This window comes from Pygocentrus nattereri, chromosome 23, assembly GCF_015220715.1.
Source record: "Pygocentrus nattereri isolate fPygNat1 chromosome 23, fPygNat1.pri, whole genome shotgun sequence".
Classification (NCBI taxonomy): domain Eukaryota; kingdom Metazoa; phylum Chordata; class Actinopteri; order Characiformes; family Serrasalmidae; genus Pygocentrus; species Pygocentrus nattereri.
This window is the reverse complement of record NC_051233.1, coordinates 19,615,887-19,760,065: the sequence shown is the minus strand read 5'-3', so window position 1 is coordinate 19,760,065 and position 144,179 is coordinate 19,615,887. Positions and strand designations below refer to the sequence as shown.

Genomic DNA, 144,179 nt, shown 5'->3' with positions numbered 1-144,179 from the left:
ATGCACCAACATTTTGCCAACACTCAGCTAACTCAGAGACCCTGGCTGCATCCAGAAATGTGACAGTTGCTGCCTTTTCGTACCAATCCTCCTCTTCTCTGTGACCCAAAAAAACTGTCTGAATAACAAAGGAGACAAGAGAAGCCATAGGCGGCACGGTGGCGTGGTGGGTAGCGCTGTCACCTCACTGCAAGGAGGGCCTGGGTTCGATTCCCCGGCGGGGCGACCAGGGTCCTCTCTGTGTGGAGTTTGCATGTTCTCCCCGTGTCTGCATGGGTTTCCTCCCACAGTCCAAAAAGACATGCAGTCAGGCCAATTGTGTAAAATGATCAAATTGTAAGTTGCTCTGGATAAGAGCGTCAGCCAAATGCCAATAATAATAATAAAATAATAAATAAGCCATTTCAAACACCAGTGGAAGCAACTTCCAGCAGAGGATACACCAATGTATGCTATCCAGGAAGTCTTAGATATTAGAGTGGCATCAACAAAAAAGGGACTAGAACACCACACAGCTAAAAGAGTGCCTTCAAGCAAATGTTGTGATACGCTCATTTCATTAATAGTCAACATCAAATTTAATGACAAAAGGATTTAGCTGTCCCATTTTCCCAATATTAAGTCAAATCAAATCAAATGTCTGATCGTTCTCTCTATTATTCCTGTTCCTTTCCTCTCCTCAATTCCTCTGGTTTTCCAGGATAGAAGAGGAGCAGTAGGAACAGAGATGGAGTACAGGAGCGGCAGCAATATGTTATGATTTTCTATTCTGAAACTCTCTTTGCATTATTGTATTATACACAAAAAAATTCATGTTGATAAACCCTGCTCATACTGTATCTTATCACTGCTGTTGATAATTTACTGAAAAAGAAATTCAAGGAAATTAATTCAAAAACATATGATCACCTTTATTTCAGACATTTCTGTTTATTTTAATGGCTGTTGCTTATTATTACAGTAAAATACTATATTTTAGCAAAACTAGTTTAACTGAATTCTAGTAAAAGGCAGCATTTCTAAGAAATGAAATGTAATTTTACAGATGTTTGAGAAAACAAACACTTACTGCTAATTAACAGGTTTTGTCTGGCACCCCTCTTGCCAGAACTGTTTCCTGTTTTTTAAACAGATTTTTTGTTGCAGTGAAAATTTCTATCATTGTAGGGTCAGTTATTTACAATGCAGACTGCATTTCGTCTTCACTGACACTGTCATAGATTCCATATTTTTGGGCGGTCTAACACACTGTGAGAGCTTGGAGAGAAATAGAAAGCATTTAACCAATTTCAGTTCCTAGGATTAAGTAATACTGGGCTGTGGAGTGGCTCAGGCTGCAGCAGATGTTCATGCACAAGGCAAAGAGATGGCCTTACCACCAAACAATACCTCTGAAGGAAAACCACTTATTCTTTAGCGTGAAATCTCAGATTTAGAATAAAAGTGTCAGCATGTGAGCAAGCTGGCAACGACTTTCCCACCAACACCTGCAAAGCGCAGACAAGAAAAAAATAAAACACATTGTACAGACTTAGCTCCCCATGGCAACAATGTATGATGGATAAATTTAGTCTCATGCAGTGGCGTAACTAGGATCTTATGAGCCCCAGTGCCATTTGCTTGTTTACTTGCTATTGCTATGTCTCAACCAAGTTGCTATGCTAATTCCACCAATTTTTTAAAAATCTGCATAATTCAGTTGCTAAGATGTAAAAATGATGATAATCTAGTTTGCTTCTAATTTTGTAAATCATACAAATTTACATCAAAACATATTCCATCACTGCTATTGAAAAATAAAAGCACATAGTTTAGTTGAGGGCCCTCCAAAGCAAATGACTAATGTGACAAATGACTAATTCTGTTGGCTACTGTGAAAAAGAGATATTCCAATGTCTGAGACTTCTGTTTTGTCAGCTTATTTCAAATACGTATTTTTTCCGTAATGAACCCCTCTTACCTTACAGTTGCTAGTCAGACTGGTTTTCACATCACATTTTTCTTTTTAAGTTAAATCAGCATTCTCAATGCCCAATATTATAAATGAAGATCCTTTTTCTTCTGCACTATATGGCCACAAGGGGGTGGCCTTGATGTAGTCGTCCAGGGGCATCAGCTTTGATGACTTCTAGATTTGCTGTTTTATTTGTTTTCCTGCTGGAAGACTAAATCTGCTGACAGATGGACAGAACTTACATGTCACCCGTTCATTTGTAGCTCACATACTTAAAACCAAGGTGCCAAAAAAGCGTTCTTTGGGATGCCATAGATGAACTACTTTAGGTTTAGGGAACTGTTAAGGAACTCTTCAATATTCTTTATCGAACCATATTTGTAAATAAGATGTGTGTGCCTGAAGAACCTTAACAGCGTTTCCATATAAAATAAAATATAAAAGTTCTATAGCAATTAAAGGATTTTCTTAGAACCACACGTACCAGCCAAGAACTATTGAAGAGCATTCATTTTGAAGAGTGGAGGCAAAAAAAGCACTAAGGTTCCTTGGCTCGGCCACACGTTTTGAAAGGTTGAAAGGTCCAATAAAGGCTCTAATTAAAGCTGGTTCTCCTAATTGAACCTTTATGTTAAAGAGTCGAGAGTGCAGACATGCTTCTATATCAACGTTCTCGGGAAGCACGACTACATGGCAGGCTAGACAGTGACTCAAATATTAAATTAAACTAATATTAAATTTCATAGGCTTGTCACCCTTTTCAGAGATGTCACACATCATACTTCACCCTGAGACACAACAGGGGTCGAGACATTTTGAAATGCATGGGCCCATTACAGGATATCTAATGCATATGAATTTCAACTTGAGGGCGAATGGGGTCTGAGAGAAGAGAAATTGGCGGTGGTGAAAGGTCAACCACTCCCAACGATTTGTATGCATGCTGTCAGACAAGCCCACCCAATTCGCTCACCAGAACGGCTACATGCCTGTGATACAGTGAGCAAAAAGCTTAAGCAGGATTCTGGAGTCTGATGTATGTTTCATACATTTTGCACTTCATATGTATGATACATTTGAGACGGTGTGCACATTTGCACCTGTTACTTTTTTTCGTGACACATTTGAAATTAGAGTTGGATGTTTTATGTGAGCATAAACTCAGGAAATGAACTCTCAAGAAAGAGGGCTCTTCAAGGGTTCTTTAGTATAGACAATGGATCTATACAGAACCAAGAACAACAATTGTATGAGTAAATAATTCTTTGCATGGTAAAATGGTTCTTCAGATTGTGGAGAATGTGTTGTATATTGTATATATGTATACGGAACCTTTTTGAAAAGGGTAATAAAACACCAACAAGGGTTTTTTCTATTGTCACCAGCTTGACATCATAATAATAGCAGAACCATATTGGTGCTGCTTAGAACCATTTTCAAAAAGGTTCTATATCATATTCATGATATGGGGCTGCTTCTCTACAAACAGTACTGGGGCATTACAGATCACTCAAGGAAACGAACAGAGAGGAGAATTTAATCTACTCAGCCAAGAAAATGAATGGGAGGAAAAGACGAACATTTCAACAAGACAATGACCCTAAGCCTACAAAGTAGTTTCTGACCTGAATCCCATTGACAATTTGTGGAAGATGGTTTGCCAAGGGATAGGCTAAAATTGAACCACAATGCTTAAAGCTAATAACAATGGCTTTGCCGCAAAGTACTAATATTATTACTTTGTGGTGTTTGAATATTCTGTTCTTTGTTTATGCACTTATGAATACATACTTTTTTGTTCATACTGAGAAGTACAAATTCATGTGCGCACATTTGAAGTAGACATACAGTATGGCCTGGAAGTAGGACTGGGCAATATGACCATTTTTTATCATTAACAAACAGTATTTTTACATTTCATGTATCATGTATATTGTCAGTAATTAAAGAACACTGACCGATTGCATACTTCCTGACAAAGAGAGCTTACTATGGATAGTGTATTGCTTTGTAATACCAACTGTGACTGTGCCTTTGTATTATTCGTTTACTGTGTTGTTCATTTATGCATCAATTCCACCAAAAAATCCTCCTCATTCATGCAAATCTACATGGCCAATAAAATGATTCATATTTTTTTCACTGTGGATGTTATATATTAAATATCTTGCAGACATATCTTCAGAATGTACCCATATCTCACTGTACAATCAAACAGAAGCCAGTGCCAGTACAAGCATTCCAGCAAATGAATAGGACTGTGATATGCAAATATATTACAGCATGAGCAGAGTTATTTAGGCCTCAAAAAAGACTGTTGACATCAGTTTCCACTAGCTAGCCAAAGACAGAGGGCAAGCGAGGGGAGATCCCAGGGAGAGCTCAAATTAGAGAAACAGGATTTAGTGTCAGAGTCATGATGACCCAGTGTAACTCTTTGCCCCCATTAGCGCTTCACTGGCCTTCATTTCCAGCCAAAAGATCAAGGATGGTGTTGCTGTGTGGCAGTATTGCCATCTTGCTTCCACAACTAAGTTCTCCAGTCTAATCCAAGGACGCCTCAGGAATGTCAAAAATTCCTGGACACATTGAATTCATAAAAAATAAGACATGTAAATTAATGTGCAGATTCTGGGACATTTAATGTCCAGTAATGGAATTTATTTTGCTGCTAGGAAAACCATAATCCAGGACATTCCAGGACACATTTGGACAGGTGGTAACACAACTCCAATGAATTGGTCTTCCAATGTGATTTTAAGTGAGAAAGAAAGAGAAAGAGCAAGGGAAATGATTGACAGAGAGAGGAAAACAAGTAATCACACCAAAGATGATAGACCTGGCAGTTGGGGATCTAGTAGATGGAAGTAGCCAGACTTTGTTTGGCCGTGTCTAAATTTCACAGAGTAAAATAAAACCTCATTTGATTGTTTTAAAGAATATAACCCTTGTGTTTCCAACCAAAACATAATGATGAAATAATGCAGAGTCTACACAAAAAGCATAACAATTATATTAAATCAAAATGGGACTGTAATTTAAGACTAGAAACAATAGCTAGATGGTAGCTTTTGAGCAATATTTATATAAGTAAATAGATATGCTAGTGTTTAGCTGTATGAAAAAATGTATATTAGCTCTGTTAAAGCAATATTTTCTTTATTGAATCATTACAAATTGTCATAGTAGGCCTGCCTATGATGACTTACTTTAGCCGTAAAATATTCCAGTGCTTTTAAATACTGATGAAGTATTTTGGTCCGATCTGGAGCCAAGAGTCTTTTGTCCAGTAGAGTCAACACGGTTTCATTTGCAGTGATAATCAGGGCCCATTTCATTTCAAATAACATTTTCCTCGATTTTTTAAAACTTATATTGGTTTTTAAAAATGTATGATGTAGTATGAAAACACTGTTAATTTTTTTTAAAAAGTAGCATTCATCCACAGTCCATACAGTCTATGTCCATAAACTCATCAATTCAGCCTGAAGTTGTTTTGCCCTGCCCATTCATATGAATGTAAGGTGGATGAAAAACAGAAAGAAAAATATTGAATGTAAACTGGAAATGAGCCCTTTAAGTGATATAGTCTCTTCTCCATTGCAGAGCCAAATGGTCCCCAGTGCTGTCCTGTGTTCTGCTCATCTGCTGTGCTGCTATATCAAAACCAGAAATACTTATGACAACTACACACAAGAGTAGCTCAGCAATGGTTAACTAGCTAAATGCTGCACAACATGTTTGATTCCAGCTGTCCCTCCAACCACAGTCATAATTTTGTGCTGTCTCAGTCTTTATGTTCTAAATAGTGTTTTTTGAGCATCAGTTAGCTGGACCTCCCTGTTAACTATTTTAGCATTAGCCTAGCCCAGCAGACTACAGCTCAAAACACTACAGAACATTGTTCATTTCAGTTTTCTGTCACTCCAACACTGGTCATTAGGCCTGGCTTACTCAGACATGAGGACATGAGTTTTTATTGTAACCGAATTGAATTGAAACTGAACAAGTACTGGTGTTTGGATATGTAGGCCACTAGATAAACTAACTAGGCTAGAGGAACCAGTTAGCATCAAGCTGCAAATTCAAAAAGTACCAAATTGGTTTAATTTCAGCTTTCTGTACCTCCAACACCAGCTACTGAATATCACTACTGATGGTGTGACTTTTATTAAATGATAGACTAAGATTCGTGCGCTGCTTTCATTTATTTGAAAGCCATATAAGCAAGCCGAACTTATTTGATTGTTTTTTGGTTTAGGCTGAATGAGGTGGCACAGCACTGACATGAATGTAGAACCAGTAAATAGCTCAGTAAATAGCTACACCTTTGCTTTTTTTCCCACCAAATAGTTCTATAGATCTGTGCACAGGTAAGTAACTGTATGAAGTTGAGCAGAATTTACTGTTGAACTGTGTGTTTGTGGACATGCCACTAGAACAATTACACTTTGTGCTCAGAATAATTTGGTGGTGGAAAACAGTGGAAAGAGACCTATGATTGTGCACTCTTCAAGGAGACTTGTTTGCTTTATCATGAATCATTTTATATACTATGTCCTAAAATGCTGCAACGATTTATGTGCAACTTACTTGATCTAAAGTTAAGGCTCTGCCATTTCCACACAAAAGCAGTCATGTATATTTTTGAATGAAAAGGTTTCAGTACACAATTTTTCACATTTCACATGCAATTCTCATAACAAAATCTATGTTTTGCACTGATATCATGAAAATCTATGTCAAAAAATAAACATTTATAAAGGCTGTTACTTTCTGCCTCCAAAAAAAGTGTCAGCAGGTCTAATTGACCTCAAATGCAGAGCATGGAAGGTCAGAATTTGGGAGAGATTCTGCAGAAAAATGGGGTAACAAGATGAGCCTAGGTTGTCACTGACACACTGAAAAACAGGTTTCTGCTGACACCAGCCAAGAAGCTACGGTGACCTTTGCCCTCACTAAGTCAGTTGATGCCCTTCCTTGTGTGTGATGGATAAAGCCATTATAGAGTGAGAAGCCTGCTAACAGTGCATGGTTCGCTTAGCCATGAATCAGGCAACATTGACAGAAATGGAGTCTAGAAATGCTGCAGTGGATGGGACTCATGTTCACTGCTCATTTCGCAGGAAATGTGGCTTAGGAAATTTTGCCTAATGCTTATAGTGCTGTTAATCATTTAGAGTGCTTTATGTTTCTGTTTTGCATGCACAAGTGTGAGTAGGTATGTAGTCTGCTTTCTTACCACTGCTGCCACCAATCTGCGGATCTTCATACTCTATTTGAATTTTCTTCATTCAAAAAAATGAGGTTTTCAGTTATCCAATCAGGATTTATCTCTCTGTCATATCTAACTACCAATAAAATTAAGAACTGATAGTAAAATAAACCAATCACCTTTTGATTTCTACAACCCCAATTCCAATGAAGTTGGGACGTTGTGTAAAACATAAATAAAAACAGAATACGATGATTTGCAAATCCTTTTCAACCTATATTCAATTGAATACACTACAAAGACAAGATATTTAACGTTCAAACGGATAAACTTTATTGTTTTTTGCAAATATTCACTCATTTTGAATTTGATGCCTGCAACATGTTCCAAAGAAGTTGGGACAGGGGCAACAAAAGACTGGAAAAGTTGAGGAATGCTCAAAAAACACCTGTTTGGAACATTCCACAGGTGAACAGGTTAATTGGAAACAGGTGTCATGATTGGGTATAAAGGCAGCATCCCTGAAACGCTCAGTCATTCACAAGCAAGGATGTGAACAACTGCGTAAGCAAATAGTCCAACAGTTTAAGAAAAACGTTTCTCAATGTGCAAATTGCAAGGAATTTAGGGATTTCATCATCTACAGTCCATAATATCATCAAAAGATTCAGAGAATTTGGAGAAATCTCTGCAAGTAAGCGGCAAGGCAGAAAACCATCATTGAATGCCCGTGACCTTCAATCCCTCAGGTGGCACTGCATTAAAAACCGACATCATTCTGTAACGGATATTACCACATGGGCTCAGGAACACTTCAGAAAACCATTGTCAGTAAACACAGTTCATGGCTCCATCTACAAGTGCAAGTTAAAACTCTGCCTTCTCTGGGCCCGAGCTCATCTGAGATGGACTGACGCAAAGTGGAAAAGTGTTCTGTGGTCTGACGAGTCCACATTTAAAACTGTTTTAGGAAATCCTGGATGTTGTGTCCTCCAGGCCAAAGAGGAAAAGGACTGTCCGGATTATTATCAGCGCAAAAGCCAGCATCTCTGATGGTATGGGGGTGTGTTAGTACCCATGGACTGGGTAACTTGCACTTCTGTGAAGGCACCATTAATGCTGAACGGTACGTAAAGGTTTTGGAGTAACATATGCTGCCATCCAAGCAACGTCTTTTTCAGGGACGTCTTGCTTATTTCAGCAAGACAATGCCAAGCCACATTCTGCACGTGTTACAACAGCGTGGCTTCGTAGTAAAAGAGTGCAGGTGGAATCTATTTAGCCAACAGCATCTTAACACTACCTATGCATTTTAAAGCTATAAGGAATGTTAAGCCTGGACTGATTTTTTAATTGAAGCATAACACAGTGTAGACAAGCAGAAGAGAGCTCTTTCTTCACATGGCGTAAACGTAAAAATAATTCCCATTATCTCATAGATAAAGTGAGGTTGGAAATGGTCATGTGAAAATGAATTACAGATGTTTGACACATACATCCACACATTGTAACATCATAAGTGAACCTAAGGGTAAAAATAAAACTGAGGTCAAAATTAGAATTTGATGAAGGTGCAGGCATAGCAATAATTACAATTGTTTAGTAGCTACAGAAAAACATAAGTCAACAGAAAATGCCTATAACGATAGTAGAGATAATGTCTGTGGATGTGTGCTTGTGTAATTAAAGACAACAACAACAACATACTGGAACACAAACTATCACACCACTGCAGGCTTGCAGATAATAATAAGAAACCAAATAAGACACCTACACACCAGCTGGACAGTGAAAACAGCACCTAATCATGCTCTAGTATAAATGTTACTAAAATGTAAAACAAAAAAATGCATTGATGTAAACACAGCATCACCCTATCTAGCACAATCACTTCTTGAACATGATCAATATTTTAACTAACTAATACAATTATGTATTTAAGGTCTTTTTTCAGACAAAATGTTCAACATTTTCTGCTCTTTCAGCTATTTTTGATCATTTTTGGCTGATTTAAAAAAAAAAAATTTCAGTGCACCCTATAAAAGGGTCTGATGTTGAATGTAAACATTGTAGAAATTTTCTAAAGGTGTCATTTACTTCCCAGTCCATACATGGAAACTAGGGCCCTGTTCATACTTACTATTAACATCTGAGTGATTTGTTCACAAGTGGATACAGACATGTAAACACCTGGCATGTCTATGTGCCTTGAATTCATCCCCAGTGACCACTTATGATCATATTTTGTGACTGGAGGACAGGTGCACATCTACTAATGTCAGTCTCTTTCTGTATTTGTTGTCAAATTGAAGTGTCCCAAACAATCCTTGTGTGTGGACATGCAAGGGCTGTTACAAATGTTTAGAGTGTATGGACTCATAATGTTTTACAACTGCAATTATTTGCATTATAAACAATCACCAAGCATTTTATGAGGAACACCTAGACACCTACACATTCATGAAATTGTCTAATCATGTGGCAGCAGTGCAGTGTATAAAAGCATGCAGATACAGGCCAGCAGCTTCAGGTAGTGTTCATATTAGACAGGCTGTTTTTAGTATCCCTATAACTGCTGATCTCATGGGATTTTCACACAACAGTCTCTAAAGTTTACCCAGAATTATGCAAAAAAGAAAAAGCATCCAGTAAGCAGAAGTTCAGCAGACAGAAATGCTCTGTTGATGAGAAAGGTCAACAAAGAACTTGTTTGGGTTGACAGAAAGAATACACTCACTCACATAACCACTCTGTACAATTGTCGTGAGCAGAAAAGCATCTTAGAATGCACAACATGTCGACTTTGAGGTGGATGGGCTACAACAGCAGAAGACCATGTTGGGTTCCACTTCTGTCCACCAAGAACAGAAAGCTGAGGCTGCAGTGGGCACAGACTTGTCAAAAGTGGATAGCTAAAGACTGGAAAATGTAACCTGGTCTGATGAATCTCGATTTCTGCTGAGGCACACAGATGGTAGGGGCAGAATTAGGTGCCAACAACATGAATCCTTGGACCCAACCGGCCTTGTCTTAACAATCCAGGCTGGTAGAGGTGGTGAAATAGTAAGAGGGGTGTTTTCTTGACACACTTTGGGTCTGTAAATATTAACCAATCATCAGTTGAATGCCACAGCCTATTTGAGTATTGTTGCTGACATGTGCAGCCCTTCAGATCCACAATTGACCTTATCTTCTAATGGCTGTGTCCAGCATGGTAAAGCACCTAGTTACAAAGCAGAGGTCATCTCAAATGGTTTTTATGAACAGGACAGCGGATTCTCAGAGTTTGCAGTCACTGGATCTCAATCCAATCAAACAACTTTGGGATGTGGTAGAAGAGTAAATTTTCAGCAAGAAAGTGCTCCTAAAATCTGTAACAATTGCATGATAATTGCAAAATAATTAACAGGTGCAGTTCTATAAACATCAGGACTTACGTTTGTGAGGTATTGGTACACAGTAACAGTATCAGATGGGCAAAAAAGGTACAATGACATTCACATATTCAGCCTACAACAGTTTCACCTGCCTAGTAATGCTAAATTGAATAAGGCATGTTTTAGCCAAGATTATGCCCAAATTTCAATGTGCCACAATACAAGACAGCCAATCAGAGAGCCTATTTACATAAGGCAGTATTAAAGGCACAGTAAGAAAAATAGCTTGTTTAAATTTAAAAGATATAAAGAGGTGGCATTATGGTCATGTAAAAATGAATCATGTCTGTTTTTGCTACATAAAACCTCACAGATGCTGTAAATGGAGCTCAGCTAAAAAAATGAATAAATGTATGACATGGCTATAAATGTAGAACATGAGCCCTTTTATGAAGAATTTAATAGCTAAGTGACTATTTGCTGATAACTGGAAATACTGGGTATTCTCCTGCACAGGTCAAGCTAACACACTGACAGACATGAATTCTCCAAGGGTTGCTAATTTGTATTTTATAAATAAATAAATAAATAAATGTGATTTTCTCAGATGGCCTAAGACTTTTGCACAGTGCTGCAGAAAAAAATAAATCTGCCTCCACAGGGATGAGCAGGAGGCACCCTAAACACAGCAATATTTTCAACCACTTCAAAGTGATGAGCTGAAGTATGTATCTCGCACATCATGTGACATGTCAAGAAATAAGGAAGCCATCCTCATATCGTCATATATAAGTCTCTTGACCTAAATTACGAGGTAATGCTTCTTGGATATTGATGTACTGTGGAGGATGCATGCAATACAAAATAAAGACATTAATCTGCACAACAGTCCTCTGTTTATGTAGGCTCTTTTCACCAGCCATCTGCTTTTATGGCCTTTCCCTACAATTATAAAAACTATCCCTATAGCAGAAAGAATTGCAGGAAAAATTATTTTAGATGAGATTATTTTAATTTGTAGACCCTCAAAACTGTTTTCATATTAAGGCTTGAGTTCATCCAAAACCAAAAATAGTTTTGCTTAAGGCCTACTGTTTTGGTTGTGAACAAACATTTTCCTAATTTCATGCTCACCTAAACAGGAATTTTAATCAGGGCCCATATCATGGAAAACTGAATTTTCCTCACCATTTGGAAATAAAAGTTTGAAATATGTAAACATTGTTCAAAGTTTTAAAACGTACCACTCACTCTTAGTCTCAGTCCATACAGTTGATATACAGAAACCAAACAGCAAAAACAGAGTACTGAGTTCATTGTTTTTGTTATGTCACAAAAACCAACATGCTAAAATATCAACCTATTCAGCTTATAGTAGTTTAGCCCTGCTCATTCACACCAAAGTTAAAGGAGTGTTTCAGCCTGGACTGTTTTTTTTTAATGAGGCACAATACAGGTCAACCAATCAGAAGAGGCCTCAATTGCAAATGTCAGTCTTAAAGGCACAGTAACAAACACAGCCTGTTTAGTTTTAAGGGATAAACAGAGGTTGGAAAATTGTCACCTAAAATTAATTTGGACTGTTTTTGCTACATAAAACCTCACATATTTTCTGACTATTTTAAAAGCATTAAATTTCACATTTTCAGTGAAGCTCAGGCCCTTTTAAATGTTGTGCAAGCCTGAACCAATATTCGGACCATCACATTTATGTGGAAATGGGGTAAATTGTGTCAAAATGCACTGGAAGTTGTTTGTAGGACATGCTTTGTATCATTGATGAACTGTGACAGAGTTAGACCTTCAATTCAGGCCATAAATCTCAGTTGGAGCTTAAATCACAACAAATTAGTAGATCAGTAACATACTGAAGATGTGAGCTTTCGTGATCTTCAGTTTATGGTGGTCCACATGACAACCTGGTGTTTGCTAATGAATGTATTCTTATGGCAGGCTGCAAATATAAAGCGGCAAAATCTCATATGGTAATTTCTTTATCTGAGCAAGTTGCAAAGCCTTCTTCTCATTCCACTCCTCTACTTTCAAGAAACATCGTCATTGTAATATACAAGCACCTAATAGTGCCTCGTATTGCGTCCCAACAACGTGGACGATGCATTATCAGAGGCACCATTTATCTTTTTAATGTTTCTTTTGTTGTTACCATGAGTATTACCAGCTTGGCCGTTTGTTTAACAAAATAAATGAAGTTTGTTCTTGTGCACCCTTTTATTTATAGCTGGAGGTGCAAGAATGAAAAGTAGCCTGGCTCATCCCCATGCACACATAACTCAATTCACCCCTCCCTCTCTCTACAAGAGATGAATATCAAAATCATTTGCTTTCTCAGAGTTTGCTGAGTGGAGGGAAATTTATTTTCCACACTGCTACAATGCATTATTCATCAGAGTTTGTAAATAATGCGCAACTGCTTCTCTGAAAAAGATTAACCCTTCCCCTCTTAAAGCCCATAGCAGTCATTCTCCTGAAAGGCAATTATGGCACCTAATTAACACACATATTAATGCTGCAATTAGCTCGAATAACAAGCTGCTAAGGATCATTATGGTGGTGAAAAAGACATTTCAAATCCACAGAAAAACTGATCAAAGGCTTAGTTAAATCTTTTTACATTTCTTAGACTAAGCTCAAAATGCAGAAACAGCAGACAATGGCATAAAGAATGTTTTAATGCTGATAATAACTGACCTATTTTGGCCTAAAGTACATTTAAAAAGTTGGCTCTAATAGGCATCTTCATTCTATTTAGAACCATGAGTTCTATGTAGAACCATTTTGTGCTTAAACAGTTTAAGGTAAGATAATTCTTCAGACTGATGGAGAACATGTAATATATGGCCGCATATAGCACCATTTTAAAGTTGGTTCTATATAGCACCAAAACTTGTTCCTCTGGTGTTACGAGCTTGACATTATCACATTAGTACAACCCTTTTCAAAAAGGTTCTATGTAGAGCCGTCTACAGCACGTTCTCCATCAATCTGAGGAATGCTTTCATGAAGCAACAAAAAAAAACTTTAATTGTGCAAATGATCTTTATGTTTCTGTGTATAACCATTTTCTTTACTAAAGAACCCTTGAAGAAAAATGTTTTTTTATTGCGCAACAATAGAAAAACATTTTTGGTGCCTTATAGAACCATTTTCAAACCATATATAGAACCATATACAACACATTCTCCATCAATCTGAAGAACCATTTCACCATACAAAGAACCATTCAAGCACAAAGTTGTTCCTTATAGAACTCGTGGTTCTAGATATTACCATTGCCTTTACTAAAGAGCCGTTGAAGAACCATCTTTTTTAAGTGTTTAGGGAACACATAGGGTGACACAGAATTCACTCTCTGCTATACAATGCATTCAGAAAGTTTTCAGACACTTTCACTTTTTCACATTATGTTGCTGCCTTGTGCCAAGTTTTCCCCACATCAGTCTACACTAAATACCCCATAATGACAAAGCGAAAAACAGAATTTTAGAAATTCTGCAAATTTATTAAAATGGAAAAGCTAAAATTTCTCACGTAAGTATTCAAACCCTGATATGACACTTGAAATTTAGCTCTGGGGGCCTCCCATTCTGTTGATCATCTTTGAGACGTTTCTACACCGTGACTGGAGTCCACCTGTGGTAAATTCATTTGATTGGACATGATTTGGAAACACACACACTTGTCTATATGAGGTCTCACTACTGACAATGCACATCAGAGCAAAAACCAAGCCATGAGGATGAAAGAACTGCCTGTAGAGTTCAGAGACAGGATTGTGTGGAGGCACAGATCTGGAGAAGATTACAAAAAATTCTGCTGCACTGAAAGTTCCCAAGAGCACAATGGCCTCCATAATTCTTAAATAGAAGTTGTTTGGAACACCCAGGACTCTGCTTAGAGCTGGCGGTCCCAAACAAAGTAATCGGGGGAGAAGGGCCTTGGTAAGAGACGTGACCAAGAACCCAATTGTCACTCTGGCTGAGCTCCAAAGATTCTGTGTGCAGATGAGAGAAACTTCCAGATGGTCAACCATCACTGCAGCACTTCACCAATCTGTGCTTTATGGCAAAGTAGCCTCAGTAAAAGACACATGAAAACCTGCCTGGAGTTTGCAAAAAAAAAAAACACCTAAAGGATTCTCAAGAAACAAGAAACAAGATTCTCTGATCTGATGAAACTGAGATTGAACTTTGTAGGCTCAATTCTAAGCATCATGTCTGGAGGAAAATGGGCACTGATCACCTGTCCAATACCATCCCTACAATGAACCTTGGTGGTGGCAGGATCATGATGTGGGGTTGTTTTTCAGCAGCTGGGACGGGGATACTGATCAGAGTTGAGGGAAAGCTGAATAAAAGTACATTCAATACAGATATTCTTAATGAAAACCTGATCCAGAGTGCTCGGGACCTCAGACTGGGCCAAAGGTTCACCTTCAACACCTCAATGTCACTGCTGGACTGTGAATAGTCCACCAACCAAAAATATCCAGCCAATAGCATCTTGTGGGCAGCATCCTGTGACCACTGATTAAGGACCAGAGGATGACCAACACAAACTGTGCAGCAGCAGATGAGCTATCACTTCTGACTTTACATCTACAAGGTGGACTGACAAAGTAGGAATGTCTAATAGATCGGACAGTGAAAACTCCAGGAGCACTGCTGTGTCTGACCCACTCGTACCAGCACAACACACACTAACACACCATCACCATGTCTGTGTTACTGCAGTGCTGAGAATGACCCACCACCCAAACAGTACCTGCTCTGTGAGGGTCCATGGGGTCCTGACCACTGAAGAACAGGGTAAAAGGGGCATAGTAAAGTATGCAGAGAAACAGATGGACTACAGTCTGTAACTGTAGAACCACAAAGTGCATCTACAGTGGGTTGCAAAAGTATTCATACCCCTTGAACTTTTCCATATTTTGTCACATTACAACCACAAACATAAATATATTTCACTGGAATTTAATGTGAAAGACCAACACAAAGTGGTATACAATTGTGAAGTGGAAAGAAAATTATACATGAATCAAAACATTTTTTACAAATAAAAAACTAATAAGTGCGACGTGCAAAAGTATTCAGCCCCCTTTTCCCTGAGTGCAACCAATTGCATTCAGAAGTTGCCTGATGACTGCTAATGACTCAAAAGGGTCCACCTGTGTGTAATCTAATCTCAGTACAAATACAGCTGCTCCGTGACGGCCTCAGATGTTGGTTAAGAGAATATTGGGGAGCAAACAGCATCATGAAGTCCAAAGAACACACCAGACAGGTTAGGAATATGGTTTTGGAGAAGTTTAAAGCAGGCTTAGGTTATAAAAAGATTTCCCAAGCTTTGAACATCTCACGGAGCACTGTTCAATCCATCATCCGGAAATGGAAAGAGTATGGCACCACAGTAAACCTGCCAAGACAAGGCCGTCCACCTAAACTTACAGGCCGAACAAGGAGATCACTGATCAGAGAGGCAGCCAAGAGGCCCATGGTGACTCTGGATGAAATGCAGAGAGCCACAGCTCAGGTGGGGGAAACTGTCCACAGGACAACAATTAGTCGTGCACTACACAAATGTGGTCTTTATGGAAGAGTGGCAAGGAGAAAGCCATTGTTAAAAGAAAACCATAAGAAGTCCCGTTTGCAGTTTGCCAGAAGCCATGTTGAGGACACAGCAAACATGTGGAAGAAGGTGCTTTGGTCAGACGAGACCAAAATAGAACTTTTTGGCCACAATGCAAAACGCTATGCGTGGCGGAGAAATAACACTGCACATCACTCTGAAAACACCATCCCCACTGTCAAATATGGTGGTGGCAGCATCATGCTCTGGGGGTGCTTCTCTTCAGCAGGGACCGGGAAGTTGGTCAAAGTTGATGGGAAGATGGATGGAGCCAAATACAGGGCAATCTTGGAAGAAAACCTGTTGGAGTCAGCAAAAGATTTGAGACTGGGGCGGAGGTTCACCTTCCAGCAGGACAACGACCCTAAACATAAAGCCAGAGCTACAATGGAGTGGTTTAAAAAAAAGAATATTCATGTGTTAGAATGGCCCAGTCAGAGTCCAGACCTAAACCCAATTGAGAATTTGTGGCAAGATCTCAAAACTCCTGTTCACAAACGCTCTCCATCCAATCTGACTGAGCTTGAGCTGTTTTGCAAGGAGGAATGGGCAAGAATTTCAGTCACTAGATGTGCAAAGCTGGTGGAGACATACCCTAAAAGACTTGCAGCTGTAATTGCAGCAAAAGGTGGCTCCACAAAGTATTGACTCAGGGGGGCTGAATACTTTTGCACGTCGCACTTATTAGTTTTTTATTTGTAAAAAATGTTTTGATTCATGTATAATTTTCTTTCCACTTCACAATTGTATACCACTTTGTGTTGGTCTTTCACATTAAATTCCAGTGAAATATATTTATGTTTGTGGTTGTAATGTGACAAAATATGGAAAAGTTCAAGGGGTATGAATACTTTTGCAACCCACTGTATATAGTAAGTGGAGCTGAGAAAATGGACAATGAGCGTAGAAACAAGGGAAAAACAAGTTAATATATCCTCTGTTAATCTACAAAGCACAAACTTAAATATGTCATTTTATGCATAAGCTTGTGCACATTTTCTATTTATTTGCTGGGTTTAACATAGAAAAAATACAACATAAAACATCAAATGTGCCTAAATTCTGCATAGGCCACTTTTTATTTGTTTAATGTTAATTTCAGCAAGTGAACCATAACTGTGCATTTGTTAAAGGTGTGTTCTCTGTAGATGTAAATGAACAAAACATCCCATTTGACCAAGGGTGCCCAAATCTTTGCATACTACTGGTTGGAAATCTTAGATTGCAGTGATATAGTCATATGTTTCTGATTTAGTTGTATAGCCTATTTCATGTTAGATCCACTGAGATTCATATTCTCACTATTTTCTACATCTGAGCTCCATGGAGAGAAAAAGAGAGCAAACCTTGTTTGCCTAAAACAAATGGCTATTCCGCCTGGCTCTCTGAGTGTAGCCATGCTAATAGATGTTGCGTCTGCTGATGTGCTGGTGTAATACAGTCTGGCCTGAACAGATGGTGAACCGTAATATTTTATGAAGCAATTGAAGAAGCAGCTGAATGGAACCCTTGCAGGTGTTTCTCCACCATTAATGACATTGATAAGACAACTGGACAAATCAATGTAGGTCAAAGTAAGTGGTGGATCTAGAGAGTTTTACCAGGTGAGACAGGGAGCTTTGTCATGGTGGCTTTGGTATATTTAGTACAGAGGGTGAAATAAAGAAATCACTTTTTGGGTAGACCTGTGAAAACATGGGTAGGCCACAGCCTGACAGCAGTGCCATCTTCATTATACCTATACCGACACTTCTGCCAACGATAGCCATATTATTCATACGAGAACAACAGATTCAAATAAACTCAAACAACACTGCAGCACACCTCACTATAAAGCATGTTTCCACTCACCACAGACACAACTTTTGCCCAATGAAGATGATACATCCAAGTTCGATTCAGATGAGATGTTGAAAAACAGTGCAGCAAACTTAACCCTTTACATGACCAGGACCTGCCAGCATGATCAGTGTTATTACACACTTTTATAACCTAAGGAAGTGGCCATGCCAAACTCAACCAGTTTACATTGAACTCTCTGTATTTACTAAAGACTAAGGCTTTGTATATAATAAGCTTGAGATTTTAAGGGGTTTAAAACCTAAGCACTCAAGCATAAAACATACTACTACATTGGGAATTAAATATTTATCCTACTTCTGATGACTTCATATATAAAAGCAAACATTTGCTTTGGTTTCCCAATATTGCCGCTGGTTCTGACTTTATGTTTCAGACACTGTCTGATCGGCTTGGTGAATGGATAGTATGACACTTTTTTGTTCTTATGTTCTTCAGTTTAAAATGTTTTAGGAGACAAAATGTGCTGCACAGTAAATAAAAGAAATTCATAAATTCACCATGGTGTGATTAGCACATCAATGTCTCTTTAATGTTATAGATATTGTCACCTTTGTCCTACACAAGAGCCAATCAAAATTAACATGGAAATGAGGTAATAAATATTAAAGCTTTAAATAAAACTTTTAAAAATAAAATATAAAAAAAACTAAGAAAATCTAAATTCTCAGAAACAGAGTTGTGAATTTTAAGAAGTGCTGGTAAATAGTAATGAATTGTTTGGTAAATATGTAAAAAAAAATACATAGATAAAAAATTATTTATAAAGTCAAGTATTCAACTTTTAACTGAAGAACTGATATTTTAGCATGTAAAATTTCTCATTGGTAAGAATAAGAATTTTTACTAACAAAGTTTAACATTTTTCAGCATACATTTAAAAATTAAATTGACATGCTAGATTTCTAATTACTATGGCAAGCATGTTTTAGCTTCTATTGGAAGTCAGTTTGTACATGTGAAAATTAAAATTCCAAAGTTAATTTTTAACTTTAGACTACTAAAAATGAGTACAAATATTGTGTAATATGTGTACATTGGATTCCTCTGTAAAATCCACAGTAAATTGAAAGACAGGTTTAAAAGGTAACACTGTGTGCAATAAAATCAGTTTGAACATGAAATTGGAACCACAATATGTCAATTTACTGGATTGCAGGGTAAGTTTTTCTTTCCACACACAGGAGGGGGATTTGCGAAACACTGAATTTGGTGCAGGAAGTAGAGGCTGCTTTAAATTCAGTGGCAGTTAAATCTGCCAGGCTGAAATCTGGAAGTCTTTTTTCTTCTCCAGCAGTTACAAAGTTTACTGGGGAAAATGACCGTCAGAGCACTTCAGGCATTCTTTTTGTGGGATTGTGTGGTGTTATGAATCGCTACCGGCACATGCAAGTGAAGGAAAAGCGCAGCCATGCCTCACAAGCAGTCAAACTCACTGAATGAGCAAACATGTTACCCAAGTGTTATTTGCTCTTAACATCACAGCAAATTTGGCACTGTCTTTTATTAATCTGGCCCTATGAGCTTAATGCAATTTTGCATTACATTTTAGGGACTGCAGAATTGGGGTGGCAAGCACTATGGTGGTGATGGCATCCGCATCCAAAGCCACACACCACATACAGTGGGTTGCAAAAGTATTCATACCCCTTGAACTTTTCCATATTTTGTCACATTACAACCACAAACATAAATATATTTCACTGGAATTTAATGTGAAAGACCAACACAAAGTGGTATACAATTGTGAAGTGGAAAGAAAATTATACATGAATCAAAACATTTTTTACAAATAAAAAACTAATAAGTGCGACGTGCAAAAGTATTCAGCCCCCCTGAGTCAATACTTTGTGGAGCCACCTTTTGCTGCAATTACAGCTGCAAGTCTTTTAGGGTATGTCTCCACCAGCTTTGCACATCTAGTGACTGAAATTCTTGCCCATTCCTCCTTGCAAAACAGCTCAAGCTCAGTCAGATTGGATGGAGAGCGTTTGTGAACAGCAGTTTTGAGATCTTGCCACAAATTCTCAATTGGGTTTAGGTCTGGACTCTGACTGGGCCATTCTAACACATGAATATTCTTTTTTTTAAACCACTCCATTGTAGCTCTGGCTTTATGTTTAGGGTCGTTGTCCTGCTGGAAGGTGAACCTCCGCCCCAGTCTCAAATCTTTTGCTGACTCCAACAGGTTTTCTTCCAAGATTGCCCTGTATTTGGCTCCATCCATCTTCCCATCAACTTTGACCAACTTCCCGGTCCCTGCTGAAGAGAAGCACCCCCAGAGCATGATGCTGCCACCACCATATTTGACAGTGGGGATGGTGTTTTCAGAGTGATGTGCAGTGTTATTTCTCCGCCACGCATAGCGTTTTGCATTGTGGCCAAAAAGTTCTATTTTGGTCTCGTCTGACCAAAGCACCTTCTTCCACATGTTTGCTGTGTCCTCAACATGGCTTCTGGCAAACTGCAAACGGGACTTCTTATGGTTTTCTTTTAACAATGGCTTTCTCCTTGCCACTCTTCCATAAAGACCACATTTGTGTAGTGCACGACTAATTGTTGTCCTGTGGACAGTTTCCCCCACCTGAGCTGTGGCTCTCTGCATTTCATCCAGAGTCACCATGGGCCTCTTGGCTGCCTCTCTGATCAGTGATCTCCTTGTTCGGCCTGTAAGTTTAGGTGGACGGCCTTGTCTTGGCAGGTTTACTGTGGTGCCATACTCTTTCCATTTCCGGATGATGGATTGAACAGTGCTCCGTGAGATGTTCAAAGCTTGGGAAATCTTTTTATAACCTAAGCCTGCTTTAAACTTCTCCAAAACCATATTCCTAACCTGTCTGGTGTGTTCTTTGGACTTCATGATGCTGTTTGCTCCCCAATATTCTCTTAACCAACATCTGAGGCCGTCACGGAGCAGCTGTATTTGTACTGAGATTAGATTACACACAGGTGGACCCTTTTGAGTCATTAGCAGTCATCAGGCAACTTCTGAATGCAATTGGTTGCACTCAGGGAAAAGGGGGCTGAATACTTTTGCACGTCGCACTTATTAGTTTTTTATTTGTAAAAAATGTTTTGATTCATGTATAATTTTCTTTCCACTTCACAATTGTATACCACTTTGTGTTGGTCTTTCACATTAAATTCCAGTGAAATATATTTATGTTTGTGGTTGTAATGTGACAAAATATGGAAAAGTTCAAGGGGTATGAATACTTTTGCAACCCACTGTATACTGTACTACATTGTTGAATACATTACTGTTGGTGGTGTGCTATGTGATACACTATTTAGTATGATAGTATACAGTTATGGGTACAGCTTAGGGCATGAGTTGGCCAGGTAAGACTTCTGTCAGTGCATATTACTAAAAAATTAGTATTAGTATATTAATAAAAGTCTAATCATTAGAAAGTGAGCCAGACAGCACTGTGTGAGGTACCCTACAACATATGCTCAACTGTAAAACATATTTGGTTAGCATGATAAAGAATTATCATTTTTGATAGTTAACTCTTCTTACCATTTCACAACCTACATTATCCTGTAGCTCATGGAGCAGCACTGCTGAAAAGACTTGGTGCAAATTCCACTTACCTCTTTAAATAAATAAATAATAAATCACTGCCATAGTGCTATATAAATAAATCTTGAATTTAATTGCTTTCCTCTTCTGTATTGTTCTGTTAGCTTCATCTGATAAACTACTTAAGCAGCAACTGTATATTAAGAAAATAAAATGTCAGCAATTCCTGTTTTGTACTTCCTTCATTATAATTAGTGTAAATGTATACCGTGACTGTGAATGTATATTTTAAAGTCTTAACTATTTCACTGTTTTTTTGTTTGTTTTGGCTGGTGTTTTCTGCCAGAAGCACAAACATTGGCCATATTTTAAGCATTCCTGAGTATCTGAAGTGAACTGGGCAGTGTGCCTGCAATTGATTTTTGTCCCTAACATTTTATCACCTATTACTAACTGCTGACTTCCATCAAAAATGAGCAGTGAGCACTAACTTTTACAGAAGAGAGAATCACCCTTTTCTGTCCTATTTTTGTCCTGTTAAAGTTAAGAGACCCTTATTAGTCCCACTACAGGGAAATTTCACCATTTTGACCCATCCGTGCAGTGAAATACCACATAGTCATTAGTGAGTGCACACACACACTATGTGAGCATAGTGTCACAGGCAGTGAGCAGCCCTATCCACGGCGCCTGGGGAGCAGTTGGGGGATTAGGTGCCTTGCTTAAGGGCACTTCTGTCACATACTATCAGCTCTGGGGATCAACTGGCAACTTTCTGGTCGCAAGGCTGGTTCCCTATCCTCCAGCCCACACAGTAAACATAAATAGATATAAATAAATAGATATAAATAAATATATATATATACATATACACACACATATATATATATATATATATATATATATATATATATATATATATATATATATATATATATATATATATATATATATATATATATATATATATATACAAAGTCATCATTTATATTGACTTTCTATTGGGAGGTTTCTGTCCCCTATATTAGTTAACTTAAAGTTCTTCTACCACATTTTTCCCGAGCAGTTTTAAACATTACAAAATCACCATCATAATATTAAAAACAAAGACAAGATCAAAGCAGAGAACTATTTAACAGATGAAAAATCACTGCCACCCAGTCACCCAGCACCCACAGCACTTCCAATCTTCTGATCCAATTGTCCTGAAATGTCCTGATTAACATAACCAGACAGCATCAAATATTCAGTAGGTATGTTGAGCTGTTTCAGAGGTCAGGCCTTTTCTCTAATAGCCCATGTTTAATATTAAAAAGTTGAGCTGATTTGCATGTCTCTTGTGGTGCCTGCAAGCTTTAGCTTTGAATTAGCTGAAAGCATGCATCCATCTGCAGTGTGCGGATTAAGAACATAAAACACAGACAGCACACAAAAAGCTCTGCTCTAAACGCCTGTATTATCATCATATTCTATTTGTATCATCTGTCACTAAAGGTCCTTCAGTTCCTGTTACAGAGGCCCAGTGTCCAGCACACTTTGATCTTTTCTCTGCTCCAACACACCTGATTAAACTCATATGCTAATTGTTATTTGGAATGTTTTTTATCCAGGGGTGAGTAATTCTATAGACAGTGAGCATGTTTACATGCACTTAATCTGATAACTGCAGAAAATCAGATTTTGTCAGTAATCTGATCAATGCGTTTACCTGCACTTGGGTAATCAGATCATGGGAAAACTTCAGGTTGCTGCCATCTGCCAATGCTGCTTGCTTATTTCTGTATTGCCTTCTGTTTTCATGCATGCGCAGACTGCGAAATCTGAAAGAAGAGTAAGTTTACATGCTCTGAGAAATCTAATTACTGGGCTAAAATCCACCTCTCTTTATCTGATTTCTTTATTGGATTTCTAGACTCTACTCTGATCGAAGATATCAGAATATAGTGTTTATATGAGCATTTGAATGATCAGATACCTGCAGAAATCCAATTATGATCAAATTATTGAGTGCTGGTACACACACTCAATAATTTAGTACATTCCAAAAATGGTGGAAAAATGTGTGAAATACAAATAAAAACTGAAAGCAGCAATTTGTAAATCCACTTTCAAAGATATTTAACATTTTACCATGTCAATTTCATTGTTCATCATTCACCGAGGAATGGCTTGGGAACACTTTGTCACTTTGACCATTGTAAATAAATACCATTTGTTACCGCATCGACAAATGCAAGTTAGGAGTGTACATTACATACAGTAAAGGTAAATGTTAACATCACCCAGAACTGCTGCCAACTTCTCTGGGTTCAAGTTCATTGTAAATGGACTGATGCACAGCAGAAAATTGTAGTCTGACAAGTTTATGGAAACAATGGACGACGTGTTCTCAGAGCCAAAGACAAAATGACCAAACAGATTGTTACCAGCGTAAAGTTCAAAAGCCAGGGTGTTTCATAGTATGGCTTGTATAAATGCCCATGGCATGAGTAATCTGCATGTGAAGGAACCAATAACACTAAAAATGTACACACATTTTAGAGCAACATATTCTGCTTTCTAAACATCGCCTTTTTAGGGGTGTCCATGCTTATTTCAAAATGACATCGGGAGGCCACATTCAGTATGTTACAATGTATAGCTGCATAATCAGAGAGTGCAGATGCCAGACTTGTCTGCTATTGAAAAGCTATCGTGGCACATTATGTAGAACAATATATGGCAATGAAGAACTCATACAGTCTCACAGCTGAAGACTTGTTTAATAGAAAAAAGGCAAAATTTGGAATGTGTGCATATTTAAAAAAAAAAAAAAAGTTTAAGGTAAAATGTCCTTACAAAACTGAAGTTTATATATCCTTCCATTCAAAAGTTTCGCTTTCTTCAACCATACAATTTAACTGTAGACAAGTATAGAATGAATCTAATTTTCTTACACACTTCAACAGCTTTAAAATAAGTAGTAGGACATGATGAAAATAAAAAAATAAATAAGAAATGTGTTCAGAATGAACAGTGCTGGAGATCTAGATTCTAAAATGACCAAAATGCTATACTGCATGGAAAATTAAGTTAAAATAAATTAAAATTTCAAAGGTGGAGATCTCACAGCAGATAATGAATGGAAACAAATAATTACAGTATGTTACTTATCATTTAATGACTTTTTGTTCACAGAATTCTTGAAATATTGAATAAAACATGTAAAAACTCATTTTGGTGAACAGCTTGTAGCAGTTAAAGCCACATTGTTTCATTTGTAATTGTATACAAAATAACAAAAACTGTTGACATGTGATTCCAAACCTTTGAATGGTAATGTATTTGTTAATATATTTACAAAGCCTACAAACACTTTGCCTCAAGTGTAATTATAGTCCATTCTTAAACTTGGTCTTTGACAGTTACTGCTTTAGGAAAAATGTGTAGCTTGTGCAAAGCTTGTGCCTAACCTCCCAGTGTGTTCCTCGTGTGGCTCAGCTGCTCTGACACTCTTCTTCTTCTTCTTTCGGCTGCTCCCTTTAGGGGTCGCCACAGCGGATCATCTACCTCCATCTTCCCCTATCCATTGCCTCCTCTACTTTCACACCAACCATCTCCATGTCCACCTTCACTACATCCATAAACCTTCTCTGAGGTCTACCTCTTCTCCTTCTACCCGGCAGCTCCATCTCCAACATTCTTTGACCAATAAATCCACTATTCCTCCTCAACACATGACCAAACCATCTCAACCTGGCCTCTCTGGCTTTATCTCCAAACTGCTCCACCTTCACTGTCCCTCTGATCTGCTCATTTCTAATCTTGTCCAGCCTTGTCACTCCCAACGAAAATCTCAGCATCTTCATCTCCGCCACCTCCAGCTCAGCCTCCTGTCTTTTAGACAGAGCCACAGTCTCCAAACCATACAGCTCAGCTGCTCTGACACTACTGACTAAAAATAGGCCAGGTTAGGTGATCACCCTCGGGGCTGTCAAAATTATCAGATGGACACATTTACACTATGTGTCCTTGACTAACCTGGAAAATGCTTAGACAAAGCACATCACTAACTGTTTTAAAATCCATTCAGGGCTGTATTTTTATTAAATAATTTTGGAGCCAATACCAGTTTTAATGGAATAAAAATGGTAAAAAATGATAGTATCAGCTGAAAAATTTTAAATGTAAATTTTATTTTTATACTCCAGTAGTTGTAGTTAAACAGTGCTTTTCTGTCTGGATATAATTGTCAGTTGGCAACTTTGAATTATCAAGTAGTACAGCCAGTTTCTTAAAATCAAATAGACCACAGATTCATAAATATAGAAATATAAATACTGGCAACCCAGATTGTTTTTTGATTTTATGTTTGTTAGCTACCAATTTTTCTGTTCTATAACATGAAATTATTATGTCATTGTACACATTTTATATGCTTTTGTTATTTTAACCACAATGGTGTTCAAAATGATTAGTTCAGCACTTATTTCTGTCATATTGCTAAACAGGCATTTCCTGATGTAGGGTAAGGCTCCCAGTGGCACCCCTGCCTAAGGTTTCGCCCTGTAGTTGTCAGAGATTGCAAGTTGAATGCTGAAAAAACATCATTATCAGCAATGTTTTCACTAATACTGATAAAACTAAGCATTGACAGTATCATCCTTGAGAGATAGTTAGACCCTGGTGCCTCAAACAAAAAGAAATAGCTGTTTATTTCTGGTATTTCTGAAGATATCAGTAAATATAGTACATTTCATCAATATTGGTTGAAATCCAGCAAAAAAGTCAGCAAATGCTGCATTTACATGCTGGTCCACAACCCACACTGCCATTGTCACATCATCAACAGTGAAAATAGATGAGTATCAGAGGAACATCTGTGTCGATTATGGGAAAAAAAATCAGGAAAAGGCAGAAAGATGCTTTGTACGCTTTGCACTTTTTCTTGATTCTGGGTGCACCTGGACTGCAACACACACACTGGGGAAAAAATGAACATCTGGTAAATTCCACCACCTCTGTCAACAGCAAAAGTTGGGAAAAATGTCATTCTTGATGGAACATTCCACTCATCACTGCAGAACTCTGCCATCACTGTTCAACAGTGTTGTTCATTTCCCTGTTTTTTGCATTAACCAAGTGTTATGACAAACCTGAAAAGTCCATACAATATTTTCTATACATAAGGTCCCTGAAGTCTGATAACTGAGTGTTGTTGAAAAGCATTTATATCGTACAGGTGGCTGTAATGTGTGAAGAAGTTTAGTATCAACCTAAGCCCCTCAAAATTACGCAGAGCCTACAACACTTCTTGAAATGACTGAAATGGTCTTCTTAGATTACTGAGAATTGTTATTGTGCACCACTGTGGATATTTTCTTTCTAATATTATGTTCTCACACCTCAACATGGTCCTTTACTTTGTTGATAATTATTGCTCATGAAGAATCCTCTGTTGTCTCTTGACAAAAGAAATAGTAGTGGACAAAATAACAATATTCTATTGTTACCATTGTAAATTTTGTTATTGTGATAGACAATATGCATTCGTCAGCATATTGTGGGTATCACTAGTATTAAAGCTACAGTTTGCAATGTGCTCCTCAGTATATGGAACTTCGAACAAGCCAGGATGCACCTGTGTTGGAGTGATGAGGTAGGCGCCGGACAGCCGTTGCGACATTTAACCTCCGTTTACAACTTCCAGGTGCATACCCCTGTACACCTTCATGTGTCTGGCAGAATACAGAAATCACTTCCAGCATTGCATGTAACACAATTGATTACACATACATCAAGGCATTTAGCATATTTAGTATTTTTTTGGTTCAGATTGCTTCATCCTAACTGGAGTTACAAAAGAATATTCTGGGCCTCTTTCGAGTGAATCTCCTTGTATATTCTTTCATTTCACATGCAATCATCAGATTCATCCTCTTGGGGAAGGGGCCTAAAGCTTGAAATGTTCCTCATGTTGTGTGCGATTACATATTTCCACCAGAGAGATCTCCAACTCCTCAAATCTTACATGGTGCAGCTTTAAAAACACTGACCAACTGGACATTTCATCACAAAGAACATAATTAGACTAGGAGTACGGAATGTGAAATGTTGAATAGTTTTTGAAAAGTTTTTTTTAATTGTGTGAACAACATGCCAATGGGTCAAAATATTTTGATATGTATCATGTATGGTGAAAAGTATCATGATCATGATCATGAACATCCTACTGATAATTTTAATAGTATCAATATTAAAATCAATAATGTAAAAAAACAAAGGCTTTTACAAGCAAGTATAATACCAGCTGATAAGGTGAGCATTGTTTGGGTCACTGCCTTTCATAAAGGCATACGTGCATGAGTAAAACTTAGCATAAAGTCTAATCAAAAGCTCCTACATATAAAATGAAAAATGAATGTGTCAGAGATTTTGTTGTTTGCATTTATGTAGTAGTTTGAGAGAAGCTAAGTAACAGCAGTGGAAATACTACAGCAGTAGCTTCTCATTAATGCAGCAGAGGCCCAGTCACATTTAAACTGACCTCTCCTCTCCAGTCTTTAGCCTTTTCGCTGACAGGAGCAAAGAAAAAAAAATAAATAAAGGGCATTTCAGTGCTATTAGAGTGATTGCATTTTGTGGCGTTGACATTTTGAAAACAAATCTCCGATTCATGAGCCATCACCTTGAGAGATCGCCAGAGGCTATTAATTTGACTGACTGAGGTTGATGCAAGCCTGAGAAATATAGTTCTGCAGTCTGCCCAATATATGGAGGCATATCAACGTTTCATCGTGAGTGATCGAAGATTTACTGCCACATGAATGGAATTATTAATGAGCCTCAATTTACCCGAGCCGACAAGACATGCATGTACTTGCGCCTGTATAGTAAAAACCTGTTAAATAGTGTGCTTATATAAAATGGAGAGGGGGGACAACCTAACATATTTTGGATTTCCTTAAATAATTACTTAACAATTAAATAGTTCCTTAACAATTAATTATTTGACCAATACATTTTTAATATACGCAACCTGCATATCTCTGCTACAAATAAGAACAAACTTTGTTTTGAGCACCTACTGTTTGTGAGCAATCAGCTCAGTGGCGGCAGTGTAGAGGATATAACACCCTACAGGTGGCTATGGGACTATTTTGCTAGAAACATTTGGTAAAAAATATGTGAACACAGTTAATTTGATACAGTTTCACATTGATTGAACAAGGCAAGCTTTCTAACCTAACCATACACAAAACACAGCACCACACATTGTTTAAAACCATTTATGGCAAAGCAAAATTGCAATGAACATATTTTGAAAAAAATTAACATCTTTTCAAATCTAAAAGGGTTCTTTAGTAAAGGCAATGGTTCTATTTAGAACCATGAATTCAACATAGAACCACTGGCATGCTTAAACGGTTCTTTGCATGGTGAATTGGTTCTTCAGACTGACGGAGAATGTGTTGTATATGATTCTATATAGAACCTTTTAGAAAATGAAAACAAGCACAAGGAGCAGGAAACCTGACACTTAAAGATCTCAATGAGACAAAGTATTTGCACACAGATGGTGAAGATCAACAGCAGCTGCTGACACAGCCTAAAACATGAAATATGAAATATGAGCCCTGCAGAGATGCCATTTGTAGCCCATTTTACATGAGACAGTTTGGTTGGAAAGTATTTGAGCATCTATTTTTGCACATTTATCACATTAAATGGTTTCATATCCACATACAATATGTAATATAAGACATGAGAAACGAGAACACGAGGAAACAAGTTTTTAAAATGATCATTTTATGTATTGAAGGAAAAATATTTGGCAACATCTATGTCACCAGTGTGAAAAGTAAATGGCCCCATGAACTTTCACATTGCTATAGAGAAATTTTGGCCCACTCTTCTTTCCAGAATTGCTTTAATTCAGTCACATTGAAGAGAATTTGAGCATGAACTACCTGGTTAAGATCCTGCTGCAGCATCATAATGAGGTTCAAGTCAGGTACTTCACTAGGCCACACCAAAACCATAATTCTGTTTCTTTTGTATCATTCAGAGGTGAACATGCCCAACTGCGGTTAAGCTTCAGATCACAGACAGATGTCCAGACATTTTCCTGCAAGACTTTCTGGTAGAGAGCAGGATTCATGGTCTTGTCAATTAGTCACCCAGGCCCTGAATCAGCAAAGCATCCCTACACCATCAGAATGTTCTCATCATGGAATGCTGGGTTAGCTTTATATCAGATGTAATGGGATCTGATGGCCTGCAGCTCCTTAGATGTTTGTCTGGTCTGTGACATCAGGGATTAGGTGTTACTGTGTTCTTGTAAGAATTTTGGTAGGGCGGCCACTTGCGAGAAGATTCACCACTGTTCCAAGTTTTCTTCATTTGGAGATAATGGCTTTTACTGTGGTTCAGTGGAGTTCTACAGCCATAGAAATGGCTTTTTAACCCTTTCCAGATGGTCAAATTTCAATAACTTTCTTCTGGAAATTTTATTTTGATGGCCACAGAGTGTTTGAGACCTTTGTTGAGGCATTGAGACCTTTTAGCCTGCTCCCTTTAGTTGGTGTTTGATTTTTTTTTTCCTTCAATAAATGAAATTATTTCATCAATTTTTTAATTAGTCAGTTTTATTTTGGGTTTGCTCACGTTGTCTTTGTCTCACATTACATTTGGTTTGAAGTTCTGAGACAATTAAGTGTGACCATGCACACATAGAAGAAATCATGAAGGGGCAAATACTTTTTCACAGAATCCTGTAATACTGGCAAATAGGGTAAACCTCAATCGAGATTTATATGTTCTTGCAGTATCTCACAATGTTCTTATCAACTTCTATCAAACCAAGTGTTCAAAACCGATTGCTTCAAAGGTAGAAAGAATTTTGGGGCAATTAAGTACCTTCTTGCCAGAAAGACGACAAACTGCAATTTATTTATTTTATGAGAAAAAAAAGTACAGTACTGTGCAAAAGACAGAGACCACATTATCATAATTTCTAACCAAAATAACCATTATATACAAGTTATTCATTTTTCAGCAAGAGCAAAAAAGCAACAACAAAAAAAGCAAATAAATAAATAAAATGAAGAGAAAATTACACAAGAGTTGGCAACGAAATATCATAGCAAACTTTTCAGTATTCAATGTGTCCACCCTTCATCTATACTACAGCTTCAATTCTTTTTAAGAAACTTGCTTTCAGTTTCTCAAAGAACTCTGAAGGGATGTTTTTCCATGCTTCTTTTAAAAAGTTCAGTCTGCCTTTCATGGTCCAAATAATCCTAAGCATAGTCAATGATGTTGAGGTCTGGTCTCTGAGGTGGACAGTCCATTGTTCTGAGAATACCAGCAGTCTTCCAATTAAAATGTTTTACACCAGGTATTAAACAAATTAAAATAGGTACATGATGTATTAAAATTGTACTCAATTTTTTGCACTAATCAGCATTCACAATGTCCTCAATCCAAAACAATTAACCAAAACATTGTATCAAAACATCCTCCAAGAGCAACTTCTCCCAATGATCCAGGAGCAATTTGGAGATGAACAATGCTTTTTCCAGCATGATAGAGCACCATGTCACAAGGCAAAAGTGATAACCAATTGACTCGGTGAACAAAACATTGAAATTCTGGATCCATGGCCAGGAAACTCCCCAGATCTCAATCCCATTGAGAACCTGTGGTCAATCCTCAAAAAGAGCGTGGACAAACAAAAACCCAGAAACTGTGATCAACTCCTGATCCAAGCTGACATCCAGCATGCTGAGGCGAATTGCAGAAGTCTTAAAGAAGAAGGGTCAACACTGTAAATATTAAGTCTTTGCTTAAACTGGATGTATTTGTCAATAAAATGTTAACACACGTATGGAATGCTTACAATTATACTTCATTATACCATATAAACATCTGACAAAAGGTTCTAAAAAAACTGAGGCAGCAAACTTTGTGAAAACTAAAATTTGTGCAATTCTCAAAACTTGGCCACGACTGTACATCTTCATAATCATTTTTATCAACTCCAGTTTTGGAAACTTTCATTTTGACTTTTCCCTTCCTTATAGACATGGATTATATTATATGCTAATCTCCCCAGAAATCTGTCCATTTTGAATTTTTAATTTGTATTCATTTCTGTTGTATTAATATGCATTTGTTTTGCTTTTTACTGATACTGAAAAATGAATAACTTTTGCTGCATGGCAAAAATTAAATGAATGAAAAGTTGGTCTCTGATTTTTGCACAGTATTGTATATAAACACTAAACTAAGCAAACAAGAAGAGAAATAAAAATTAAACACAGAAACTATATATATACATACACACACACACACACACACACACACACACACACACACACACACACACACACACATCCTGTCATACAGAGCAGGGCTTCATATATACAGTTTATAGCTACAGTTATTTAAAAGTATGAAAATGAACAACAGTCAAAAATTATTTTAATTGTACATAAGTCCCAGTGTGTGTGTGTGTGTGTGTGTGTTTTCACTAAAAGAAAACCTCATCTCTATTTTGACGTTTTTCTTTTTTTTCCTTTTTTTTTTGCATAATTTAAAAATACATGTTACCCTTTATATTGTACATACATTTCAACTCTGGTTCCACTGACTTACATTGATAGTAAAGTAAGTTTTTCCTTCTCCTGTAAAGGTGTCATTTTGGAGATATCCTTTGAAAAATAGAGGTGCCAAAAAGTGTCCTTTAGAGTGATACCATAGAAGAACCATATTTGGTTCCCTACAGAACTTTTCTTAGCCATCAGTGGATGGGTCCATAAAGCTACACTATGTAAAACTTGGGGAGTTGGAGACCTCCCTGGTGGAAATGTGTAACTGCACACAACATGTGGAAGTTCTACTTTGGGCCCCTTCACCCAAGAGCATGAATCTGAAGATTGCGAGCAAGAGTGTTCAAGGAGAATGATTAGAGGAGAAAGATTAATCTTCCAAGGATGTAAGTGAATTATCTACTTATGTCATCATACCTTCATCAGTGTAATGTTGATTTTGTGTGTGAGACCTAAACATCAAGCTGGATCTTCTTTTTGAGCCTGTGTGTGCGATGTTAATATGGAAAGAGGTATGACGTAGTCAAAAACTCCCTTGGAATCTGACTCAACACCTTAAAATTATTATTTCGGCATTTACAGGTTGCAGCAGTACATGCACATGACATTTTAGGGTGTTTTTTTTAATCTTGGAGAGAATAAAGTCTTACAGTGCACCTCTAAATAATATTTGTAATGGAAATAAAATGTAAATAACCTTTATATTTTAAAGAACGTCTACATTTTCTGCAAACTAGGTGTCATTCGGGAACGTTTATTTTGTGGCACATAGGTTCTACTGTTAAACCTACACAATGAAGAAAGATGAAACTGGCATTAGACATGATTTAATCATATGTAGTATATTTCCAAAAGTATCCAGACAACACTTCCAATTATTGAATACATCTACCTTAAGGTGCATTCATCACCAACATAGGTTGTATAATATCCATTACTAATAGAATTGGATAATCTGCAGCAGCCACATATGAGCTAAAGGTCACCATGGTCACAATGCCCAATGCCAAGCATTGGATTAAGGGATATAAAGCCCCCCAGCCTTGGGCCATGGAGCAGTGGAACTGTGTTCTCTCTCTGGGAAGAGTTGTAGAGGTGTGGTGTTTGTGATCCAGAACAAATCATCCAACATCAGCATCTGACCTCACTATTGCTCTTGGGGTTGAATGTAATCAAATCCTCACAGCAACGTTCCAACATCTAGTGTAAAGCCTTCCCAGAAGGGAAGAGGCTTTTACTGCAGCAAAGGGGGAGCAAACTCCTTATCATCACCTTTGATTTCAGAAGAAACATGGAATGGTCTACAAACTTTTGGACACATAGCACATGTAAACTCTCCTTAAGTGCTGCATGTTGCAAAACGCTGGAAAGAACAATGAGCTATAATGCTAAGAGGTAGTTGGTGAGCACTAAGTGAGCTCCATGTTAATGATATCACTGTTATATGTTTGGGAATGTAGAAATAATCTGAATTTGTTATGTATGATTTTAGTCAAATCACATCAATGATACTTCATACATACAAGAAATATTTTAAAGATGGGAATAAAAGCAAGTGCCTTTTCAATGATCATTAATGGAAGGTCTTGACATTATTTTCTTAGTCTAGCAAACACTGCAGATATACCAAACAGAAGAGATGCCTCGGAAATGTCCTGGCTTCATAAAAATGAACTAGAAACCAATCTAATTACTTGTCACCTATTACAATCAATGTATAATTATAGATCCGGGTGAAGAAGCTGTAGCTGATGTTCCACCAACAGCTATCAGTTTATACTTCCAGGGTTTGGACTTCTGGCTAATTGGCAGGAGAACTGAGTGAAATCTTCACAATTGTATGACTGTAAACGTTGATTTAAAACCACTGGAGCTTTTCTAACAGTATATGTTTGGATGTCTACCAAAAAACCTTCCATAGGCAGCTGTCACTGGGTAAGGTTCTTGCAGAAGACGTGGTCTGAATGCGACATCTTAAACGCTGTTGGTGCTCCATCAGCAGGCATTTTGATGAGGGTGGCTGCATTAAGAATGGAGAAGGCCAGATCAGTTGGAAGTATCAGAATGAATGCTGCCTGCTGCTTCTGCAGGAGAGGTCACTGAGGAAGGAGTAGCTGCTTCATGCCATCCACCATTACCCTACACACACACATACACACACACACGCACACACACACAGAGAGACAGAGAGAGAGAGAGAGAGAGAGAGAGAGAGAGAGAATGATATGTATCACAATATTTCAATATAGACACAAAGCACTAGTAGTGCCACATTTACAAACAGACAGAAACTATGAATACTATGATTTTTATTCATCCTTTCACCAAGTGTATTGCACTAAATTACTACTCCAATTAAACAAGACTAATTATGCTCTATTTGTAAAGAAGGTACTTATATATTTAGGTATATATTTATATATTAGATTTATTTAGTATATATTTATATATTATATATTATATATTAGGTTTATATTTAGGTACTGATCATATCCACGATATGCTCAGAAAAGTATACTGTTTATCATAATAACAAATATTATTATGATACAATACAATATTATTATACCGCCCACCTCTAATTCAACATTTACAAAGACTAGAAACAGGAAAAAGAATAAAAAGGAATTAATAAAATAAGATAATACTTTAACAATCCCATCTAATCAGCTATGCGATGTTTATAAAATCACAGTAAGGGGCCAAGTGATATATCTGTCGATATGATAGTGTGGTTTTATATTACCAGTGACTAGTGATGGTAGAAAAAGTGACAAATTCTGTAATGTTTTGATTCTTTTGGAATTAGAAATAGAGGTTTTGAAACTGTAGTTTTTTTGATATTGTGACATACTACTTGACGTACTAGATCCAGCTTCTCCCAATCAGAACTATTTGCAGCCCAACTGCTTAAAATTAACAGCCAGAAATTAAACCTTCTAAACTGAGAAATTTTGTGTGTGTGTCAATACCACTTTTTGGGGGGAGAGGGAAAAGAGGGCAGGGAGAGAGGGAAGGAGAGACAGAGAAGCACTAATCTAGGCATAGACAAAGTTGTATGTAAAACATTTGCATACCCCTGGTCAAATGACTTTTGTTGATTTTCTAAGTAGAAATACATCAACACATCTGCAGACAAGAAACTTAAATATGGCTTTTTTTTTTTTTTTACAAATTTTCATGCACAATCTGTTTTTTACAATATGTCAAATTCAGTAAATAAACAGAAATTAAGCATTAAAATGTGCAGATTGTGTTCTCTGAACAATAACATTTTGACCAGGTTGCCAAACCTTTTGCATACAACTATGTGTGCGTAATATCCAGGAAAAAAATTGAATGTATTTAGTTTCTGCCCAATGTTTAAACATTTGTCATACCGTTAGCCTACTAGGTCTTGTGCAAACCACACTGGAGCAATCAATTCATTTTACTTGAATTGATACAGAATAAGCATCACTACCGATTACTGTGCCGATGATCAGCATATTTTTGTCATATCATGAGTGAAAACAAAATGTAAAAGGTATCCACACCTTTAACATAATCAACATCTCAAATATCCAACATAAATAAAAGAAATAAATATAAAATTCATTGGCTGATATTACTGGTAATTGAAATTCAAAGCCCCACAAAATGTTCATATAGGTCGACGTATCAGCCATGTATGTGTATATATATGTATGTAAATGTATGCATGTATAAACATATCAAATTTTTCATTCATTTGACAAACAGACAGTGTTGTTCTTTTGTTACACTATAATCCAGCTGACCGAAGAAAAACAATAGATGCTTTTCAGCTGTGACTACAAAAAATCATATTACTTCGACTCTGCATTAATGTATGTTTGTCAACACCATAAGTCCTTTAGCGACAGATCCTCCATGACCTACATAAGGCAGCAGAGTGAGAGTGTGTGTGAGACACTCGCTACTCTTTGAAGCTGTTAGAAGATGGCACTTCGCCTCTGTGCCCTCGGGCCAGACAGCTTTGCTCGACTAAACCTAAAACGACACCTTACTACACAAACGCCTCCAACCACTCCCACCCACCTTCACACTTCACTCTGTTGGGTACCCGGTTCCTTTTTTTATTGCTGATGAAATGCAGTCTGATTTGATTCCCTCACAGTGGGCCCTCACTAACAATCTATATACTGCTTTCTGTTGCTTTGAGTAGCAGGCACGCAGTTGGTTCTATTGTCTTAACAGAACTCGTTGTGTTGTTGCTCATGAAAATCAATCGCTAGTGGGGCTCCACAGGGCTTTCTCCTTGGAACCATGCTTTTCTTATTATATATTAATGAAAAAAAATGTTATGCATATGATACTGCCATATATTCATGTTCTTCCTCTGCAATACAAGATTTTATAGAGGAAGCTTTGATACTGTAACAGAAGTCTTTACTTAGCATGAAACTAGTGCTGAATGAATGGAAAACAGTGTACGTTGCTCTTCATCTCATGGAATTCATAGTTATAATGTAGCAGTAAATGCTATGAATGGCAGCGTTGGCAATATGGATGACATATAGTGAAGTAATCTACATGAATGCAGCTCCTTTGATACTGAAACCACTAGATCTATCACGGTGGCCTTGCATGCAAGTGAAAATAAAAGTTGATGGACCTAAAACCCACTAGGAGTTGTTTACATTACTTTAAAATAACATAATAGAGGAGAGCACTGCGTTTATTAATTTGATCTAATTTCTGCATTTTTAATCAGTTTTATTATATTTTCTTTAGGTGTTTGAAATAGTTTTATTGGCTTTACATTTATTTTTAAATGTTCATTGAAATACACCTAGCAACACCATAGAAACCACCAGAAATACCACAGCAACCGATTTGTGACACATTAGCAACCACTCAGAATATCACAACAATCAGCTAACAAAACCCTAGCAACGATAGCAGCAACTTGAAACACGATAGCAAGACTCTAGCAAACACCTAGCAACCACTTTCAAAACCACAGCAACCACACAACACCACCTTAGAAACCTGGAATAATATACAAACCTCTTAGAGATCTAACATACCATAGCAACTGCTTTGAGAAAACCTCAGCAACCCCCTAGGACAATATAGCAACTTCCTATCCACACCCTAACAACCACCATACACTAAACAGACCACCTAGGTGCACCCTAACAACCACCTTGGATTCCTTAGCAACTGCTTAGCAACATCGACCAACTACAGAGAATACTGTACCACATAACAACTACCTGAAGTACCATAGGAACTGGTTATTTTAAACATATTCTTAGATGTTAATTAAAATATTCTTTCATCTCCATTTTTCTGTATATTTGTATTTCATTGTATATGTTACAGGGTAACCCACTGTAACCCTATGGTGACTCCACCCCACCCATAACTCAGTTATACTTTTTTGTTCTATTCAGACTTACTGAAACGTGACTTAATTTCTAAATGAGATATTTCCACAGTGATTTAAAAGGCTTGTTCTATCTTTAGACTTGAGGTGATAACAGTCAACTCTTTGCTGTAGGATGTTACATGAAGAGCTGAATCAATGAATGTGCATATATATATGTAATTCAAGCACTACCTTGCTTTCCCTCAGAGAGATAGACTGTGGTCAATTTTTCACCACAACTGCATTATGAGGACACGCTATCTGGAAGGCATTTTCCTTTTCCTCGATGCAGCCACCTCAACAGATAAATTAATCTTTAACGCTGCGACTTCAGATTGACTCCATTATAAAGTGTGTCTTATCGGCCCTCATCTGGGACGACGCTACTCACATCTGTACAAAGCTGCAGGCAATTCCAGTTTCATATTTCATTAAAGTGATAAGGAAATGGACTGCAAATTTGCTCAGTGAGAGAGCAATAGAATGGTGGTGAGGGTGTAGGTTGGGGGGTTGGGAGTCGCTCTCCGAGCAGCCCAATGAGAAAGGAGATATTCGGCAGAGAAAGCCCGGCATGTCGCTGCCTTATTAGATGCGTTTCAGAAAATGGAAATGAAATGTGTTTGCTTTCTCCCCTTTGCAAATGGCTGTATGTGTGTGTGCATGAGAGAGATGGAACATTAATACAAAACCCCACATTTATCTTCCTTTTTTTCCACAGGACTGCCGTCAACTCTCCCCAGCTTAATCTGTGCTGTCGACTTTGCGCAGGCTCGTGGAGAGAGGCGGTTTGATCATACTGGCGGCTTCCTGAACGGCTTTGGGAGGCCTGCTAGAGTGAGATTATCCCAGTTCCTTTTCAAGGCCACTTTCAGAATGGTTTGTCTGTAAGTGTGTGTGTGCATATGTGTGTTAATATGGAAGTTGCTAAAAAACAACATTACTCTTTAAACTTACCATCAGAATTTCTTTGAAAATTATTTCCCAATGTGGGAAATAAGGCTGGGTATTTTAGTCAAAAGTGAATGTGAATTTCTAAGGCATTACTGTAGGGGACCTAAACTCAAATTACCTTTGGGCCACTAGCCAGCCAATCTTCAAGGAGGGGCGGCTGAAAAAGTTCAGAGAAAAAAAAAGTGCATGAATTTTAACTACATAACTTATACAACTATATGCAAAAGTTTAGTAGGCTTGTGGGCTGCTGTGCTAAAGGCAACACTGGTTGTAGCAGTGATAAAGAATGCTGGCAGGGAGAGCCAATAAATAAACCATTTTTATATTGATTATGTTGAGTAATCATACATAGTGTGTTGGCTGGGTGAAGCAGATTAAATGTAAATATTTTAGCTGCAGAAAAAAAAATAGTAGGACTGAAGTTTACACAGAGAAGGACAGCCAATATAAAGTCTTTAAGATAAACAGGTACATGATACCTGAGCTAACATTACTAGCAAAATCACTTATTTCACCCCATACCTTTTACACACAGCTAAAGGTTTGTGTAGAGGTACTTTGCGGATACCAGTACGATAAGTTCTCCACAAATAAAGTAAACTTTAGCTTGACATTTGTTGGTACTCCTCTGTGATGCTTTCTATGTGCTATAGCTGTGCATTGTACTGCTGTGTGGCACAGAGCTTCTCATTCTTTTTACAGTAGCCTTCAGAAGGCTGCAATATCCTTTCTAGGCTTCTTTCATTGGACTAAACAGATCAGAACTTCTGACCAAACTGTAAGGTGCAGCATAGTGTTCAGCCATCTTGTGCTTCTTATATATGTGAATGCTGGTGTAGAATTACAGCCCAGTAAAATGGTTTGGTGGGGAAAATCTTTTTTGAACACAGCTACCTCTACATCACTGAACTTTTATTTTGTCTTGAACTTGCTGACAGTTCCACCACACCTGCACTTTCAGATACAATGAGCGCACATTATACTGTCACATCAAGGCACCTTTTACGCAGATCCTGGCCCTCTGTTTTGTTTGAATTGGATCATAGCTGAGGCAAGAACTTTCGCCACATGATGAAGCTAATCCTCATGTTCCAATTCTCATCATATTTATGACCAAAACTACAAGTATACTTATTTTAGTTAGCGCAGTATATTACTAGAATAAAATGAAATCTAGTAGGTGCCATTAGCCATTATGCAAATGAAATCATGTTAATTGGTCTTTGCCTCTTTTTGATACTTTGTTAGCCAAGGTAGCATTTTTTGGCTGTAGTACTTCACGAGAAAACAATTTCTGCTCTTTGCCACTTACATTCAAACCATTAGGACTATAGAGAGGATGACCCCGCAGAGCTTCACTGTAGCCTGCCGCCTGACCAATGCCATGTATGTTTTCCCCCTACAGAGACAGAAAAAGGCAGAGTAAGCAGAAGATGCCAGTCACATATTTTCCTTCACAGTCACAAGCACTCAGCCATTTAATTTCTAAAATGAAATGTCAAATGACTCAAAACATGAAACTATTAAATGTATTCACTTTAAAGTACCTTTAATATCACAACTTAAAACACACACAAACACACACATACAAAAATCAATGTAAAATATATTTCTGTATTATTTTTATGCCCAGGAAACGACTAAAAATGGCACAGGAGCGTCCCTAAACCCCAATACACATGCACACATTAAGAATGCAAAGATCTATAAATATGTATGATTATGCAAATTATAAGCACCCACCCCTTGCCCCAACTGCCCTGCATGCTGTCTCTATGTTTCAGTGAACAGTAGTGATGCACGACTCTGGGTTTTCTGGAGTTGACTCTGACTCTCGACTCCTGCCACTGTAATCAATTACTTTTAACCAAAACAGCATCAGAACTATGGATACATGGATATAACTAAAATGAAAGCATCCTAAATGTAGCTGACCCAAAACACTGAGTTAAAAAAAAACAAACAAAAAAAAAACTTTTGGCTGGGTGATACACGAGTAGCATTAGTATGAACAAACTAATTTCAATTCTAATAGATTTGCTGCAAATGGAAATCATTAAAACATACTTATAAAAAGTAATAGATTACTAATCATTTAAAGGAAACATATAGACAAAATAGAGCAAAAAGCTTATACAGCAGCCACGCAGAAGGAAAACAGTAGTGCAGAGCGATTGTGGTGGTGTACAAGGCAAAATGCCAGTGACAGTCTTTGACAATTTTGTGAAAAATAGCTCTGTGTTTATAAGCACAGCACATGCAATTGAACACACATACATTTTAACTATTTATGCACACACATTTATGCACATGAAGTTGTTTTGGCACTCCTAGCCAAAACAACTAGGCTGATCAGCTAGCTAACAGGCTAAAAGATAGCCAACAACTCCATCATTAATATCCCAGGCTTCAATTAAAGTACTTACATTATGATTAACTGTAAAACAGCAGCATAAAAGTCTAAATATTTCATGAACGAATTACATGTTTCAAATGTTTGTCAGAATTTGTGTGAAACCCAGGCTGAATCCCAAATGGCTCCATATTCCCTCATAGTGTGCTAGCTATGACAGTTAAAAATTCTAACCTCTACAGCCAAGTAGTGCATCATTTATCAAGCATGGATGAGCCCCAAATGATTACTTCTTAAGTATATATTGGACTGTGTGCATGATCCAGTGTTCAAATTCCTACATAGTGCACTATGTAGGGTGTGGGGAGTTGTTCGAGATTCAGCTCGTTTGAAACTCAGCTAGTAAAACAGATAGGCCTATTTTTTGTCTGTGTGGTACCTCTGGCTGTCCAGTGTTGTTGGGCTGCATGCGTTGGTAGGAGCCTCCATTCAAACTGGGCATGCTCATGAACATGTCTCCTGAACTTGACAAGCTAAAAGATCCTGATGAAGCTTGGAGAGAAGAGCAGCACATTGCATGCAGATTTAAGTAAAACTGAGTGATTCTTTACAAACAATTGTGACAACACATATTTGCACATGGGCCACAGTGTGCTGAAGCGCTAAGTGCAGAAAAAGTGTCTATCCTCTGTTGAATCACTAACCACAAACTGCCTCAGGAAGCAACAGTGGCACAAAAACTACTGCATCCCAAGCTTCATGAAATGGGTTTCCATGGCTGACCAGCTGGACAAAAGCCTAAGATAACTATGCTCAATGTCAAGTGTCAGTTGGGTTGGTGTAAAGCACGCCATACCAATGCAGTCTGGACCAGTGTTCTCTAGAGATGAATCAGGTTTCAGATCTGGCAGTCTGAAGGACGAATATGGGTTTGGTGGATTTTAGAAGAATGCTACTGGAATGCATAGTGCCAACAGTAAAGTTTGGTGGAAGAGGGATAATGGTCTGGGGCTGTTTATCAGAGTTTGGGCCCCTTAGTTCCAGTGCAGGATAATGTTAAAGCTGCACCTTGTATACTTCCAACTTTATGGCAACAGTTTGGGGAAGACCCTGTCCTGTTCCAAGATGACTGTGCCACTGTGCACAAAATGATGTCCATATAGACATGATTTCAATTACAAAGAGCCTTGACCCTCAATCTCACTGAACACCTTTGGGATGAATTTGAATGTTGAAAGCCACCTTGTATGTAGCAATATTTGTATTTTGACATTGTTAGACCTTGTAATTCAGATGATCCCGTTATATTTGGAGGAAAAATCTATGTAGGATAAAATGTTTATTATTCTTTGGGTCCTCCTACTCTACCAGTATGCCTTGGTTTATGATGATTGGGTTTAGGTTTGTAATTTGCTGTGTTTTTTTCCCCCTCATCTTTGTACATGCCAGCTGTCTGATTTATGCTTAGTTATGTCATACTGGGCAAACATGTCCAGAGTGGCGAATGCTTTATAGTAAAGGGTGTTGAAGTGTTGGCTATGTTTGTGTGAATCTAGCTTTCTAGTTGGTTGTCAGGAATAGGCTATACACTGAAAAAATTATATTGAACATTTGAAAGTTTTATCAAAAACACGAGATACTGTGCTAACAATAGTTAGCTAATAAGATACATTAAGATTGAATAAGCAGTGTTCAATAATAGCTTAACTGGCTGTAATGACACAAGAAGCAGGTAGTATTTACATTTATTCAGTTACATGTACTCAAGTAAACTTTGGATGGACTTTTTCAAAGGCCAAAACTATTTCAAATGGTGACAATGGAAGGTGTGGTACCTGTGAACATGCTGGTTAACAAATTGTTTTTGCTTTCTGTGGTATCCAGTTGAAATTCTTCATCTTTCAACTGGAAACCTGTGGAGAAAAAAAATTATATATAAAAAAAAATTATATATATATATATATATATATATATATACACACACACACACACACACACACACTTCACACATACTGTATACTATACTGTATATAGGTGAAGATGGGGTGTCAGGGGGGTTTTGTACCATGGTTGGGTGTAGCTGGTGAACTGCTGTCCTGGCTGTTCTGCACAGCAGCGGCTACGGCTTGAGCAGCTGTGACGGCTGTCTTAGCTGCGTACAGGTTAGCCTCTTCCTGGAATTTACTGATGTTCTTCTTGTAGCGAATGCGTTTGTTCCCAAACCAGTTAGAAACCTGAAAGAGACATAATGAAAAGTCAGAATTTGATGCATTAGTAAGTCAAACCTATAAAACATGACAAATATAGGCACATTTTGCTGGTTCAAGAGAATATGTCTACGACTGCACAGCCATTTGATACTAGTTATTCTTTTTCAGTGTCAGGAAAAAAGTGGAAAACATTTAACAGAAAATTACACAGAAGATTAAACAACTAAATATTTAATCAAATTTAAAAGTAGTATTGTTTCCATTCTTTGGTCTGCTTTAAGTTTTTCAAAGAAATCTACAGGGATGTTTTTCCACACCTCCAAATTTCAGTCTTATAAGTTGGTTGTGTTTTCTGCTTTTCTTGATCATAGTAATCCCAAACACGTTCATTGACACTGAAGTTTGGGCTCTGGGGTGATCAGTCCATTGTTCTGAGAACACCAGCAGGTTTTTGGTTTTAATGGTGTTGCTTGATATATTAACATTAAAGTTGCATTCATGATGCCATCAATACACTTGCACTGATCCTCATCCATGCTTGACTGATGTTGGTAGACATGGTTCAAAGAGTCTTTTGTTGCCTTGTTTTTGTACAAAAATCTCAAATTCAGACTCAAGTCAATAAACCTTCTCAACACCCGAGATGTTGCGTTCATTTTTTTTTTTTTATCTGCAAGGATGTCTTTCACATCTTCAAAGTTTTGTCTTACTGGTTGGTTGCACTTTCTGCTTTGCCCAATCCAACTAATCATGAACACATTCGGTGATGTTGCGGTCTGGACTATGGTGAAGAAACTTTTAGTTATTTTCCTTTTACTTCCCCCTTCCTAATGAAAGTGGGTTATCTTATTTCTAATCTAATTTCTAATTCTAATTTCAGAAATCTGTCCTTGAGCTATTTTAGACACACTGGAGAAAGAACTGTATAAAGCAGCTGAAGTGAGTTTGGGTAGTTGCTTGTGTAAATGTTAGTGTCTCTTTGAAGAAAACAATGCCAGTAACTCCCTTGGGAACCTTTTGTTGGGAGGACACCGCTGTAACTGATTTTAAGATTGAAAGGACAGAAAGTTAAAGTGACACTAGAATGCACAAAAGTAAAGCGTGAACAAATTAAGCATGGGTTGATTTGAAATTATACTTGGTGTTGTGTCCATTTTCTGCTTTTTTCTGACACTAAAAATTGAATAACGTACTTAATATTCACAACGGTTACATTAATACAGTAAAGCAGATACTTTCAGTTTTAAGGCTTTCAAAAAAGTGCGGTTGGTGTGGAATTTTCTTTGTGTGTGCGTAGACAGACAGGTTTGTTATGGTTTGAGACTTCAGTTGGAGGTCCATTTCAAACTTTGTACAGTACAAAAATGTCTGAATAGCACACAATATTTCAGCTTTCTCAGTATTCATAGAAATAGCTGGGACATCAAGTTTGTCAGATATCTATGCCTACAATTCTGTACATCTTGGCACAGTGCAACTGAATGGCAACAGACAACATGGAGGACAGATGTTTGGTGACGTACCTGTGACACAGTGATGGTGCTTCCCATCCCCTGAGGGCAAAAGAGAAGGGGCTTTTTACACTATAAACCGCCTCTACGTCCTTGTACACCCATATACCCAGCACAACACAACATCTCAGAAGCCAGACAAAAGGTGTCCCCCATATATTTGTCATGCTAACTGTCTGTCTCCATATTGTTTTTGTCCTTTCAGGATCCATTAAAATATGTGGGCCAGATTAAGGTTGGCATTTGATGGCCAAGCAGTTTCTGAATCAGTTTCTCTAGCTGCACCTTCACAGTGTCACAGTCCTTGCACAGACCTTTGACATACTATTATGCACAATGTCAGCTTCCCTGCAATTGTAACTGTAACTTCTCCCTTAAAAGTAAAGGAACCAAACAGCGCTGATAGAATCAATACCACAGAAGTGGTCTTGCAAGGCCAGGCATGATCTCATAATGAAAACACACATCTAGGGACAACCTGATAAACCTTTGGTGCTGGATTGCAGCAAAATTAGTCACAAATAACAGTATGTCCCCTCTAAAACCCAACATTGCATTCTAATTGTTTGCCTTTTTGAAGTCCAGAATACTAGACCAGAGGGTCTGAGTGGATGAATGGGAGTAAATGGAGGAAATACCTGAGTACCCTTAACAAACTACTTTTGTTGTGGATGTAGATCCCAATATGTGTACCAGCCAATGATCTCACGACTTGCTTTTTTTTACATTGCCGAACAGAGGCTGTATGACTAACATCAATAACTAAAAATGATATGCTGCGCATTGTTTCTCAGACTTTAGCCCATCATGAATACAATAAATGACAATCTAAACAGCTCATGAACATCAACGATCTAACTTAACTAACCAAAGTGGGTCACTCATGTTGGATCAGCATTACCGACAGCAATTTCCTTTGTTTTGTACCAGGAAAATGAGCTAAAGCAGAACAAAGTAGCACACTTAACTAACTGGCAAGCCAGCAAACATCCAAACTGCAGTCTCAGTTCCCTAACATCCAGCCCATGACTGCCCCAACACTGAATTACTGAAGAGAACTGTTGTAACACTCCGTTAATGTTAAGCTGGGATAAAGTCGGGCATTACACTTTTTCCCAATGCCAAGCAGAAGAGGACTGATATCTCCCCTTATGTTAGAGAATATCTGATAACATGAGCCAAACAAGCTAGCTTTCTAGCATGTTACTATCATTAGCTAATGAAACTGTTTTTCTCTTGCAAGAGATAATTTATTTTAATTTCCTGTAATGTGTTCTCAGCACAGGTGACCAGTGATCTGAATACTCAAATGGAGTTTTTGGGAGGACTGCTCAGTGATAACATTACATCCACAAGTAAACAACAGGCACAGTGTTCAACGACTGCCACATCACCCTATACTTTGAGCTCTGTCTTCACAAAGCATTGGATTGGTTTAGAAAATGTCCATTTCCTAAAATGCTTGTCCTCAGACATTCCTGTTGAGATCACATCTGGCCTACAAGATTACCACAGAAGAACCTCTTTTGGTTTCCTAAAGCACTGGTTCTCAAAAACGAGGCAGTCCACACTTTTCCCTGTCTTTGTTTTTGTTTCAGTGCTCTGTTGTCCTTTTATTTATGTAAATTTTTATTTACTTTGTGTATGTAGTGTGCTATATAAATAAATCTACCTTGACTATGTGTCAGGAGTTAGGATTGGATTAGGATGGGTTATGATGTGACAAACACTCGAGGCTGCAGCAGAACAAACTGTTATGAATGAATTTCATGTTGATTATACCACCTAATATTTACCTACACTAAAAATGTAAATAATATGTATAGGTGTTAGTTTAATGAATACAGGTTATATATACAGTTTATATGAACATTTCCTGTTATGGTCAGTTTGAAAGAAAAAAAATATATATTTTCACTTTCACAGATTGTAATTTTATCATCCAGACCTTTTTTTTTTAAACATCCCCACAATACAAAATATATTTGTTTTTGAATATTATTCTCTCTTGTGTCACATTCAAACCACTAGGGCCTTTCTAGTACTTCTGCAATTCCAGATATTCTAGTGTTAACAAGCCATTTTTCAAAATCAGATTTCCTTGAACCATGTGTCATTTTTAGGTGTAAAGGTTCCTAAATGGTTCCAGGCTTAGGAATATATTTTGAGAGGTTGAAAAGTCCACAAAAAGGTTCTCTGGGGAACCAAAGATGGTTCTTCTACAGCATCACTCCAAAAAAAAAAAAACAACTTTTTTGCACCTTTTTAACAATGTAGAATCTTAGATTTGCAGAAATAAAAAAGCTTGCTTAAAAGGTTGTGAGACTTGGCTTCAGCAGGGGAGAGGTTAAACATATTGACTCACCTGTGAGACAGTGATGCTGCACTTTTTGGCCAGCTCCTCTTTGGCTTCTTCGGTAGGATAGGGATTACTGAGGTGGGAGTAGAAATACTCGTTCAAGACCTCTGTTGCCTGCTTGCTGAAATTGCGCCTTTTTCTTCTGGGGAGGTTAACAAAAAGAGAAAATCTGAGGCACACTACACCAAAAACTAATAGATTTGTATTTTGCTTGGCACACATGACTATTTTGAGCAAGAAAACAAAAGTTATGTCCACACTGTTTTTCTGATTAAACAAATCAACAACAAGCCATTCGGAATTTGAGGGCAGACTCATTCTGAAACTCTCACAGCCCATAAAGACCAAGACAGAATGGTGCTTTACATAGTCATAAGAAACATACTAGAACATAGAAGGCTCATCTTCATACATTTTACTGTGCTCAATGTGGACATTAGGGATTTGCTTTGTGACTAATTTTGTTGTTCAGGTATCTGTAATCATTAATAAACTTCAGCCAAAATTAATGGAAGGCTTTCTTTTTTCAGCATTTCCTAAATTTCTGTATAATTCTGTGGTTGAGATGTAAACAAAATCATGCAGAGCAGTTTAATGTGAAAGGATTTATTACAGAAAAACTTGACTCACATTACTTACTCACATTACCTGTTACTACTGCGGTGGTAGTAACAGGAACCAATAGTCTACAACATAAATATAGCCATTTTATAAACAATCCAAAACTACCAGTGAACCTACATGTGTCCCCTAACTTTTTATGTAATGTTGATGATGGCAAAATAGTGAAATATAGCAATAGCAAATAGCAAAATATGCCTACTGTTATAAACAGTTATAAACGTTTATGTAGTATCATGTCAGGTATCATGACAAGCTTATGTAGGCATCATATAACCTTATAAACAGCATCCTACAGTAAAGTTTTACCAAAATATGTTTTAAGCCGTAAAACATCAGCCTTATAAAACACTGTAGCAGGCATTAACTAATGTATTCATAATCATTTTGTATAATAGCTTTATGTGGGAGAAGTTTTAGAGGGATAAAAAAAACAGATATCTGGTTCCTATCACCACCACTCTGAACAACTCTGACTCGGCAAGTTTCACTGGAATGGAGCATTTCACATCAAACCACTCTGAATGACTTTGTTTACATCCTAATAATCGTTTTATGCAGAAATACTGAAAATTAGTCAAGGTCACCTTTGAAGCATTTGTGTTTCTTATCAGTAAAGTATGACACATTTACAAATAAGAGCAAAACTGACATTTATTTAGCCACAAAACAATATAAAAGAAGAAAATTAACTGAACCCTTAGCCTGTATATTGTCACACAATGAAACATAACCAATTCTTGAATTCAGAATTTTAAAACTTGCAATTTGAAATGAATAACTCAATACATAACTACCCATGTACATCCCCAGTAGACAAGCAGGTGTTGTAACAACTCAGGGCTCAGATATTAATGAGTTAAAGGGACAAAGCCCTCGCTGATCAGACACAAAGACAGAGTTACATAGGAAATCATTTATTAGTTTATCAAGTTAGAAAATATCTGTCTAACACCAAGCCACAAATATGCTTAACTAACTTTAAACTGCTAACCTGAAAACAATATAAAAAATGGGGAAAATACCACTAAAGCCAGAAAAAACTGATGAAGTCTGAACTCAACTGACCCTAATGGACTCTCTCCTTCTTGCTCACTAATCAGTGATGTCCCCAGTGGGAGTCTACTGCTCTCTGCATGTCCTTCAAGCAAATGAATCACTGGTGAGGAGGTTTCTGCCTAATTTACGCTGGGCTTAAAGAAATGTACATGCTCAGCCAACTGCAACTCTATGGTTTGTGAAAGATTTTTTTCCCCAAAGAACTTCAGACTATCTTGATAATGTTAAATGTGGCATTAATGTAGTGGCTTGCTGAAACACTCATCCAATGCCCTTACTTGGTAAAGATGTGAAAAAAGCTTGTTTCTGTGTAGTCTATTATCTTGATTTCATGTCAAATTAAACAGCCCTTACAAACATTCTGCTTTTAAAACATGAGCCACTGCATTCAGTACTTTGTGCACCTTCTTTTTTGCAAAGATTAATTACTTGTTTTAAGCTTCTTACTTATTTTCTCTTGGTAATTTTAGTACACATGGGTGTTTTCAGAAATATTTCTCATTTCAGACGACTATCTTATGTATGTATTTGCTGAACTCGGCCATATATATTGCTGCATATTATATATCAAGCAAAAGTCTGAGGCAGTCAAGAAACTTGTTTCAAATGTTAAAATATTGCATGGAATTCTTCAGTCTGGCCAGATAGATAAGATTTACACATCATTTTCTTTGGGAAGGCTTTACACCGGATGTTGGAACATTTCTGTGAGAAGTTCACTGCATTCAACCGCAACAGCATTAATGAGGTCAGTTACTTTTGTTGGATTATTATCTCTCTCTCTCCAGCTCATCCCACTGACTAAAGCTCCATGACTCCAGAGAAAACAAATCCACCGCTCCACAACCCAATGTTGGAAGGTTTTATACCCCTCTAGCCAAGACACAGCATGACCATGGTGACATGGTGGCTCATATGTGGCTGCTCCAGAGCATCCTATTCTATTGGCAACATTTTTCTACAGGTGTTAATACAAGCTGAATGCAATATATAATTGATATATATATATATATTGAGCACACAATATATAATGAGCACACTTTAAAGGAGCTGGATTCACTAATTAGAATTTGTAAGACTGCTAAACAACAAAGATGTGCTGTTCACTGCTTTTGTGATAATGTTTACCACTGTTCACAAACTGACCTGGCATCAAGGAAACGGGAGCGTAGTATCATGACAGCTTCGCATGTACTCTGCTTCAACTGCATCTGGATAGAACTGAACTTCCGGTGTATGATGCCCACCATGCACTCAATCTCTTTGGGCGAGATGGGTCGAGTACGAGACTGCTCCCTCAACAAGTTCATCACATGGGTTGTGAACTCATTACAAGCCTGCCAATCACAGAAAAACCGCTTACAAATAGTTATATTGAAAAAAAAATTACCTCTGTAAATTGTCAGTAAATTCCTGGCAGCAGGGTTGCCAGGTAGTTACTGCATATATATTTATATATATACCCACACACACCACTTTCCATGTATATGCTTATATATAGTACAATAGGGCTAAAACAGTAGCTTTAGGACTACAGTTAAACTGCATCTTAAATACTTTTTAACGCATCAAAAAATTCCCTCAATGTAGGAAAGTGAATGTACAACACCATTATCTTGGAGCTAACATGACGCTGCAAATCCCAAAATCAGGTGAAATTAGCATTTTTGTAGCAGTGGTGATCATATAATCACAAAGTGAACAAAGCTACATTATCTTATATAATGACATGTATGACAACTGCATGTTGGTACAGGTTGCACTAGGTAAGCTAGCATGCTATTAGACAGCTAGCTAGTTTTAGGCAGTTAGACTAATGTTAACTAACTAAAGTACTTACCCTTGTTCACAGATATTAATGAAGCTCAGCTGGAATTTCAATAGTGTAAAAAGTAAAATAAACCACACTGAAGACGGTCCTTTGCTGATTTAGAAAATTACTATCACTGCCTAGTTTTACAGTAAAGCTGAAGATACTGCATGTTTTATTGTTAAATTATTGTTAAAATAATATTACAATAGCCATGCAATAAGGTGCATGATACAGTATAATCTGCCTATACTGTAAATGTTTTCAACACGGCATGCTGTATAAAACTGTAAAACACATTTAAAGTATCTTACTGGCTTGTATGCAGTAAGGTAAATAAACTACAGAAATTCTTTGCAGTGCATTCAAAGGCCTGATGAAGAAATTTGTTCTATACAGAATTGTTTTGAAAATGATTCTATATGGCACCATATACCAAGTGAGGGTAACATTTAGACCATATAGAACCAGTTTCACTATGCAAAGAACTATATATATATATATATATATATATATATATATATATATATATATATATACACACACAGACACACACCACACACACACACACACACATATATGAATATAAATATGAAATGCATAAACATATAGAAAAAGACAGCAGACCTGCTCATATTTCTCCAACTCAGTGTGGTAGATTTGCCGGATTTGGGCAAGTTTCGCTCTGTAGTCAGAGTGTTCAATGGAGTTTTCGGCTCCGCCCCCAAGAGCTGCTGCTGCTGCAGCAACAGCTGCAGACCCTCCCCCTTTTTCTGGGCCAGACACACCCTCTGCTAGCAGCATGTTATCAAGACGCATCAGCTGAGGGTCAGGAGCCTCGTCTTCATGGACACCACGGATACTAAGACCTGTAAGACGACAACAGACACGTTCACTTCAAATACATCCGCACATCTACATCATCCACACAGCGTCAAATGTATTATACTGACATATATTACAAACATTTCTCATTCACAGAATTAATCCCAATCTTGGTGGCTCTAATATTGCACCATTTGAAAACATATAAATAATTCACAATGAGAGCTAGCCAGCATTAAGTGCAGCCGCTACATGGCTAGTTTTAACATAGTGTTACATCTAAAACTAAGCAAAGAGAGAGAAGCCCCCCCCCCCATATCAACTCAAACAGTTTTGTATGTCCACCCATTAAAGCGTATTGGAAGTTTATGTTAAAAAGTACTAAACAGTACTATTGTCCTACCGTCATTTATTTAATTCCCAGTCAAAACTGCCATTAAGTACAAGCTATTCATGTTTCAGTGTCAGGAACTTATCCAGAAGCTTCAACAACCACATATACTAGAACTGAACAGTGTGGTCCCTATGATAGCCTGGCGATTCATCCTGGGTGGATCCTGCCTAATCGTCTAAAGAGCACTAGGATAGGCTCCTGTACCCTCCACGAGCCAGGAGATTAAGAGGCCAAGATGATGAGTGAGTAAGTGAACAGTGTAATTATGAATAATAACAGTTAATAATTAATAATCACCACAGCTTTCTTACTGCAAACATCCAGTATACTGGACATTTTATCCCAGGTATTCTAGCTCTACAGAAACAGGTATGTCAACACACTCACCTTTATGTTTCTACAGTCTTCGTATTGATTGATCATTGAATACAGTTTTTTTTTTATCTTGTCATAAACCAAATCTTGTCATAAACCACATCTGCCCAATGACTGCTGGGATAAGCTCCAGCACCCCCCGCGACCCAGAAGGAGAAGTGGCTTAGAAGTGTGTGTATGTGTGTGTGTGTGTGGGTGTGTGTGTGTGTGTGTGTGTGTGTGTGTAAACCAAAACATGTCATCTGGCGATATAGACACACCACCTCCAAATGACTTAACAACATAGACTTAGCATGAGCTAGTAATGAGTATATTACTTTAATGAGTAAAATAATCCACATTCTTAAAATCATTCTTTTATAAAAACAGAACTTCATTGTTTTATGACTGAAAAGCAACTTGCTAGCAAACAAGGTAATGAAAGCAGAAGGACAAAAAGCAAACACTATATGTATAATATAAAGAACAATAACAGAAAATCAGCAGAGAAAATATGTGATTGCTAAAGTTGAAAACTGTTTAGAGTGGAGGGAAAGTGAATGGTTGACATCATTCGCAGTGCTGTTTGGGATATGTAGTTCATTCCAAACATTAAAAACGTTAAATACAGTCATGCACATTTGCCTATTTATCGTTTTTCAAAAATTTTTGCTCTAAAAATTTGTGTATACTGTCATGATTGGTCTTGAAGCTGGTTGGTTCGGCTAGGTGTGTAAAACTCCTTGTAAAAGGATTTTTCTAAACATCTATAGAGAATATGCATTTTTTATTTTTACTTATTTTACCTCCAGAACCAGAGCTGCTAAAAATTAAGCATGCAATATTCAGCTATACCTCAGTATGTACAGTATTTACTTATTTAGTAATATTTATTTAGAGTCACATTCTGTTCAGCAGACTTGCTTTCAGTTTTTCAAAGAAATCTGTAGAAATATTTATCCACATCTAAGTAGGATTCTTAGCTGGGTGACTGAGGCCAAAGTTGCCCAGTAGGAATTTTGCTCAATAGGAATTTTCCCTGATGCATCTCCTACTACACAGATTTGTTTTTTTTTGTTACAAGGCTAACTAAGAAACCCTGCTTTCATCGTCAGTTTATTGTCTGTTTAGCTCCCAGGATCTGTTGATATTTAATAGAATGCTTTCTTTCTTTCTCTCCATGCCCACAACATTTCTCCACACACCGGAGAGACTGGGGTTCAGACGTGACGAAAGAAACACAGACTGAAATACATAACGGAGGAAAACACCAAACAAATCAAATATCAAACAAAGACTAGCAAGTCAAGCAAAGAACACACACAGACCAGGGCAAACACAGCGCTTACAAAACACAGTGATAACGAGGGACAGGCGGAAAACTGGTGGCAACAATCAGGGGTGAAGTCACGAAACAAGGGAGCAGGACTGTGAAAACCAAAACAAAGAAGCATGTGGGCGATCAAAAAGTAAACAAAAGCACATGGAGGACTGGGAGGAGCCAATCACTTGCAAGTTCTACTTAACATTTATTTATATAGACAATGAAAATTACAAGCATCACAAGCAGGAAGTGTCTAGATATCTTTTATAGTCTTCTCTTGCTTGTATGACTGAAATATCTTTAGATTTAGATCTTTAGCAACTTAGATGAGTCCATGGCTGTTAAGTGCAAACACAACAGCAAGAGAAGTTTGAAGGGTCCCATACACTACCGTATTACACTCTGGAAGTGCCTACACCTGACTTGTATTAAGGCCAGAGGAGTCAAATAATCTTAAAAAAAAATAACGATAGTGGATTAACTAGAAAATATTAAATTCAGTAGATAAGCAGTAAATCTACGATACATTTTGTATAAATGTGTAGTATTTATGCTTTTCAATGTAATTAGCAAAACGTCATTTGACCAGTGGTGCCCAAACATTTGCACACAACTGTATACAAAACAAACAAACAAACAAAGAAAAAAAAAGGTCAAGCAAAGAACAACTAACATAATTGAATAAGCATTAGTACAGCTGGACGAGGCTGTGGAGGAAAACTACCTTTACTTTATCTCAATCAAACTTTAAATATTTGATTCAACAGCAGGTTAAATAGGTGATTAAGGTGTGCTCTGCCATCAATCTAAACTGATTGGGTGAAATGGCAGGAACGCTGGAAAGCCTGCCTTCATCCGCAGCCATAACATGTCACAAGGTTAGCCCAGTATGACATGATGTCTATCAGAGGTTTGCATCAGTCAGCGAGGTGTGTTTGTGCCGGTGTCATTGACGAGAAGAGAACTGACAGTGGCAGGTCACCCGTCTGAAGCGGGCGGACGAAGCGCCGGCAGCAATAATGCCTCGCTCCAGCAGCTACTGTCAGCATTCAAGCTGAATGCGCCGCTCCTTTGTTCCACGCCGATGGAGTTTTTCAACACTTCACATCAGAGGGTCCCCACGCAGGGGAAAAAAAACATCAATCTTAAAAGGCTCGTCAAAACTGACAGAAGGTCAAAGAACAAGCGCAGCGTATGAATGATGTGTGTGTGGGATAGAAGGACCTCGTCACTGATATGGTTGGGAGTTGCTGCCTGGATTTCTACCCTGAGGCAGAAAAAGAAATCTCTCAACCTATTTCTGGTTTCTATCACATTGGCATCTTCTCAACAAGTCAATATTTATAAAGAAAAAAAAAAGTTTAAATCAGTAAACTGGGCTGAAAGTTAAGCAGTACAGCGGTATTCTGAGTTTCAGATACAGCTTTTCATCTGTGCCCTTAAAAATAAAGGTGACAAAATGCGTTCTTTGGTGTAATGCCCTAGAACAGTGGTCGACAGCTCCACAGCAGAATTAAATTAAGAAAAAATTATATGATCCTCCATTGCAGTAAAATAAAGATCTGCTGATTGTTCCAATTCCCCATTCTAAACCAGATAACAGTAAATAGTCTTAAACGCTGGAATTATACACATAGCTGTTTATTCACCCTTTAACCCAGAAGGTGGGTATGCAGACTGCTATTCACAGCAACGCAGTCAACAATCTCGTCCAGCTAGTAGCTAACAGAAAGGCAAAGAGATTTAGGATGAACACCAATAATTTGGAAATTAATGGAATTATCTGCATTTATAATCACTCCAGCTTGTTTCCTGATGTGTTTAATCTGCAACAAGAAAATGTCCAACACTAAAAGTTGCAAAACTAAGTTGTTTGACAGCTTCCTGTTTGAATTTTCACACTCCACCTTAAATGTTGTTGAGATACTGAAATGTTACTTCAATAAAATGGACATAAAATGCTGTGGCTCCCAAGGTGGTTAGATTTTTTGACAAATATGGCTCTTCTTAACATTTGGGTTACCCTGTCCTAGAAGAACTATATTTGGCTCCAGAAAGAACTTTTCAATTGTGTTTTTAGAATTGAACTCTATTTGACACTGATTTTTTTATGTTAATAACTCAATACTTAGGAAAATCATTCAGAGTGGTTTGAAGTGAAATGCTTCATTGTAGAGAAACTTACTAAGTCAAAATTATTCACAATGGTGGTGATAGGTACCAGACATCCAAAGAATGGGCCTGTATCATGGAAATTCAAAACACTGCTAAGTTTCAAGACATGCTATTCAGTCCTCAGTCCTGACAGTCCATATATAGAAACTACACTGCAAAAATGTCCTGTTCTGATCCCACTGTTTCTGTGATGTCAAGAGAAACAATGCACTTACATCCATCTGCCTATTCAGCCTGCAGCAGTTTAGCTCCATAGAGAGTTATAGGGAGTGTTTCAGCCTAGACTGATTTTTAAAATAGGCATAACAGAGGACAGCCAATCAGAGAAGAGTTAATTTATATGCATCAGTCTTAGAGGTACAGTAACCAAACAGCCTGTTTAATTCTAAAGATTGAAGAGAGCTTTTCTCCTCTCCTTTCTCCTCAACCATCCTCCTCCCCTTCACCCTCTTCTCTCACCCCTGAGGATTTTGTAACCTTCTTTGAGGAGAAGGTTGATAGAATCCACCAGTCTTTTCCCTCTGTCCACACTCCTTCCACTAGACCTCCTCCTCTCATTCTCAATCCCTTAAACAGTTTTTTTCTCTTTCCACAGATGCTGGCCTTCAACTGATCAAATCCAGTAACTCAATCACCTGCCCACTGGATCCCATCTCATCTGCATTGTTCCAGTCAATCTCCAATGACCTACATCACTTTATCTCATTAAGTCCTTGTCATCAAGTGAAGTTCCATCAACTTTCAAGACTGCAAGAGTACTTCCAATCCTGAAGAAATCCACGCTTGACAGCTCTGATGTCAACAACTACAGACCAGTATCACTCCTTTCTTTCCTTTCAAAAATTCTCAAACATGCAGAGTATAATCAACTGTCTCTCTTTCTCTAATAGAACCAACTCCAGGACCCCAACCAGTCTGGCTTAAAACCAGCGCACTCAACAGAAACTGGTCTTATAGCAGTGACCGAGAAGCTCCAGTCAGCAAGATCAGCCAAACGGTCATGTGTCCTGATTCTTCTTGACCTCTCACCAGCTTTTGACACAGTCAACCAGACAATCCTTCTAGACGTCCTCACCAACCTGGGAATCATTGGCTACTGGAAGCACTAGAAGAGGTTCAAATCCTATCTGGAGGATTGCTCTTATCAGGTAACATGGAGAGTGTCCACATCCTCTCCATGCAGACTCTCCACTGGTGTCCCACAAGGTTAAGTGCTGGGTCTTCTCTTTTCTCTTTACACTAGCTCTCTTGGTGATGTACTCTCTCATGGCTTCTCTTATCACTGTTATGCTGATGACACAACTAATTCTTTCTTTTTCATCCTCTCACACACAGGTTTCCAGTCGCATCTCGGCATGTCTGTCTGACATCTCTTCATGGATGGCAGCTCACCACCTGAAGCTCAATCCTAGCAAGACTGAGCTGCTATTCATCCCTGCAACTACAGGTCCTCATCAGGATCTTGTCAACTTTCTGATTGTTTGGTCTGTAGAGGCAAGAAGTCTTGGTGTGATTCTGGATGGCCAGTTACTGTTCTCGACTCACATCGCGAACCTAACTCAGTCATGCAGATTTCTCCTGTACAACATCTGTAGGATCCAACCCTTTCTCACTCAAGAGGCTGCCCAGGTGCTAATGCAGTCTCTTATCATCTCAAGACTTGACTACTGCAACTCGCTTTTGGCTGGTCTTCCCTTGCAGGCCATCAAGCCTCTGCAACTGATCTAGAATGCAGCAGCACAGCTCATCTTCAATCTCCTCAAGTTCAGCCACGTCACCCCACTGCTGCTCTCCTTTCACTGGCTTCCTGTAGCTGCAATGCATCAGATTTAAAACCCTAATGCTTGCCTGCAAAGCTATAAATGGACCTACCTTTGATCTACCCTTGATGGCAATGGTGAAATCTCAAATTGTACCACGAGCCCTTCGAGTACAGCTCGGCTTATCCCACCATCCATCAAGGGGCGTGGAAGTATCAAGACTGTTCTCTGTACTGGCACCCAGGTGATGGAACGAACTCCCACTGGCTGTCCATAGAGCAGAGTCTCTCGCTGTCTTCAAATGCAGACTGAAGACATCTCTTTATGCAGCACTTAAATGAGCACTGAATTAAGTACTGTTCCTTTTTCTCTAGGTATCAACAGTGACTTTTTTTGTTTCCAGCAGTACCTGAGCTCAGGACTAGCTTTCTCTCTAACCTATTGGTAACTAGCAAAGATACTTACTCTAGAAAGACAAAGCACTTCTTGTAAGTCGCTCTGGATAAGAGCATCTGCTAAATGTTATAAATGTAGCTTGGAAATGGTCATGGTAAAATGAATTCCTGTTTTTGTTAGATAAACCCACACAAACATAAGAGGACCACAAGGGAAAAATAAAATACAAGAAAGATGTAGGATGAGGGCCCTTTAATGTACCTAAATGCTATCACAAAAGCCATCACACAAAATGGTTATAAAAATGTGTCTAATGCCTGAAGATTCTGGTCTAAAAATGTATTTTTTTTATCTGTTCATGGCAGAGATGTACATGCAGGCTAAAAAGCTAAAGAGTCCCCAAAGAAAACTTATTTTTTCAGATTTGCCACTTTTTACAATGACCAATATTACATATATTTTTATATGTTATTATTTTGATGGTAAATAAAGTGTGTATATTATTGTTGTAGACATTGTGATCTCTGGTTCCTATCACAACCATTGTAATGAAAATGGTGTTGAAATGTTTCTCTAAACTAACTCAACAAAAACTGACTTTCAACCACTGAATTATGCAGAAATTTTGCAAAATTAGTGGAATGTAAAGAACCATAAAATTGAGAGATTCTTTAGGGACACAAAAGTGGCTTTTCTATGACACTCCTCCCTTTGGCCCTGTCAGTATTAAGATTGTTTTCTTTATTTAATCTAAAGTTTATTTGCTGAATTAATAATTGAACACTGGAGAGAGCAGTTATTTAATCTGTACTAGTACAGTGCTGTGAGTATCGAAGCCGGTGTTGTGGATCAATTATTACATAGTTATGGGCAATGAAATGAATGTAGTTGCTATGATACCTTTGTGACTGAGTGAGAGAGAGGGGACAGGTTTCCATTATTTTTTATACACATTTTAACAGATTGAAAAAGACCTTAAAATGCAAATTACAATGTTGAATAAGTTACATTTGCTGAATAAATAATATAAAAGTGAATAAAGCTGTGTTGCTCATAGTGTTTCAATATATGTCTACCTGTCATTGCAAAACATAGAAAGCAGCAGTTACCAACTGATTAACAAATAATTTAAATTAACTGTTATTTTATTAGAAAAAAACTATAGTTCACTGTTAGAAAAAAGTACTGTTTTTCCCCAGAGAAAAGGTACACATTTGTACTTTTTCATAAGAGTTTAAAAAAAAACTAATACTCATTACATGCTTCAAACCACAGTATTCTGTGGATATCGTTAGTGCTCAAAGAACAATAAATCAACTGCATGTTTCATTACAAACACTTTAGAATTATTTATGTTTAATTAGTATTTAGTACAGTCAATGTACATTCATAGTTGTTAATAGTATTTTTAAATGAGGTTCTTTTCATCTGTTCCATCTCATCAGACGTCAGATGAATATCGTGACATACTGTATATCGTGCAAATATGATTTTTTTTCCCCAACATCCTCTAACTGGTAGGCCTTTCACTAGTTTCACTGGTTAATCTGAACACTTCCTACCAATGACTTGCTCATTTCTCTACTTCTTTGCCTTTTTTCTGTGTTCATTATTGTATATTAACTGACTTGAATTGACTTGTTTCTTTTCCATTCTGCTCTTGTTGTTTTCTTAGGGTAACCTCTCCAGGTTTCTTCCTCTTTGCTACTGTTGCTCTTGGCTTGCTCATTTGGGGCTTGGAACCAATATAAAAAGCGTTATATAAATAAATCTTGAATTTAATTTAATTCTCTTGCACAGAGCTGATGAAGACTCAGCCTTATTTGCATACTCTTTAACGACATTTCATATATTTGATTGAATGGAGTTTGACAGCTGGATGCAAAACTGGCTACTGGCCAGAGAAAGAAAATATGTGAATGTTTCTTTTTTTGCATGCAAAGAAGAGACAAAGAAAAGAGACTTAATTGGGAATTCCACTGTTTTTTTCCAAAACATGTTCATAAATGTGTCATTGATATGTAAGCAAAGTATTTCAGAGAGTATTTTGATAAATGGTGGTTTACTGTAGATAAACTTACCAACTTCATTCTTTACAGTGTGTAACTGGAACTAAGGATTGCAATGGTTACAACTTTGGATACACCAGTATGTGAATTCTAGACAGATGCAGATATTCTATATTTTACATGTACATATCTTTAAATATTGGGCCTGTAAAACTGCCTCCTCTAAAGGCCACTGCACACCTGGATGTGCCACATTGCGCAGCATCCAAAATACAAAACCTTTTTTTATGGACGTACACACACACACACACACACACACACACACACACACACACACACAGGTACCTGTGCTTCATCAAGCACTGTTCAATTCCTCAGTACATCAGAGCCACTCAGCAATTTGCCATTATTACATTAAATTAAAGACCACAGAAAGCCACAGTAGACCACATGTGGCTTGAAATGTGCAAAGTGACAGACAGACAGTCTTTTAGGTAAACAGACAAATGCTAATGGTGAGTTACCTCAGCTAACATTACTATCCTAGCCTTTTTCAGCTTGTCAACAGGCAGTAAAAGAAAAAGTACTAAACTGATGCCAAGTGTGATAAGTGATGTTAAGTGCTTTACTGAATTCACATAAAGTGTAAAAATAAACTTAAATCTGGCTATTATCGCCTCTCACTGACGATTCCTCAGGTGCCATAATACAACTGTTGCATCATTTAAGGTTTAAGGTGGAACACGAAAATCTAAACAAGAAGCTGCGAATAAGAAGCTAATTTCAGCTTCGTAGGTTTAATGCTGGTAGTGTTTTTTTTTTTAATAAGCAGATTTAAGCTATCAAAACATCCTGCCTAGACTGTATGAACAGGACTACCTACCTGAGTACCTTACAATTAACTGAAACATTGATTGATACAAACAGCAGTGTGTGTACTGTTGTTACAGCTAACCTTAAAAGCTAACCTGTGACACTAACAATTCAGACATCTGGGTCCCAGCACCACCACTCTGGAATATTCTGACTTTTGAATAGAATTTCTCTTGAATGCCACATTTCACATCAAATCACTCAGAATAACTTTGTTTACATTACAAAGATCTAATTATGCAGACATTTGAAAAATGGGTGGAGTTCCCCTTTATACAACCCCAATTCCAATGAAGTTAAACATAGTAAAACATAAAAACAGAATACAATACAAATCTTTATCAACCTATATTCAATTGAATACACTACAAAGACAAGATATTTAATGTTCAAACGGATAAACTTTTTTTTTTTTGCAAATATTCACTTATTTTGAATTTGATACCTGCAACACGTTCCAAATAAGTTGGGACAGGGGCATGTTTACCAACATCAGCTTTCCTTTTAACAACACTGTTGAAGCTTTGTAGGTGGAATTCTTTCCCATTCTTCATTGACGTACATCTTCAGTTGCTCAACAGTCCTGGGTGTCCGTTGTTGTATTTTGCGCTTCATAATGCGCCACACATTTTCAATGGGAGACAGGTCTGGACTGCAGGCAGGCCAGTCTAGTACCTGCACTGTTTTACTACGAAGCCACGCTGTTGTAACACGTGCAGAATGTGGCTTGGCATCGTCTTGCTGAAATAAGCAGGACGTCTCTGAAAAAGACGTGTCTTGGATGGCAGCATATGTTGCTCCAAAACCTGTATGTACCTTTCAGCATTAATGGTGCCTTCACAGATGTGCAAGTTACCCAGTCCATGGGCACTAACACACCCCCATACCATCAAAGATGCTGGCTTTTGAACTTTGCACTGATAACAATCCGGACAGTCCTTTTCCTCTTTGGCCCGGAGGACACAACGTCCATGATTTCCAAAAACAGGTTGAAATGTGGACTCATCAGACCACAGGACACTTTTCCACTTTGCGTCAGACCATCTCACATGAGCTCGGGCCCAGAGAAACCGGTGGTGTTTCTGGGTGTTGTTGATATATGGCTTTCGCTTTGCATGGCAGAGTTTTAACTTGCACTTGTAGATGGAGCGACGAACTGTGTTCACTGACACTGGTTTTCTGAAGTGTTCCTGAGCCCATGTGGTAATATCCGTTACAGAATGATGTCGGTTTTTAATGCAGTGCCGCCTGAGGGATCAAAGGTCACGGGCATTCAATGATGGTTTTCTGCCTTGCTGCTTACTTGCAGAGATTTCTCCAAATTCTCTGAATCTTTTGATGATATTATGGACTGTAGATGATGAAATCCTTAAATTCCTTGCAATTGCACATTGAGAAACGTTGTTCTTAAACTGTTGGACTATTTGCTCACGCAGTTGCTCACAAAGTGATGAACCTCACCCCATCCTTGCTTGTGAACGACTGAGCCTTTCAGGGATGCTCCCTTTATACCCAATCATGACACTCACCTGTTTCCAATTAACCTATTCACCTGTGGAATGTTCCAAACAGGTGTTTTTTGAGCGTTCCTCAACTTTCCCAGTCTTTTGTTGCCCCTGTCCCAACTTCTTTGGAACATGTTGCAAGCATCAAATTCAAAATGAGTGAATATTTGCAAAAAACAATAAAGTTTATCCATTTAACGTTAAATATCTTGTCTTTGTAGGGTATTCAATTAAATATAGGTTGAAAAGGATTTGCAAATCATCGTATTCTGTATTTATTTATGTTTTACACAACGTCCCAACTTCATTGGAATTGGGGTTGTAAAAAGCGCTGCTCCATACAGCTTACAGATATACAGCCTTGATCCCTGCCAACTTCTTTGGTCTTGCTAGGATTCATTTTTAGCCAGAAGGCAAAGACATTGAGACTCGCTGTTCACACTTTGTGTTACATACAAAATAAATAAATAAATAAATAAAATGCTAATTCAGCGTAGCACACGTCTCGTGAAATACCCACAGGCTTTCTGTATCCAAGCGGTCACATGGCTTTGGCACAGTTCTAATTAGTAAGCAGAGACTGAATGAGGGCAGGTCAGGCAGCAGAGAGGAAAGAGGGAGAGAGGAAGATGCACACATACATGCAATATGTGGTTTAGGATAGCATAGCACACACTGTTATTACATATTTTATACTGTATTATAAATAACAGATGAGTTCTGTGGCTTTACTGTCATTTGGGGAGTAAATATAAAAGTCCTGATGTTATGAGAATGATTGGTCATTACAAGGCCAACTCATTTTGCTGACCTAAGGTTTAGGGCTTAGCATTATAAGGGTGTTTTCACACCTACTTTGTTTGGTGTGGACTAGGAATGCGTACTAAAGTACTCTTAACCATTTCATGTGCCAGTATTTGGGTATGTGTTATATTTCATTGTGGGTAAATAGAGAAAATAAACAGGTTAAGATTTCAGTGAAACGTGACATTTTTGCTCATGTTTAAAAATAGCTGGATTTACACAATGAAACTTTCAGTTATTGTCCTAGATTTTTTTCCAAGTCATTTTTTGATGCGTCATATTGTTCTTGTTTCAAATTCATCTGCAAGGTGTAATTTACATATTTGCAGCATTTTGATTAGCTTGTTTTTTCTAGCTCTCATGCTGTTTTTCTTTTCTATATCCATCTATCTCTCTCTCATTATTCTGTCTCAGGTTCCTTACTACATATTTTATTTTTACCTGTTCTGTGTATGTTAAGCCTTTAAAAATGAATATTAGCTGTTATAGTTACAGACTACTCGATGCCTTGCTCATTCTCTTCTAGGCACACAAATTCACCAAAGAGCACATCTTGGTCTCTGATTCAGTAATAACTTTCATCCTTGGGATCCCAAATGAATCTGAGGTCTATGTAAAATTATAGCAGTTCAAGAGAAGAAAAAATAAATTTAGCTATGTAGAGGACAATAACAGCAGGCTAAAGAGGAATAAATGCTGCACAAGCAGCTGTTTAAACAGCTGTTAGCATTATCTGGTTGGTTAGCACAGGTGGTTACAAAAACATTAACTTGGAGAAACCCATGGCTCAGGAAACTGACAAAATGAAAAATGACCAACATTAGGTTAGTGCCTCCTTTTCACCCAAGCCATCAAGCCATCTTCTGTTTTATTGTCTTGTCCACTGACCTGGTGAAATCCATCATTTGAAAGTTTGTCATTCAATGTGACCATGTGATGTGTTACTGGCATTTTAGTTGACTGTTTCACGAAACTGTTGAAGTCCTTGAAACTGTTGTAGTTGAGTTTCGAATGAGATGCAAAATGCTTTACAGTACAATTTAGTGTCCTGCAGGTGTCAAGCCACTAAATTTGTGACTGAGAGGGCGGAGATAGCAAAGTTGTATTGCTAAGCTAACTACGATTACACTTTCTATGAATGTCACGTTTGTAAGCATCTATAAATACATTTATAACCTGTTATAATGCATTAATATAGCATTATAAACATGGTTATAAATATTTATAAAAATGAATGAATGAATGACTAAATTACACTTTATAGCCATGTTTATTATACATTGTGATTGTTTATATAATGCATTATAAGTAATTATAAGTAGTTTTAAAATGTGTTATAAATATGCGCTAAGGAACTCAGTCTCAGCTTGGTGAGCATAAAGCAAAGACAAATACAAAAAGCTTATTTATGGCCTGAGATTTTGTATTTTTTATTCGTCACTGCTGGTGCTGTTAGGGCTGCATCTTCAGGGCTTCAGTCCTGAATGTTCAGATGCTCGAAACAGGCTGTCTAGCCTAGAATTATTGCTACAATGCAGTTTTCTTACCCAGCGCTCTCACTTTAAATGTTACAGTACATCACAGCAAACCAAGTACCCATGAGCCCCTACCCTGGACCCCCTCCGACATCACACTGAGCGTGAAGTTACTTTGGAGTGCTAGCATTCTATTGGACATGCAGTGTTAACTTAGTGCCAAGCTACAGTGGTGTACATTAACTTTCCCACATTGGATAAAACAACCATGCAAGCACTGGCTTAAAATCTGACAAAGCCGGTAATGTGCTTTATTGTGTATGTTTTAGTGTTTCAGCAAATCCTGCAGTAAATACTTCAACTCAAATCCTCACTCCCAACAACACTATTTATAATGCATAATAAGATGTAATGCATTTTTATATAATATTTACAGCCATGCTTGTTTGTTTATTAAATTCTTTATTTTGAGAGACAATCACATCTCCACTTTTAACCACCTTCCGGGTCAATTTTGTCTCTTAATACCTTTTTTTTTATTTTTTTTTACATTTTTAAAACAAACAATCAACTACAGTGAAGGAAAAAAACACAACATAAACAAATGTAATAAGATACCTAAACATGAATTTATATAACTTAAATAAATATATTCATCAGTTTGGTACAGCAGTATAGTATCACAAACAATAGTTCTTACTCATTGGATATTCCATAAAATGTGGTCGTAAGGGTTTTATATAAAGTAACCTACTTCGACCAAGACTTAACAAATTTATTCATTTGTGAGCAGAGTGAGAAGGTTTTTTTTTTTTTTTTTTACACACACACACACACACACACACACACACACACACACACACACACACACACACACACACTAGCTATCCAGGTTTTAAATCTATCATCCATCTCATTAAAATCTCATACACACACTATCTAAATATTCTCAATTTTTCATTTAATTTGTATTCCTCCTTAACCGTACTCCAAATGACTTCATCCATGGATTTTGAATTTTGAAGAAGATTCGGTATTAACTCAGATCTAAATGTCCATCCATACCTGGGGGACTTATTTGCCTTTAGCCTAGAAATGGCCTTATTCAATTCTTCTTCCATTATTTCTGCCGTCAATTCTTTATTTTGCTCTTCCGATAGGGCAGGCAAATGAAGAGATCCCAAAAAACTATGTTTGTTGATCATCCTCTAGGTGTGGCTGACAGTATATTCATAGTATTTTTTAAAAGCTTTTTGTATTCTGTCCCTATCATATAATAAAGTTTTAGAGTTTTTATCTCTGATTTTGTAAATCAGTTTTTCTGTTTTTTCTGTTTGCTGTTTTTTAAATCTTCTTGCCAATAGTTTGGTAGCTCTTGATCCTGACTCATAATATTATTGTTTTGTGAATAACACCTTTTTTCAATTTCTTGTGTATACATATATGTTACATCTATGTCATTCCTAATCACCTTTATCTTTGAAATGTCTTAATTGTCTTATTTTATTCTGAAAAGCGCAATGGGCTATTATTTTCCCCCTTATAACTGCTTTCAATGTGTCCCACACAATCTCTGAACCCACTTCCCCATTCATTGTCATTCTGTTGCAAAAACATTTTTATTTCTTCAGCCATTTGTGTTTTAAATTCAGAATATTTAAATTAAGCCTCCAATGTATTTCCAGTGATTCTATTAATTTGAATAACTAATGAAACAGGTGCATGGTCAGACAGATCAATCATTCCTATATCAATACAGCATAATCTATGTCGGTCCCTTTTAAATATAAAAAAATAAAGCAATCCTTGAGTAGGCACCATGGGGTGGAGAATAATATGTGTAGTCACATCCCGTTGGATTAAAATCTCTCCAAAGATCTATTATGCCCAACTCCGTCATTAGTACACTTATTTTTTTATGTAGTGCTTCCACAGAAGTTTCTTTAGTAGAATCTAACTTTGGATTAAGATGTACATTCCAGTGTCCCCCACAATTTTTCCTTTAATAATCCCACTAATAGTTCAGTTGGAATATAATACGTCCATGTAAACACCTCAATCAGAATAGACTAGTACGATGGAGGCCTTTGGGAATACGACTTCTATCCGATTGAATGAAGTGGGTAATCCTGTAAATAATCTGTTAAATAGAAGAATAATACAATAATAATGTAAATGTCTGTATACCATTACATTTGGAAAGTTTAAGTGCGTTCAGTGCATGTACAAATGTTTCTGGCAAAAGTTTAACGTTCAACTGGGGACTGGAATCCAGCATATGTGCCTCAGAACATGACATCAAAGAAGGGCGAGCGGTAGAGAAGTAAATAAGTAATGTGAAGTACATTTTCCTGATTCTGCCATAATTTTAAAGTAATTAAAAACAAGCACTGCTTACTGCTCCTCATCTCACTCTGACTGGACTCACATGAAACTTGTCATGGTTATGTCTACACTAACTGGTATTCTATGCCATGTGTGTAATTTGGGATCTGATTACTTGTGTGCATGTAAACAGAGATTTCCATCAGATTGTTGAGTAGAGTGTGCATATAAACACCTCAGTCTTAAGCTATTAATCCATCTTAATCTAACCTCGGAATGTATTCAATCGGATTGTCAAAAATCTTTGCATGTAAACACAGCCAACACAAGGAAAATCTATTTTATCTTTTAGTTTTAAGAGAGTTATGAACTGACAGTCACATTAGCCTGTTAAACTAAAATTATTGTGGCATGTTCAGCTCTGTAGTTCAGCTTGAAGTGCATTTTGGGACCACTGGTGGTTCCAAGGAGTTTTATTCTTCATAACTTGCATATTTCATAAGCTACATTCAAAAGGTGAGTGTTATATGAGAGCTTTGTCTTCTTTCCAGTCAAATAGATGGGTAATGCAATTTTAAACTCTTATAATAGAAGAAGCTGATCTCACACTTTTTTCTCTACTGAAAGTCAACCCATTTTTTCACAAATCTGGGCTATAAACTATAAAACAGATGGCATCTTCAGTGATCTACTCTGTAAGAATTATTTGTATAAGATAATGCAAATAGCAATGTGTGATCATAAAACATGTTCTATTAATTTGAGGGGAACTTTTACAATAAATAAATAAATAAAATTTACACTTATTTCATGCAGTTACTGAATAATTTGCCAAAAGATTTGGTCATGTAAATTCAGATGGGGGGAAAAAAACTAAATATGCCCTGGAGAATAAGAGGTAAAAGTTTAAATTGGCAGCAATATTCCTTCACTTATACATGTAAAATATGAAGTTTACAGCTCATTCAAAATGCCCCCCCCAGTAGTGTGTTATGAGGAGGAGTTTAATAATGGAAGAGAGCAAAAGGCACACTGAAAATGAGAAGAGAAAAGTGCACAGAAGAGATTTTAGTGGAAAAAAAAGGCATTCAATAATGTACCATATGTACTGTCCTCATCTTCTGTTTGCCTTCAAAACACGATGGTGATAACAGAGTTGAGCTGTAGTGGACAGCTTATCAAGTGAGCAAACATCGCCATGTAACAGCTGCACAGCGAAGCAGGCAGTTCTCAAGGCTTACTGCTATTTAATCAACACTATTTCTCTCTGAGTGACAGTTAAGGATGAAGCTCTTCAGACAGGCAAATATTTTAACAACCATTTTGGATACTGTTCCTGGCAGAGTGAGAATGCGGTAGGGTCCTTTTTGATTCTTGTTAAGAATGGGACAGTGTTCGATATGTCAAAGACATCGACTGATCCAATTTAAAGTGGTCCATAGATTGCATTGGTCCAAAGTAAAACTGGCAAAATTTAAACGTGAGATAGATCCTCTCTGTGATAGATGTGAAGTTGAGCCTGAAACTCTGTACCACATGTTTTGGCTTTGTCCAAAACTTGAAGATTTTTGGAAGTCTATATTTAGGTTTATCTCTGATATATTGGGGACAATAATAGAGCCTGATGCCATAATCTCTATATTTGGCATTGCACCACAGTATTCTCATTTAAATCAAAATAATAAAATCCTTATAGCCTTTACTACTCTTTTAGCTCGAAAGCAAATACTACTTAAATGGAAAGATAAGTCCCCTCCAACTTTTAAAATGTGGTTTATTGAACTTTTATACAATTTGACTATGGAAAAAATAAGGTATTCTATAAGAGGTTGTGCCTACAAATTTTTTGATATCTGGCAACCGGTTTTGGATCAAATTAGGGAGATGGATCCCTCGCTAATCTCATTCTCACAGGAGTAATGTACATATTTTGTAATTTATCTTTTTTTTTCTTCTCTCCTTTTTAAATACTAATACTTTATGAATCTTTTCAAATCTATATTTGCATTTGTGCAACATTTGGGGGTTGTTTTGGGTGGGGGGGTTGAAATAATGACAAAAAATAAAACGTGTATTATATAGTGTATTAATGCTTAAGATGTTCAATAAAAACACTTTGAAGAAAAAAGAATGGGACAGTGTGAGTGTCACTTTAGCTTGTGTCTGTTTTGAATGGGTGTAAATGAGGCTGTGCAATATCTGTTCTAGCAATTTAGCTAGACTATCAAGGGGTCACAGCAGTAGACTGCTGAGAGTTGGAATTCAGGGAATGAAAAGAATAAAGGACACCTTAGGTCAAACAATCAAACAAGTCTACAGTACTGTCAAAAGTCTTTGAACCACTGGAAATATAAAGTTCAAGTTTATTTTTACATTCTTCTTATTAAAATTGAATTAAACAAAATTCAAGGAATGTATCATGCTTTCTCACTGGAGCTAGTAGGACCAACTGAAGGGATACTAAAGAGGAGACATCTTATACACAGTCTTTTAGCTAATTTTAATAGAATTAAATACATGATATGGGTTTATGATATTTCTTAATAATATTTTTAATAAATGATATCTATTTCTAAACAATGTTTTTCGTAGCAATTGCACTGTACAGTACTGTTTTATTAAGGTTACAGTCAACAGCTTAAGCTAAGCTACAGAAAAGCTAACTTAGTTAACTATCAGATCTTAACATTGCTCTGTAATATTAATTGTAATATGTAAATATGTAATTTGACATATGTAAATGTGTATAATCAAGTACAGTAAGCCAGATAAAGTTTAGCTTACCTTAGAGCCAGCATATGTCTACTTGTTAATAGTTTTGCCATTGAACTATGAGTGTAGTCTTCCACATAGATTAATCCAAAGCTTTCTGAGCTACAGAAATGAAATTTCCTCTAGATGGGGTGCTCAGTCCTGGTCCTGGAGACAGATTGAATTTAGCTATGTACAACCTCAATTCCAAAGAACCTGGGATGCTATGTAAAACAAATTAAAACATAATATGATGCAAAACCTTTTCAACCTATATTTAATTGAATACACTACAAAGACAAGATATTTAATGTTAAAACGGATAAAGTTTATTGTTTTTTGCAAATATTCACTCATTTTGAATTTGATACCTGCAACACGTTGCAAAGAAGTTTGGATAGGGGCAGCAAAAGGCTGGGAAAGTTGAGGAATGCTCAAAAAACACCTGTTTGCAACATTCCACAGGTGAACAGGTTAATTGCAAATGGGCGGATGTCATGATTGGGTATAAAGGGAGCATCCCTGAAAGGTTCAGTCGTTCACAAGCAAGGATGAGGCGAGGTTCACCACTTTGTGAACAACTGCATGAGCAAATAGTCCAACAGTTTAAGAACAACGTTTCTCAATGTGCAATTGCAAGGAATTTAGGGATTTCATCATCTACAGTCCATAATATCATCAAAAGGTTCAGAGAATCTGGAGAAATCTCTGCAAGTAAGCAGCAAGGCAGAAAACCAACATTGAATGCCCGTGACCTTTGATCCCTCAGGTGGCACTGCATTAAAAACCAACATTATTCTGTAACAGATATTACCACATGGGCTCAGGAACACTTCAGAAAACCATTGTCAGTGAACACAGTTCGTCGCTCCATCTACAAGTGCAAGTTAAAACTCTGCCATGCAAAGCGAAAGCCATATATCAACACCACCCAGAAACGCCGCCGGCTTCTCTGGGCCCGAGCTCATCTGAAATGGACTGACGCAAAGTGGAAAAGTGTCCTGTGGTCTGATGAGTCCACATTTCAAACTGTTTTTGGAAATCATGGACGTAGAGGAAGAAAAAAGAGGAAAAGGACTGTCTGGATTATTATCAGCGCAAAGTTCAAAAGCCAGCATCTCTGATGGTGTGGGGGTGTGTTAGTGCCCATGGGTAACTTGCACATCTGTGAAGGCACCATTAATGCTGAAAGGTACTTACAGGTTTTGGAGCAACATATGCTGCCATCCAAGCAACGTCTTTTTCAGGGACGTCCTGCTTATTTCAGCAAGACAATGCCAAGCCACATTCTACACATGTTACAACAGCGTGGCTTCGTAGTAAAAGAGTGCGGGTACTAGACTGGCCTGCCTGCAGTCCAGACCTGTCTCCCATTGAAAATGTGTGGCGCATTATGAAGCGCAAAATACGTCAACGGAGACCCCAGACTGTTGAGCAACTGAAGTTGTACATCAAGCAAGAATGGGAAAGAATTCCACCTACAAAGCTTCAACAATTAGTGTCCTCAGTTCCCAAACGCTTACTGAGTGTTGTTAAAAGGAAAGGTGATGCAACACAGTGGTAAATATGCCCCTGTCCCAACTTCTTCGGAACATGTTGCAGGCATCAAATTCAAAATGAGTGAATATTTGCAAAAAACAATAAAGTTTATCTGTTTGAACATTAAATATCTTGTCTTTGTAGTGTATTCAACTGAATATAGGTTGAAAAGGATTTGCAAATCATCATATTCTGTTTTTATTCATGTTTTACACAACATCCCAACTTTATTGGAATTGGGATCGTATTTTAATTTTCCATTCCACTTTAAAATGATTCCACCATTTAAGGTGGAACAAAAATTCTACCAAAGCTAACATCAGCCCCAGGCGAATCATGTGAGGATGGACAACAGTGGCATGAACTGCAAAAAACCAAGGTGGCACCAACAAGACAAACATGAAAAAGCTAATTAAGGAGGACAAGTACAGTATCTGAGCAGATATGAAAAGTCTAAAAAGGTGGGCAAGTCAACATCAAAATAACTCCTGTTCTGTAAATAAGTCCCACTCCTGCCCTGTATTCAGATGCCGCCCATGAAGGCCCTCAGTGTTATATTTGAGTTTGAGTAAAACTTTGCAGGGTGGTAGATCTCCAGGAATGGACTGTGAATTGGACTAAATAACCAGGATACAGTGTGTTTTTATTACATGTTCCTCAGTAGCACCTTTTTACCATTTCTTTGTCTATTAATTCTGACTAAATTCCTGCCACCATCATTCTCACTACAGGTTGTTCTGAAGAATTGTTCCTTTGCTTGAAGGAGGAAACAGCATTTAGGACATTTTTGGTTACTGAAACTGAAGAAACAATGCAATGTTGGCATCTTCTACCACCAAAAGTCCAACACCCTCCACCTCCAGCACTTGAATACATACAGACACACATATACACAGACACTAGTTATTGGACATGTAGCAAATCCTCCAGCTGTAGCTTAATTTCCCATGACTCGTCTAATCACCATAATTAAGGAGCAACTGGCATTAATTACTCCCACATAAGCTCAGAACAAATCAGCAGGAAAACAGCTAACAGTGGCTCCTGTATGTGACATATAAATACATTAAGACATCAGAAGGTTTCTGAGCACTGAGCAGCACAGTGGAGTTCTACTGGAATTTCATATTTGGCTTTGGGACAAACATTGTTATTGTTTTGGGGTTTGTTTGCATTTGTGTGAAGAATCTTACAGAATTCAAATAACATTTGAAAACATGTTAATGTAATGGCATATTTCAGCAGTTGATTTATTCTGCAGCCAGGGACTACATACAGTCATATGAAAGCTTGAATACCCAAAGTCAAATGGCATGTTTAACACATCCTGAACACACAGTCAATTTTTTTTGATAATTGTTGGCAAATAAATATAAATTGTACACAATTTTAACATTTTTGAAATGCCATAGTTTTTGCAAAGGCCACATTTTATTATGGCTTATCATGTTAGTCAGCAAATTAACAATAAGCATGTATTAAAATATGCAGAAGTGTGTTCCAAGTAGGTGTTAACTTATTTTCACTTCGAAAAGTATGACCAAGGGTGTATATGGATCGTTCTACATAATTTGTTGAAACCCAGAGTTGAAAACACTTTAAACTGACTACTGTAAACTCTTTTGTCACTACCAAAACTAGGGTTAAACTGATACCGTACTGGCATCAGTTATGGGGATACCGATACCTGTAACTGACACCATGAAGTGTTACCAGTGTGGAAAAAGTAAGGTTCTGCCTATGGACAAAGTGTGTTTCAGCAGTGACGTGAAAATGTGGGACAGCAATTTTGCAAAGGTTTTTTTTTTTTAATCAATTTTAATCTTCTAGCTTCAATTTAAAATGATAAAAACACTGAATAATGTTAGTGTTATTTCCACAAGTTGAATTTGTTTGGAAGTGTCACACTTCCAGGAGAAAAAAAGCCTTATGAATGATGATATTTAGCTTATTACTGTGTCCATTAATGCTAATAATGCCCTTGTTTTAAATAGATCATAACATAAATCTTGTAAACATCTAAAGTCTTTTTTTTATTATTATTTTTACTTTTTTTATAACTGCAGGACTGCAGCTTGAACTAATTCAGTAGAATCACCCATATTCGCATATTTTTAATGCTTATGCTGATATGCTGCTTCCCCTGTGTATGTTGAACCTGGTTGAATGCTCATGTGCCCTCTGTCAAAAGTGCCTTCTCCTACAACTGGTAAAAACACCAAAGCATGTCAAATTCAGTGCTTCAGACACACACACACACACACACACACACACACACACACACACACGCACACAGACGCACACACACACACACACACACACACTTTCTGCCAAGACTCTACCATGGCAACCGGTGTGGATAATTAGGGTTTATGTGTTAATTGGGGGATACGGAGTGACAGGGTAGCAAGAAGGGTGCTTACAGTTCTGCTGTCAGTGTGTCAGCCCCTGATTAAGTAGCAGTGCATTAGGAGTGAAGTTCTTAATAATTACAGCTATAACAACATCCTGATAGAGGAGACAGCATATTTTCTACATCGTTACAGGTCTATTGTTACTTCCACCCAATGCAAAAAAAGAACAAAGGAAAAAATGCCTGCACCTTTTTTCTTTTTTAAAGTATAGCTGCGGTAAACACAAGCTGTACGAGTTACACTTTACATAAGCTCTGGCAGATCTGTCTCACTCACACACTCAGATTAAACAATATAGTTTAGGGTATAATGGTAATACACTGTGTGCACAATTATTAGGCAAGTGAGTATTTTGACCATATTATCATTTTTAGGCATATTTTCTAACTCCAAGCTGGATAAACTTGAATGCTTAATGGATTTAAGCTTAGCAGGTGATGTATATCTGTGTAATGAGGGAGGGTGTGGCCTAAGGAGGTCAACACCCTATATCAAGGTGTGCATAATTATTAGGCAGCTTTTTTCTTTAGGTAAAATGGGCCAAAAAAGAGATTGAACTGACTAAGTTAAAATTACCAAAAGTCTCTCAGAGGGATGCAGAACTCTTGAAATTGCTAAGATATTGGGGCGTGATCACAGAACCATCAAACGTTTTGTTGCAAATAGTCAACAGGGTCGCAAGAAACGTGTTGAGAAAAAAAGACGCAAAATAACTGCCAAGGATTTGAGAAGAGTCAAGCATGAAGCTACCAGGAACCCATTATCTTCCAGTTCTGTCATATTCCAGAACTGCAACCTAGCTGGAGTATCAAAAAGTACAAGATGTTCAGTGCTCAGAGACATGGCCAAGGTAAGGAAGGCTGAAACCCGACCACCACTGAACAAGACACATAAGCTGAAGTGTCTAGACTGGTCCAAGAAGAATCTGAAGACAGATTTTTCAAAGATTTTATGGACTGATTAAATGAGAGTGACTCTTGACGGACCAGATGGATCGGCCTGTGGCTGGATCAGTAATGAGACAGAGCTCCACTTCGAGTCAGACGCCAGCAAGGTGGAGGTGGGGTACTGGTATGGGCTGGTATTATTAAAGATGAGCTGGTTGGACCTTTTCGGGTTGAAGATGCGCTCATGATTTTTATGCAGGACAATGCTCCATCACATGCATCCAAGTACTCCTCTGCATGGCTCGCCAGTAAAGGCGTTAAAGATGAAAAACTTATGACATGGCCCCCTTCCTCACCTGACCTGAACCCAATTGAGAACTTGTGGGCAATTCTTAAACAGGAGATTTACAGTGAAGGAAAACAGGACATCTCTCTGAACAGGGTCTGGGAGGCTGTGGTTGCTGCTGCACTAAAAGTTAATTGTCAACAGATCAAGAAACTGACAGACTCCATGAATAGAAGGCTTATCACTGTTATTGAAAAGAAGGGTGGCTATACTGGTCACTAATTTTTTTTTTTCTCAGAAATGTTTATTGGAAAGCTTTGAGTTGTTTGTTTATAATTCTCACTTGAACAGATGAAAATAAAGTGAGATGGGAAAATGTGTGTTTTTCATTTAGCTGCGTAATAATTCTGCACCATTATAGTTGCCTAATAAATGTGCACATATAGATATTCTCCTCAGAAAGCCAAAACTTCACTTTATTTTTCTTAAACATTCATGTTTGAGGTTTATTAACATTTTGGATTAACCGAGAGCACTGTAGTTGGTCATTAATAAAAATAATCCTCAAAAATAAGACTTGCCTAATAATTGTGCACACAGTGTATTAACAAGTACATTCCACGTTATCTTGTCTTATACTATCTGTGCATTTATTGTATGAATTGTTAATATCTATATAAACCCTCAGAAACTACATACACTAAATTGCCAAAAGTATTCGCTCCCATTCTTAATCCATAGAATTAAATATGATGTCTGCCTACCCTTTCCAGCTATAACAGCTTCAACTCTTCTGGGAACGCTTTCCACAAGGGTTCGAAGTGTGTATATGGGAATTTTTGACCATTCTTCCAGAAGCGCATTTGTGAGGTCAGACACTGATGTTGGCAAGAAGGCCTGGGAGAGTCTCTGCTCTAATTCATCCCAAAGGTGTTCTCTGTCAGGTGTTGAGGTCAGGACTCTGTGCAGGCCAGTCAAGTTCTTCCACACCAAACTCGCTCATCCATGTGTTTATGGCCTTTGCTTTGTGCACTGGTGTGCTGTCATGTTGGAACAGGAAGGGGCCATCCCCGAACTTTTCCCACAAAGTTGGGAGCATGAAATTGTCCAAAATCTCTTGGTCTGCTGAAGCATTAAGAGTTCCTTTCACTGGAACTAAGGGGCTAAACCCAACTCCTGAAAAACAACCCCACACCATAATCACCCCTCCACCAAACTTTATACTTTGCACAATGCAGTCAGACAAGTACCGTTCTCCTAGCAACCACCAAACACGTCTCCACTGCTCTAGAGTCCAGTGGTGGTGCTTTACACCACTGCATTCCATGCTTTGCATTGCGCTTGTTGATGTAAGGCTTGGATGCAGCAGTTCAGCCTTGGAAACTCATTCAATTAAGCTCTATATGCACTGTTCTTGAGCTAATCTGAAGGCCACATGAAGTTTGGAGGTCTGTAGCAACGGACTCTGCAGAAAGTTGGCAACCTCTTCACACTATGCACCTCAGCATCCGCTGACCCTGCTCTGTCATTTTACGTGGCCGACCACTTTGTGACTGAGTTGCTGTCGTTCCCAATCACTTCCAATTTGTTATAATACCACTGACAGTTGACTGTGGAATATTTAGTAACAAGGAAATTTCACAACTGGACTTGTTGCACAGGTAGCATCCTATCACAGTACCATGCTGGAATTCACTGAGCTCCTGACAGCAACCCGTTCTTTCACAAATGTTTGTAGAAGCAGTCTGCAGGCCTAGGTGCTTGGTTTTATACATCTGCGGCCATGGAAGTGATTGGAACACCTGAATTCAATGATTTGGATGGGTGAATGAATATAGTGTAAGTGACAGCCAACAAATTGAATGGCACTGGGGTTCTATTCTCTCATGCTGCCAGCTATGCTTTTTGTTATCTCGCTGCTGTTGGAACAAAACCTTGCATCTGCAAAATGGTAACTTTACAGGAGAAGGAAAAAACTTTACTTTTAATGTAAGTCAATGGAACCAGACATTTTTCCCAATCCATTTGGGGTCATTTCTTTCAGTCCATTCATCATGAAATTTACAAGGTAAATGTTAATTTTCAAATGATGTCAAAAACCATAAAATGACAAAAATGGAGAGTTTTTTGTCCTGGCAACAGCAATCTATTAATGTGGGATGGAGTTCTGCATACGAATAATACAAACAGCATGTATAGAAACAGGCTACAAAAGCTACAGTACTTGCCTCCCAAATAGAAAAGGCTTTTTTAATAACAATACAACAGAGGTAGGCAGAGTAGCCTAAACCTATACTCAAGAAACCGTTTTATTACACTGGTAAAATGATGACAAGTAACAGTGAAAGTACCTTTCCATAAAACAACTTTAGGTAAACGAGTGGAGTTACGTCAGTTAATCAGACTGTTGATGTGTGGTGCACTAACCATTCATGTCGCACCCACAGTAACAGCTTCAAACACACCAAGCAGGAGATATAACATTTGATAAAAATCGAATGCATTCAGAAATGCATTCAGAACATCATTAAGGTTTTGGTCAGTTTAAAAAAAAAAAACAAAAAAAACATTAGGCAGCTTTGGGGCCCAGAAACAGCCTACAGCTCTTCACACACTTTCACTGTTTGCACCTCAACCTGCATGTGTTTTAATGATGTGCCCCCAAACCAGCCAGCAATGGGCAAGGGAAGCAATTCTGCTCACTGTAATGAAAATATACCATTACTGTAAACAATGCAGCTACTGCAGGTTTTTAAAATATATGAATAAAACACAGAAATACAAACTCCACTCTAAAACAAGCACATTTAGGTCTTTACCATGTTTAAATTCATTTCATGTTCAGATCTTATATATTATTTTTAGCAGTTGCAATTAACCAACCCTGAAATCTGGGAGTGCCGCCACAGTCTCAGCACCCCCACATCCCTATTAATGTCAGTATAGACAGATCCAGGCAATCTATACAACCAATTAAATTTCTCAAAATGTAATGGAATTACATTACTTACTACTTCCTTGAAAAAGTAATCACTTTACTTCTGTGTTCCTCAAATTGTCTGTGTATATTGGCAGATAATTAAGCTTGAGCATATTTTTGAAAACAAGCAAAATGATCTGCTAACAGTGAGATAATCTCACTTAGTGAAATTACTAAAAATGTCTAAATGCTTAGAAATCAGTTTAAAAAAAAAACAAAAAACACTCAATCTAGATTTAAGATGATTTCACTTGCCAAGACTTTTTTTGCAGTGTAGGTGGTTGAATCGCTTGGGAGGTTAGTTTAAAAATGTGCATCCAGAGGGTCCCTTTCTTGTTGTCTAAAGCCCCCACCATCACTAAATCCTCCCCGAGCCTAAAATAAACTGTTAAACCATGAAGAGAGAAGAGTTACCAATCACAAAGCAATACAGATGCTCCCACCAAACAAAACAATGAAATAAAAAAAAAATAGTAACTAAATATTAATGTAACAAATGAATTAAAATGTAAATGAGTAAAAAGTTGATTTCTTTCCTCACAAATAGGATGATCAGATGTAAAGGTCTTTAGTAAAAAAAAAAGTCCATCAAAATTGTAAGCAAAAGTTTGGGTGCTGCTACTCAAATGTTTTGTGGCTTTTCTAGGTGAAAATAACTGAACATCCTCAACAGAGAACACAGTTTTAACACAAACACTACATATTAAACTCAGATAAACAGCAACTGTGCACTAAAATTTGCAAAAAAAAATCATATTTAAGTGTGCCTGAAGACATCGATATAATCAATAAAACGTAATCTGAGCTTGTCGTACATTACTGTGACGGATTAAATAGAACTTGTTACAACCCACTTCTGAGCATCACCAGATTGCCTGATAAGCCTGTTGTAAAACAAAGATTTACACTGAGCTAGCAGCCTCATGGAGATTTACTGCGACAGTCTTGTGAAATCTTCTTAGAAGTGCATTCAGTTTTTTCAGACTGGGAGTTACATGAAGCTCACTGGCCCACCCCAGCCTGTAATGTTCTTTGCTACATAGAAATACTCATACAAGGCATCACTTTCACCAAAATAGTCAACAATAAATCCAGTCCTTTATCTTATTTCTGCAAACTGCTAGAGACAGAATTATTATTAGGTCACATAGCAGAGGAAGGCTAGCTAACCACTGTGTTCAAATCAGTAGTGTAGAAATATTCAAGTCCATTCTCAATAGCATAAATTGACAGTCTCAGTCTCTTGTCTCACGCTAGGGATAAAATAGACTTGGAAATTGTTCTCGGGATCAGACGAGTGTGATGCCTTGGTCTGAGGTAACTGGAAACTGAACTTATCTATCTTATTCTATCATTACAGAATATAAACAAAACCTTCAAACAGAATAAAGCAGTACTTTCTCTACAGGTTTAAGGAAAATATGTTCTGCTGGTTGAGGATCTAATTGATCTTTCCATGATGGCTTAACTGGACATTAATTGTTTGTTGATGTTCATTGGTTCCAAAATTCAAACATCCCCTGAGGGCAGACCAGAACATTATTATTACTATGTTTTCATTTAATAATGAAAATGGTTGCATGTTTGGCTTATATTGAGTTGATTCTAAATAGGTTTTAGAGATGAAGGCCTAGAGCATAACCTTCCAGAAGTTAGAATACACAGTTGGACTAAGACTTTAATATGATCATTCCTGATATTTTAGGCTATACTAATGACAAAGAACTGTAATTAGAAACCAGCAGATGACAATTTCCAAACACAAATTATTAGCCGTGTTTCATCTAGGATTTTTTTTTCAGCAGTAGTGGCAAGCAAGACCCCCCCTCTTAGATACAACCCCTCACATGCTGGCCAGAAAGGCAAAGCAAAATTCCCACATGACAGCAAAAGAACTGCAGGAAGGTTTAGTTGACAAGAAAGTAGTGGTCACATTGTCACAATTAAATTTTTTCCTATATTTGAAGTTAATGCAGTTACTTTATATTTGATTAATGTTGCTGTTTTTACTGTTTGCAGCAAAGGTTGTGTTTACTTACAAGCTACAGGTCCAAACACCACAGAACACATTTACTTCACCACTTTCCATCTTGAATCATTGTCATCTTAACCTGTCAGGGCTTCAGTTAGCCAGAATTAAAAATGTCCTGTGAAAGAAATATGCCCCAGGTAATACTAACACATTATTATTAGTTGGTTTGAAGGTATGAAACAAGTGGATACTGTCCAACCTTATCTGACCCTCCCCATTACCCCATTCCTGCACTGCCTGTGTCAGGTTTGATTACTAGCCAACAAACCTGTGCTTTTCCCTTTATCCCTCTTGCTACTCCATAATACCCTGTTAATGATGGCAGACTTCTGTGGAGTGGCACATTAGTTTTGCTAGTCGGGATCTTGGCCATGGTTCAGGGACATATCATCCTTAAATACCAACCAATATACAATTGCAGCTTACAGTAACATTCATACACCCAGAATTAGATCAAACGAGTGATATGTAGGACCAGAAATGTACTCAAGCCAAATACTGTAATTTGAGTGCTGCACAAACACCAAGCTTATGTACATCCCTGTAGGTGGTCTTGCCTAATGCCTGGATTGGATTAGAGGCTAGACTGATCATTAATGACAAAAGGAGACCACACAGGCAGATACTGTCCATAGTTTACATACATATTCTGAATGTTCTAACCTTCCCCATATGCAATCCTGGCAGAAATCTCACAGCCTGCTCTGGATCCCCTCTTCTTGTTCCGAAAGAGAACAGCCATAATGAGCTACTAAGTACGGGTCTTAATGATATTTTCAGGGACTACTCTTCTAACAGAGCCACTGTTATACATGAATTCCCCATAACTGAGAGAAACAGCTGCAGTCAATTATGAAGCACTAAGGGGAGCAAGGTAAAACCCAGCATGTATTACACTGGCAGCATCTAGTTGACTGTTGGCGTGGTTTTGTGAAAGTTCAGATACTTTGCTAGCAAGAAAACTCAAAACTTCCATGCCATCCCTTATCCTTCACTGATGATCTGCCGGATCCTTATAGGCCTATCTAGAACCTTTCATAAATTATTAACACTGGTTCTCATGATTGATCAAGAAGATTTATTTGAAAGAGGGGCCCTGTACTCTTTAGTGTGTATACAGCCATCTCTCTGGAACGAGAACTATCGATTGGTGTGATTTCCCAAGACTCCAGAGAATGAATGAGAAGATGAATGGAAGGGGGTGGGGGAGACTAGCTGATCCAGTCAATCCCCAGTGTGGCCTGGCATCAACTGCTCACTTGGTTGTTTGTGTGTCTTCATAAGCAATGCAACAACCTATAGATTTTCAAAACAAGATTGTGTTTCTAGTTTTGAAATAATTAAGCAGTCAAGTGTTCATTTTTACAGTGCTGTAACACATCAAGTGAATACAGAGAGATTACATCACTTGCCCAGAACAGCAAGTGTTTATTAGTGGGTTTTTTTTTGCAGAATAAGTTACTTTACATAACTAAATTAGGAGTACTGGACAGGGGTTCTGGACAGGGGGCTTTTTATCTGTCTGTACCAGTAGTTTAGAACCAGACCGAGACTGACCTCCTCAGGGGATCTCCGCCCACATATTTGGCACGCAGCGTTCACAGGGTAGTGTTCTTTCTTGTTCTGATGAACCACACTAACAGAGCAAATCACACCAGGGTCTGTTTCTACTGGAAATTAAATGAAGGGTTGTCTCTGAATTTTGCCCATTTCGACTCTGTTTTTTTAACTTACCCACAAACATTTCGACTGACCGTTCGGACGTTGCGTCACACCTGTATTACAAAATTGGCCACTCATGGCAGAAGCAGAGGAAGTGACAGAGGAACACACTTGCCCTCAGCAAGTTAGCCTCAACAAGCTAATCAGCTAGCCACGCAAACTTTGCTATACAAAACGTTTAAGAAGTTTGAGCATAACATACATGATGTTTGAATGTGTGAATAATTGCTTTGTCTGGCTCTACACTTCGAGTAGAACAGCGTTGCAGTGGCTTTCTTTTCGTTCTTGTTAGCCATGTAGCCTTTAGCATGCTAATGAACCAGCTAGCAGAGGAAGGTGAAGTATCAGCAGTCAGGTATAATAGATGGAGTAGTTTGTAGCTTGCGGTCCAGCAAATCAAACCTCATGGTTTTGAAATGTTAATATTTTAAAGTGGCTTATAGCTTATAGACAGCTTTCTTGGCCATTGTTTTCAGGTTTGAAAAGGGAAATGCATCATGTCACAATGATTTCTGTGCTCAATGAAGTTCTGTGTTGAATGAAGTTCTGCTGCTGAAGTCGGCACTGGTGTTCGCTCGACCCCTTGCCACTCCAGGGGTTCATCTAACAGCTTTTATTTCAGCTAATAAAGTAATGGAAGAGCCTTCAGGACGGAGCTGGGGATTCCCCTGAGGGGAAATGATGAGTCCAAGTGGATGAGGGCTTGTTCAAACTGGTATCGAAACAAGGTTTGTTTTGGGCCTGTGTTTTTAAATGTTTTTTTTTTTTCATGCACTACTTATTTCCTTCTACTTATTACTACTTATTTCACTATGTTACACTTCAGAAGCTATAAGGTCTTATGAGGACCATACTGCACACACGTTTTTTGTTCCTTGATATGAAGATGAATGTGCCCTTTTCTTCACCTCAGATGGGGCTTAAACTTAAACATACTGTCTACAGTGTGGTTTTAACTTCTTCTATGCCTAGCCTTTGTTTAGACTGTCGAATAAAGGGTGAATACCGCACTGGAGATGAGGTATGCACCACTTCACCTTGGCTCTGCTGCTTTTCTTGGCATCACCTGAAAGCATTCTTTGTTCTCCTGCAGAAGATGAAAGGCTCCAAGACTGACAGGAACTGTACAGGTGAGACAGTTTTTTTCCCCCCTCTCTGAAAAGCACCCATTGTCAGTTCTCAGGTTTGCAGCTAAAGTGAAGCATGTTAGCATCTGCATTTATTAGAAGGACTGTTTTAGACTTCATTTTACAGGTTCAACCAAAACTGCTAACCACCATTATTTTAAATAGACTGACACATAAAAGCTTACTTAAGCCAAGTTGCTTGTCTATGTATTTGAATAGGCAATTCTTTTAACTAGCTGCACCTGGAAAAATCTAACTCTAAAATGGAAATGAGGACCTCTCATTCTCCTCTACAGAAAGAGGAATATAGCATGACTGAAAAGAAGAAATGCAAAATGCACCATGCAAAATCTGATGGGGTTCTGCTTTTCAGACATAAAAAGAGTTTGATGTAAAATACAAATATTGTTAAAGTTCCAAGTTCATACACTCCACATATGAAAACTATGCCGTGAAAACTGTTTTATATTCATTGTTTCTGTAATATCACCAAAAAACAGCATTTACATACATTAATCTAGTGAGCAATCAGCAGGTTAGGCTCACTTGCCACATTCAAGTTATAAGGAGTGTTTCAGCTCAAAATTCCTTTTGAAAGACACACAATACAGGACAGCCAATCAGAATAGAGACAATTTAAATATCAGTCAGACAATTTAAATTGGTCTTGAAGATACAGTAACAAAAACATCCTGTTTAATTCTAAGGGATAAACAGAGGTTGTAAAATGGCCATGTTAAGAGTAAATATAATTGTTTCCGCACATAAAACCACAAAATGTTATCACTAATTTTGTTATTTCAAATATAGTTCTTGACAATGTTGAACATGCAAAGAACAGCAAAACATCAGTAGGACATCACTGGGCACTATATTATTTTTTTCTGCAGCTGTGAAGTAGTAGTGTGAACTGTGTAGTAGTTGTTTGCACAGTTAAGAAATTAGCCATAAACGTCAGAGAAGCCATGAATTTAAAAGCTTATCCATCACTCAAAAATAGGCATGAAAAAAGAGAAGTAGACTAATTCATTATGATGGTCTATATAATATACAGCAAACACTCAAGTGGGTCAGCTGTATACAGCAGTAAAAACACCATCATACCAACTGAATAAGCATCAGCAAACAAACATGGGTAAAACTACAGATTTAGTATGCTTTTCCAGCTCTTTATATCAAAGCAGGCCAACATCCACAGTTATCAATCATGCAAGTGACTTTTATATGACCCCAGTAGGGGTCCTAACAAATGCCCATGAATGTGACACCACCAAGGAAATCAAACCTCTTCCAACATACTGAAACATGTCCAAATTATCTTTGTGATACAGTAGCAGAGAAAGAACAAAGAGGAAAAAAAACTTGTGTACATTATTACTGTGTGTGTTCGTATGCAGCAAGAATATTCAATAGTGCTGGGCGGTATACCAGTTCATATAATCACAGTTCGGTCACAGTTCCTCATTAGATATAAGGTTTTTCATAAACGTTCTCTCTGTGTGCTGAAAATAATGTAGGTAACACATAGGCCAATTATATTATCACAATCATTACATTACACCTAAGTGCAATTTTTTGACATGACTGCAATTATTTGAGATGTTTGAAATTATAGATAGCAATCATTTTCCACAGTCATTAGATTTCACAGGTCAAATTATGCTGCAATAAATAAAAAGTGAATCAGGTACATTAAGTTGGGGCAAATGAATGTAAATAAAGAAAACAGTCAAATTTATTGAGACATGGTGACTTCTAAAAACAAAAAAGTTCTAACTTCTGACACGGTGCTCTAACAGGTCAAGTAATGCTAGATTATTTGTTTGCCATGTAGCTAATTCTAATGTTTTTAGCACCTATGCAAGCAGAGTGTTTTGTTTATTTTTCACTCTTGTGAAAAACGTAGTGCATCTCAAATTTGCACATAATTCTGAGTAACTAGACATCTGTGTGTGTGCCAAGGATTAATTTGACTGTATAACAAGTGTTAGGATACCAAGTTAACATATCTAGCAAGTAAGGTGAATGACAACATTAGTATGTTAGTGGTTAAAAACAATGAACAAAACAATTAGATCGTCCATCACATTTATTCATATAACAATCAACTTTCATGATCATGACCGCCTTAACATGACATACAAGCATTTTAAGCCATGCTAACTTTAGCTGAACAGCTGATCAAGGGATGTTTCACATCACATTTTATTGGAAAATGAAATGACAGCACACCCAATCTAGACTGATTTTGAGGCAGAATGTCCAGTGTTTTGGGTTTAGCATTCACTTTACATGTGCATATGAGCCAAATCATTAGAGAAATTCAGCTTAATTAAAAGGGGAATTTCCACTTTCAAAAGGTCTGTATTATTGAATGATTAAGATGTAAACAGTCAATCAGAATGGTTTGATGTGAAATGCTCTAGTCTAGAGAAATGTAGAGTAAGTTTTGCATAACTCTGGCCTACAGCACTTTTTTTTATCCACCAACAACCCCTTGTGGGGAATCTAACTTCTTGTGGAGAAAATGAAATATTAATTTCACAAAATGAATATTAACATGCAAATCTTACATGCTGCTTGTGTTTGTTTTTTTTGTTAGTTCCACTTCTTGAGATTTATACTTTTTAAAGCATTTTTCGTCAGGTTTAATCTTGGTGCCAAAAAAAAAATCTGCTTTAGACAATTGCAACTTTTATGGCACCAGTGCTACATGCTCAACATTTTTGAATATAGCAAATAAATGTAGCTACATGTTGACTATTTTTGTGGACACTATCAGAGCAAAGGCTTAGATTTCAAGGGGGTGTGAGGGAAGTGTTCTTCTCAATGCTTGCAATTTATCCCAAAGGTGTTCTATAGGGTTGAGGTTTTGGCTCTATACACACCACTCGAGTTCCTCCACATCAAACTCTTCAAACTACATCTTTATGGACCTTGCTTGGAGCACAGGGGTAGAGTCATGATGAAACAGAAAAGGGTCATCCCTAAACTGCTGCCATAACATTGGAAGCATATAATTGTCTAAACAGTCTTTGCATGCTGTAGCACTAACATTATGCTTCACTGGAATTTAAACCCTAAAACAGTGCATACCTCCTCCACCAAACCTTTCTGTAGGCAAAGGTGGGCAGGCACCCATGGCCCCCATAAGTGAAATAGCCTATTGTGGAATAAATAAATTTTTAAAATAGCTGTTATTTGTGATTGTATCTATTATTTTAAGTCATGTTAGTGTAGCCTCACCTCCTGGTCTAGATTATTAAGAACTATTTCACACTGTAAAGTAATGACAAGGTCAAGATCAAATCAAGGTCAAGAAGCTTGTGTCATTCCATCCATGTACAACCCCAATTCCAGTGAAGTTGGGACGTTTTGCAAAACATAAATAAATACAGAATACGATGATTTGCAAATCCTTTTCAAACTATATTCAATTGAATACACTACAAAGACAAGATATTTAATGTTCAAACGGATAAACTTTATTGTTTTTTGCAAATATTCACTCATTTTGAATTTGATGCCTGCAACACGTTCCAAAGAAGTTGGGACAGGGGCAACAAAAGACAGTTGAGGAAAGTTGAGGAATGTTCAAAAAACACCTGTTTGGAACATTCCACAGGTGAACAGGTTAATTGGAAACAGGTGAGTGTCATGATTGGGTATAAAGGGAGCATCCCTGAAAGGCTCAGTCATTCACAAGCAAGGATGGTGTGAGGTTCACCACTTTGTGAACAACTGCGTGAGCAAATAGTCCAACAGTTTAAGAACAATGTTTCTCAATGTGCATTTCATCATCTACGGTCCATAATATCATCAAAAGATTCTCTGAATGTTTAGAAATCTCTGCAAGTAAGCGGTAAGGCAGAAAACCAACGAATGCCCATGACCTTCGATCCCTCAGACGGCACTGCATTAAAAACCCACATCATTCTGTAACGGATATTACCACATGGGCTCAGGAACACTTCAGAAAACCACTGTCAGTGAACACAGTTCGTTGCTCCATCTAGAAGTGCAAATTAAAACTGTGCCATGCAAAGCGAAAGCCATATATCAACAATACCCAGAAACACCGCCGGCTTCTCTGGGTGTGAGCTCATCTGAGATGGACTGACGCAAAGTGTCCTGTGGTCTGACGAGTCCACATTTCAAATTGTTTTTGGAAATCATGGACGTCGTGTCCTCTGGGCCAAAGAGGAAGAGGACTGTCCGGATTGTTATCAGCGCAAAGTTCAAAAGCCAGCATCTCTGATGGTATGAGGGTGTGTTAGTGCCCATGGCATGGGTAACTTGCACATCTGTGAAGGCACCATTAATGCTGAAAGGTACATACAGGTTTGGAGCAACATATGCTGCCATCCAAGACACGTCTTTTTCAGGGACGTCCCTGCTCATTTCAGCAAGACACTGCCAAGCCACATTCTGCACGTGTTACAACAGTGTGGCTTCGTAGCAAAAGAGTGCGGGTACTAGACTGGCCTGCCTGCAGTCCAGACCTGTCTCACTTTGAAAATGTGTGGTGCATTATAAAGCACGAAATACGACAGAGACCCCGGACTGTCAAGCAAGAATGGGACAGAATTCCACCTACAAAGCTTCAACAATTAGTGTCCTCAGTACCAAAACGCTTATTGAGTGTTGTTAACACAGTGGTAAACATGACCCTGTCCCAACTTCTTTGGAATGTGTTGCAGGCATCAAATTCAAAATGAGTGAATATTTGCAAAAAACAATAAGGTTTATCCGTTTGAACATTAAATATCTTGTCTTTGTAGTGTATTCAATTGAATATAGGTTGAAAAGGATTTGCAAATCATCGTATTCTGTTTTTATTTCTGTTTTACAATGTCCCAACTTCATTGGAATTGGGGTTGTACAAGTACACAGTGGAGTGAAATTATGCTCCTCCAGGAACAACATGGTGCAACAAGGAACAAAAGTACAAAGTGCGAACGTGCAGACATCGTGTGCAAACAAAAAATTAAGCTAGAAACAATAAATACGATAAATTAAACAGACATTAGACACAGTAAACAGACAGGACAGTGCAGCACTTACACAGCACTCATTCTGGACATGAGGTGATGGAATAAGGTGCAGAGATATTTAACATGCTGTGATCTGAGTCACGCAGTCGGATGACATACATAAACACAGCAGTTACCGAGGTAAAAAAAAAAAACAATGTAAACACAGTGTAGCAGCAATGATCCAGATCAAGTGCAAGTAGAGCATCAAAAGAGATGTGTGTGTGTGAGGGTGGGGGTGGGGGTTAGCCCAGTCCTTGTGAGTTTAAGAACCTGATTGCTTGAGGAATAAAGCTGGTGCAGAGTCTGGCAGTGGTGGCATGGATGCTCCGGTGCCTTCTGCCAGAAGGCAACAGTGAAAAAAGTCTGTGTGAGGGATGGATGGGGCCGTCCACAATGCTAGTAGCTTTCCGGATACAACGTGTGGTTTAGATGTCCATGACGGAGGGGAGAGAGACCCTGATGATCTTCTCAGCTGTCCTCACTATACGCTGTAGGGTCTTGCAGTCTGAGGTGGTGCAATTCCCAAACCAGGCAATGATGCAGCTGCTCAGGATGCTCTCCACAGTCCCCCTGTAGAACATGTGAGGATGGGAGGAGGGAGATGAGCCTTCTTCAGTCTCCGCAGGAAGTAGAGGAGCTGCTGTGCTCTCTTGGCTATAGAGTTGGTGTTGAGGGACCAGGAGAGGTTGTGAGGTTATCTGTGATGTGGACACCAAGGAATTTGGTGCTCCTGATGACCACAGCAGAGCCAGTGATGTTCAGTGGGGGGTGGTCACCTCGCACTCTTCAGAAGTCAACCACCATCTCCTTAGTTTTGTCTACATTCAGAGACAGGTTGTTGGCTCCACACCAGTCCGTTAGCTGCTGCACCTCCTCTCTGTACGCTGATTCGTCGTTCTTGCTGATCAGACCCACCACAGTCATGTCATCAGCGAACTTGATGATGTGATTTGAGCTGTACTTTGCAGTACAGTCATGAGTCAGTAGAGTGAACAGCAGTTGACTGAGCACACAGGTGCTCAGTGTGGTGGTGCTGGAGATGTTATTTCCTATCCTGACTAACTGAGGTCTCTCAGATAGGAAATCCAGGATCCAGTTACAGAGGGAAGTGTTCAAGCCCAGCAGCCTCAGTTTTCCAGTAAGCTGCTGAGGAATGATGGTGTTGAACGCTGAACTGAAATCTATGAACAGCATTCTGACGCAGGTGTCTTTATTGTCTAGGTGGGAGAGAGCCAGGTGGAGTGTAGTGGAGATGGCGTCATCTGTTGAGCGGTTGGGGCGATATGCAAATTGCAGTGGGTCCAGTGAAGGAGGAAGCTGGTCTTTAATGTGCCTCATGACAAGCCTCTCGAAGCACTTCATGATGATGGGAGTGAGTGCAACGGGGCGGTAGTCATTGAGACAGAACACTGGAGACTTCTTCGGCACAGGGATGATGATGGTGGACTTGAAGCACGTTGGAACGACTGCAGTGCTCAGAGAGATGTTGAATATGTCCTTGAGAACATCAGCCTGCTGTTCGGTGCATTCTCTGAGCACTCTGCCTGGTATGCTGTCGGATCCTGATGCTTTTCGTGGGTTGACTCTGTAGAGTTCTCCGCACATCAGCAGTGGACAGACACAGTACCTGTTCACTTGGAGGAGGTGTGGTTTTCCTCACCGTTGTTCCGTTCTGTGCCTCAAATTGAGCACAGAAGTTGTTAAGCATGTCTGGAAGGGAGGCATCACTGTCACAAGCAGGTGGAGGTGACTTGTAGTTGATGGCCTGAATGCCCTGCCACATGTGCCATGTGTCAGCAGTGTTTTGAAAATGATCATGGATTTTCTTTGAGTAGGTACGCTTAGCCTCTTCGATGGCCTGAGAGAGCTTGCCACCCTGAGGCTTGCTTTGTCCCTTGACTTGAAAGCCTTGTCGCGGGCTCTCAGCAGCATGTGCACCTCTGCAGTCATCCATGGTTTCTGGTTGGGGTGAGTTGTGAGGGGTTTGGAGACAGTAACATCTTCAGTGCACTTGCTGATGTAGCCAGTCATTGATTCTGTGTACTCCTCCAGGTTGATGGAGTCACCGCTAGCTACTCTGAACATCTCCCAGTTAGTGTGCTCAAAACAGTAGCAGAGATGGCTCCTGGCGGCCAGGTGCTCACTTGCTTCTGGTCTGGTTTTGCACGTCTGATGAGCGGTCCGTATGCTGGAATGAGCATCACAGAGATGTAGTCTGAGTAGCCGTAGTGGGGGTGGGGCTAGGCCCTGTACGCGCCAGGGATGCTTATGTAAACAAGATCCAGCACGTTAGCCCCACGGGTTGCAAAGTCCACATACTGATGACACAGCTGCGACTGGTATAAACAAAGCAATTAATCAACATTATGAAGATGAGGTTCTTTGGTGTGATTTTCCCAGATGTTGAGAGGGAAAATGCAAGGCTAACTATGTACAGCACAGAAACTAATGTTCATGAAGTTAAAAAGAGGCCTGTTAGCAGAATGAAATGGCATTGCATGAATGTAAATATTTGACAAGGAATTTAGCATATTAGTTTAAATATAATTACATTAATTTGAAATGTAAGGCGAGAATGTTTTGTATATTGAATAGCTGCTTAATGGCTAATGCAATGTAACCTTAACACAATTTTTTTTATTGTAAAACACTTATGAGTCAGGTCGTATGAAAAGCGTATCCCCTGCAAAGATAAGCCTACACCACTGTATTGGAGTGGTGGAATGGCTTCACGAGTGAGGTCCACACACATGGGACCCACCACAATATCTTGTGGCATGGGGTGAATTTTCAGTGTCATGCAGAAGTAAGCATTTGATCAGACCAAGGGGGCAGGAGAGGGTTAATATGTACATTACATGTGTATTTATAATTAGCATATAAAATAATGTTGAACAGAAAATATCAAGAAAGAATTAACTCATTGTAAACACACACACACACACACACACACACACACACACACATATAATTTTAAAAAAGCAACCAATGACAACTGCTTTCTTCAAGCTACAGAAACACAGGCCAACGCTCAATAAAGGCTAATACATAACAATACAGCAGTAATTTTTAATCATAATCAACACAAATGGAAACCAGTCATACAGGTCTGTAGCATGGGAGTGGGACATCACTTGTGTGTAGAAGATCCTGCAAATTAATGAATAGCCAGAATAAAATAAATCACTTAATAGTAAGCATGTAGGCATGTAGGTCATTGGGGAGTCAGGGGGGGACAAAAGTTGCACATTGTCTGTAGGAGCATACATAAATCAGTCCCACGCAGTCTTCTGTTGCAGAAAGTCATACTGTGCACCAAACCACACTACCATGGTGTACATGCATTAATTTTAAAAAAGTGACCAAAATTCTGTTTTCCATGATATAGTCTCTTTACAGGGGATATCCATTCCAATTCGTTTTGTCTTAGGACAGTCTTGTGACAGGTTCTACTGGATCATGTTAAAATATCTCTGCACAAAATCAACCAGAATGAACTTTAGAAGTGGAGGTGGTGGGCTGAAGATTCAGTTGAGGTGTCCAGCCTTGCTACATACCAGTCACTCTGAACTGTCAGGCCTGATAAATGAGCGCCGAGCTGTTCAATTTCACATTTCGTCCTTGTCATATCTTCACTCAGTGATCATGCAGCACTGACCCTTGTAGGGCAGGCAGGGGGATATTGATAAAACAATTATCTGCTCGCCGCTCATTTGATTTTCCATTTCAATTACCCCTAGCGAGGATAGGAGCAGGGAAGATTGCACTATTGATTTTTTTTCTTGCTCACTCTCTCTCTCACTCTCTGGTCGTGGCAGGACAGCAACCGACTTCTTTTCCACCTGTTTTGATGACCTGGCAAACTCACAGGAGGGCAATAGCTTGCTGTCACTTGTCTGTCTTTTCATTGTTTATGTTGTGATTATGGGTACAGATGTGTATACAGTTGTATGCAAAAGATGCCTCTGGCCAGATTGCCCTTGCAGCAAACAATTTTAAAAACACCATTTTTTCTCCACAAATAGGGTGTAGTTACTTTATTTGATTGACTTAAAATAATTAAATAGTAAATATAGCACATGCAAAGGTTGGGAGCCGCTTCCAGTTGTACTCACATAACTTGATTAACTCATTTGGCCTTACCCACCTTATTAGGATTGGTCAAGAATTGTCTATATGAACGGTCATTTGATGACAGTCTAACTTCAAACTTTGTACTTTGTAAATCATCACAAAAGTAAATGTCTGTACTATGCAAAACACCACCTAAATAAGTCAGAGGGATTTTGGAAATAAGTGATGAGGTCTGGAAAACAGAACTTGAGTGACAATCACCAGTCCTCTGTGGCACAATTGGCCTTGCTCCCTCTGGGTGGGTAGGATGGTAAAAAGTTTTATTGAATTTTTTTTTAGAAAAAATGTTGTGATTAATACCCTGGAAGCTCCAATCCACCAAGAAAATACTCCAAAGAGTCTAAATGATGTTCAATTACAAGAACAGTTAACAAATTTAGAAAAGTTTAAATAATCTACTTGCTGGGTGTCTTGTCTGGGAGCAAAGGGACAGCAGTCACTTTATATGACATACAAGAATATACACACACACACACACATACATATATACATACATACATACATACATATATATATATATATATATATATATATATATATATATATAAGAATATGGATATTGCTGCAACTCTGATTGGTAGTTAGCGGATATGAGGTCCTGCACCAAACTGGGCTGTACCCAACTCAAATCAAATTGAAAAAGGGCAGAAAAAAAATTTTTTAAACTCTCAATAGAAGAAAATTAATAGACAAGGGCTTTAAGTCTAGTCACTGACTCAAGTCCTCATCTATGTGTACACACACACACACACACACATATACACACTTTTAGAGCTAGCAAAGACATGTGTACATGAACTGACTAAAAGCTGATCGAGTTAAAAAGGTAAAAACTTCACATTAACTTTACATAAACTTCACTACATCCACACCTTGCAGAATTAACTCCACTCTTCCTGAAACTGTCTCAGCGCTTTGTGAGGCTGCTGTGACAGGAGATGATTAAAGAGACATAAAAGAGAGAGATACAGTTGTGTAAACGAGAAATAAAGCGTGAGAACCAGTGACTCTAATCTGCTGATAACTCAAGATAATAGTTTATGAGCTTCTCTTTCCAATATCCCAAGTAAAACACACACACACACACACACACACAAACACACACACACATACATATTCTGTAGCCAAGGGATGCTGAGGCAGACCTCATCAACTACTGTATGTGCCAAACTCATAAACGCCCCAGCAGATTTACCATGATGTTAAGAGCAAATAGCATGGCGGTAACATGTTTGCTTCAATGGCATATTTAAGTTTTGACCAATTTTTTAAATTTGACCAGGGGTGTTTTTAGTGTATAACACCTGGATTACAGCAGGTGTTAAAACAATGCCTGTTAGTGTTCCTGTAATCCTTCACATTTTAACTCTTTACCAAAACATTTTAAGCTTTTGTGAAAGAGTCTATCATTATTGATCTACATGTGTATTCTTGGTTATGAGTAGAATGAACATGTTTCTTATAAAACATGTAGTTGCACATCATGAAAATGCAAGCGAGTTTCTGAAAATGGTTTCATTTCTTGCAATGAAATGTAAGCAATAACAGTTGGCATGACATTGTAATAGAGACCATGGATGTAGGAAATATAAAGAGCCATATCAATATAAAGAAAAATGCATTCATTCTCATGCTTTATTTGCTTGCTAGTGTTTCTAATCTAATGTTTTGACTGATTATTGTTCTAACAGGACAGCACACCATTTAGAGGCAAGTGCAAAGTGGAGTGACTTGTTATGGTGAAAGCTGAAATTGAACATGTTCTGTGGTGAGTGTGGAGAATGTGTGGTTCTGATACATGTAGCTCTGTGCCAGGCCTACTATCATGCTTAGTTATACAAATCAACCTTCACTTCCATCCTCTCCTGTGGTTCGAGTCCATTATCACAGATTTTTTGCACCCATCCCTAGTTATGGACAGCAGAGAGATGTTTTTGTCCATATATAGTCTATGTATTAATTCTAGGCAGGTTACCTACTAGCAGATCGTGGATGCAGAAACATGCTAGTTTCATAGCAAACAATAAACAAAAGGCCCTGTTTACTCCTTTCATTATGATGCATTTTAGATGGTCAGGTCTTGTTTGTTTTCCACTGGCCGCATAAAACAAAAACAGGTGTAAACACCCCAGGACGCGTTGTGTGTTTGATGATTCGATCAAACTCAAACCACATTCAGAGGTTTTCAGAGATGGATCTTGACTGGATTTAACTTGTGTAAACACAATGCACTTTTGTTATTTTGTTTACCATTACGTGAGTGGAAATGCTGAGAGAATAAAAAATGTAGGATACACAGGGTTGCATTTAGCCCCAAACCTAGAGCCTTCATGCACACCAGGCTGATGAAAATGTCTACAGGCCAAGCTTATCCACGCTTGTAGTAACAGAGGAAAAGAGCAAACAAGTACAACTGGATCTCAGCTGGTCACACTGGGGATGCAAGAGTAAACAGACTAAAGTTTTAGATATGAACTGGACATGAAACACATTAATGCATTGTGTAAACAAGCTTAAAATTGTGCACAGTCTTAGTACAGTGTACTACATCTGTGACTTTGTTTACACAGAAGTGGCTTTCCAGCATCCACAGCAAACTTAACTTCAGTCATATGCTGCAATGGAGGCAATCATCATTAAGGAATCAGCTAGACAGCAACACAATCACAGATGAATGCAATATTAAGTAATTATAATCATTATATATATATGTAAACAATATAGGCCCATTTCCCCATTGAGGAGTGTAATGGGTTTCCCACGCAAGTCTTTCAGATCTTTGTATTCTCCCTCGAGCTATTCAGTTCCACCTACTACACTCTGCAAGAGTGGGATTATAAAAGAGACTGATTGGATGCACATCCTGAAAGAAAAGCAACACATCCTCCACTGGATTTTTTTTTAATTGCTTGTCCATTCTACAAATACATAAGAATATGAAGGCATCCACAGTGATGAATGTGATTGAGTAAAATAATTATAGGAAATAACAGACAGGCTAAAACAGCAAGCCCACATTGAGCCTTGACTGTATTGTTCATTTTGTAACCCTATGAGGTCACTGAACGCTCAGTCAGAGGTGTGACCAATCACGAAGCAGTGCGTAAGATGGACCAGGAGAAATTAAATTATAAGGAATTATAATTTGAAATACTCAGAAAAGTGCAAATATATCAGTTTATCAATTTACATGAGTACAGTGCTGAGTATATAGAACTAGTTGCTCCTTACCTCTGCTGTTAACCCCTGAATGCCAAGACAAAAACTGCAATTTCTGCCTTTTCATGCATGTAATTGCTTTATGACAGCAGTATTATTGCTGTATCCATGTGAAGCCTATAAGATTCCCTAGGCAAGATTTTGTCTTTGTTGGTGCGCTGCCCTCTTCAATAAACACAACAGGTTTCAAGTCTGGAGACTGAAAGCAATATTGCAAAACTTTGATTTTGTGTTTTAACAACCAATTCTGTGTAGATTTTGATGTGTGTTTAGGGTCATTATCTTAACAGCTTAACAGCCCCAAATGGATCTTCATGGATCTTTCATGGAACTCTTCAAAAAGATTCTGGCCATGGCCGACAGTGGATTTGAAAAGTAGGTACCCCAAGATTAAAGTAAATTCTTCTCAGTCTCTCTTATCATCCTCCTTTTTGTCTTCCATGCAAATTCTCAACAATTTCATACTTCACTCTAATTGTATTTAATGGATGATAATGTTTTTTACTTTCCTAACCTGAAAGGCTATACTTGGACCTGTTGCATCTCTTCATATGTTAAGATGGTGGAGCCCACCTTGAATGCCTGATATCAATAGGTTTTATGACCAGTGACAATCAACCAATATATGTAGTACAAAAACTAAATAATTTACTACAAAGTAAATGATATGGAGAACCCCCCACCAACCCCTTCCCTCCCACCAGCACTGCAGAGTCTCTAGGCAGAGTCTATAATGCCCACCCAGCCTAGTGTTACTTTGACTTGTGTCAGCATCCCAGTCGAGTTTAATGAGTTGAATAGTATATCATCAAAGGCTCTTAAAGGCTTGTACCAAGGTTAAGATGTGACATTACTTTTGGATGTAAATTTGACATCTTAATTTTAGTCTTGTTAAATTCCAAACATTTCATTGCATTCAGCCACATGAGCATTTGTGAGACCAGGTACTGATGCTGGGTGATTAGCTTTGCTACCCATCCCAAAGGTACTGGATGAAGCTTCATCACTCTGGAAAAGACAGACTCCACCACAGGCCAAGGCTGGTGGGCTTTACACCCCAAAAACTGGTGCTTGGCATTGGACATTGTGACCTTAGGCTCATGTACAGCTGCTCCAGAGCATCCCATTCTATTGCCAATGCTTTTCTATGGAGATTTTACAAGCTATACACGCACAACCAAACTCCTGTGTTAGTAATGGGTATACCTTAAAATAGCTAAATTCACTAATTAAGAGTGTTCAAATACTTTTGACCACCTTTCACTGATACACTTTTCAGTAAAAACAGGCATTAAGTACAAGATTAATATTTTTCAGTGTTAGGAAAAACAGAAAACAAATGTTACAGAAAACTAGACAAAAGCTTTAAAAACTTATATATAATATCAATATAATATTTTTCAGTCCATGCTTTGTCTTTAGTGCCGCTGTTCTTTTCAGAAGACTTTCTTCAGTTTTTTAAAGAAATTTGCAGGAATATGTTTCCCACACATCCAAAGTTCAGTCTCACAATCCAAGTGATCCTAAACACATTCATTGTTGAAGTCTGGATTGAGAACACCAGCAGCTTCTTTGTTTGATCTGCAAATTTCCTTTTTGTGAATAACGGCTTCCTGACAGTGGCACATCTTTTCAGAGCCTTCACACTGTGGAAGGATGGAAAGAAACACCTGCAGACTTTTTCAGATCTGAAGCAACAGCAGAGTTTGATTTACTCCTCTCTCTCAAAGATGAAAGCTTTAAGTGCTGTTTATCTGACGGGGACAGTTTTGCTGGTCTACTAGGTCTTGTATAGTTGGGAGACCAATTTTCGCTGTCTCTTTTTTTTTACTCTAGTTTTAGGAACTCTTGTTTTTTTTTAATTCATCTTGCTTTGACATTCCTCTTCTTTTGGCAAATGGAGTGCCTAATATCTAATTCCTCAGAAAAATAAAATGTCTCACTTCTACTTAATGCCTGTTTTGACTGGAAATTTAAATGAAGTACTGCTTGCTACCTTTTAACATAAACTTCCATTACACTGTATATTGAGTGGGCAGCATTCGGAGCTAATAGAGCAGGAGACTCACTTGGACATCAAATCTGAAGTGTTAAGGCACATAAAGGTCTTGTATGGTGCCAAGTACCTTTAATCATCAAATGCAAAAAAAAATCTACTTTAAACTTTCATTTATGAAATATTTAAGGTTAAATCCAAGCTTGAGATCATGAAATGAAGCTCTTAGAGGTGAAGCTTATGACTCAGCTTTCTGTTCTGGCTGGTTAAGAGATAATAGACCACCTTGTTGGAGATCAACAAAAAATGCAAGGCAGCAGGTTACCTTCAATATACAGATAAGAAACACAGCCCAAGTCACTCACTGTTGGTAAATGGCATCACCATTTAAGAAGTTCTTAGCAGTTTCTTATTTAAAAGAACACTTACCGGTTTTCTCTTTGATTTCACAGAGCACGCTGAACAGAGCTGGCTTCATTCTGTGACAGTTTAGGCCATGTTTTCTTCAGATGAACAGAAAAAGAAAAGGAAAAGTGGTTAGGGTAAATTCAAGCCTGGAATATCACTTAACAGACTTCATTAAACATTTTAATATCAAATGTTCACATTTAAAAGATCCTAACTTCACTCTTGGTCAAAGACGGTCAAAGCTGTGAGTCAATCCTTTACATTCCATTCATGACAAAATTGGTTTAGTTTATTATAACGAAAGCCATGTATCAATGCTGTAGTGCTAATAGTGCAAAAACAAACAGGTCAGACAATCTAAGAGCAACTTTAATTTCTAACAGCGATCAGAATAGCCTCATATGCAATATATGTATGATCATAAAAGGTTTTACTAAAAATAAATAAAATAATTTGCGTTTATCTCATGCAGTTGCTGAATCATTTTCCTTATGATTTGGTCATGTAAATTCAGATGGAAAAACAAATATCCTGGAGCATAAGAGCTTCATGGGGAATTGTTACAAATATCTGCAGAATTCAATCAGTACAATGTAAACAAATTCATTCAAAATGTGTTGATGTTAAATGTGCTGTTGTAGAGAAACCAAGTACGAATTGTTCACAGTGGTGGTGATAGGAACCAGGCGATCGAAGCGTTTAATGCGTTTACAAGCTATTTCACTCAGCACTGAGATTCATTCATGGCGGAGAGGTATGTGCAAGGTGTTTTGAGGCAAAATAGTACCCAAAGAAAACTTAAAAATATTTTTTCCACTATTTTACCCTCATCGACATTAAATATAAAACTTAGCAAATGTGTAGGTTCACTGTTCATTTTACATAGTAAATGAAATAGCGATATTTCTGCTGTAGATATTGTGACCCCTGGTGCCTCTCACCACCACTAAAGAAATTCTATTTGGCAAGTTTCTCCATGGTGAAGCATTTCATATCAAACCACTCTGAATGGCTTGTTTTACATCTCAACCGCCAAATTATGCAGAAATTTTGAAAAACCAGTGGCATTTCCCCTTTTATGACATAAGTGGTTCTGAACTTTATCTTTCTGTAGGCTAAAGGAGACTATATTACTGTTAGACCATATCAGAGAGCAATGTAAGCATTATTGCAGACATATAGTCTACAACAGTATATCATGATAGGACATGCTGCAACATTGCTGTTTACATTTAGTGATATTTTAACGATTTCAAAAGTAATGTGTTACATCACTGACTGTGTTTCTGTTGCCAAGTTTTTTGTAGCTTTTTTTTTTTTTTGAGCTTTACTCAAAATATCCAGGCTGTGTATAAATAAATTGTTCAAACGTAAACAAAGCCATTCTAAAAGTTCTAATGTGAAACATTGTAGAGAAAAAGAAATTCAGAATTGTTCACAGTGGTGATGATAGGAACCAGACATCTGAAGAGTTTAATGCCTCTAAAAGTTCACTCACGGAAAATGATTACATAAAATGGTTACGAATGCTCTGCCTCATATCTGAGACACTGTTTTACAGTAGTTTTGAGATTAGTTTTCGGCATAAACAGGTATATTTACTATACACGGATGGCGGAGAGGTACATGGACATCATTGTAAAGCAAGATAGATTTTATGTGTGTACAACTTTTCAAAGCTGTGTTTGCTAGTCATGTCCTGGCAAGAGTGGTAAAACTGCCACTACCAAACCATTTGGTAAGGTTTCAGTCCACACATAAAGATGCCTCTTCAAGGGTCCTTTAGTAAAGGCAATGATTCTATTTATATATATATATATATATATATATATATATATATATATATATATATATATATATATATATATATATATACATACACACATGTTTTTGAAAATAAGACGTTCTTTCATACAGAACATATTCTCCATCAATCTGAACCATGCATTTCACCATGCAAAGAACCATTTCAAAACATGCAAACTCACGGTTCTAAATAGAACCACTGCCTTAAAGATTAAAGAACCCCTGAAGAACCATTCTCTGTAATGTTTAGTGTTAATCGTTATGGTTTTAATAAAAATAAATATTCAGCCATTTATTTGCATAAAATAAACATTAAGGTATTAATGTTCCTTAACGGACATTCAAAGCATTATGCCTGTAGTCTTTTAAAGCGTGTTCCACTGTTCCACTGAAACTTCAAGGCTCCTGATTTTTTTTTCAGCAGCGTTAGTAAAGCTGGTTAAGACTAAACAGCATCGGATATCCTGATACTAAATATACTGGGAAAATATCGTGATCCAGAACTGTCTCGGTACCGCCCAGCTCCAGCTAAGGATGAATGGAGATGTATAAACTAACTTCGCTTGCGCTTCGTCCAGGCTTTGGTCCGTGATGCCCATTATTTGGTGGAGGATGTCCCCGATGTCCTGCTTTCTTCCGTCGTCCTCCGAGCCCTGGTGGTCGAGCGAAGGCGCCAGAGCCATGCCCCCGTGCACCGCGCGGCTCAGGGTCACGCCGACGAGGGACTGCATGATGTGGGTCTCGTCCATGCTGTGCCGCAACACAATCAATGCGCTTCTCAGATGCACGGACGGCGTTTTAAATGGGCAGCACGTGCATGTGCGCACAATAGCTGTCCAGACGGACGCTGACCAGTAGTAGGATTATAAAGGGGAAACAAACAGAAAATAAGAGACGCGTCCAGAGCGCTGCAGCCTCCTCTTCTGTCCACTGACTTGTTCTTCTAAGGAGTTTCCGCTTCAGCTTTATCGCGTGATCCCGCGGTCTCCTCAAACAGGTCCCTCTCCAAAACTTCATCCAAGAAATCCGCTCTCAGAGAGGCGAGCAGCGTCCGGACAGAGACGGGTCAGCTGGGACAGAGCGAGGCCGCCTCAGAGTACACGAGGGAAGGAGGAGGAGGAGGAAAGACAGGCGCTCTTCAGCTTCTTCCACACTCCGAGCTCCACGGACGCGGCGGATGACTGACGCTGACAGGATCGGAGAAGCGCGCGCGTCGGGAGGCGGTGGTCGTGATTCTCGCGCGAGCCGTGTGTTGCACTGCCTCATTGGGCTGGCAGTTAGACGTAGAGCCTCCGCCCCCTCGTGGCTGTAGCACGTTAGCCATTCTCACACTTAAAAAGAGGGTTCTTTAATAAAATAATAAAAAGGTTCTATTTAGAACCATGAGTTCTTTATAGATCCATTTCATGCTTAAATGGTTCTTCTGATTAATAGATGTGTATGGTCCTATACAGAACCTCTTTGAAAATGGTTCCACACAGCACCAAAAAGGTTCTGCTATTGTTACGAAGCCTAGCTTGTACATTCTTGAAAAAGATTGTTCTTCAAGGATTATGATTCTATGTAGAACCATGAGTTCTATATAGAACCATTTCATGGTTAAATGGTTCTTTAGATCAATGGAGGCATTGTGTGTGGCTCTACATAGAAACTTTTCAAAAATGGTTGTATCTAGCACCAAAAGGGTTCTGCTAATGTTATGACGCCAAGTTCTTGGGTAAAGGAAATGGTTCTAATTAGAACCATCCATCCATCCATCCATCCAATGGATGGTTCTAATGGAAATGGTTGGAAATGGTTCTAATTAGAACCCTAAGTTCTATGATAGAACCATTTCATACTTAAATGGTTCTTCAGATTGATGGTGTTGTGTATGATTTGATTTAGGACCTTTTCAAAGATTGTTCTGTATAGCACCAAAAAGGCTTCTGCTATTGCTACAATGCCAAGCTTGTACACTCTTGTACACAAAAATATGGTTCTTCAAGGGTTCTATATAGAACCATTTCATGCTAGATGGTTCTTTGCATGGTGAAATGGTTCCTGATGGAGAATTAAAAATGATCCTAGATGGCACCAAAGAGGGTTCTTCTACTGTTAAGATATTGAGCTTGGAACTATAGCTCAACCCTTGTTGGTGCCATCTAGAACCATTTTTCAAAAAAGTTTAAAATAGAAATTATATACAACACATTCTTCAACACATCAATCTGAAGAACCATTTCACTGTGCAGAGAACCGTTTAAAATAATATACTCACCAGCAGGAGAGCCAATAGTCTAATGAGGATAACTGTGCTGAGCATTGATCATATCATCTAAAGAAAACCACAAAACCACATTCCTAAAGAAAGAGTCATTCTATTCCAAGTGCCTTAAATGGGAATTCCACCAATTTGTCAAAATCTCTTGATAATTCAATGGGATGGGAAAAAAGCCGTTCAGAGTGGTTTGATTTGTAGTGCTCCGTTCTAGAGAAACTTTTTGAGTCAGATTTGTTCACAGTGGTGGTGATAGGAACCAGATGCCTGAAGAGTTTATTGTCTCTAAAAGCTCCCTCACAGAAAGTTATTGCATTATATGGTTACAGATATGCTGCCTGATGTCAGACATTGTTTTATGAAAGTTTTGACCTAAGGATTTGGATTAAAATATATTTTTTTACAAGCCATTCATGGAAGAGGCATGCATGAATGTAAGGAAAAAGCCTCTGAAGAAAGCTTTTTTCCCCAGATTTACCAGTTTTTATTTAGCAATAAATGTCCTATTGCTTTTATACAACAGTTAAATAAAGTAAGAAGTAAATAAATTGCACAGTGAACGTAGAATTCAATGTTTGCAATTAATTCTGCCAAATTATAGTTCCTTAACAGCTTGTTTCTATGTCAGAATAGTGAACCACTCACTGCACAGTATTCTGTAATGGGAATAAATGAGTGATGACGATGACAAATAAAGGTTTAGTAAATAGTCAGTTAATATACCTCCATTGCTGTTTTGGCGTGATAAACAGACAGACACATTAAGATAAGCTGCAAGTGCCCAAGGGGACCACAGTAGGATAAACTAGTGCAGTCAGATGGTCCTCGTCAACCAGTCAGACAATACTCTGGTTAGGTAGTCATTGGTAAATAACAAATAAATTTATAAGGTAAACAATAAGTATGGACCAATGCCAGTTTGGTCTACTGTGTTCACAATTATGCCTGGATGATATGACAAACTAAAGAGTTTGCTGCTTGCATTTATGTCTGTCAGCCATCCAAGTTTAACTTCCTTGTGCTAAAATCAAATTTACATGGGATTACAAGTTTCCAAGTACCATCGGAATGCACGATATGGGCAGGTTCATTCCTGGCAGCATATGAGCTACCAGTGTGTGCACTGACCCAGTCATAAGCTGCACCAGCTCGCAGAGAGATGAAGATGATTATTAGGTATGTTCAGAGAATCCTTCTTTAACATAAATGTACAGTCATTACGTTTTAACACCTGTGATTAATTTACATATTTGTTGATTTCCTAACTTTTTTTCAAACATACATTAGTATATATTTTTTTCTATTAATTCGCTTTTCCCGTTTATTTGCTTTTGTGGAAACAAATCATTAAACATGTCATAACTATTGCACAGGCTGCATTTACATGTTAAATTCAGCAAATAAACACTAAATGTCCATTATAAATGTGTAGAAGTGTTCTCTGTAGAGAACGTGTCATTTCACTCTGTCTATTTTCACTTTTGACCAGGCGTGCCCAAACCTTTGCATATGTCTATATCCTCAGAATCTTCAAATAGCATCCTGTGTTCTCTGGCCAAAACTGTTTTCAGTTCTATTAAAATAACGTGGTAGTGTAAAGCATTGAACGCTGTTCTAGCATCAACTAGGAATGGGCATTCTACACTTCCGAAATTTGAGTATCCGTAGGAGTTATATAACATATTTGGTTAACTAAAAAAGCTATTTGGCTGAACTTACCTTCAGGCTGTAGGCTTAATATTTTAGATGAAACACTGGAGTTAGAAGGCTAATAAATCAGTAACACAAAAATGTAGCACCACACAGAATACATTTGAAACATGAGGGAAGTTGGTAGGCTTTTGTGTTGGAGATAACACTACATGAACGTGACTCGTCGCCCTCTACACTCAGTATTTTGTCTTCAGGGAATAAATGTGCCTTGTTAGTTTGTAAGAGAAGTATATATATTCACTATTTCCAGACTTGGCTAACATCAGCTTCAGTAGCTGATAGAGAAATAGTTAACTTATGAGCCATTTGTGATAGCCATAGTCGGTCCATATGGCACAAAGAGTATATGCTCTGTGAGAAGACTCCTGATGCATATGATGTTTATTTTGGAAAAAGACCCTGATAGACCCTGGCTTGTTCAACTAAAAAGTATGAGTAATGAGGAAAAGTAAGAGAATGCAGCTCTGCTCCAACCTGAGTGGCAGGATGGCAACACCTGAGGTGGATAGACAGTAGAATAAAAGTTCAGGTAAGTGCAGTAATTATGCAGTATGTGACAAACATGAGTTTTACCAGTATAGTAAAGATACCTGGATGACTTAGTAGTAATGATTACTATTAGCAGATACTCAAGTATGCAGCCAGAGCTACCTTTATGACAATCTGCTTCCCATAATGCAGTATGGTCATTCCAGGAGTTTCTAACCATGAACATAACTACCTAGTGGTCATGTGACTCTTTGGTATATGATGCTAATTGTGAAATACTGGAAACTATACAGTACACTACTATGGGGACTAGCATGCAGTATACTGGTATAGTATACTGTATAAACTGTATGCAGTATACTACTTTGTCACATACTGCATACTTGCCACAAATTGCATGCTTTAGAAGAATGCAGTGTATACTTGTACAGTATGCCATGTCAAACACAGTCACTGCAGGAAAGAGGAGGCCCTCAACCAAGTTGACCACCAGTACTGGCAGTTAACTAGCCCGAATCATCAAATTACAGGCTTCCACATGATCCAATGCACTATTGTTGTAGATATAAAACGACAAAGATGATGTACCCCGTAACAAAAACAGAGGTTAACATAAACCCAAATATGTATCCGCTCTTCACAAGCACAACGTTTACCCCAGTGAAGACGAAATGCATTTAAATTAGACTGCCGAGATGTTCATAACAATGTCACTAAGCTTAATAACGTAAAGTATATGTTATATATACACTTCATACTTTTTTTAATGTATACTTTATACATAAAGTATATGGCCACAGTGGACATAGAAAATGTTTGAGCAGTTTAATTCTTACCTTTATGACCATGGGTGGGATGTAGCATTTTTTTTCTTTAAATCAGGCTAACATTTTTTCTGTGTGTTTGGCTTTGGAAATTACAGAGCCCTTACAAATGTTTTGTGAAAGCAAAAGAATTAAAAACTTTTGCAAGAGAATGCAAAATTATTGCAAGGGAATAAAAAGTTTGCAAGCGAACGCAATGCTCTTCATAAAATTTCCCCGCAATGGCATGATAGGGGCTGAGCATCCTTTACTCTGTTTGACCAAGGTAATGGCGGATAGCTGAGCGGCATTCATTCCACACAGCTCATTTAAGCTGCTTTATGCTGATCTAGCTGGTCACTCAGTGTGGTCATACAAGTTGGCCAGCATACCAGTATCTTAAACACAACATATGCTGGTGACCAGCATGTTCATTTCCATTGCTGCTGACCAGCATCCAAAACAGAACATATGCCTATTTTGTGTCCAGCCATGCTGGTCTATGCTGTTTTCTTTCTAGAACGACAGTGATTGGAAAAGAAAATGAAGCAGATGTTTAGGCCCCTTAGTGTCTTCAGCCCCTGAGCATGCATCCTTAAGACATACAGGAAGATCCTACCTTATCAAAAGGTCCTAGGTAGGTCTTTACATATAACTAAGTAGAATATTTTGACAGCCCAAATCAGCTTATCAGAAAAGGCTACATGCATTAAAACTAGATTTTAATATACTAAATTAACTTAAAGTTTTGATAGTCTAGTCAGTTCAAAGGTAGCAAGTAAAGTAGTAATATTCAGCTCAGTCTGTGTAATACACATTAAAAACAAATTGTTAAGAAATCCTAGGTTACTATGCTTTACTAATTATATGCACATGCAATTGGACTGATTAATGAGTAATTCTGCCTGTCAACTGCAGCAACTGGAAGCTGCAGATGGTTTTTGAAGCTTAGCTGATAATTGATGCTCTCGACTTGAATGATTTTGTAATAAAAGCGTTATGTTAGAAAATAAGAGGTTGTGTGCAGTACTACATTACATATCTTGTGATTTCCTGTACGAAATACATTGTAAGATGGATATTTGGAATACCGATCCTTCTTTTGATAAAGAAACCTCACTTCATCTCATATTCACTAGTCACATTTCATCTTAGGCGGGACTTTTGAAAGCACACACCCTCAGCTCAAAGCTACAGCACCCCCTGCTGGGCAAAAAGGTAACTGGGTTCTCAGCCTTTCCCTCCTCAAGGCCCACCAGTTTACTAGGAAGCATGAAGAACCTAAAGAAAAAACTCCACTTTTTTCTGTTAAAAACATCTGTTTAGGAAATTTAGTCAATCTCTGTATTAGAAAGTTAATGGCTCGTTATTGGGCAATCACGCTAGAGTGACCAGACATCCCTGTTTTTTTTTTGTTTTTTTTTAGAACAGTCCTCTGTGGAAATGTCCCTGTATTTAACTGTGCATTAACATGCCAGCCCCCAAAAAAGACCTGCAGCAGAGCAGATAGACAGACGTCTCGCGATGTGCTTCTTTTGGCCAGCACTAAAGAGAAAAGTGCAGTCCCGTCTTTTATCCCTTGCATTTCGAGAGAGTGTGTGTGTAATTTTGGCCCAAAAGATGTTGTATATATTCTGGTTTTCGACCTAAAACAAAGTTCATTCAATCATAAGCTTTTAGTCACATACTGTTTGTTTTTGTGAATTAATCTATTGCTGTGTTTTCTAGAATGTTTTACTCTTGTTGTGTTAAGGTGGAATGCCAATTATAAAGTAAGAGTATGAATGCTAACGCCAGTTGTTCATGGAGCATTCCCTCATTTTTTTTTTAATTATGTCGAGATTAAACCCAATGAAAACACTGATATGTGCTTGTTTTTAGAGCATCACTGGAACTTATTTCCAATTTGAAGATTCAGTTTGGTTCTAACAGCTTATGTAGTGTAACTGCTCTGTTGTCCTGAGAGTGTGCGGTGGTTAACTGCACAGCTGAGAGAGACAGAGTTAGAAGAAGCGCAGTGAAGCCTGTTTATTCTTTGTCTCTGCTCTTTATACAGGTATGTCGAGTTATACTGTTGTCAAATGTACACAAATTTCATACCATTCAGTAAACAGGGAGCGTGTATGTTGTCACGTCAGCAGAGAGTAAAACACAAAGGAGGCCAGGGTCTACTGTGAGAAAGTACGCCACACAGAAGGGGTGTTTTGCACACTGGGCAGGGTTATTGTCACAAACATAGTATTTGTATGTTTATTTGAGTAGTACTTTATAAAGAGTATCTCTACTTTCGCTGAAGTACAGGAGTTCGGTACTTTGTCCACAAGTGTTCAGGCAGTGTTGTGGCTGGTAGGTACAAGTACAAAACATTAATTAAATCATGAATGCACGATTGATATTAGGCACCATAAAGTTGGTTTCAAATCCTTGCACCCATATGGACAGTGTTTCTCCCAAATCAATGTCCTGTCTACTGTTTTGGTCTCTAGGCTTCTGGGTTTGGTCATAATTATTCTGATTCTATCCATCCACTTTGTTGCTGGCTGACATTTTCTTTACTTTCAACTGTTCCAAGCAAAACTGTCTTTTGTAATGAACTGATTCTTCTTATAGTATGTCCAAAATAGGATTCAGTCAGGGCCGTTGGGTGGGCGTGTAAAGTTCACAGTAGAAAAGTTCTGGAATATCATGCCCCAGAAATGTTTTAATGAAGCTGTAAAAAGTTGTTGCTTTTTATTTGATATGAGGATTTACACATCAGTAAAATGTTAAGCAATTTAGTATTTTATGAGTCTTATGAACAAAATCACTCAAAACAAACAAAAAAAACAAACAAAAGAAGAAAAGTGGAAAAAAAGTTGTTTCCTCAATGACATCATTAAAGTTCTCTCTCAAATCAGTCTCTTCTGGAAGCCCAGGCCAGGCACCTCCACTGGTTTCAGGTTGGTTAACTGGGCTTACAGTAAGAGGTAAGACTAGATTTGGTCAAGGATCCATTTGTTTGTTTTCTTAGCTGTCCATACTTCTTTTCTCATCTGGTCTTCACCAGCACTAAGGCACTACACTCTTAAAAAAGACTATTCAGTTCTTTAAGAAATGGACAATGGTTCTATATAGAACCATGAATGCTCTAAGAACCATTTGCACACTTAAATGGTTCTTTATGTGGTAAAATGGTATTTTAGATTGATGGAGAATGTGTTGTAAATCGTTCTATATAGAATCTTTGACTTATGTTGTAAGCTTACATCTTAACAATAGCAGTACCCTATACAGAACCACAGACATCACATTCAGTCTGAAGAACAATTTCACCATTTAAGCACGAATTGGTACGTAGTGATTGCATATACATTTTGTGCTTAAATGGTAAAGTGGTATACTAAAGAATCCTTGAAGAGATCTATCTATCTATCTATCTATCTATCTATCTATCTATCTATCTATCTATCTACACACACATAATAATAATCTAAGTCAATGGATGGAACCAGACGTTCTTCCAAGTAATTTTGGACCGGGTTTTTTTTGGTCCATGTCAAAAATTTAAAGAAAAAAAAAAATAAAATATATATATATATATATATATATATATATATATATATATATATATATATACACACATACACATACATACATACATACACACAACACGTATGATAGTTTTGTGAGGCAATATAGATGTTTACACTATTTCACTTTCAACATTTTACATAAAAAAAAAACCTCAGATGTGTAGGTCCACTGGAGGTTTTGGATAGTAAATACAATGGCCGTGTGTGTGTTGTAGATGTGGTGATCCCTGGTTCCCATCACCACCACTGTAAATAAACGAGTCTGTACGGTTCTGTTTTAAGCCAAGATGCTCAGCGTCCAGACTTCCATTTGCTGGTGTGTTGGGGTCATCCTTTATGTCTCCTGCCCTTTGAATCCTTGAAGACAGAGAGTGAAAAGTACCAGCTCTCCCCGATGGCTCCTATAATGTGGAGTATTTCCCGGGGTTCTGGTCGCAGCCATCATCTCTCTCTTTTTCGCAGAGGGCGTTTCTACGCGGCTCGTTCATGCATTGTACTTCCTGTATGAGGGTTCACTTGACGGAAGTAGCTAGCCCGTTAGCTGCGGTAACAACAGAGGAAATGTATTCTTTTTCTGTGATTGTATGACACAAAGCGGTGATGAAACACGGCGTTTAAGAGTTATGGCTGTGCTGGCGGTGTTACACAGTCTGGATTTTTTCAGTTATCGGTTTGGGTATGCATGAAGGTATGTTTGTTTGCCCAACCTTTGGTCAGTAGACAAGCAGGTTAGCTACCCTAGCAAAGTAGCTAAGGTTAGCATCTGACAAGGCCTTATTATTAACGTGAGCTAGCAAGTAGCCAAGTTAGCTAACGCTATAGTTATGCGTTATCCTAACAAATCGACGTTAACATTTCCTAACGAAACAAGCGGTAACATAAGGTTAGTTTCATTGTTAAGCTGCAGGTCTGATTCAACGGCTTTTCTGTGTTTTGCTAATGTGTGTCTCTTCACTGTCAAACTGGGGTTAATGCTTAATACTTAAGGCTGGTGAACAGTAGCTGGCTATTTACTGTCTGCTACCGTTAACTTGAATGTAAAGCGAACGAGACCTAGGCTGATCTCAAATGGTCCCCTCCTCCTTGTATAGTGCGCTAGGCAAGTTTGGAAATGGACTTCTACACCCAAAAGTGCACTAGTTGTCCATTAGGGAATTGTACACATATGGCTGAGCCCCCACAGTGGCTATTAGTTAGACAGAATGTGCACTGTTTGGGCGCAGGAGCCAGTGTTATAGTTCCTACATAGAGCACTAGTTAGGAGGTAGGGACCCATTTGGGATTCAGCCCTAGACATGCATCAGTCTAGCAACGTTCATTTACGCCTGTTTTGCACTGCAACGTTGCGGTTGAGACTGCAGTAGGATTAAGTTTACTTTAGTGAGACTCCCTGTAGTAACTTAGTCATTTGGCGAGTAGCATCTGTCCTTGCTAATGTCGCTACGTAGCATCGGCTACTGTAGCTAGACAGCCAAACTCCCTAGCTAGCGGAGTCTTCACTGTAACAAACTTCTCTAGGTTAGCTAAGGTTAGCTCACATCTTTGGCACAAAGCTCGCTGCAGATCGTCAGCTGTAGTGGTAGCTCCCCGCTTTAGCTGTTTACATGTATTGGTGTTCACGTTGAACTGGTAGACTGCACGTATGAGTTAACGTTGGTAGACTTTCTGTATCTCTGCAACATTTAGCGATAGCTAGCTCCCTATGAAACAAGCTTGTCATTTTACTGTTGAGACCTCCCAAAAGTATTCTAGGTTTGAAGACATGAGGTATCGGAGCCATATGCACTGCAAGATAAACTGTGATTGGTCTAGTAAACTGGGTCCGAGTTGAAACTCACATCTGTATTTGAAGCAAACAGCTGCTAACGGTTGGTTAGCAGTCTGCTTTGTTTTTGGGCGTCAGCTGCCAAAACTGCATTATTTGATGCATATACGTTTCTAGAAATATTGACCACGATCATGATTTTTAACTTAAAGGGGAACTCCATCGACGTTAAAAAAAATTATACGTGATATGGTTAAGATGTAAACTTGCAGAGTTTCTAAATTGTTCACCATAGTGGTGATAGGAACCAGACATTTGCTCCCTTTCTGAAAGTTACTAACTAGCGTTACATGAGCTGGTTAGATATATGCTGCATGGTATCTGGTTCATTGTCATGTTTTGTGATAAAGTTTTGGTTTAAATATGTTTTAATCTGTTTGTGGTGGAGAGGTGCATGCAGGGTGTTGTGAGGTTTACACTGTTTTACTATCAACATATATAAAAACTCAGAAGACGTGTAGGATCACTGGTGGTTTTGGATAGTAAATAAAATGGCTATATTTGTGTTGTAGACATGGTGATCCCTGGTTCTTACTTCCATTATTGTAAATGAATCTGTACATTTCTCTACAATGAACCATTTCATATCAAACCACTTTAGATGACCATTTACGTCGCAAAGACTCAGTGATTCAGAAATTTTGGTGGAATTCCCCTTTAATATGTAGGCTACCTGTTTGAAATGTTAGTATATGGGTCTGCATCATTTGTATTGTAAAGTGATATTTACATGTAATAATGTGTTTAATAGAATGACCAGAAAAATAAAAGGGTGCTCAGGCCAAGATGGAAAATGTAACAAATCACAACCTCTGTAAATGTTCCTATTTGTGTCCTACAGTGTTGTCTCTATAGTCCCCAGAGTTAAAATTGCTGATTTAAAGATTATGGGGGAAAAAAAAAAAAAAAAAACCTCTGATGCATTTTGAGGGTGGGAAGAACTTCTGAAAAAGCACAAGGGCGTGATTAGGGTGGTCATAAGACGTAAACCTTATCCCAAGTATGGCCTCAGTCTAATGTCTAATTCTTTCAGTGTAGCTTGCTGGAAGATTACATCGCCTGTACTGTGATGAGGATATATTTGTTATCTGATTCCACAATTTTCCCATGCAGGCACACATGCTCCACCACAGAGAGCAGAAAACAAGCCCAAAAAGAAGAGGACATCACTGGTGAAGAAAGAGCAGAATCAAACCTCAGTGAAGTGCCAGAATATCACACAAGTGAAGAGGAGCGAGCAAGGAGAGCAGGTGGGGAGGGTGGCTTAAGGAGCAGCAGGAGGTGCCACTCAGAATGGCTTTCCTTGACAACCCCACCATCATATTGGCCCACATCCGACAGTCCCACGTGACTAGTGATGACTCGGGTATGTGCGAGATGGTGCTGATTGACCATGATGTGGATTTGGAGAAATGCCATTCGACTGCCACGTCTGCTGGTGGTGGATCGATGGGGGGTATGCTGGGAGATGGAAGTGTTGGCGTAGATGGTCAGACATGTGACCTCTCTCAATCCATGGACATCACCTCCAGCTGGGATTTTGGCATCCGCCGTCGCTCCAACACAGGTAAGCGGCTGTAGAACTACTAAGAGTGCTGCAAGCTGGGCTTTAAATCTAGCAAAATGGTCTGTGGGTAATCCTGTTTGTGTGCTTTGGTACAGATAAAGGCTTTGATTTTCAGACAGGTGTCTTATAAGAGGCACCCGAGGTTAATAGGGTAAAAGGTGCATCATGCTGAAATCTTTCTGAATTCTCACAAATCAGGGCCGTAATGTTGACCTGCTTCAACTGCTTGATTTGGCTTTTTTTGTATGGCAGTATTTAATGTAAATGGTTAACTGCATAATGCTCTTCCCTTCTGCACTGGGATAAATGTTATTGTTAGGGCTGCAACTACGGAGTTCTCATTTTTAAATATTCTATTGAAAATTGTTGAATATTTGAATATTCAACACATGTGTCACTAATGATTAAATAAAAGCCTGTCATTTGTTATTACAGTTAGTTTTCTGTCACAATGAACTTATTGCAGGGCAATGGAAAAACATTACTCAAACATCTATTGTTATAGGAAGTAGCATAAAATGCTAAAATGCAAGTAGCATAAAGTGCTTGCATTTTTGGAATGTATATTGGTCCAATCTGGCCACCCTGATTGCTGAAACTATTTGTACATTATAAACAGCTTCTTTTAACCAAGTTGTCTTGAAAAAAAAGATTCATGATCAACAGTTGTCATGAAGGTGTTTGTTATATGAAATCCAAAACATAGCCATGTTTTTCAAGCTGCTCAGAAGTTTCTTTGCACTCTGGATGGCCAGTGTGGCAGCCAGTGACAGAAGTAAATGCAGTAAAGGGCAGGCATTTAGCAATCCAGAGTAGGAGGACAAGCATTTGGGCTACACCAGGTGATTAAATCTGGTATCACCTCCTCAAATTAAAGCGCTAATGCAGACAGTTAGGAACACGATCTTAACAGCCCGACTTCTGACTGCCAGTATGTTGGGGCTTTGATAGGGAAAGACTGTTTGACTAACATGGAAAAAAGCTTACCATAAATCACTGTTTTTGCATGATATGCAGGTGTTATCTTGCTCTCTGAGAGGGCTTGCATTTATAACCAGTTAAAAGTCTCACTTGTTCAAATAGTTTTTTTTTAATTAGTGAAATTGATTATTTGTTGCAGCCCTATTTATTTATGCAATCAGAAGTGTGTCTTAAATTGATGTCTGCATTAATGATGGCTTTGCTTTGTATCCATGATAAACATCTTGATTTGACCAAATTCCACAATAAAGAACAAACTGACTGAAATTCATTTAGTCTTGTTAGACTGGCTAGACTGTGGATTGGTCTAGCCAGACCACAAAATTCAGCTTGAGCTATGGATGTTGACCCAATGCAGGGTCAGTGCTCAATGTTGTAATGCAACTGTTGTGTTGCAAGTCTGCCTTAGGGATGCACTAATACCACTTTTTTCACAGCCAGTGTGCAAGTCTGAGAACCGACACTTAAGGTGAAAATACCATGCACCCAGTATCATTAGCCTCACTTACACCACACTCATTCCTTATGCCACAGCTTTCTGGCTGTTATAGGTCACAGTAGTTTGATTGTGTTAGTTGCAGTGTGTATGCAGTTTCTTTATATAGTGCGTTTCTCAGACTTTGCATGATGGCATCTTCAGTACTGTTGGTCTGGATGCTTCTGGATGGCTATCAGTGCATCTCTGTTCTTAATACACTGAAAACCTAGCTTATTCTTAGTTAATGCTGCAGAGATGTTCCCTCTGCGGGAACAGTGTACAATCATTTGTTAATTGAAAAGGATACGTTCACATTACAAGCCTTAATTTTCAGCTCCCATTCATGTAGATAAGTAACTCGAATCTGTCAATGTGAACAAACCTGTATCCTGAAATGACCTGCGTGCACACATCTGCTGGTTAGTTTGTGGCTGATGGCACACTTGGTTCATTAATGTGACAGTACTGATCAAGAACAAGCCTTTGTTGTGAATATAATTTGCTCTAAACAGCTCACAGCTGCTCATTATGAGAGCAAGGCAAAATACACTTGTATAGTGTTTGCTGGCGCCAATTTAAGGATGGGTACTGCTGCATGCATGGTAAAGGAATAAAAAAAAAAGTGAATCTGACTCTGCTCATTACAGTCACTTGAATCAGTTATGCATGTATCCGATTTAGAACCACATATGAAAAATCTGATTTGAAAAGGCCTGGTTTACACACACACACACACACACACACACACACACTCACAGACAGAGAGAGGGAGAGGCCAGATCTGTACCACAGTAAAGGAGAAAAAAAAGTAAAAAGACAAAAAAAATAAATAAATAAAAAAAAATAAATGCATGTGTTGATTCAGCCTGGTAATGTGAACGTGAACCATATGACCTGCACAGTAACAAAGAATGAGCATTAAAATGTGAATCTTAGAGACCAATTGCATAGACCTAATTTGAAGTTTAACACTACACTATGTAAGATTTGGGAATTTGGAGATCTGTTTTAAATCAGTGGAAGACTGATTCCCTAAGTGGATGAATCTGATGATTGAGTGCATATTGAAAGAACTCAAAACATGAACGCAGTTCAAGCTTTTTTGAGCTCTTCTGAGGACCTGAGTGAATACTCTACTATAGCCATCATATCCTAATAAGTGTTTTTTTTTGTTTCGTTTTTGTTTTTTTTGTTTTTTTACTCTTCTTATTCTTACTTGTTTTACCAAAGAAAAATCTTACATAGTGCAGTTTTAAGAAAGTTGGGAAAGTGCCAAATTGTCTCCTCTTTATACATGGACAGTGTATCTATATCAGTGATGGTATGTTTCACCTCTAACATGTCACACTCTTACAGACAAGTCTAGTCTCCAAGTTAAAGATGTGTGACATCAAGTTTGTCAGGTTCTGTCTGTTATTTTGGGCAAAAGGATGCCACTTTAATTGCAGTTTTTACTCTCGAACGGATGTTACAAAAGAATAGAATGGGCATATAAATGATAAACTGATTGACAGTTAACTGGCAAGTCAGTCAATTTGTTCAACAGATGCTGTTGTTAAACAGTTGGTATGATTGTTTAATGATAAACACGGATATTCAAAAAGAACTGCAGTTTATGAGAAATTAAAGTTTAACTTTTTTCTTTTGCATGCATGAGGGCACAAAAGGCTATTGGTTCCACTTGATAGGCCTCCAAAGTTATCAAGTGTGCTGGTGAGAATAGTGTCTGGGAGCTCTTTTCAAGAGGACATTGGCATGAGTACAGTATTGTACTGTATCAAAAAGTACTGTATCAGTACAGTATTGTACTGTATTTTGTATCAAAAACAAATGTGACATGGGTGTGCAAAATTGAAGTTGTAGTTCCTTCAGAGGATGGCATCATTGCTAAGCAACCATGGCCTGCTAAATAAGGCGAACCATCACTTCGGTCGGGCATCGCTGTATATTGCGCTCATTTCATGAATTTAAACTTTTTGCCATGTAACAATGAACATATGATAACATGACACTGTTTAATGCAAAAACTTTAGCTTTATAAGTACTTTATCTTAAATTACCACTGCAAGTCTTATTCAGCCCCAATACAGCAGCGTAAATACTGGATCCTGCACCCACACAGTTTAGTTGTGTGTCCTCATAGGAGTGTGCATATCAAGTAATTTACATTTCCTTTGAACATGGCTCTGCCAATCAGGTTTACAACACTATTTGTTTTATAATCCAGTGATTATAATTCAAATGAATTTTTGATGGGTCATGTCCTTATTTTCAGGCTTGCCAGTTAACTGTTAATTGCCCATTAATAACAGTCTGTTGGTCAAAACAGTTCATCTAAATGTGCATCCCTAAATAGATGTGATCTAGTCAGAATGTCAAGTTTTCCCATCAGATGAGTTGTAAGGGCTGTGGTGGTAAGAGAACAGTGGGGTTTGAGAAGGAACGCAAATGAAAGAGTTAATGTCCAGTGTGCAAAGTAATTGGACAGAGTCTTTGACTGTAGACTGCATACTTTGGTTTGTTCAACCATTCCCAGATTAATTTTATTTATTTGAGAGTTCATGAGTGCACTACTTGTCTAATTTATTTTGGGAAGTAAAATCCCCTTCACAAAAGGGACAAATGATGCATTGGTCTAAGAATATAGGATTTATCTAGTCCACGACTTTGCTCCACTGGCTGAGCTCTTTTTTCTGGGGTTGATGCTTTGGTGGATAGTATACCATGTTGAAGTGTTTTTCCGTTGGAGAAACATCTGACCAGCTTGTCTCCAGAACAGGAAGAGAGTTTCGTGAGACCAGAGGCTACTGGTAAGCAATGATGTATCAAGGAGTGGGGTCAGTGTGTTATATATGGATGGTGGATTCTCAGTTTCTTTTGTTAACTGTTACCTTGTTGATTACACCTACATGGTATGTTGTAGAAAAAGAAATAAAAGCAAAGTGCTTTGACATTTCATTCTCATCATCTTAATGGCCTGACTGACCTTTAAAAAAGAAAAAAAAATGTATCACTCGTTTGCAATTGCTTTTTCACTGTCAACGAGGCACTCGTCAATCAAAAGCTGTGCTTGGGACGTCGGGAGGGACTTTTTAGGAGCAAAGCTAAATGCTTATTTAATATAATACATATCTAGTAATAGCAATATTAACTCTCACTGACCAGGCTGAGGACAGTTCGCATTTTTGTGTTTGTGATTCTTGACCAACTAGGAGAGCTTGTGGCTGCATGAGCACCAAAGTTAGTGACATGGTGACCAGCTTCAGGCAGTCAAAGGACTGTTGGAGGAACAGTGGACCTAGATTAACAACTCCCTGCACATTTCAGTGCTTTTCCTGCTTTAACAGACCCATGGCCACACAAATAGTCAGGGGTTGGTAACATACCATTTAGTGTGCAAGTCATTTTTGACCAACTAGGAGATCTTGTGGCTGCACAAGCACCAGTGATATTGACACTGTAACCAGAGTCTCGCAGAACTGAGAAACATGGTGCTGCGCATTTTAGTGCTTTAACCATTTTAACACACACACACACACACACACACACACACACACATTACAAATAGTCAGGGGCTGTTACGAGCTTTGCATCCAGTTTTTCTTCTCTCCAGGAGTGGGGTTGGGAAACACTGCTAACCCACAGTCCCTGCACCTTTTTAATATGAATATCCATTGTTGGTTGTCCAGGTCTGACAGTCCTGTGAGCCTCTGCCTGAAACTATTTTAGGTAGGGAGCTACCCAAAATATGCACTATGATAAGAAGCCGATTTCAGCCTTGTCTATTAATCTTCTCATTAAATGATGCAGTTATTAGTACTTTGCCAGAATGTGTCAGAAGGTAACTACTGCAACATTTAAGATGGAACAGAAAAATTTGAATAAGAAGCTGTCTTCAGCCTCTTCTATGGAAGGACATTTTGTAGTAGCACAATGTCAGAACACCGGTCACTATGTCACTAAAACTGGTGCTTCTGCAGCCACAAACTCTCCTAGAATCACTTCCACAAAAAAAAAAAAAAAAAAAAAAAAAAATCACTTTGGACAGAATTATCCTCAGGCTGCTTAGCAGGTGTTAATGTCACTCTGCAGTTGGTATTGCTGCATCTGTATTGTCTTAAATAAGTCTAGCTCTGCACCAGCGCCATCAAAGCTTAGACTCGTAACCTCCTCTTAAAATACATTCCACAAGTGCGACGGCAAGGAAATGCAATTGTTTTGTTACGTCAGTCAGACCATTAAAAGCAATGAAGATGAAGCACTTTGCTTCTCCATGTTAACCTTAAGACATTATGCACAGAAATGCAAATAAACATTTTGCATTGGAATTGTGTTAATATACGCACACATTGTAAATAAATGACCATTCAAATTTGCATTTGAATTTGTATAAAGTCTGGAATACGCTTCCATACGTTTTCTTATCTCCTTCTGAATAAGATTTTTAAAAAATGTTTTAATTCATGATTTGAGTTGCCAGTGTGTACTTTGAGATTTGTTTATCACATTACATGCAGGGCTTTGTTCAAAACATTTAGGGTTTAAGCCCCACTAAGCCCACCACGGGTCTGTCACTAGTAACAGGTCAAACTGTCTGGCCTTTTTTTTTTTTTTTTTTTCCCCCCCAATAAATATTTCTTGCTCTCATTTTACCAAACACTATGACTCTTTAATTCATTGTTGATTCTTTAAGAAGATCAGTTAAGAAACACTGTTAAACCAGTTATCTACAAGCTGGTCTGAAGTTAGTCAGAAATCAGAAATTTTACCACTACATCTGTTGTAAACACACCATAGCAGTAATTGAGTAGTGTCTAGAACATGTTCTCCCATTTCTCAGTGTTTGAATACAGATTAATTCACTTGTGATGACAACTTGATGGCGAGAATAAGTAAGTAAGTAAGTAAATAAATAAATAGTGGAGGCTTTGGAATGGATACTTTGAGGCATGATGTTTTTAATTTTTTGGGCTAGGTGGCTTACAAGCCTGGCAATCCTTGTCCTAATGCCGAGGGAAGCAAGATGCTCAACACTGCTAGGAACTTGAACATCTTGTTCCGGTTTTCAATCAGAATTGAGAGCAGCAGTTCTCAAACTAGTCCTCAGAGTCACCCAGACAGTGCGCATTATTTTGTTTTGTTTTTTTTCCTTCAGTAGGGGAAGAGGGAAAATGTAGACCATGTTGTGGTTAACTTACGTAGGTAGTGGCTTCAGCCAATGCCTGTGTCAAACCAGTGAGGCTGAGAGCAATGCTGAGCTACAAAAATCTTCATAACATGAGAATGCATCACTGGATTCTGCTCATAGACACTGTTCTACTGTTTGGATGACTTTATATATTAGTAATAAAAGGGGTAGTCCTTCATATATTTGTCTGGAGATTAATTTATGCTGTATAGCCGAAATGTCACTGTGCTTTTCCAGCCCCCCCCCCCTTTTTTTTTTTAATTTTTTTAAATGATAACTATGGTATCTGCATTTTAAAGCTCAAAGGCTGGAGAGACTGAGGAAGGAACGCCAGAACCAGATCAAGTGTAAGAATGTTCAGTGGAAAGAGAGGACGTCTTCTCAGTCAGGTACAGCACCTCTAACTGGCCAGGGGCTGTGGTTTTATCTTGTATGTTTGCATTCTTTTTTCTGTCCCATTCTTTTTGTTGCCTTCTGACTTCTTTGGTGTTCATTCTAAATCTCTGTAGTGGATGACTTGAGTTCCCTTTTTGAGAAGAAGGACTTTAAAGACAGACCTCGGTGCACAGGGACCAAATCCACCCTCTCTTTGCGGCTAGAGCAGTGCCCTCAGCAGCTCAACAACCCCTTCAATGAGTACTCCAAATTTGATGGCAAGGTATGAACTATTAATTTAAAGGTGCTTTTTCCTCCTCCACTCATACAGTATATATGATTAGACAACTACAATGAAATGAGTGAAAAATGAAATCCAACTGTTTAGCCGGATTAAAGGTAATTAAAGGTAAAAAAACATTTTTCTGCACTGATATGTGAAAGTGGCTCTAAGCATCCCAAAAACTAAACATCAGTATGCCTATGCTTGGTCTCGGTATCTGAAAATATTACCTTTTAACTTTTTTGCAGAATAGCAGGGATATGACAGCAATGCAGTCTGAGCTGGTAAACTAAGCATCATGGTTATATGATAAGTGTGTTCTAACTGAATGCATGTGTATCTCAGGAATTATGAAAATCAAAGGATACACCAAAATTTCAGTCACCAAAACATTTTGACCATGAATCAAAAATGCCATTTTTGACTGAAATATATAGGTGGCTAAAACTGCCAAAAGACCAAAATTTTTCCAAAAGAAAAAAAAAAAATCCAGCGAAAGGTCAATTAGGACAAAGAAGTCTTAAAATATAAATTAACAAATCCTTTGAAAGATGATGAAAAAGGTACTTAAAACGCTGCATTTTTCTTCACTTTCCTGAGCAGGTCAGTGCTGATGCGTTCAGACAGGAAAGTCCCTGCTAGCACGATTATGCTATCTGTAGCATTAGTTCTTGAAATTGTGGGGGAAAGAAAAAAAAAAAAAAGTTAGATGACAGCGAAAGTGTAAAGTATAACTAAAGAAATAATGTCCTGCCTTGGACGAACAACTGTCCTTTGAACAACTCTTACACATACTGTAATTTAAGTTAAATTTATTTTATCCAAATTGATAAGTCAATAAGTCAATGTTTTTTTTCTTTGTTTATTCGAAAGCATAAATAGATATATACACATACATATGCACATACACGTTCATTCATACATGCTATATATTTATCGATGCACCAAAAAGGTAATGCATAAGTAGAATTTATTTCTTTTGCACACAGTATGAATTGCCCTGTGATTGAGTGCTACACTAGGGCAGGCATGTCAAACTGGGAACCTTGAAAGTGTTGCAGATATTAGTGTTTTTGTCTCTGAACTCAGTGCCCTTTATATTGTGTGTAAATTTTATGATGAATGGACCAAAGAAAATGTCTCAATGATGGAAAAAGGTCTGGTTACATTGACTTACCTTAAAAGTATACCCCCCTCCCCCATCTCCTGTTATCATTTGATATGCGAGGTTTTGTTCTGACAGCACTGATTTATTTCTTTGGTAGTGTTAGTAATCAAAATTGGCATTCTAATTCTCCTCCTGTTAAGTGGGAAGTAACTTTTTTTCAGAGGTAGTTGTTAGATTTACAGAGATTGGAATACTGCTTTTTTTTTCTTACGGTCATGTAATACTCATCTAATTATGTTTAACCAAAATTCATCATACTTAGAGTAACTATAATCAAACAATTTGTGTCTTTATTATTCCTTTACAGGGCCATGTAGGTACAACAGCAACCAAAAAAATAGACGTCTACCTCTCAATGCAGTCTGCCCAGGAGAAGTTGCATCCGATGATGGTGGTCACTATGGCCAATGCACGGGTCCATGATCTCATTGGTCTTATCTGCTGGCAATACACCAGTGAAGGTCGCGAACCCAAGCTCAAGTAAGTAATGGCACGAATGAAGATAAAACGCTACATGTATGACCAAGTGACCCAAAAAATCTGGATTGAGTGAATCAGAAGTATTAAAAGGTGATTGTAACAAGAATTGGAAACGTAGAGCCAAAGTATGATGCATGCAGATGTTGGCATCTGGCTTTCTCTGAACACTGATCATATGGGCGAAAAAGGACTAAATAGAATGCTTTAATTTTAATAGGAATTAATGTACATAAAAATTACAGTCGAACATTTTGTGCATTAAGGATCAAAACTATTAAATGGAGGATGAGCACTGTTACTGATATGATAATATAAGCCTGATCTGCAAATGAGTCCCATCTTCTGTTTTAAGTCTTTGATTGCATTCCAATACAAAAGCAGTGAGGGCCATCCTGTATTGCCATTGCCATAATAAAATATATTTGGAATTGTTTAATTTGTCTGCTTTTGGTGCTGATTAACCATTCCTGGTGGTCAGTTTATAATTTTAAGTATCAGTTTAAACCCGTGTCTTTAGTCATATCACAGCATTTGGGATGAATATTGCAATTAAAAATTCCCATGTTATGTTAAGCTCACTGCTACTACTGTTTTTTTTTTTTAGCTGTACAAGCAAAACCTTTGTTTGCTTTGTTTATTGCATATAAACAAATATGTTTGGGGGGGGGGGGGGGGGGGGGGGTCTTTGTTTCTTTGACTACACGCTTTTTGTTTTTTAAAAGTGTGGTAGTTGTAGAAGAAAGCTTGACAAACTAGTGAAACGTGTATCGATGATCAAAAGGTTATATGGTTTCTGAATTGTTAACATTTTATATTGAGTTGTAAAATTGTTACTATTTAAAAAAAAATGCTAACTTTATTTTTGTCTCTGCAGTGAGAACGTAAACACATACTGCCTCCACATAGCAGAGGATGATGGAGAGGTGGACACAGATTTCCCCCCTCTAGATTCCAATGAACCCATCCACAAGTTCGGCTTCAGCACGCTGGCCCTAGTGGAGAAGTACTCATCTCCAGGACTCGGGCCCAAGCAGTCACTTTTTGTCAGAATGTAAGTCATTCTCAGCCGATTTTACATACAGATAAGGCAGATGTTACTGGACGGTCTTTAGACTATCATAAAGAACAGAGGGTTGTGCATACTTGAATATACTGTATGAAATACCGTATGCATACTGTAAAAATACTGCATAAATACTAAAGTTTGGGGGATGTGCTCCTATCAGAAACCAGATGACCTGCTTCTTCAAGATAAAAAAAAAAAAAAAAAAAAAAAAATTTACTACCAATATTGGTGACACTTTTACTGTATTTGTTTGGCCAAAGGCCCCGAACCAAGACAGTATGTGCTGGGCAAAGATGTTTACATGATTGTTTACAGAGACACAGTTTGGATGGCTTTACATGTTTAACTGCAACTTCTTTTTGTCTACAAAGGCCCTCAATCATTTGATTTAAATCCAAAATTTTTCAAATACTGGACAGAAGCACAGGCTCCTGCTTAATCCAAGTTTAGATTAGCTTGCACTTTTGTGAATTGAAAAATAAGTAGTTTTTCCTTTTTTTTTTTTTTTTTGGATGCCTTCAAATTTCATTCTATTATGCTGTCCCTGGAATAGTCCTAAGAAGAGCACCTTCAGCTTCTGAAGCGTTGTTTTTTCTGTATAAATAGACTGTATCAGTCTTGGGCCGACAATCCAGTTAATCATATATTGCGTTTATTTAAAGTGCTGGTATCATGCAAAATATCGTCATTTTGTTCTGGGTCATGTGCCTGTGATTATTTATGAGTTCTCTTTTGTAAAAATCATTCTAAGCCATCATTTAAAAAATCTATACAATAGAAAGGATTGCACTGAATTATAGGCTATACAAACAAAGCATCTGCTAATTGACTACATGCTTTAAATGCCACTTGGAACAATTATGTAGATTTTCAGTCTGGCAAAGAACACTGAGTAACATACCAATGAAACAAAGAAACAGATTTTCTGTATGTTAGAGAGTGAAATATACAGGCTTGTCCAGATGAAGGATGCCAGTGTGCCATTTCTGTATTCATTCTTTGCATCTGTTGGAGTTCTTTAGAACCTTCTACTGAAAACATTTTTAGTTTTGGGTGTGCCTAGGGAATCAGCCCTAATCACCTGTTTGGTTCATGTATTTGAAAGACCATCAGGAAGCTGTTTATTTGGCATTCTTGAATGTGGGCAGATGTGCAGCCAAAGAAATGTTAGCAGTTTTTGCTACAATAAGCGGGTTTTGTTTTATACACATTACCCGTTTTCTGCTATGGACTGAGATTTGGTCCCCAGGGCTTTTGTGCTCCCCAGGTCACCTTCCTGCCCCCTACCGAAGAGGCAGTAGCAGACCCCAGAGGACAGCTTGGCCAGTGCTCAGCCAGTAGTGGGCCATCAGGGCTCTGTCCTCTGAGCATGGTGTATCAGGCCTGATATTAATGCCGCCTTACGAGACTGTCAGGGGCTTTTGCTCAAGTCAGGCCTGCTAAATAGAAATGGACAAGTGAGTCCTCTGTCAAAGACTCAGTGTTGTCCCTCTGTCTATGGCCTTGGGTTGTTTTTATGTTGTGCTGTAGAAGTATTTGCGGCCAACACACACATGGGGTTTGCATTCAAAGTTTTAATACAGCAACATCCAACCCTTTGGGTTTGGGCCACAAATAGATGTATGTATACAGAAATTTGGACAATGCCAGTAAAACTGTAGTAAATGCTCAGCACTGTATGCTCATGTCTGTATAGGCTAGCAAAGTGTTTACAAGCTGTGAATTTGGGCTGCCCAATATAGACATAAAATGCAATGTGCAGAAAAGCTGTTAGATACTGCAATGACAAACTGAGTTGCAATAAATTGTTTGGAATATACAATTTCAGTATGTCTCCAGATATGTAGGAAGTACAGACAATTATAAAAAAGTTAAGCCACATAAAAAAAAGGTTTATTCAAAATGAATGACCATATTCTTCATATGCAGCATTTCCTGCTGTTTCTTGGTTTAAAATGGCAGTTCTTAAAGCTTCTTGTAGTAATATAGACTCATCAGCACATGACACTTCACCATTGCTTGTTGAGAAAAACCATCTTGTTCATAGTAATTTTTTTTTTTTTTTTTTTTTTTTTTTTTTTTAAAACACAGGCTAGTAGTTCAGGTTAGTCCACTTTGTGAGTGGCTGGATAGCGAAATGGATAAGACAAACCCTGCATACAGATGACCTGCTTTTGTAGCCATTTTTGTGTCCTTTATTTGATCAAAATTTAAAATTCTACCCACTAGCTAGGTCTTCCCCTGTCACACAGTTGCCATTAGGGGAGGCTGAAGGCTAGCATATGGTTCTTCAGAGTCATTGTAAAGCCAGTAATGGCATCTTTTTGTACTGCTGCTAGCCTCATTGGACGACTGAACATTCTTAGATGACAATCAGATGTTAGATAAGTGCCTGCATTGGCTCTCTTATATATATGGCTGCGTCATTGATGGGCTGAATGCTTAAACTGTCAGTGTCATACATACCAATGATCACAAAGACTATGATCCACAATGCTGAAGTGGCACAAACCTTAAATGTGACAGATCTGATGTTTTCACAGCAGCAATGCTAATGGGATCTTTTCCAATCAGGCCTGAGCCACTTTCATATTCTTAGATCAGATACATATCGGCGTATTTGCCATTCTTCTCTGTTAATGTGGCAGCAATGTCTAAGCTCAAGTTAGTGCCATTAAGTGATGCAGAAGCAACTCACCATTTTTCACACATCTCAACCTAATATTGAACAACACAGAGCTATTCAGAGTATATTATCTTTGACAACTAGCAGAACAAGCCTTTGTTTTAATGATGCATGTGGTTCATTTATGTGACATTACTGATTGAGATGTGTACATGCAGCTCATTTCAGGACACATATTCAGGAGGCATATTCACATTAATGACCTATTTGAATCCCTTACCTACACGAGTGTGAACAATCAAGTTAGAAAGATCAGATCTTGGCAAAAAAAAAACTGAATCGGGCAGTGAGGCTTGTAATATGAACATAACATAGATCTAGGACCAGAAGCTGGATTCGGATTTAAGCCTCTAGCTTAGATGTCTGAAGACCTAAAATAGCCTTATTGTATGTGTCTAGAACTGGCAGTGTTTTGCTGTAATAAAATGTGATCAGAAAAAAAAATAAAATAAAAACAATTTATGCCCCAGGGAGTTGTGGCGTTCAACTGCCCATGTTATCTTTGTCCGTAGAAATGCTGCCCATGGTTTCTCCCTGATCCCAGTGGACAGTCTAAAGGTAACCATGAAGGAGATTCTACAGAAGGCACTGAAGAAAAGAAAAGGCTCACAGAAAGGATCAGGTAGGAATCTTCATAAGTAGCACTGGGTAGTGTTTGAAATTTTTTCAGTTCTGGTACCTTGAATTCAATTCAATTGTGAACCTTTTTCGGTACTTTTTTCTGAAAAATCATAATTGCTACAGATGTCAAATGTCAAGGTAAGGTCCTTGGCTCTCACTAGAACATTCTGATCGAGTAGTCTTCAAAATATTACAAAACTGTAGAGCTCAGAGTTTAGAAAATGTCATAGCTAACTCTGCTTCTTAGTGCTATCCAAAGCATAACTTATAAAGATCATGGTGCATATAAAATGAAAGAACATTTAAGTCTTGCAACTTATTGAAAGAAACACACTAAAAGAACTGTTCATGATGTGTTCTTGCTGAGAACTGTTGTTGCTTTGTTGTGTGGCAGTGGGAAGTTTTGCTTTGGATAATGAGTTGTTGTTTTTTTTGTTGTTGTTTTTTTTTATGAAGCAAGTTTCTTTCCCATGCAGTCAAAAAAAGTTCCTGTTTTTCTGACGTCAATTTACTTTGTTTATCTAGTGCTATGTTACTGTCTGTTGTGGGTCTATGCAGTCATGATTGGGCTATAATTTCAGTGTTGTCTATGGTTTCGTTATCAATTCCAAATCAGTTCATTTGAATATTGCACAATATCTTACAAGATAGCAAAATCCTTAAGGTGGTCCAAGTGCAGATTTTTCTTTACTGCCTGTCATACTGTTTTAGTTTGGTACTAGAGCTATTTTGTGCAACAGTATTGCAAGTTAGTTTATTTAAAAGCTCTCTATTAAATTGCATTCGTTTTAAAAAAAAATGTGTACTGTTTTGAAGATGTTTATTTTACTGTGCAGCTTTTGGTCTGTTTACTAGCTTCTAAAACTCTTCCCATGCACAGCATTTTTGCCAAAGTAAATCTATAAGATCTCTGAACCACACAGGGTTGCATGCACTTGGATGGGCCTCAGTCAAAACCAGCAATTCTTAACAAATTGCAATTTAAGTTAAATATGGATCGTTTCGCTAAAAGCAATTGCTGTCCATCACACCCATCTCTGTAATTTTGCACACGTGGTTTGATCACATCACCACACTATCTTTTTGAAAACATGGATAGTTATCTTGTCACTTGCCGATATTTGCTTTTGATATGGTACATCATTGTAGTTGTGCAATTGTCCTCAAAATGTTCCAGAACACCACTACTTTTAGATGCATTCTTTTTTGTTAAGGAAGTCTATTTAGTGGAACCAGTTGTCTGCTGCACCCATTTCAAACCTATTCAAATAGGAACTTCTTCAGTGCTTTATTTAACTGCTTCACTGCTGTATTTGTAATTATTAACCTATTGTTAATAGGTTAATCTGTTAATCATATACATCCCTATTGTAATTCAGATTTCCCAAAACATTGGAGAAAGTCAGCAGCTTCTTGCTTTAGTTAAAGAAACTCCACAGTCTAGTGCCACCAAACTTGAAATATTCAGACTCGTGTTATCAACAAATATGCAGTGTGTTTGTAGATCTGACTCAAGATGCAAGATCATGAAAGCTGAAGGGGGAAAAAACCAAACATCCGTTTTTCCTATAGCATCAGGCTCGGTACAGCTTCCCTTAGCCTTTCATTATGGAACAGCCTTCAGTCTGATAGACTGAACGAAGCCCTACATAATTAATGCAGGTGTTTAAAGAAAAGCCAAACAACTTGAAATAGTTATAACAATCATGTATGTTAGTACGCTAGCTAGCACAATAGTTTTTATAGCTGATGCTATAATTTACAAATGACATTTCTTTAAAATTAAAAAACAGAATACAGACTAACTGACCTTTTCAAATGGTCTTGCCCCTTTCCTTTAAATACCGCACTTACTCCATGTATCGCTTCAGTTCCATGCTTCAGACTGAGTTTTACACTGAAAGGCTTATTCATTGAAACTGGTAGGTTGATTTGTAGGGATTTATATTTGTACAGTATTATACTTGTAGATAATAATTAAACTAAAATGTTCTACTAAAAGCTCACACCCCAAAGACTCCAGACTTGACTCAGACCCTAGAGGTTTAAAGCTTGGCTCAGATTTTATTCCAAGTAATTTATTGTTTAATCTTTTCAGTGTAAAAACAGATACTGCGATCAAATGATGCTGAAAAATGGAAAAAAAAGGGATGCGTGGCTTTCATAATGACAAGGTTATTACACAAGATTTTGAAGAAACAACTGCGGTCAGATTTGCACAAAACTATAAAGGGGAGTCCAACAAGCCTGCTCCAGTAGTGGCAACAGGACAACTTGTCTTGACAATTGGCCTAATGAATCATGCAATTTATGAATAAATAAAATGTATGCTTTTCAACTGCTTTCCCCATTATCACTTGGTTAGAATTTTACTAATGGGGCTTAACACTTGAGAGAGCGAGAAGGCAGGGTCGCAAGATGAGTCCTACTACTCTTCAGAAGACTCATCAGCCAGAATAAAAATTGTGATTAGTTACTTAGTGATAAAAAGGGAGTCGTCATTTTATTAGTTCTAATTAGGTCTACATTCCAGTTAATACATCATGTGATTGTGGTATGTGATGGGTATATCAGCATTTCTAGCATCATTTTGTCTTAAACTGAGCACTAGATCAAATAGAATTGATCTTAGTGGGTTTAAACCTGGCATTACAGTTGGCAGTTAGTGTGATGGTATTAGCCTTTTTTTTTTTTTTTAAATTTGAAAATACGTTGTATTGTGTGAAACGTTTATGATAAATAAGCCAAAAGAAACGGCCCAAAATTGCTTAGAAAAATCAGGTTCCATTGACTTGCATTAAAAGTAAGGTTATTCATCGTCGTAGAACGCCTCAAAAAGAAGTTTTCTTGAACTGCTATCAGACCTTTTTAAGATGAGGCTTTAGGTGCATTAAGCATGAAGTCCTTAACTTTCTGTAGAGCTAAGACTAATCAGTCGTTAAAGTGTCCATTGTGTTGTTGCAGGGCCCATGTACCGTCTGGAGAAGCAGACAGAGCCAAATGTGGCAGTGGATCTGGATAGTACGCTGGAGAACCAGAGCACACTAGAGTTCTGTCTTGTCCGCGAGAACAGTGAGTTTCAGCACAGCCCACTACAGTCTACAACGATGACACTCATGTGACAACAGATGCTGTGCTCATACTTTATATACTGTATGCGCACACACACACACACACACACACACATTAACCTAAGTTCAGACAGTGGAATGCGCACAGCACACTTCTATTTCTGTCCATGCCCCTCCCCCTCCCCCCTCCCCCCTCCCCCTCCCCTATTCATCTGTTCTTTTCTTTCTATCTTACACTTTCTCTCTCATCTCTGTCTCACTCTTCCCACCATAGGTTCCAGAGGAGAGGAGAGTTCAGAGGAAGACCCTCCTATAGACATCACTACAGTACAGGACATGTTGAGCAGTCATCACTACAAATCTTTTAAAATCAGCATGATCCACAAGCTCCGCTTCACCACTGATGTTCAGCTAGGTATGTTGTCAAATGAATAAGAGTCCTGTCCAATATTGATGTAGCAACCAGAATTGATATTAACATATTGGTATTGTATTCATCTTTGTGATTCGTTCTTCTGAATAAACAGATAAGAATTGTGACCAAAATGTAAGATGCAGGCTCTTTACTGCCCTCTGATGGAGCATAGAATTATGAACATTTAATGTTAGATAAAAGCTGATTTACTTCTCAAAAATGAGTTGTCTTTTTAAGGCTGTCATTACTAGTTTTATACTCTCCAGAGTAAGCTTAAGCTTTGTCTCCTTTTAGGCAGCCATGCGGTTTTCTCTTTGTCCTGGTATCTTGCAGTCTCACTCACACACAGTTTATATTGCTTTCTACTGCAGAATTTTATGAATACAGAATACACCAAAGTGCTTTAATTTAGGTTTGCTTTGCACAGTGTTATAAGGATAGTGTTGCTATGTTTAGGACATATCAGTTTTGTTTTCCCCAAATTCTGTTTTGTTTTTGCTTCCATTTTCTTTTTTCTATGTTTGTCATAACAATTGTAAGAGAGTGAATGAATTCATTTATAAACACTTCCTCTTTCCCTATTTGTACTTCTATTCACACCATTTCTTCAGTATGCCTTAAATGATCTGCTTTGCGAAAGTGAACGCATGAGCTCACAATAACCTCGTTCTGGACCTCATGACAGGATACTAACTTAATGGATTTTGTATTGCCTATTGGTATCAGTTGCATTAAAACACCCTTGTTACAAATCTTTAAATTCTACCCCTGCCTGCCCTCTTTTAGGTATTTCAGGTGAGAAAGTGGAGATCGACCCAGTCACCAATCAGAAGGCAAGCACTAAGTTTTGGATCCGACAAAAGCCCATCTCTATAGACTCAGATCTGCTATGCGCCTGTGATCTGGTTGAGGAGAAGAGTCCAAGTTAGTATTGCTCTTATCACAGTTATGCAATTGTATATGTCCAAAAGTGTGTAGACACCTGGTCATTGAACGCTACCTCTGAAATAAATTAAATTTAGTATTAAATAGTATTAATAGGCAGTTTACCTGCTTTACATAGATGTTAGAAACCCGCTGTGAGGGTTTGAGTACATTCAGCCACAAGAGCATTAGTGAGGTCACTGATATTGGATAATGAGTTCTGCATCACAAACTGCACTCCAGTTCATCCCAAAAATACTGGATAGTGCTTAGAACAGTTAGTACTTAGGACAATGCTTACACCAGTGCCAGATTAAGCCAACTGAGTTTTGTACATTAGGCCTGAAGATCAGCCTTAGTTTGAAAAAGCCTTGGTTTCAATTAGACTTTGAAATTTGTTCAAAGACTAGGCTGAATGTGAGCAAGAAACTGGTCCCTTGATATCAGTCTTTACCATGGCTGCAGTGACTTCAGCTCATACTGATTTTTTTTTTTTTTTTTTTTTTTTTTTTTTTTAAATGGAGACTCATAAGTTTGTCTTTTCTGCTTGTATTCCACATGCAGTCAGTCATTGTCCATGTGCTCTCTTTTCAGGTCATGCAATATTTAAGCTCACATATCTCAGCAACCATGACTACAAGGCTCTTTACTTTGAATGTGATGCTGCTACAGTCAACGAGATCGTGCTAAAGGTGAAGTCTCCTCACACAGTCATTTTCTGATGGTGTCTTTGCTGGGAAGACATTTGGGTTTTATGTTTTCTAGGAAGTAGGGATGTCGGTTAATTCAAATAGTCTTAAATGCATTATTTTGCCTGACAACACCCTGCATTTAGCTCTTCATGCAGATTGAACATTTAAATTTAGAAAATCATGTTTTAAGCTGCAGTCACACTAAAGTTTTGTGTGTGTTGCTTTATGAAATGGCCATGATTGGCAGTGGAGTGAGTTATGTGCAGCTGCAGTTAGCCTAGGGCTTAACACACCTGCCATATACAGTAAAAACACAAAAGTGAGCATTATGCCAGATAACTTTGTACTTGCCTTAGTATTGTGCTACACACTGATCTGTAGCAAGATGTAGATAACTGCTATGGCTGGCAGCAGTGGTGTACAGCTGCTGTTAGCCAAGGAGCTATCATTGGGGTTAGATAACTGGCTAACTTGTCTAGAACAAACAAAACTGCAACAACAATAGTGCTACAACTTGTGCTTAGACCTTGGTTAGATTAGCATTTTAAATGTGCTTTAGTTTTTAAATTTTGCCACCCCTTCAGAGTTCAATGCAGGTACAGCAGTAGCATTAGTTGTGTTCACTTAGTTCAATTAGTAGTTCAAATTGAACTAGTATGTGCATTTTTTTTTTTGCTGGCACATTCAAGTTTTACTGAGCTTTTGGGCCTTCTTAAACTTAAAACCTTCTCAAAACTATCATCAAATATCTCAGACATCAGACAACGAAATCACTTTCATGTAATATCTGTCTCTGAAGTAGCTTTGAGGCATCAAATGCCTCAGACGTCTGTTTCTTAGCACCACCACTGAGCAGTTCTAATTCTCTAGAGGGCTTTGACTGAATTTGTTAAGATCTTAACGGTTTAATTATGTAGTAGTTCTTAAAAAGCTTAGAGTAATCCTCCTTTAAGAACCAAAATATGAGCTCTGTTCTTCACTAGAGGGCAGTGTAGAGCCTGCAAATGTTGAATAGGTTTGAAATAGTGCTTTAAATGTCAGATTTAAACAGTCAGTTTAGACTTCAGTGCCAATCTATACTAGTAAAAGCCAGCATGTCTCTTCCTACCTGTTATTTATCTCTTGGTCCTTAGGGCAGTGTGACGTTTCATTGCTGTTTCCCTTTATTTTATAGTAGTGTTTTCTTTGAATGTTTGGCTTCTTTTGACTTTACACTGATTTCTCCTTTCTCAGGTGAACTACATCCTAGAGTCTCGTGCCAGCACCTCGAGAGCCGACTACTTTGCCCAGAAGCAACGCAAACTAAGTCGGCGCACCAGCTTCAGCTTCCAGAAAGACAAAAAGTCAGGCCAGTAGGATGCACAGCCAAACCCCTGATTAGGAGTCTCTCTGAACCAAGTGTAGAGTCAGACAGTGTGAGGTGGATTCTGGATAGAAAGAGGTCCTGGTTAAAGACAGAAAATGAACCAATAACATCAGGGAGAACCAGAGAGAGGTGAAGACAGAAGGATGACAGAACATGTTGGAGGTAAAATTAAGCAGGGCACAGTGATAATGAAAGCAGAATGATTGAGGTAGTGCAAAGAAAGTAAGAGAAGAGGTGGGGGTAGGTGGTGCAGAGTTATATTGACCGTCTCAAAAGGTCAAATCAGCTTCTGGGGGTCTGAATACTGGAGCACTGTCAGTCCTTAGCCATATCAGAGTGCTGTCAATCAAGAATGTACAAGAGGAAATAAAAATAAATAAATAAAATGGAACAAAACTGTTTGAAGCCACAGACCGAACACAAATTATCATCAGTTTTTGAAGCACAAGCTGCTGTTTGTGCAAGAGTCAATTTCAAAGACTTCTTTTGGTTTTTTAACATCTCCACTGCCTACAAATGAACTGTACATACAAGTGTACCAAATGACCGCATGTGGACATAAGAAGCCACTGAGAGCAAGCAAGCAAACTTGTACCTGTTACCCATTGCATCACACAACGCACTATTAAGCTATACAGTGTTGGGACGTGTAAAGGGAACATTCTTGCTTTTTTTTTTTTTTTTTTTTAATATTTGAGATAGGGGGGGGACAAGCAGCCACGTTTGGGTCACACTCTCTGGCCATTATACTTCAGTGCCTGGTACTGTTCAATTGGACAATGTTGTGTTCTTTTGAAGTGGATGATTTAAACAAATCAATTCAAAGACACTTGTGTTTGTAAGGTTGGGAAGGAACCTTGAACCACTCTTATTGTTTAAACCAACACATTTGGCTGGTTTGTTACAGAATTTTTAATTATCAAACTAATTCAGAGATGACCTGTACTTTTTTTACTGTGATGTGGGCTTTTCCTCTTCTGCATTGTATCTACAGACTGTAATCAAGCACGGTCTGTCAGGCTGGTCAGAACGTTGTTCCGACTGTCCTTTTGGGCTGCATCTAGGGAATGTATGACTGTTTTTACAGCCTTTTTTTTTCTCCTTTTCAGATAAAAAAAAAAAAAAAACCAACAAAAAACAAACAGTGATAACATAATATACTCTAGGTTTGTTGCATTTGCGTCTTTGGATGGTTTTTCTTTCTTTGCCCACTCCAGTTCGTTTTCTTTCAGACATGGTGAGGCAAACTCACATTATATAACCCAAAAGCTGCTGTTGTAAACTGGATTCAGGGTGTTTGTTCAGATCCAAAACTCATGATTCAACTCAGGTTTCTGATTGCCATTTTGTGTTGACTGGTCTAGGCTTTTTCTCCTTTTTTTCTGTCTGTTGGAAACGGAGAGAGAGAGAGAAAGCACTTGTGTTCTGTGCCACTGTTGGCTCAAGTGAAAGGAAGTGTTCCCATGATGGGAAGAAGAGCTGCATAAAGACAATTCAAATAACTTTATTTATAAGGGGTAATGGTTTGATAATGAGCGGGGGTATCATATGACCTATGGAATTAACGATATTTGCTACAGTATACGCAATGCTGTATTATATAAGTAGATTTTCTAATTAAAGATTGAACTAAAAGTCTTCCGTGTCGTGGTGTTCAATTCAGTTTAATAAGTGTGATCATTGCACCATTACCTGTAGAGATGGTCAACATACTGCATGTGATTCTGGGAAATGGGCGCTGGAGACTAGTTGTTGGGGATGTATTTACGTAAAAGATTTGGGTGACTTGACTAAGTGATGTTATCCTCAGGTATTTATAGCTCCAGTGTTAAACTCAAGCAAACTTTTGGCTCTAAACCTCAGCTGATCAAATACATGAGGGGTAAATGGAAAGTTGTATACATGTAATTTTTAGCCAGACTCCTTTAACATCACAGCAGCTCATAACGTTATTGCTATTCTACAATAGCTGTTCAATGCAAGTTACGTCCCATATTTTACCCAAATCTCACATTCCAAACAATAGTAACAATATCCACTTTTCTTTGATAACGAGTATAAGAGGATAGTTGCCATGTTTTGCATTTTCCAGTTTTATGTGGCTTTGTTTTTAAATGCTTACAGAATAAGGATACCAGAGCCTGAGCTGCACGGTTCATGTAATAAGGATATTATGCTGAACAGCAGAAACAATCTGTGAATTTAAAATAAATAAATAATTAAATAAATAAAAAGCTGGACATTTCTAATTTATCAGGTTACATAACTTCAGATGAGAACTGTGCCAACAGTCTGACAGTGTCATTTAGTGAATGCATGCAAAGCTGATTTAAGGTACGCCTGTGTTCAGGGGTGGAAAGAGTGCTGAAAATCCATAATTAAAAGTGCTGTTGCTGTTGTGATAATTGAAATTAAAAGAAATAACTCAAGTAAATAAGTGTGTAAAACTAAAATAAGTAGTGGAAAACTAAGTAATGGATTTACTTTTTCAAATATCTGCAATTAAAGTCTGATAATGGTTCAGTTGACTTGGCTACAAGATTGGAAATTATCTGTACAAAGAGACTGACAGTTTTTTTTAAAACACTGTAGTAGACACGAAGGGACAAATGATCATTTCATTAATCTTCACAGATTTATGACCACATTAATGTTATTGTCCAATTAACCACAATTTAAAATGTAGTTTTACTCTGAAAACAGAACATTTTGTACCATTGCTTTCCAGGGTTCCTTTAAAATACTCTTCCATTTCTTGTTTAATTTTTACTGTTGAACATGGCCTGTTTCATTGGTTAAGGTACTCATGTGATCTGCACAGAGCACAACAAAGCAAAAGGTCCTGGACCATATTGGGGTAGATGTTAACTGTTTCCCAGTGTAGGGGGAAAAAACAAAACAATAAATCTTTGCTGGCTCATTATGGGAACTGACGAAGACTAGAATTAAGGTTTTGACCAATGTTCTCACTGGTTTGCTCAGCAGAGTAGTTTATTATACTGAGCTGTGCTGATTGTGATCAGACTCTTACAGCTCATTAGTAACTGCCTTGACATTTTTCACTGTAAATGTAACTGTTTACACAGAACAAGTACAGCGTTTCTCTGGCGACTGGTTTATTGACAATGACTGACCTCACTTTGCGTGTCTGGGGTGGCCAAGTTTCACACTATGGAAAGTGTGATGTGATGAACTGACAAAACAACTGACAAGTCTCTGATCATGTATCATGTGCGAAGTGAGATTGAGGGGTGAATGCTTGCTTCTCACATGACAATATCACTTTTGTCTGTGTACAGCGCTTGTGTGACAAAAGAACCTTTTTTAAAATAAAATTTAAAAAAATAAATAAATAAATAAATCAGAATACCTGCTCATACCACCACTGACAATCTGCTCAGATTATAGTTTAGTCCAGTAAGTCTAAGGGAATGCAAAAACATAGCAAGTAACCACAATCTGGTTTAAAATCTTAATTTTTTTCCCCCCACAATGGCTTTCAGAACCAAATGGTTTGAATTAAACCATGCTTTTCTCTGGTTTATGAGCTGAACAGTTATTAAAACATTAAAGTAGCAAAAGTAAAAGGCACAAAAAATTGAAATTATATGCTCAAAAACATAACATTTACTCTTGTTGTTCTCTGTAATGGTACTTTCCACCTTTGTCCACTTTTAGAAATAATACTGAAAAGTATAGGAGGCTTTAGTTTTATAAAGATGATGAGATGTATCCAAAGACCACCAGGTGGTGCCATGAATGTGTAAAAGCAATTTCCATAAATCAATAGACACATTCATCCAAATATTAAGTCTAGCCAAATTTAAAATCATGTTGCCCACAGTGTAAGTCATGAGCAGGTGATTTAGTTTATATACTGCCTTTTCCACAGTAGTACTTTACAGTCTTTTGTACAATTCACAGATACAGTATTTTATTTCTTTATAGGCCAGTTAGAACTAATATTTCTGCAGATGTGGAATCAATACAGTCAGCTTAGTATAAAATTAATGTAGAACTAGTGAATTCTGTGAACTGTAAACAGTATGAGAGATAAGCGACCACAAATTACATTGCCAATGGCAAATATCGGGGTCCAAGCGTGATGCACCTTATGGCACCAGGATAGGGTTTAAAGCAGATACAACACAAATATTGGACAATTTACAATTGTCAGACTGCACCAGCATGATTTATATATTATATTCACTAAATTTTCATCCTGGAAGCAATGCTGCCAGACCCATAGGATCGATTTCTGAACTTGTCACCTCCTTCATTGCCCAGAAGTTTTCTTTAATAAAGCATACAATTTTTTGGCAAACATATTTTTGGTAAGTATGACACTTTAAGTGTAAGCAATGCTAAAGAGAGGTTTGTGTGTTGCTTTTTAATTGTTTGTATGACACTTAAGCCAATAAGGAGCCAATAAACAACAGCATTCAGGAGCTCATGAGCCAATGGTTGTGCCTGTCTGAGCCCAAAGCAGTGACTGCCCCTCCCACTAAGCAGTCACTTATTTTATATAAAAGTTACTATCAGAGCTGTTAAAATGATCACTAGAAAGAATAAAGTGTGAAATAAACTTGTTTAAAGATTGTAGAATTATGTGATTTAGTGCGATTATTTTCCTAAAATAACATTTAATTGCTGTATTATTGCAGCGTGTGAGATTTAAGTTTTTAAATGTATTATAGAATAGTTTCAGGATTTGTTTAAATCTGTGTGCATTCCACATTTGTAGTGGATTGCCATGTGCAGTTATTAGTATTGTTATTTTTATTACTATTATAGATGGTATTGATAATAGTTTGTTAGTTAAATGCAAATTCATTTTTTCCAGGTTAAACGCTTACACTCAAATGTACACTCTTTTACACATTCCTATCAAATGTTTGATCATATAGATGTGAAAGATGAAAGTTATGAATTACAAGTGTTTGTGAAATTTGTGTGCACTCATCAGATTTGATCAGATATTAACTTTTTTTAAACGTCCAGTTTATCACACTTTAGTTTTGTTTGATATTGGTACATAGTCTGTTACATAAGATAGAATTCCAACATTAAGGCAAGATTTGCTTCTGTAATATGAATTTGAAGAAGAAAAAACAAAATACAAACAAAAAAAAACAAAAAAAAAAAACACTTGTCTTGACATCAAATTTGAACCTAGCACTAAAGATAGGAAGTTTCTGTAATATGGCTCCATAAATGATTACAAAAATAATTGTTTTCCTGGATTTTCCACCATTGCTTTTCAGCACTTGTTGAAAATAGAGCATCCTGCAGGTATTCCAGCTTGTGCAATGTGAGCAATTGATTAATTGTGTTGGAAAACACATGTAAAGTATAGGCTTCTTACCAGGACTCATCAGGTTCTGAAAGGAGTGGAATGATCCATTATCTATTCAGTAACTGTAATTTTACAATTTATAAAATGTTAACTGCCTGTTAGTGAGTGATGTAGGGTGAGTTGCACCAACAAATCAAGCAGAGTTCAGCACTAATCAAGGGTTTGCTAATCTAGGTTTTATTTTAAATTAAGTTGCACCACTTCATTTTAAACATGGATTTAAAAATCTGCGATTAAAACCTTAATCTGTGATTACAGTCTGGATGTGATTAAACTAGATTTTCCCACCATGATGGATTCAGCAGCATAAACAGCAACAATGTTACTCTTGACTCTAGTCACTATTAATACTTAGTCTTACTTTTTGAGTAAATCCTAGAATAGGCCTTCATCAAAAACAGCTCTTAGGGCACATTTGCAAATATTACAGCAGATCTAACAAAAGATCTCTTCAAGTCATCCGGGTAAAGCCACTTTGTTATCTAGTTAAATTTACATGGGGTAACATTCTTTTTTTCTATTTTGTGCTACTTGCTTATTTTATTTCTGTCCAGATCAGGCATGTCAGTGTTTTTCTCCCTCCTCTCCTAAAAAATTACAAGACAATAATTCACTCACCTGAGTGGACACTAGTCACCAGCCAGATGGCCCTTTGCTCTGGGAAAAAAAAAGAAAGAGGCTTTTGACCACTGTTACTCACCATATATAGTCTCCTAGTGCACATATCCATAATGAACGCTTCCTGAAACCCAAAATGATGGATGCTATGGAGAGTCTCTTCCCCATTTTTTTGGTCTGGCTGGTCGAACTTTGTCTTCATCCTATTTTAGACAGCATTTGGAGGAAGACAAAAAGTAGAGGAGGCAGTGGATAGGGCAAGATGGAGGCAGATGATCCGCTGTGGCGACCCCTAAAGGGAGCAGCCGAAAGAAGAAGGAGAAGAATAAAGAAGAGCATCATTAACATTTTAATGATCATATGAGCACGTGAGATACAAACTTTGATTTATAGAAAATACAACACACTAGAAACTTGCTTTTAATGCTGTCTGAACACCAGAGTTTCATTACTGAGGAGATGTGTAAAAACGTTATTACAGATGTCCCCCTTCTAAAATAATCCAATCTGAATAGGGTTTAGCTTAATGAGATGATAATCCAAAAAGGTTAGAAAGTATAGCTTTACATAACAGTTCTAACACGCTGAAGTTTCTGCCCGAGTGTGACCCAGAAACTCATTATTTTACTAGTGCTTGCATGTTACAGACAATAAATGAGCAGGGAATCCACAGAAAAGGCTAGAGCTTGTGCTTGGCTGTGACGACCAGTTCTATAATAATGTAAGCCTGTCAGTGTGTTATTAAGGTCAGCTCTTTGAGTCTGGAGAACAATAAGGCACTCCCCAAATTGCTTGCCATAGAAATGACTAATTGGAGAAGAGCCACGCTCTAACTTTGACCTTTTTCAGCCAGCTTTCTGGATCCCTTTTAGAATTCAAATGAAAAAACTAATTCCACGGCAATTCAGATGAAGTTCAATTACTTCCTTTGCATTGCAGTTCACACTGATGAAACATTTACAGCATTTAGCAGACACTCTTATCCAGAGCAACTTATAAGAAGCGCCTTGTCTATCTAGAGAAAGTATCTTTGCTAGTTACCAGTACGTTAGAGAAAAAGACAGTCCTGAGCTCAGGTACTGCTACAATACAGTAAACTACAATACACAGTGCATTCAACAATAAAGTAAACTATAATATACAGTGCAATACAATAAAATATAATAAAGATTTCATGATTACTTAGATGGCATAATAGATATGTCATGGTTGCTCATCCACATGTATCAGAATATTTTTGAAAATATATTTTTTCCTCTCTGTTTTTGGCCTCCACATGGAAACAGCATTCGCTGAAGCATTCCATGGTGATTTTATTGTTGTGTGACTTGCACCTACATCACCTTATCCTACCTATAGTTTTAATGCTGGTAGCATTTTTTTGAAGAGGTGATTTAGGCCATCACAATATCCTACCTATAATTTTGCTGCTGGTAACACCTTCTGACATAGTGATTTAAGGTAACAAATAGCCTACTTAGAGTTTTATGTAGAGCACTACCTATAAATATGATATAGTAGGACATTTTGACAAGGTAGCACACTTGGTCAGAATACTGGATACATGTGGACTAGGCCTTACAGCTAGAAAGGCTACTGCAGTTTCTGAGAGTTGCCCGTTTTCACCCAGACACATAAGAACGTACCAAAGTGCTAGCAGTCAGCTGTAGTCTTGGCGCTGTGTTCAGAGCATTTTTCACAGGAGCTGGGAGGCGAGCAGCAGACGGTCTTTGCTGACATTCAGGACAGTGGTTCGTTGTTTGCGATTGGAGGGACTCTTCAAGACTGCTCTTTTACGCCAACGCTGGGAGCTGCCTTGCCCTGAAGGTTTTTTTTGTAAATTAAGGCAAAGATTTGTAGATTTTGTGTGTTTCTTTAGCTGAAAATCACAAAACCCCCCTCCTGCATTCTCCATTCCAGCTCCGCCCCCTCATCATCAACACCTGCTGCTTGTTGTGTCAGCTTGTCTCGGGTTTTCTTCTTGTGTCTCATTAGCTTTTCTGATTTTTTTTTTATTGATGCCTGATTGATTTGCCTGTATTTTGTCCAGATGTCTATCTGGTGCAGGCCCTAGATTTTGCCTTTACACAGGCTTAGGCACGACATGACCATTTGAGAAAAGCTCTCCCTACGCCTTCATTCATTTTGGGCTGTCTTCAGGCCAAAAATAAAGGCACACGTGAACCCTTTTAGATCACCTTATGACCCTGCCCCCTTTCAGAAAGACTGGACTGTCTGTCTTTTCATCCTCAGGCCTGTCACTCATTTTATAGCTTCAAATTGTTCTCATCTCAATTCCACAGTATTTTTACCCAAACAGATTCCAACTGCAAATGCCACACTCAAATTCAACACCTTTTATTTGTTTACTTGTAAGTAAAATTGGGAATTGACACACCTGGTCACATAACAGCTAAGCAGTCAGTTGTCCAGTTACTTTTGAACCACTGAAAATCAGTATGAAAATGGTTGTAATTCCTACACTGGTCACCCAATCTGGATGTAAATGGACTCAAATTAAGACACAGTCTGCACTCTGAGCTCAAATTCATTATATCATTTCAACACTAATATGCTGTGGTAGACAGCTGTCCAAACTGCCTATGAAATCTGTCCAGACCTAAAGATTTTAGCTTAACGTTGTTGTAGTCACCAAGCTTGGCCCAGGGATCTGCCTTCCTGCAAAGTACAGTTCCAACCACAGACCAAACCAAAAAACATGCTAACATATCCACCTGTCAGTCTAAGGCCGTGTTTATACCTTATATTAACATCCATCTTAAAGGATCTGATCATAAGTGGACAATGAGATATTAACACTCAACAATTCCAAGTCTCTGGAATGCATCTCCAGTGACCACGATTGACCTCACCTGGTCCCCACTGGATACAATGAGATGAAAGGGTCCAGTTTACATATACTGTGAATGAACTGGAGGCCCCTGCCTCTCGCAATACATCCAGTAAAACATTGAAATCAATCATTTTAATTCACAAAATTTTTGTTAATTAGTCCATTAAAAGATTTTATTGGGCTCATTTCAGGAACAAAAAACTGACAATACTGCTGAACAAAGAGCCATTTGTGAACTGAAAGAGCCGGCTCTTATCTCAATGGCCATCAGTAACAGGACATAAACAGAAGCGTACCATAAGACTTCTGCTCTTGAACTAGCCCTTTATGTCTGGATAAAGGGGCCAAAGTTATAGTTAACCCCTGTTCTGTCAAATATATGATAATTTAATAATAATCACATTAGAAATGAAGTTTATTAGTTCAATAAAAATTTTCTGGTCTTATTATATGCAGTTATTGTAATGTTAATGAAAAGAAATGATGTATTAATTTTATTAAAAATAAGAACTATTCATCAGAATCTTTGAGCACAGATGCCCTTGCTGAGCCAAATGAAGTGACTAAGCTGCTGATATCCCAGTGCTGCTCAACTCTGGGGGGGAAAGGGGATGAAGACTTCATCACTTAGAGACTTAAGATGCAGACTGCCAGACCAGTAATGGCGGTTAGTCTCCTTGATCATTGAGAATCTGTGGATATTTGCGTAAAACATCTTAAGTGAATTTTGGTTTTAAGTTTCCTCTTTTACCTCACATGAGCTGTTTAAACTTCTGTTGAAGTGAATGTTGAAAGGAAAACATTCATGATTGTATGATTGAGTTAGTCTCAAAGTTCGTTTCAGCAGTTTAGATTTTGACAATTGCAAAATTTAAATGTAACTTTGCAGATTTACAGGATCTTGAGGGTTTTCTTCATTCTCCTTGAAAGAAACATGCAAAGATGTGGTTAACCATGTGCGTATTTGGTCCACAGCATCAAATCACACACACACACACACACTTTTCTAAGCCGCTTCTCCCTCAGGGTCGTGGGTGGGTGGGGGGTTATGAGTTGCTGGAGCCTATCCCAGCTGTCATCAGGCGGAAGGCAGGATACACCCTGGACAGGTAGCATCAAATCATCTGCAGCAAATCTTTCGTAGTCTGGGCATCATCAAATGCTGGGTTTCTTCCCTGGTGATGCTCTTCTAGGTCTTTACTACGACTGTCTTCAGTTCCTGTTTGTTCTACCTTCAGTTTTGCCTTCATTAATCGAAATGCATGCTGGATTGCACTTCTTTGCTTTAAAAAAACAGTTTTGGGTCCAATATACACTGTACACTTCAGAATTCATACTGCTGTTTTTTTCCAGTCACATGATCAGTAAATATAAGGGAACAAGTTCCCTTGGCAGCCATACTTACTTACTTATCATACTTATCTCCACCATGTTTGACAGATGAGGTGGTATGCTTTGGCTCGTGAGCAATTCTTTCCCATCTCCATACTCTTCCCTTTCATTTTTTCGTACAAATTGATCTTTGTTCACCAGAGAAAGAATTTCTTCACCCTCCACAATTGTAAGAGCTTACCAGGGCATTCTTTCTCTTTAAAAATGACCCAAATTGTTGATTTCGCCACATTTATTGCTTTTGCTATCTCTCTCATGGACTCATTTTAACTTTTTAGTCTCATAATACCTTGCATCACAGGCAGTGACAGAACTTTGAACTTTATAATATTCATAATAATATTTATACTATATGAAGAATTAACAATAACAGATTCCAAATGCAAATGCCATACTCAAGTTCAACTCTACACCTTTTATTGTTTACTTGAAAGTAAAATTGGGAATTGACGCACCTGGGCACAGAACAGCTAAGCAGTCCATTGTCCAATTACTTTTGAACCACTGAAAACAGGGGGAGGTAGGTGTAAAAATGGTTGTAGTTCCTACACTGGTCACCCAATCTGGATGTAAATGGACTGAAATTAAGACAAAGTCTGCACTTTGAGCTCAAATTCATTATATCATTTCAACACTAATATGCTGTGGTAGACAGCTGTCCAAACTGTCTATGAAATCTGTCCAGACCTAAAGATTTTAGCATAACGTTGTTGTAGTCACCAAGCTTGGTCCAGGGATCTGCCTTCCTGCAAAGTGCAGTTCCAACCAAAAACTAAACCAAGAAACATGCTAACATATCCACCCGTCAGTCTAAGGCTGTGTTTATTCCTTGTATTAACATCCATCTTAAATGATCTGATCATAAGTGGACAGCGAGATGTTAACACTCAGCATTTCCAAGTCTCTGCAATGCGTCTCCAGTGACCACTTCTGATCGAATTTCATGACAGGAGGAGTAGAGTGCACATTATTATTGTAAGACAAAAAAGCACCGCAAGTCCTTGTTGCTGGGCCGAATGTCCAGCAGGACAAGCTACAAGAGTCACTGACTGACTGACCACCTAGGCTCAATACACCATTAACTGCTGCTTTCAAACCCCTCCTTTCAAATCTTTTCAAACTTTTATCTTGCTGTATGACTAGCCTCAGCTGTAGATTACTGTTCCAGGTCAGAATGCAGTTGCGAAGCACTAGTACATGACCAATAAGTGCACCACCATTAGTTTGCTCAACAATGCTTACTCTATTAGCATTCTGTAAGACTATTACATGTCTAAATAAATGTCTTGTGTAGAATCAAACAAAGCTTTATTTTTTCTCTGTCTAGTGTGCCAAAAACTGACCGCATAAATGCTATTAGCATTAGCTTCTTAAGTAGCTTAAGTCACCTTATGGTGAAAAGCTCTACAAGTAGTAATACTGAAAGTAGTAATCAACATATCAACATACCACATGCACTTATTGGTCATATAATAGTGATTGGCAACTTCATCTTTATCTGGAAGAGAAAGGAATTCACTGTCAGCATTGCCAAGGATAGAGGATCCCTCACTTATAGCTGCTCTACCTGCTATAGAAAGCTGGAAAGTGAGAAGAATGTTCTGTTCTGCATTGGTCTGTTATAACATGTCCACACCAATCATTGAGCAAAGTGATCAGCTAACTCAGAGACTGTCCCCAATACTGGGTTTCACTCAGAAATAACTAAGAACATGCTAAGGCTTCTGAATTAAAATCTATCTGAACTAAGATCTCTTAGGTTCATTTTAAAAGAATGGTAAAATAGCATGTGCAAAGAGACCATTTTGATGATTTATTGTGGATTTTTTATTAGCAACGATCAGCAAACTTAATTTCTTACATTAATATATATATATTTTTTTTTTGAGGCCTCCTAAGTGTACTTTACACTAGTTTTGCATGGAGACATATAAACACATACAAAGATATCTCTTCATCTCAGTGTTCTTGATCAATTTATTATGGAACTCAGTGATGCCATTAGAAAAAATATAAACAATGGTTACGACAGATTCTCATGTCTTCTGTTTTTTATATAATATTCTCTCCTTTGTTCTCAACACTTGACACAATGATCTTTATATATCTCTAAATATATATGAAGTTGACCTATACAGCATGCCCTCTACAGTAATTGGAACAGTACAGTCAAATTTGTTATGTTTTTGTAATTTCTTTGAATTAAAGAGAAGTATATGATCATGAGGTACAGAACATCACACTTTACCATTGGTTATTTTTGGGCATAGGTTTTATTGGTTTTAAAAAGATAATATTTTTCACCAGTCCCACATTTGTGGTGAACATATGGTTTTGTACAGTTTGTTGAAGTGTTTTAATTCTGACATATTATCTAAAATGGAGCCGTTTCTCTTGTCTTTGGCTTCTCCTTCTGCCCTTTAATAGCCATAAATAAAGTTTTAAGCTTTACTCATATATCTTTAACCCAAAAGTCTTGAGCAGAACTAGCAATTTTGACTTTGCTGTTCCACTGCTTTTGAGGGGTGCTGTAATTTACCAGTATATTTTCAGTATAAATAATCAGTCTTCATAATCATGTTTGTTGAATATTAAAAAAACACATGCAATCCTTTCTTTCTTCTTATCCTTTTATGTCAGACAAAAACATTTGGACTGTGTGCTCCAATAGATATTTTCAAGTAAATTTTCAAGTAAGTTCAACCAAAAATCTAATTTATATGTTTTTTCGATCTACTACAGGTGTGGCCGAATAAACTTTACTTTTTCAAAATTATGATTCCTAAATTGTTCTTGGTTTGGTCCGAGGACAAATCTTAAATTGGTAGAGAACCTTCAACCCTCCTCCTGGAGATCTATATCCCTGCAAAGTATGGATGCAACTAACATGCAACTAACATCCTACCTTCTCCTTACCTAACACAAATGCATCTGATCCAGC

General features: G+C 37.9%; 2 protein-coding genes across 7 annotated transcripts; one reads left to right on the top strand and one right to left on the bottom strand.

Moving 5' to 3' along the window:
• Nucleotides 1–33,296: 33,296 nt before the first annotated feature.
• pbx3a (pre-B-cell leukemia homeobox 3a) lies at nucleotides 33,297–138,853 on the bottom strand. Of its 5 annotated transcripts, XM_017698398.2 has the most exons (13): nucleotides 138,639–138,853; nucleotides 137,075–137,284; nucleotides 97,211–97,284; nucleotides 51,067–51,308; nucleotides 49,776–49,966; nucleotides 46,956–47,091; nucleotides 44,603–44,632; nucleotides 42,935–43,103; nucleotides 42,705–42,782; nucleotides 41,309–41,421; nucleotides 39,829–39,915; nucleotides 38,635–38,673; nucleotides 33,297–34,309 (listed from the first exon to the last, which is right to left on the bottom strand). In XM_017698398.2, exons 3-13 carry the CDS (start codon nucleotides 97,257–97,259, stop codon nucleotides 34,217–34,219), a joined length of 1,227 nt encoding a protein of 408 aa, XP_017553887.1. In that variant the 5' UTR covers nucleotides 97,260–97,284; nucleotides 137,075–137,284; nucleotides 138,639–138,853; the 3' UTR covers nucleotides 33,297–34,216. The 5 variants fall into 5 exon arrangements, with proteins under 5 accessions (XP_017553887.1, XP_017553866.1, XP_017553877.1 ...); XM_017698377.2 differs by lacking the exons at nucleotides 137,075–137,284; nucleotides 138,639–138,853 and adding an exon at nucleotides 99,554–100,270; XM_017698388.2 differs by lacking the exons at nucleotides 38,635–38,673; nucleotides 137,075–137,284; nucleotides 138,639–138,853 and adding an exon at nucleotides 99,554–100,269.
• Nucleotides 108,349–132,656, top strand: mapkap1 (MAPK associated protein 1). Of its 2 annotated transcripts, XM_017698357.1 has the most exons (13): nucleotides 108,349–108,520; nucleotides 110,771–111,224; nucleotides 118,171–118,260; nucleotides 118,381–118,529; nucleotides 120,005–120,177; nucleotides 121,052–121,228; nucleotides 124,442–124,551; nucleotides 124,674–124,688; nucleotides 127,515–127,622; nucleotides 127,896–128,036; nucleotides 128,823–128,960; nucleotides 129,555–129,652; nucleotides 130,886–132,656. In XM_017698357.1, exons 2-13 carry the CDS (start codon nucleotides 110,951–110,953, stop codon nucleotides 131,006–131,008), a joined length of 1,596 nt encoding a protein of 531 aa, XP_017553846.1. In that variant the 5' UTR covers nucleotides 108,349–108,520; nucleotides 110,771–110,950; the 3' UTR covers nucleotides 131,009–132,656. The 2 variants fall into 2 exon arrangements, with proteins under 2 accessions (XP_017553846.1, XP_037389214.1); XM_037533317.1 differs by lacking the exons at nucleotides 108,349–108,520; nucleotides 124,674–124,688 and having other exon boundaries at nucleotides 110,951–111,224.
• Nucleotides 138,854–144,179: the final 5,326 nt, after the last annotated feature.

Coding starts and splice junctions, on each gene's coding strand:
- pbx3a (XM_017698377.2), bottom strand. CDS start 99,744: ATGGACGAGACCCACATCATGCAGTCCCTCGTCGGCGTGACCCTGAGC. Junction 51,309..97,210: donor TGAAATCAAAGAGAAAACCG/GTAAGTGTTCTT, acceptor GTCGTCTTACAG/GTCTTAGTATCCGTGGTGTC. Junction 47,092..49,775: donor TCCCGTTTCCTTGATGCCAG/GTCAGTTTGTGA, acceptor TAACCTCCCCAG/AAGAAAAAGGCGCAATTTCA.
- mapkap1 (XM_017698357.1), top strand. CDS start 110,951: ATGGCTTTCCTTGACAACCCCACCATCATATTGGCCCACATCCGACAG. Junction 121,229..124,441: donor CAGTCACTTTTTGTCAGAAT/GTAAGTCATTCT, acceptor CTTTGTCCGTAG/AAATGCTGCCCATGGTTTCT. Junction 128,961..129,554: donor GGTTGAGGAGAAGAGTCCAA/GTTAGTATTGCT, acceptor CTCTCTTTTCAG/GTCATGCAATATTTAAGCTC.